The sequence below is a fragment of the Phoenix dactylifera genome, chromosome 7 (genome assembly GCF_051530095.1).
Source record: "Phoenix dactylifera cultivar Ajwa chromosome 7, Ajwa_hap1_PhDact_Kaust_v1.1, whole genome shotgun sequence".
Lineage (NCBI taxonomy): Eukaryota > Viridiplantae > Streptophyta > Magnoliopsida > Arecales > Arecaceae > Phoenix > Phoenix dactylifera.
Genome location: NC_143196.1, coordinates 6,084,024 through 6,203,207, shown reverse-complemented (window position 1 = coordinate 6,203,207; position 119,184 = coordinate 6,084,024). Strand labels below are relative to the sequence as shown.

At 38.1% G+C, this 119,184-nt stretch overlaps 7 protein-coding genes and 2 long non-coding RNA genes across 16 annotated transcripts; 6 read left to right on the top strand and 3 right to left on the bottom strand.

Annotated features, from left to right (window-relative positions):
• The first annotated feature begins 10,277 nt into the window (after positions 1-10,277).
• On the top strand, positions 10,278-11,448 carry LOC120107255 (uncharacterized). The gene has a single exon (XM_039120465.3). It carries the CDS (start codon positions 10,312-10,314, stop codon positions 11,308-11,310), a length of 999 nt encoding a protein of 332 aa, XP_038976393.3. The 5' UTR covers positions 10,278-10,311; the 3' UTR covers positions 11,311-11,448.
• Positions 11,449-14,117: 2,669 nt separating this feature from the next.
• On the bottom strand, positions 14,118-19,040 carry LOC148702874 (uncharacterized). The gene is made up of 2 exons (XR_015967247.2): positions 18,337-19,040; positions 14,118-14,575 (listed from the first exon to the last, which is right to left on the bottom strand). It is a non-coding gene; the product is annotated as an uncharacterized LOC148702874 (long non-coding RNA).
• Positions 19,041-20,090: 1,050 nt separating this feature from the next.
• MEE13 (myosin heavy chain-like protein) lies at positions 20,091-56,726 on the top strand. Of its 8 annotated transcripts, none has more exons than XM_039120460.3 (19): positions 20,139-20,336; positions 20,457-20,504; positions 22,246-22,308; positions 23,401-23,494; positions 23,595-23,703; positions 23,790-23,828; positions 25,052-25,135; positions 25,244-25,305; positions 31,392-31,494; positions 33,325-33,474; positions 43,645-43,713; positions 43,804-43,860; positions 43,946-44,209; positions 47,482-47,562; positions 47,750-47,860; positions 49,226-49,296; positions 53,470-53,694; positions 54,474-54,567; positions 56,244-56,726. In XM_039120460.3, the coding sequence occupies exons 2-19, from the start codon at positions 20,489-20,491 to the stop codon at positions 56,550-56,552; spliced, it is 2,001 nt and encodes a 666-aa protein (XP_038976388.3). In that variant the 5' UTR covers positions 20,139-20,336; positions 20,457-20,488; the 3' UTR covers positions 56,553-56,726. The 8 variants fall into 8 exon arrangements, with proteins under 8 accessions (XP_008795652.4, XP_008795651.4, XP_088557228.2 ...); XM_039120459.3 differs by having other exon boundaries at positions 20,157-20,336; positions 23,586-23,703; XM_008797430.6 differs by lacking the exon at positions 20,457-20,504 and having other exon boundaries at positions 20,091-20,336.
• Positions 56,727-57,687: 961 nt separating this feature from the next.
• Positions 57,688-59,562, top strand: LOC103711325 (F-box protein At3g12350-like). The gene is made up of 2 exons (XM_008797432.6): positions 57,688-58,821; positions 58,957-59,562. The coding sequence occupies exons 1-2, from the start codon at positions 57,949-57,951 to the stop codon at positions 59,422-59,424; spliced, it is 1,341 nt and encodes a 446-aa protein (XP_008795654.4). The 5' UTR covers positions 57,688-57,948; the 3' UTR covers positions 59,425-59,562.
• A 3,990-nt stretch (positions 59,563-63,552) lies between these two features.
• LOC103711347 (LIM domain-containing protein WLIM1-like) lies at positions 63,553-66,237 on the bottom strand. Its single transcript, XM_039117120.3, has 5 exons — positions 65,979-66,237; positions 64,992-65,088; positions 64,865-64,908; positions 64,482-64,571; positions 63,553-64,087 (listed from the first exon to the last, which is right to left on the bottom strand). The coding sequence occupies exons 1-5, from the start codon at positions 66,111-66,113 to the stop codon at positions 63,866-63,868; spliced, it is 588 nt and encodes a 195-aa protein (XP_038973048.3). The 5' UTR covers positions 66,114-66,237; the 3' UTR covers positions 63,553-63,865.
• A 12,098-nt stretch (positions 66,238-78,335) lies between these two features.
• LOC103711348 (uncharacterized) lies at positions 78,336-79,400 on the top strand. The gene has a single exon (XM_017843844.5). It carries the CDS (start codon positions 78,477-78,479, stop codon positions 79,251-79,253), a length of 777 nt encoding a protein of 258 aa, XP_017699333.2. The 5' UTR covers positions 78,336-78,476; the 3' UTR covers positions 79,254-79,400.
• A 2,477-nt stretch (positions 79,401-81,877) lies between these two features.
• ZCW7 lies at positions 81,878-96,151 on the bottom strand. The gene is made up of 5 exons (XM_008797433.6): positions 95,538-96,151; positions 95,316-95,460; positions 83,465-83,624; positions 82,586-82,792; positions 81,878-82,207 (listed from the first exon to the last, which is right to left on the bottom strand). The coding sequence occupies exons 1-5, from the start codon at positions 96,073-96,075 to the stop codon at positions 82,202-82,204; spliced, it is 1,056 nt and encodes a 351-aa protein (XP_008795655.4). The 5' UTR covers positions 96,076-96,151; the 3' UTR covers positions 81,878-82,201.
• A 1,772-nt stretch (positions 96,152-97,923) lies between these two features.
• Positions 97,924-102,501, top strand: LOC120105056 (uncharacterized). The gene is made up of 4 exons (XM_088701096.2): positions 97,924-98,154; positions 98,390-98,492; positions 98,615-98,662; positions 102,228-102,501. The coding sequence occupies exons 1-3, from the start codon at positions 98,048-98,050 to the stop codon at positions 98,627-98,629; spliced, it is 225 nt and encodes a 74-aa protein (XP_088557222.1). The 5' UTR covers positions 97,924-98,047; the 3' UTR covers positions 98,630-98,662; positions 102,228-102,501.
• A 1,248-nt stretch (positions 102,502-103,749) lies between these two features.
• On the top strand, positions 103,750-106,994 carry LOC148702873 (uncharacterized). The gene is made up of 3 exons (XR_015967245.2): positions 103,750-104,097; positions 105,720-105,770; positions 106,810-106,994. It is a non-coding gene; the product is annotated as an uncharacterized LOC148702873 (long non-coding RNA).
• The last annotated feature ends 12,190 nt before the right edge of the window (positions 106,995-119,184 follow it).

Here is a 119,184-nt window from a genome sequence, read left to right as displayed (position 1 = left end):
GAATCTATGATGCTAAAATCATAATGAAGCAGCCTTACTGTTGTACCAAAATTTTTACTCTAATGTATGGGAGATGGGAGAAAAACGAGTTCGGATCCTTTGTGGTATAATTTTTATATCGTATAATCTTGTACTACTGTAGATGACCACCAAATCATCTCTCTCGGAGACATGCGGCTTTCATTTATTTCATAGCATATCCAAACACTTTTTAGCATGATACACAGCATGTCGCAGATATGAATGAGAGCCACCCATCTCTTAGATGGATGGCGTGCTGGCTATTCATGATGGTACCATGCGCTGGGTTGCAAAAATTGCACCGCATAATTATGCTTAATTTTTGTATGACCATGAAATAAACATAATATAGCCATCAAAATCAAAATAAAATTATTATTATTATTATTATTTGTCGGAAAGGGGACACACCTCATTAATTAATTTATGCAAAAAGTACATCCAAATCTGTCAGCTTCGGCAAGATACGTAAGCTCAATGGGCATTCCATTTGTATCATAGTTCAAAAATAAAATAGTAGTCAATCCAAGATGTGGATCTCAATTACCCTTAGAGTTAAATCTTAAGTATTTGATTATGAGCAAGGAAAGTAGCCCACAAGTTTGAGAGAGTTAAGAAAATAGACATTTGCTCTCAAGGGGCCAAGGAGAAAGCTTGTCTCTCGAATGTAAAGAATAGGCTTTTTATCAAGGTTATGACGAGGACAATAACAACATAAATTATCATCGGTTTAGTAAGATCAAAGATAGTCCATGTAAACTAGCCCAAGCCAACTTGAATCGAACCTAAATTGGATCATATTAAACCTGGACAATGCTGAAAAGACTACTAAATCAAAATTTGGTCAAGTTTGAACTATGAAGGATTTAGAAATGTTTTATTAAACTTCCTTCATGGGGGGAATCTCTAGCATCGGCCGGGAAAGAAAAATCCTTTACCACAATGCTAATCATCATTTATTTAAAAAATCATGCAACATGAAGTTGAACCTTTTTTTTGTGCGTGGAAAAGCACGTACGGACGTAAGTTAGATTTATATGTAGTTTACTTTTTGGAAGATGATGGAACTAAATGTTTGAGATGCTCTCATATTTTAAAGGTTTACTGGTTACAATGCACTTGTAGATACATATGACTGCTAGATAATTTCATTAGAATTTTAATTTTAAAAACTTAAAAATAATTGTTACAATGATTTGTAACATTTATTTATAATTTTGGATTTTTTTTCTTCTCTTTTATTTTTGGTGATCCTACCTACTCAACAAGTTCAGATGTGGTTAAAATATGTGCTTGGACCACCAAATAATGGAGGCAGATATGCAGGCAAGGATATTCTTTCTAGAGATAACATATATATACATATTCTTTCTTCACTTTGTACTATTGTCTCAATAATTCAAAGCATATAGAATGATGCCCATTGTGGTTGAGATTATTCTACATCTAGCTGCAGCAATGTTCTCATGGCAGCAGTTCTTGGGTTGGGGACCAGGAGAACCTCTTATCCAGATTGACTGACTTATGGCTCCTGTGCTCTTGGAATCACCATGTTGTACTTGTATGGTTATTCTTTCTTTATAGACATCGTTATTCTTTCTTTACAGCAGGAGTCTTGGCGAAGCAGGATAAACTTCAGAAACATTCACAATTCCGTCTCCATCTACTAAAACTATCGGAAATGTTTCAAAAAAAGTAGACCAAACAAGAGAGTCCAGGCGCCAAGACATGGGGTGCAGTTTAGGCAAACTGTGAAGTGAAAACCTTGCTTCAAGTGTATTGAACTGAATTTTTAGATCTGTGCTGAGCATCATGATTAATTTTAGCTTTTGCTGTAAGACATTAATTTGTAAGCAATAACCTGCAGAACAGGGACGGATTTCCTCTGAGAATTTCTACCCCTCAAAATCTTCGTTAAGCCAGGATTTTAACCTAGATACACCACCAGAGGCACGATAAAAAAACTTGAGCCTCAAAGTTCACACCTTGTGCTGTTGTCAAAGTTTGGATCCTCTGTGATGCATATTTTCATCGCAGAAGATGGTGCATACTTAGATAGGTAATGCATCATCAATCTCGAAGATAGATAGTTGTCGCCGATTTCTCAACTTTTGCTTTAATTAGCAACTCCGATGTTCTGCTACATGGATATTTAGATAAAAGACACACCATCCATCTCGAAGATGGATAGCTATATCACCCATCTTTTAACCCTCGCCTTATTTAGCAACGATGCAACTTCCCTCCTAGATACATGTAGCCCTTCGGTCTACGCCGATGCTAGATATCTACACTCCACCACCCCCAAAAATCCCACCCAAAAAAAAAAAAAAAAAAATTGTGAGGGTAATCCATCAGTTAATTACTTTCCTCACAAAATTGAGATTTTAATGAACATGCAATCCTGATGACACATTGCTCCTGTCTGTGTGGGCTCCATTTTGATGTGTGATTCTTATATACAGAATACATGATGTGCAGGCATCACCATCATAAGCGTCTCACTTGTAATGTAGACCTAGCATTATCTTCTAAAATGCTTGCACAACTTTCTTGATGCCGCGTAAACATGACAGTGACAAATAGGGCGACATATTGAAGGAAGAGGACCACACTATAAGGGAGGTTCATCAAAATGGTCTAAAAATACTTAAGATCTACACCTTCACCACCCATATATGATATTGAAATGCATTGTATAATTTCATAATACATTAGCCTTTAGAAGCTCCAATGGTCAGGTGAACCTTTTAAATAAAAATTTTGCTTGCATCTTTGAGAAAGTTACTGGCATTATATTCTGCCTGTCCTATTGTTTCAATAGCTAGGGTGAATCTTTTAACTTTGGATGGAAATAAAATTTTGCTTACATCATTGAAAGTGACTTCCATTGTGCTCTGCCTATTCCTATTCTTAATTTCTTTAGCTCCATTGGCACCTCTCACACTTGTCCAAACAGGGATGGGAAAATAATATTATTGTTGACTCCAAGTGATGAAGAAATCCTTGGTGTTCCTCTATTCCTCTTAATGCTTGGCCTCCATATATTGAGATGGAGGTTGATCTGATGGACATGCCAGTGGCTAATCTCATCCAGCCTGATAGAACATGGCACACAAATATTTTATCTAACGTATTTTCAAATGAAATGATGAACTATGTTTGCAGATTTCCATTGTCGGCAGGTTCTTGGGATGATTAGTTGTGCTGGGCTTCTACCAGATTCAATCAAATCTCTCTAAAGGATATCAGTAAATCATTGAATACCGTATCATATTCAGGTATACCTTCCTCTTTCAATTGGATATGGATATGCAGGTTAAGATGTTCTATTGGAAACTTAAGAAGTCATTTGGTTCGCGAAAAGAATTTTTTCTCGTCGGAATATTTTTTCTGAAAATCTGATTCTCAGACATAAGATACTTGAGAAAATGATTTTCGCATGTTTAGTTGACCATAAGAAAGAGATCATTTCAGAGTAGCTTATGTTTGATTGAGTATTTACATTTTTGAAAAAGTTATGTAAAATATCTATTATACTTTTAATAAAGAGATTTTGATGACTTAAGAGTAGTTTTGAAAAAAAAAAAACATCACAATTACTAATTGATGAAAAAGTTGTTTTTTAATATTTCTTATGAATTTTTTTTATGAAATATAAAAATTTTATTCTCATGAAAATACCACTTTTCTATCTCTTTTTTAAAAACTCTAATAAAATAAGAGGTCTTTGTTTATTTTTTCATTGACCATATTTTTTTTCATTCTTTTCCCACGAACCGAATGCATCCTAAGTGGTTGAAACTGCCTTATAAGCATATATTGCAAAGCAAGGGAATTATCACAGTATTATGTCCGGGCCAAGTGAAGGATTATAAACATATGATTGTGGAATGCTCGTTTTCAAAACAGTGCCGGCGGCAGCCGTCAACGAGGTTAGGTCGACAAGATCCTCCCTGTTCTTTGTTGGATATGCTCAAGATTTTAGCAGATACTAGGGTTGAGAAAGGGCAGAGACCTAAATTGCTGGCTTCCATGGCTTGGCAGCGGTGGACAGCTAGAAACGAAAGAATATTTCATAATCTTCATTACAACCCAAATCAGCTAGTAAGAAGCTCTTGCTACTATATGGAAGATATTATTATTTCTTATGCATCTAATCTCATTCAAACAAATAAAAAGGAAGTGGTGTGGTCATTCTACCATGCTTCTGGATTAAATTCACAATATTTATGGGTGCCAGCAACCCACTTCCCTTGGTGTCTTCAAAGTAAATTTTGATGGGGGCATACTGCTACTCTCATGTACTGTTCCAATAGAAGTACTGACAGCTTGAGTAATTCAAGTAAAATTTGAAAAAATAAATGATAGTTTTTGCAAAAAAATAATAATAATACTATACTGTAAATTAAGATATAATAAGAACAAAAAATAGTCCAAATACACTATAACCAGCTTAGAAGTTCCCTAATCAAAAGCGCAACCAAATCACCAAACTAATAAAACATATTAAATTAAAATAAAAAGATAAAATCAATAATAATATAATAACACAAATTTTATATTTCGTCTCTCCATGAAAGATTTGACTTGGAGCTAACTTCTAGAATTAGACCAGTAGATTAAGCATGGGCCTTGATTGAAATTAAGTCTCAAACTAGGTCAAATATAGATCTTGACCTATCGGACTGAATCCAATTAGATCTAGACAAACTAGATTTGTTGTGAGCTATGCGCCTTTCACATCCGATGACTCAAGTTCATAGATCTAGTAATGTAAAGGAAGGAGACGGATGGTTGGCTTCCCTCCTAGTATCCTTACTCGGGCTTTGGTTATCTGTGTCTTAGGCCGAGGCGGAAAGGTCAAAGTTTTCACCTGATGGGGCATTAATAGCACTACACATTCCTAGTGTCTCGATAGTTTATAGGCAGCAGCTAATATAACTTGGACCAAGCTAAGCTGACTTGATCAACTTTATTTTTAAATTTAAAATTTTGAACCGTGATTGGGTTTCAGTTTACTTAATTATGCTCTATTGTAAAATTTGGTTCGTATCTAATTTGCCTCAATTCAATTGGATTTAAATAAATAATTTTAGATTTAATACCTTGAGCAGTATTATATCCCAATTTATTTACTTAAAGTAATTAACAGGTTGTTTGAGTTAATATTGGATATCCAACATCGGACATTGAATATTTATTTATTTAAAATTTTCCCCTTTTTTCTTTTCTATGAATTTTTAGAGGAAGTGGCTTCTCTCCACTCTTCACACTTAAATTGATTCATGAGTACTAATTCGAGTTGATGCAATGCATGTGAATAGAAACAAGTGGAGTTAACGGGCAGAAAAGAAGGAAAAATGAACACCTAGTGGAATCGAATGCCCTCAGTGATGAGGCCTCCTTGGGCCCATTCATTGCTTTCACGAAGTCCCGGACTTGGCTTGGACTCTGGATAAGATTAAAAGAGCTAGCTTGAGCTCACCTGAACTACAAAACGAGCCTAGTTTTTGAGCTTGGTCCGGCTCGATCAAGCCTTGGCACTAGTGTCTAGATGTGTACACACCTAATATTAACTTGAAAATTTCTAAATTACTCTTTAAAGGCTAGCAATTTAATTTTTTGAAATATTACAAAACAAGTTGGGCTAAAGTTAGAAAATTATGTCAAAATAAATTGTGACTCACTGAAACGATACCTTAAGATTTGTTTTTACAATCTAGGTGGAGAGTATTCACCTGATCTCAGGGGTAGCACAATTATTCAAAACCTAATTTTTTTGATAGAAATGTTTGACCTAATTTGGGACAGTCAAATAAGCCCAAATACCATTTAACCAGCTCAGGGCACTATAGTTAAGGACAAGCTATGGAACTACGTACCAAGACAAAAGACAAGCTATGGACTTAGCTTTAGGCTAAGAAAGAAATGACTCAAAGAGATAGCACCATACAACGATTAGGAGATTGAACTCCAGCCATTCTCATGGATATATGAGGGCTTCAGGCTTGTTCAAGAAACTCTTATGAACACATGCACAATTGCAAACTGATAAATTTCTTATTGTCTTCTTTAGAAAAGATTTCTTCTTTAGAACAGAAAAAGGGAAACAGTGGGGGGAATGTTCTCATTGTGCATCACCAACGGAGGTCTTCATGCAAGCTAATAGATTGGCTTCAAGCTAATAGAAAGTTTAGTGAGCCCAAGCTTCAAAGTTGAGTTAGTCTCTTTTTTCTTGGACCAATATATTTTAGGTACCAACTCTGAAAATACTAAGCTAATTTATCAAGTCTGGGAACACCTCGTCATTATTTTATTGCCTTCACATTGAGTCCTTAGGTAGTTAGTTAATCCTCGCACACAATTAAACAAGAGTTGTCCGCAAAGTTACGCATGTTATGCGCACAATTATGCCTGTTTTCATGTATAGTTCTATTTATTTTGTACATAATTATGCTTAAAATTTTTTAGGACCATGAAATAAACATAATATAACCATCCAAATCAAAAGTAGAATTATTATTATTATTATTATTATTTGTTGGAAAGGCGACACACCTCATTCATTAATTTCTGCAAAAAATACATCCAAATCTATTAGCTTTTGCAAGATACATAAGCTCAATGGGCATTCCATTTGTATCACAGATAAAATATAAAATAGTAGTCAATCCAAGAGGTGGATCTCAATTACCCTTAGAGTTAAACCTTAAGTCTTTGATTATGTGCAAGGAAAGTAGCTCTCAAGTTTGAGAGACTTGAGAAAATAGACATTTGCTCTCAGGGGTTAAGGAGAAAGCTTGTCTCTCGAATGTAAAGAATAGGCTTTTATCAAGGTTATGATAAGGACCATAACAACATAAATTATTATCAACTTTAGTAAGATCAAGAATAGTCCACGTAAACCAGCCCAAGGCAACTAGAATTGTACCTATACCGGATCATATTAAATCTGGACAATGTTGAAAGAGTCCTAAATCTAAATTTGGTCAAGTTTGAACTATAAAGGATTTAGAAATGTTTTATTAAACTTCCTTTACCACAATGCCTAATCATCATTTATTTAAAAAATTGTGCAACATAAAGTTGAACCATTTTTTTTTTTGGAAAAGCATGTATACTCATGCATGTAAGTTAGGTTTATATGTAGTTTGATGCCAAGGTTACTTGTTGGAGGATGATGGAACTAAATTTTTGAGATGCTCTCATATTTTAAAGGTTTACTAGTTACAATGCACTTGCAGATACATATGACTGCTAGATAATTTCATTAAAATTGTAATTCTAAAAGCTTAAAAATAATTGTTACAATGATTTATAACATTTTTTTTATTAAATTGGAGTTTGTTGTGATGCCCATCAATGTTAGAGAAACCTTTTTTTGTAGAAGTCTAAAATGTTTCAAGTCTTTTAGTGTTATTTTCTGGAATTGAAAATTAAAAAATTAAGGTGCCTTTTGATATAGCTTAAGGGTTAAGGATGATTGGTTATTCTCTCTCTTCTTGTCTTATAAGTACAGAGACATAAATATAAAATGAGTTCATTAAAGGAACTCCAAATCTAGTAAGCTATTAACACATAGCTCTAGGTTGAATAGCCACTCTTCTTCCTAGATATCTTATGTTAATATTAGAAATTTTAGCTAGACCTTCTGCACATGCAATGCACATGACATCTTCTTTGTATTTTATGGAAGTCATTGAAAAATCATATACAGTTTTTTTTTAAAAAAATAAAACCTTGTATCTACTCGGGTTAAAAACTCAATTCTTTGGCTTACTTCCTGTTACTCTCCGGTGGTGCCAATTTTTCATGGCCACATCCTCTTAACAAATAATAATAATAATAATAATAATAGCTGATTCTTAGTGTGCTTTCCACTTATCAATGGAATAAGCCTAGAGTTTCAAACGAGGTGTAGCATTTAGAAAAGTTCTATGTCGTGTTTATTGTGGTGGAAAACTTGCTTGAGACTTTCATCCTTTTATCTCTTGTGCTAGCATTTATTTATAATTTTGGATTTTTCTTCTCTTTTCTTTTAGGCTAAGGAATCCATCTGAATGAAATATATCACTTGTTATTGAGCCCTGATTAAAAAAATAAAGGAAACATCATCTTTAATTTTTGTTGTGCTTGACATTTATAACTATTGGATGTTATTACAACAGAAGGATAAGGTCGAAATAGTAGTAGTAGATGCACCCTCCGAGCTAAATGACAGCCCAAAAATTGAGATAATAAATAATATAGACATGTTGCTTTCACCTAAAATTACAACACAAAATATAATGAATGCCAAGCATATCTATACTTTCCTAACAACAATTAAGCATGTGGTGGTTTCATTGCATAAATAATCATTTGCTTCTTGGGATAGATGCCTACACCAATCATGTATAAGTTTTGCTGAATTTTGCTCTATTCACGTATTGATTCTAGGTCAACCAATATGCACCTACGATTTGTCTTAGTGAGATCATTCCTTTGAACTATAAGCAAATGGGTACATTTTCTACAACAAAGATGAATTTGATTGAGGAACCCTTCCCAATTATATCTTAAACTTGAAAAAAAAATCATTTATGCATCTCATTAGAGATGCACATCACTAATTTTTTTTCGGATTCTGCCAAGGTACTTGTCATTCTTAGTTGAATGTTAAGTATTGCATACTCATTGGTTGCTTGATTATTTATTTAAACAAAATATTTGGAAATGAGTGGTTGATGACGAAGGTAAGATCATCATTTGTCTATTTTAAGCTAAAAAGCAATCTTATTTCTCATATCACGCCAAGGAAATACAATAAAGCATGCCAAACAGAAGCACAAATTTTTAGTCAAACAAAATAGACAAAAATCATAAAATAACTATGCTTACTGCTGTAATTTTAACTATTTTAATTTGTCTTATGCTACAATCAAAGGCAGTCAAACATAATGCTTATGAGTTTCATCCTTTCAAAGAAATTTTCTGCAATTGGCTCTCACTGTCATTATCAAACTCTAGAAATTCGCCACATGGTTGTTCTTATATGAAATCATTTTTTCTTGTTAGTTATTATCATCCAAATCTAACTTTTATCAATTAGTTTTGCTCACATGACATTTTTTCTACGAACAAGACCTGCCAAATTTTGAAAATTCCATGTGTTGTCTTGTTTGATGATCTCCAAACAAATTTGTGGTTTAAACACATGCTTAATTTAGAGATATCAAACAATAATTGCTTACAACGGAGAAAGCTCGGATCTCTCACAGATCTATTCCATTATCTAAAAATTACTCTTCTAAGACCTCAGTTGGATACCTTTTCTCCGCATCTTCTGTTTTTCGTGCTCGTTGCGAGTACCATTTCCATTATAAAAATTAATGTTTAGAAGAGGAAGGGGAACGGGGATTAATATTTTCCCATGAGCTTTTTCCTTGGTACAAGGTTAAGCTATATGTACATGATTCCGGGGGAACAGCGTACCAAGAGGTACAAAACCGAGGACGTACGTAGCCAGCCACTTGTCCCTCACCATCCTGCCACGTGACGCCCAAATTCCCCTCAAAACACAGAACGCACCCACTTACACACCCTCCCACCAAACCATGCGGACCCCAACCACGCTCAAGTGAGAGAGCGTTACTTCCCACAATTCCAACGGCTGGGTGCCCCGCTCCCTTCGCTCGCTTCACGACAGCCATCCCCTCTTGCTTCTTCTCCCACCCCCCTCGATCGGTCGACACCCGCCACTAACGGAGACCCCCACGCTCTCTCTCTCTCTATCTTTTTAAACCCTCGGGCAGAGCGAGACAAAACCCCAGTCCAACCCGAAACCGCCAACCCCCTTGCATCCCCTTCGCATGTGTAGCCGCGCATGGACTCCGCCATGACACTTGTCCTCCAACCATTCGTTTCCACCGCCCACAGCCCCAGGGCCATTGGCCGGAAGCCATCAGCCTCCCCTGACCAGCCTTGCCGGACGGCAAATGTCTAGAGAGAAAGCGAGAGAAACCAACAAACAAACAAGAAAGAAAAGGAGAGAGAGAAACCCCTTCTCCTCTTGCCACCCTATCACAGTACGGATCCCTTAAATCTCCTCGCTCCAAGCCAACGTGTCCTCCTTCCACAGCCCACCTCTCCACGTACCCAACCTTCGCACACGTGCCACCTCCCCTGCCCTCCTCCGCCACCGTCCTGTTGCCCTCCCCCCATTGGCCCACCCCCTCTCTAAAACCCCTCCCACCACCACCCCCTCTCTTCCCCCATCACCCACTGTAGAGAGAGAGAGAGAGAGCCATGGCGATGCTCCAGTCCGCCGTTGACGTGGCCAAGACCCACGAGATCATGGCCCGCTTCCGGCCCATCGCCCCCAAGCCCGCTCTCCCCCCGCTCCCCGACGGCCCATCTGACCACTCCTCCCCATCCCCATCCCCCTCCTTCGCCTCCGCCTCCGCCGCCGCCCTCCACCTTCGCGGCCGCCCCTGCCGCGCCCGCAAGCGCGGCCGCTCCACCCTCGCCTCTCTCCCCTCCAAGCGCCCGCGCACCCCCTTCTTTCCACCACTCCTCCCCTCCACCACCCCGGCCCAACTGGGCCTCGCCCGTGGGCTCCCTCTCCTCCCCTCCTTCTCCGCCCCCGAAAAACCGCCCATCAAAACCTCCGGCGACCCCCTCACCCTCTCCCTCCTCCCACCCAACCCCTCTCCGGATTCCGACCGAGACCTCGTCTCCGTCGCCCCCCCGCGAGGAATCCCCGTGGAGCGGGACCTCCTCCAGAAGCTCCAGCAGCCCAAGGTCATCGTGCCACTGCCCATCCGGCCCGTGGGCTCGAGCATCACCATCGGGCCCATCACCCTCGACACCGGCCCCGCCCCGCCGGCGCCTGCGAAGAAGCCCCAGGAGGTGGAGGAGGAGGTGGAGTCCGACCTGCTCCCGGCGGTCGTCTCCGACTCCCGGAACCGGGTCCGGATCGCCAATTCAGCTTACAAGGAGATGGTCGGGCAGCCGGAGTGCCCCTGGCTCGACTTGATGGCCTCCGTCGGCAGCCGCAGTCTCGGGATGCGGCTGGCGTCGAGGAGGATCAGCGGAGCGGTGATGCTCGACCTGTCGGAGTCGTCGGTGCCGCTGACGTCCAAGGGGTTCTCATGCAGGGCGAGGATACAGTGGGCAAGCAACGGCACCAAGACCTTCATCCATGTGCCTTGTGATGTGAGAAGGCTCTACTGCGACTCCAAGGATTATCTCTTCACCTGGAGGTTTCGCACCGCCGAGGCTTCTGTCAGCTACTGCAAAGCTTGAATGGCTCCTCATCATTGTCTTCCATCTTTACTGCTATCTTATGTAAATGATATAAGAACAGAGTGCTAGTAGAAGCGATACTAGACTGGAGCTGTATAGAAATGAAATCATTTAAATTGAATATTTATTTATTATTAAATGTGCCAGATCTCATTAGTGTTGATTTGACTTGCATGCCTTCAGTTTGGATGCAAAAGAGACATCAGAAGCCCAACTACATTGAAAAAGGAAAAAAGCAAAAAAGGAAAAAAAAGGAAAAAAAGAATAAGAACCGCTATGTTTGGGTTTTCTCCTCACAATCAAAGAGAAGAAAAGAATGGTCTCTATTCTTCTTCAGCCATTGGGGGACCCTTCCACTTGAAATTGTCTGTGTAAGCCACTAAGCCTCAACACACAGAATGAGAAATTTCAGAACACATTAGAGACACAAGCTTAAATGTGACCCAAAAGAGGAATAAATGGTACCTCAAAACAGTACGTACTATCACTTGCTATGAAATGGACGCTCACAGATGCTACTATGATGAACTAGATGAATAACGAAAGTCTAGAAAGTTTTATCCAATCTAGCTTCACCGAATCACGAGGCTAGCTATATCGGCGGAATTTTTTTTCAAAAGCGTCAGTTGTTACCGTCGCATGAAAAAAAATTATCGACATTTTTATCTAGTAATATAGAATCGGTTATAAAAAAAGAAATTGTCGCAGTGCTACCATGTAAGAACGACAAACGGACATGCTTCTTGGGCTGAGATTCAAGCTTAGCGACCCAAAAGCGAACTTAGGATACCTATCAGCTTGATAATGATAAATACCGAAAGCCTAAACGACAAACTTCTATCCAATCTAGCTTCACCGGACCAGGAGACTACCATGCAAGAACGACAAACGAAGATACTACTTAAAATATGCAGGAATCCAAGCTTAAATGATCCAAAAGAGAACTTATGATGCCTCAAAGAAGTATGTACCGGACCACCGAGATGGTAGTATTGTTGGAATGAAGCTTTGTTTCCAACGGAGTGATCCAAATTTGAAATGTGCGGGCGTCGATTAAATGCGAGGACCGAATGCCCTCCACCTGGTTTGCCTGTTGGGAGCGCTACTACTTCTCTGATACTGAGGTGGTGCTGGGATGATGTACTCACACGCGGGTTCTCCGTGCTGGTAGGGAGGGTATGAGAAACTTTCTACTTGCATCGAATATTTTTTGGTGGAATGAGGGCCTAGTAAGAGCTGCATGCGGTTGGAGTTAATTTCCCTCCCTCGGTCTTTTTTTTTAATACCAAAAAAAAAAAAAAGTACGTACCGGCACTTGCATAAAAGAAACACTTCACCTGTGAAAGGAACATTTCGCCGATAATAATTTGATAACGACAAGTAACGAAAGCCTAGACGACAAACTTCTATGCAATCTAGCTTGATCCAATCGCGAGGTTACCATGCAAGAACGACAAACGAAAACATGCTTCTCAACCATAAAGCTTAAAAACTTTTAGGCAATTGCACGCGATCTAGGCCCAACAGTTATGCTCCAGAGATTATTTAAATTTCAGAACAGCAGCAAGCTGAAAGAACCATTTCAAGATATTTTGAGAATCCATGTCTTAATCGGGCATATAACTGATGTTGGATAAGCCACGAGCTACGTGTTGCTACAACTATGACTTGTCCATTGGAGTGTGCCATGGATCACCTAGAGGATAAGCAATAAGCCCTGTGAGTTTGGAATTAAACAAGGGTGACCATGGCATTATGAACATCTGTTGTCATTTTAGTTGTTAACACCATAACATGTCTAAAAGTATGAACGGAGTATCTCTTTAATCATAAAACGTGCAGGTAGGTGATCTCAAACAAACAAAAAAAAAAATCAGACTAATAAGCGGGGTTGGCTTCCTTTCAGGCTGCATACGTGCATCGGAAGGCGAACATAATCGCAGATTGGGTTGCCTCTTACGTTGCTCGGCACACCGGAGAGTTTCTTTGGACTAGTGCCTCTGAGATTCCCTCTTCTTTGTATCACTTTATTATTTCTGACTTGTCAGGTTGTACCCATATAAGAGCTATATAAATGTTGTTTTCACCAAAAAAAAAAACAAACAAACAAAAAGAAATTGGACCTGCTAACCAGTGCAGAAAAGCCTTTAGGACTCTAAATAAGCCATGCAGTAATGATTCCTCTAGCATTACAGTCTTTACCACAATGATACTATCCATATATCAAATTATTTCATGTATTAGATTTCAATTGACTGTCTACGGCTCCATTGCATGTGCTCAAGGTCTACCCGAAGAAAATTTCTGACATCCAATTTCCAATGAACAACAACAGCAACAACACCATGATCAAAAGTTAACATTGCCTTTCCATTTCTAGCTTAAAGCAATTAAGCATGTTGCTCAATTGTTCTCTTAGAGTAGTGTCGTATAAATGTATGTGGCTTAAAGCATGAATACAGCCTCCTATGCCTGCTTCAGCAGTCATCTTCCAAAAATTGTGGAATAGCTTTGCAGACACAAAAAGTGGCTCTATTTTCCCTTCAATTTATGTTCTCAAAATTCTTCATCCCAAATGTCCGTTTCTTGAGAAAAAATCACTTCAAAGGCCCATAATGGTAAGAATCCCCAGAAGCAATTCTAACAACAACATAGGCCAGATATGTTTCTAGAAATTGTAATTGATCAAAATTTTGATTATCTCCCCTTATGTGGAGGTTCGAGACAAGCAGGCTCTGAAGACATCAACAGCTTATAATTATGGCTCTACTCTAAAAGTATATAACCAAATAAAAGATTTCCACATAGGAAAACAAAATACTTGTAGCTCATTATCCAATAACGCCACAAACTTAACATTGAAGCACCATGACAGATCCAAATATGAGGTCAGATTTATGGATCAGAATGTGCAACATTCAAGTGTGGACATAATCTGACTGCCTGCCTACCCAATACCAACATCATAAGAACAAGTCTCAGCACACCTTGAGACTACATTTCAGTAAAGCATCATGTCACCATTGTTGAAATATCAACTTTTAGCATTTATACATGAAAGTTTTCAAGCCCAGCACAAAATCTTGAAGGGAATCAGGAGTTGTTCCAATGGTCACACCTCTCTGCTAAGCAACCAGATGTTTCAGGTTTGAATCTTCAGTGGTGCATCGTCAGGTATTTGGACTTGGATATTTAAAGTGCTGATGGGTCTGCCCCACATTCGTGCCAAAAAAAAAAACTATATCTAGAAAATTTTTTATCAAGCCTGTCAAGTTATAAAGCAATCAGTCCAACAAATTATTCATTGGATATATAAATATGTACATATTTTCTCTCAAAAAAATTAATTTTGCACATATTCATAACACATCTTTGTAATATGGACGTGTCGCCATATCTGAACACTTGACACTAGTGTCATGTTTCCAGGTAACATTGCCATGAGACCAAGAAGGTAAAACACTAAACAGCAAGGTGGATCAATCCAATTTGACATTTACATTCATTGCAACTCAGGAGCAACCTCCAGGAGTCTCCTGGACTTGGAACGAGTGTAGATAAGAGGGCAAGGTCTGATAATGTGAATGCATAAATTGGAAGACAGTTAATTAAACTACAGGCTCTGTAATTCCAACAGACAAATATTGTGAGTAGGATGTGGGATTAAACACATGCCCGCACCATCCTCACATACTTTCCTTGTTCAAGTTTTGATGTCCTCATCAGATTAAGGGTTTAAATCCATTCAAATCTAATCACAAACACCACGGTCGGTTCGTGGTCAGCCCCAATGGATCCGTGCTGCAGTGTCCCCAAGTCCACATAGATTATGGGCTGAGTCCGCTCTGATACTATTTGTCACAACCTAGGATCTTACCCAAAATGGCTAGTCGGAAGGTATTATTTAGGTTCACTCAAGATCTACCCAACAAATAACTGATGTGGGATTAAACACACGCCCACACGAGTCCGCACACTATGAATACACAACATTTGATTAATCCTTTAAAATATAGAAAAGGTGGGCCAGGCTACTAGCATTGCCATGACACTTCCACTGCAATCACAGAAAAAGAAACCTGGCCTACCACAAATGGTCTGATGAAAGTAGAAGGTCTTTAGGAATAATTCAGATGCATGTGGGAACCTTTTATTTGTTTATGCACATCGTACATCTTATGGGATGTATATGCTAGCAAAATGGTTGGTTTATGAGTCCCAATCAAATTGTAGGGATTTGAATCCAAAACTAGCAAATGTTTGACATCAAGAACTACTGAAACAGAGGTACAAATTTTCCCTCTGCCCATCTCCCATTCAAAGTAAATACTAGAAGGGCTCGTTTGGTTCGCGGGAAAAAAAGGGAAAGTGTGGTCAACGGGAAAGTAATGAAATGCCTCTTGTTTGGTTGGAGTTTTCAAAGAAGAGAGATGGAAAAGTTACATTCCCATGAAAATATGATTCCCACATTTCATGGAAAAAGTCTTTTCCATGAGAAACATGGGAAAGTTACTTTCCTATGAGCCAGGAATCACTCCATATTTATTTTTTTTCAAAAAGGCCCTTCAGCATTAAAGAGGCATTTAAGACCTAATTTTTATTAAGAGTATAATAGGAATTACACATAACTTTTCCAGAAAAGTGGATGATCAACCAAACATGCCAAAAGTATTTTTCTAGGCATTCTCTTTTTAGAAATCTACTTCCCATGAATCATATTCCTAAAAGCGAAAATGCTTCCCGCGAACCAAACGAGCCCGAAAAGGCATCTATTTACTGGATCCACACTGGTTTTTTGTTTAAGCTTTGGATCATCATTCCTAATGTCAACTGTTCATGTTTTTGCATCATATCAAGATTGTTTGGCCTTCACCAATCTATTTACACTTCCTCAGGAAATCCTAATCGACCCCATCATTAGTTGCCCTACAATCTGCCCAGAATAATGATTCTATCCTAATTTTCTTTAAAGTGAGGAGGAAATAGTTTAGCCCAGAATAATGATTCTATCCTAATTATCTCTTATGCCATAGTTTTTCTATGATCTATGGCACCATTTTCTTGATTGACTATTTAGCCCCAATATAAGGCTCCTTTTAGTCAGAACTTTCTTGGTGATGTCTCGTTTTCCTACTTGTTGAAATATACAGGTGTGCATCTTGGCAAAGCATGAGGCCGGTCAGTCCTCAAGTGAGATAGTGTGTCTGCTCTCTCTAATCTTATATATAAGGGCATTTGTTCATGTATTGAATACGCCATTTTGCATGTATAGAGTTGTAAACTTGCAATTTATATGTACAACTAAGCAATGACATTGGTTTAACTATAATTCAGTGGGGTTAAAAGACAACTCAGCCTACAAAATTATGACTAGCTCATCTTTGACATTAGTAGCTATGATATTTCAAAGGAAATTTAAGCAAATGTGCAAGGCTAATTTAGACTTCTAGCTGCTAAACAGACATCCTTCTATTCCTAAACAGCTTATCAGCCACAAAGTGTGTACACCAAAAAGCTATTTGCATAAGTATACTTGAAAATAAAAATTATGAGGTTAAATAGCTTAAAAAACCATTCCTCAGTTTCAACACATCAGAGATGGTGGATTAATATGGCAAGCTCCAGAGATAAGCTTTCCTGGATATTTTATATGCCACCACCTATTCTGCAAGCAGTGTGGAAGAACTACAGTGCTTCCATAATCCATACGGCATTTCAGTTGTCTTCACAACTCAAAGAAGCTCTCTTCTCAGACATAACCGGCCTATGTAGCCTGGACCATAGAGAGTCCAATATGCATATATCTCATCCAAACATCTCAGCTGGCTTAAGCATTTTTGGAAAATGTTTTGTACAATTATTTTAGTACGCAGATTCATAACCAATATCTAGAAAAGAAGAAACCCTCAGTTCAAATATTATTATGGTGTATCAAACTAATAGTTGGAGTCGACTCTCAAAACACTTCGGAAAATGAAAATTGATAAATTTTGATAACTGTTCAAGTGTTCGACATGTATCTAACTCGAATATGTATCCGACATAGATTCTAGGAGCTAGATGCGAGTGTCCAAAGTAACACGGCGTGCAATTTAGCTACTTACCACATTTTACAGATGGAAGAAGGCCAGAATCCATAGAAATCATCAACTCCATCACCTAGACATCTTTTTGAGAGGCAATACTCTCATAGTATTGCCTCTCAAAACTCATCGTTCACTTCTCCCAAACTCCTCTCTCTCTCTCTCTTTCTTTGAAACCCTAGCATTCGGTCTTCCCATTTTTCCAAGAAATTCTCAACCCATTGAAAGAGAAATCCTTTTTCTTGATCTGATCTGGGGCTCAAAGAATCCCAAGATGACACTGGGTCTCCAGAGATGGGGGATTCGGATGTCCAAAATCTGGAGGGCAGTGCGATGGTGAGGAAGATGAGGAGTATCGTGATGGAGGAAGGGATAAGCAGTATCCCTGAGCCAGGCTCAGGACGGGTGAAGCATCCAGGCTCAGGAAGGGAGGCTCAGAGAAAACAGTTCAAGTCAAAAACATTTTCCATCCGCATAACAAGTTTGCCTCATACAAAAGGATCCATGTTTACCGAGACCCCTTTTTGATCTCATTTCCAAAATGGACAACAGGTCCAGAATCATAGATATCAATTGAGTAAAGCTATAATTTTAGCCAAAAAAAAACCTCTTTTTAATCCAGTAATGTCTGTAAAGAAACTGTAATAATTATTCTAAAATTCTTATGTCCTCCATCTAATTTGTTTTCCTAAACAGTTTCCAAAGCCCTTATCACCAACCAAAAAAGAAAACATAGCTATTAATGATTCCAATGAATGAATAAAATTTAATAAAAATAAATCAAATCTCTGTGCTTTGGCCTTTGGAGTCTGATGAAGGATAGATTAGTTTGCGAATCTATCTACAAACAGCGAGGTGAATTCGATTGGGAACAAAAGGAGGGCACACAAATTAATGAGATTAAGCATGAACAGACGAAGACCCCGCGAATTAGAGAGGATACCATGCGGCGGAGTTGTTCTTGAGGGATCCCGGAGACGATCCCAATCTCCCTGGTCTTGAGCTCGACAAGGGGCATCAGAAGCGAGCAATCTCGACTGCGAGAGTTGAGAGGTGCGGGCGAGGAGGAAGCGAGCTATGGAGAGGTTTTTTCGTTGCAGCGCCGGAAAGAAGGCGGATGGGAGTCTTCGCCGTCTTCCCGGAGCTGAGCGATCTGTGATTGTGAGAAGAATCTATATTTTTAGTACTCCTACAAATAAATAATCTAGATTTTGATCGCCCGCGTAGAATTATCAAAATTATTCCTTCTCGACACGAGAGAAACTTCTCCCACTCCCATAAATTCATAAAAATTTCAGAAAAAATCAGGAAAAAGAGCCATTAGGACTTTCCAAGCAGAAATACGGGAGAAAGAAAAAAGTGTTAATTTAAAAAGTTTTATTATTTTTTGGCTAATCAAAGTTCTCCACTAAAATCAATTAAAATGCCTTTTCTCCGTTTCTCTTGAGCGATCTCAAGCTAGCAAGATTAAGAGATAGGCTTAAATGCTACCGCCAGCGATGCTTCGCTACCAGCCCCCTTGAGGGACATGCAGAGGTTAAGGATTCTTAATTGAATCGATACAAATAGGATTAAAGGAAATTGAAATCCATTTTATTTCTTTTTATCTGTAAAAAATTATCTATTGATTTATTTATTTATTTTTTATTTTTTGCCCATCTGATGAATCAGTCCGCATAATTGAAGTAGTGCAAGCTCGATATATGATGAGAATAATAGCTTTCTTAAAGTAAGATTCATGGTTTATTCTTTTTTTTATAATTCTTTCTTAAATTTTTAATTATTTTAAATCTTACATCAAGCTCATGCGAAAAAGAATATCTAACAATCTAATGGGCAAGACTATGTAGAGATCAAGCTTATGGAAAAAAGATCAAGCTCATGCCAAAAAAGAAGACTTCGTAGAGAAGAAGCATATCGAACTTATGATCAAATGCTAACTCAATCTATACTTGAAGAGCCTGCGTCTAGTCCACGTAACGATGTTTTTTGGCCCAAGTTTTAACCCACATGGTCTATTTTTCTTCCCTCCCCTCCCATTCTTATAGTTTCGGAGTTGCTCTCATTTGTGCACTTGACCCGCTCTATTAAGTATAGTAAGTTATGACTTGATTTGTCAATTCGACCTACAAACATCCTGCTTTAAGTAGGTTCATGTTTGACATAAATAGGTGAACTTGTCTAAATTTGTTTACGAAACATATCATGTTCAAGTCTTGACCCATTTAACCTATTTTGATCCGTTAAATAATTAGGTCGGATTATGATTTGACTCATTTAACCTATTTAAGATATGTTTAATTCATTTATTTTTTTTTCAATTTGTTTGTCATTTTTGAACTTATTCTTTTAATCTATTTAACCTATTTAATTTGTTTAAGTCTATTTCATTCTTAAAAACCTGTTAAATCTGTTGAATTCGTTCAACCTAACTTGACCTATAATGTTGGTTGGGTCAGATTATTTATTTGATAAATATATCAAATTTAAATCTAAATTTTTAATTTATTTAATAAATATGTTAAGTTTGAGTTGATAAATTTTTGATAAGGCCCATTTCTAACATATTGGACCGACCCAATCCATCCCTACTTTCAGCCTATCGGGCCTAATTCCAGCTAGTTCCAGCCGGGTACTCCACCGTGTTGGAGACTTGGAGTGCAACCAATCACATTAGTTCGGGCGGAACAGCCGAACAGTCCCCGGCGGTTATTTTAAGCCCGAGGGCACGGCGTTCGTGATCCCCTTGCAGGTCGGTGGAGTGAGCGAGACAGCGCGCGAGCGAGTCCTTCTCTGGCGCGATGTCTCCCTCCTCGCCTATAAATTCCTCGATTTTCTTCCTCTCGAGTCTCCTTCGAAAACGTCCCACACTCGGAAATGGAATCCCCCCTCTCCACTGCTAACCGCCTCGATCGGAAAGAAGACTTGCTATCTTCGTCACAGGTGATCGCTGAATTCCTCCTCCCCTTCTAAACCTACTTTAATCCTAAATATAACCTTTTGAGATGGGGATTTTCATTTCTTTTTGTTCACTTGCATTTGAATCGATCTTTTTATGAGCAGATCAGCTCTCTTGCTGGAAGTTTTCTTCGTTTATGGATTTTTTGGAAGGTTTGCGCTGCGAAGTTATTAATGATTTTCTTTCGATATATTTCTTATCTATTGGCTTTGTTCTATTAACTTGTCGCTTGTTTGAACTGTAAATGGCTTGTTCTGGAAGTCTTTTGAATTGTTGGATGTATGTATTATAGCGTTTGTATCAATTTAGCCAATAAATTATTGTAGCATGTATTGGGTATGTTCGATCTCCTACGTGGAATCAAGGGATCAGGATAATTATATCGGGCTTGTAGATAGGCTGAAAATTGGGGAAAAAAAATCCAAATGACATCATTGAAGAGAATAAGAAGGAATTGTGGTTTCCTTTATAGTGAACAATCTCCTAAATAAACTTCAAATTGAAAATTAGATATTCTCTTAGCATCAAAAAAAAAGAAAAAGAAAATTAGATCTGCTCTTTTCTATCCTGCAATCCCATTTCTATCCTGAGGGAACAAACTGCTTGCGATCCTGCGCTTTTCTGTCCTACAATGTCTTGATCATTTGCCAGATTGCTACACCTCTTTCAGCATTATACAACTAAACAACTGCAAATGCATTTGCAATTGTCAATTACAAGCACCCACAAAAACAATTTTGGCAATTGCAAATATATATGTGGCATTTCTACTTGCACTGTAAGTTATGTTGGGAGCAAGTGGAATAGCAGGCAACCAAATAACCCCCAAGTACTTTAGGTGCACTACTGACCGTATAACAAGCACATCTTCAAAATTAACAATGATGTATTTTGAAAATTGGATATAATGTGGAGACATTAGTTTGCAATTGCTACATGATACTTTTTCTTTACTATGGAGTTGAAAGCTCAATGGACCAGATGTCTTCACACTTTTTCCTAGTACAGATGTTGACTCATCTCGAAGATGATATGTCAGGTTAGCAAATGAGTTGTTTTCTGCACAATACAATTAGTTTGACCATTTTAAGGAGGTTGTCATCGATCATAGAGACCTAAAGCTGATCAGTTTCCTTCAAGCAATGGTCATTAACAAGTTTTTGATCATTTGATCAGATTAGATGTCAGGTTGTTGATATATGATGTTTAGACTCTAGAGTATTTTACTGTATTGATATAGGATAAGATGATTGTACATCTTGATACACTGCATGAGAATTGATGTGAAACAGGTGATTTGGATGGATATCAAGCTTTTGTTGTTAGTTTGTATTTGGGACAGGAAGGAAACGTACTGTTGCTGTTGTTGAGCTAAAGTTTTTAGGCAAATAGTACTGTCAGCTGGGAGTTGCTCTGCTTTATTAATTTTTTTTCATCTATAGTTGATATTTTGCTTCAGGACAGGAAAGGAAACTACTTTTGTTTTTTTAGAGCTAAAGACTGTTTGAACAATATTGATTGCCATCTAGGTGTTGCTTTCTTCTGCATCTCTTTTCTTCTGTTTGTCTGATTAGATATTTCTGTAATGTGTATGTTTACTATGATCATTTGGGTTTGTTTAGAAACCCGTATCTTAGTTCATTCATGCCCAATTTTCTCCTCCTTCTATCTTTTTGCTACAAATACACACATGGCATATATGTTATATAATGATTCTATGGGTTTATCAATCAAAAGCTTGTTTGATCCATTTGTCCTGCTATGGTATTATTTAACTACAATTGCTAAATCATCAGGTTGGTTTGCTATTGGCATCGTATGACTGGTTTAAGTAATTTGCATCGTATTCTTGACATGAGAAAAGTGATTCTTTTTACATTTTTTTTTTGTCAGTAATGGATGAAAGAGGAAACAATGAGGAATCCTTGAGTTATCGTATTGAGCAACTTGAACGGGGTATTATTTCTTATACCCTTTTTATAACTATTATGAATTCTGTTTGTTGCGTGATTTACTTCTAATCTGGTTCTGCTATGGTGTGTCATTTTCAATGTTGTTATTGCTGACCACTATATATTTTTCTTTTGTTTCCGACAAAGTTGTATACAAGGCTTTAAGTCCCACCAAATACCATGCCGACAAGAAACTGAGACTCAAGACACATCCATGACACTAATTCTCCCTTGAACTAGGATGTCCTGATCATCGCAGTCTGTCTCTTAGGATGTGTTGGTCCCGTTGGGACAGACTGGGATGGACCGGGATGCTCTTTTTTTTTTATAAAAAAAAATTCTTTTTCCCCGTCTTGTTTGTTATCAGTAAGTTAACTATATCCGGCTCGTACCATCCTGTCATGGTACCGTACCATCTCAAAGCAAGCTAGGACTGGGCCCAGTACTGAGGTTTAAACCCTTGGTTGTATGTGTATCATTGCAATATGCGATATATCTATTTGTATAATTTTGCTGCAAACAAAGCCTTTCAGTGTTTGGGAACTTGCATCTTCTAGGAAATTTTAGAAACCCATATGCAAAACCGAAATATTTCACTTTTGGACTAACAAGAAGTTTGAACATAACTGTTGGGAACACATGAAACCCAGAAACAATGATGTTGAATAAATGTAAAATGTGTAAAAGATCATCCACTGAACTTTTGATTAACTAAAATTCAATATAAAGCAAATTTTCTATTGAAGTTATCGATGAGTACTGACTAGGGCTTTGTGCAAACCCATAGGCACAAAAAAAAAGGAAAAAAAGAAAGACGATGAAGAGTAAACCGTGTCTTCCATACTGTTATCATCTCATATAGGAGCCACTTAAGGTTCTGACCATAACTCTACACATTATAGAAATTGGTTGAAGTCTATCATCCATTCATACACATACATGTACACATGAGGCCAAAATGTAAGTATGACTATGACCGTGTTGCAGCCTGTCTCTTCATCCAAATGCTAGTTGCTCTGTTGCAGAGTACTAGTTGGTTTCTTTTGCATAGAATTGTTGATCATAAGTATCTATATTACCTATGTGTATTTTGCAGAACGTGATGAACTCAGGAAAGATATAGAGCAATTATGCATCCAACAAGCTGGTCCTAGCTATCTTCCTGTAGCAACTCGAATGCATTTTCAGAGGTGTGTTGATATTTATCAGGCCTACTAATCCACTTTTATTTTTCTGATTGACTTATTTCAAGAATAAACATTCGCTATAGTTAAATTAAAGCCCTATCAGGATTGCTGGTTTGGAACAAGAGATTGAGAGTCTAAAGAAGAAGTTAGCTGGATGCATAAGAGAGAAGCAGAATCTTCAAGAGGAGCTTTCTGAAGCTTATAGAATTAAAGTTTGGCTCAAACATCTTTGTTTATATGTCAGAATCCTTCTCTTTTTAAATTCTGTTATTTCATTCTTCTGTGCTGTAATTTTCAGAGCCAGCTTGCTGATCTGCATGGTGAGGAAGTTTCGAAGGTATCATATTTATGTTTATTTCTTTTAGCTACATATTTAAAACATTTGAAGTGAAATTTGACTCTGATTTTAGGTGTCTACTGAAAGTGTTGAATGCAATTGGGTTGCAGCACTGCATGCTTTCTGTTAGTGTTTCACCATATCATACTCATGCATTGTGGTGTATAAAAAGTATAGTTCTGAATTACCATGATGACAGAGGCAACAATGTCACAAAAAATTGAACTAGCAAACTGATTTAACTATTCAAGCTCTCCTATGTAGTTCTTCGAGATCTTGCTTTTGTACCACATTTCTTGTACCACATTCCTATAATTCCATCCACTACATCTTCAACTCTTTCACTATGTCATCTTGTTATGATTTTATATAACCATTGCAGCTTCCCTTTCGCATATTTCTTCATCCTAAGCATGTTTTTCTATATTTTGTAGTCATCCTGTGTTCTGCAGTATAAAAATTTAGCAAGTGGTATTGGAAAGAACAAATTTTTATTTGCAATATGACATAACCAGTCATCTCGCAAATGCATATGTGCTGCTTACTGGTGGCATATATCTAGCATTTTAAGTATCAACCTCCAATTAATACTCGTTTTATTTAGAAAGAACATAAAAAAAAGTTTTGTGAAAACTTAATCATAAGCATGAATACATTTACATTTATGAAAAAATTCGAGCAATTGTTAAGGTCAAACTCCAATAAGTTGAATCAGTGTTCATTTGGCTTCTCTTGGGCATATTCAATTTATTCTTGTGTTCATATACTTTAAATTGTGGATCTTTTGGCTTCAATTGGGCTAGATCAATGTGATAGCAAGAATGCAAAACAAGTTCAAACAAACCCATTCCTTTAGTGGTTCATTTTAGTCAGACTTTCCTGATGTTTTTGTATGAAATTTGCGCATTTTGGATGCAGACATGGATGTCTAATCACATCTGAAACAAGATAAAGCACTCCTAAACAATTCAATACTTGTTTTGGCATCCTAATTTCTTCCATGTATTTAATAATCCAAAATATATTGCGCACAGTGCTTCAGATCGGATGACAGTTGAAAATTAATGAGTCTGTAGGTATTGATTAGAGCAAAAAAGATTTATTTGAAATGATGTATTTCAGTTTGGTTACATTCCTTACTTATTTTTATTTACCTTCCTGAAATCATTGGTAAAAGGCTCTTCTCTCCAGTTTTTGAGTTAAATTTTGTTTTCCTGATGCAGAATAAAGAAGCAGAGAAGCAGGTGAAGTTCTTTCAGAGTTGTGTTGCTGCTGCATTTGCTGAGCGAGATCAAGCTTTGATGGAGGTTATAACTTCAAAATCGAGTCTAGCAATTTTACGGGTGTACGATAGTCTATGCTATCCTACTAATTCATCTTCTAGATGGTGTAATTTGTTATGTTTCTTTTAATAGTTTGAAAAGGCTAAGGAACAAGAGGAAGCTGTGTCCCAGAAATTAATTGATTTTCAGAAAAGGTATTTTTTCCCCTAGTGTATCTGAATTGAACCCAGATTAAGTTTCCACATCTTAAGGCATGCAATGTGATTACATTTTTCTAATTATTTATTATTATTTGTGAGCTAACTTTAATTAATGCTGGAGGTGCTTGAGAGGACAGGGGCTGCCTAGCTGAAGTATTGCGCATCAATTATATCTTAAGCCGTGGTGCCGTTTGGCATCACCTTTATTTTTTCTATTTTTAGAAATAATAATAAAATTTTGTTTTTGTTTCTTTTCTAATTTTAAACGTATTTGGTATAGATAATTATTTTTAAAAATAAACATATTGATGGTGATGGACATGGAGGTAGTTGTAGTGGAGATAGTGGAGGCAATAATGGTGTTGATGGCAAGTATGATGGTGGTATAGCGGAGATGATGATGATGGCAACAGTAGTGCGGCGGCGATGGGGAGGGTACCAATGATATGGTGGAGGCGATGGCTATGGTGGCTATGTGGTGGAAGTGGTGATGGTAGTGATAGTGATGATGATGATAGTAGTGGTGGAGGCACTAGCGATGTGGCAGAGTTGACAATAGCAGTAATTAGGGTCGGCGGAACCGCCCCGAATCAGACGGTTCCGGCTATTCCGAGCTGTACCGGTGACTCACTAGTACGGTTCCAGCTATTTCGAGCTGTACCTGTGGCTCACCGGTATAGTTCCGGCAACAGAAACAAAATCCATTGCCGGAGCTGGAGAAGGAGAAGAAAAGAGAGCGAGTGGGGAGGAAGGAAGAGGGAGAGGGCAGGACGCCAGCCTCCCTCCCTCTCTCTCCCTTTTTCTCTCTCTTTTTTCCTCTCTTCCACGGTTTGTGTACCGTCTTCTTTGTCGGTATAGGCCCGGTAAGGCCCGGTATGGCCCGTACTGACTCGTAACATCGGAAAACCAGTACGGGCATCAGGAAACCAGTACGGTGCCCGGTACCGGTTCCGCCGACCTTGACAGTGATGGTTTGGCGGTGGTACCTGTGGTGACAAGGGTGGCAGTGGTGGCAATAATGATGACAACAGTAGCGGTGGTGGTAGTTGTGGTGGAGGCAATGTTGGTGGTGGTTGTAAAAGCATGAGTTTCTTGTTTTTGAAGTATTGAAAGTAAGGATTTCTTATTTTTCATGTTTTCTACAAATAATGAAGCGATTTTTATAAAACAGAAAATAAAAATAGTACTAGCAAACATATTTTTTGTCTTAGTTTTTGTAACTTTATTTTTAAAAATAAAAAACAAGAAATAAAAGTGATGCTAAACAGCTGCTCAACTAAGTAGTTTTTTAGTTTTAAATCCTGTCTTAGATGTTAATAACACTACTTGAGGAAATGAAGAAAATGCTCTATTTATGCGGAGAGAAGCTATCTCGTTCATGTGTAGGCCATGGATATTTTCTTAATTAAAATCAAGAATTCCTGCATATGTGAAGCACTAGGAGAACGAACGTGTGTGGAGTCCTCTAGGAACATGGAGTGAGATTGATTTGCTAAAGACCATTCTGTCAGCATTAGTTGATGCATTGAGAGATATTGGTGTTTTTGGTGCCTTAGGGCAAGAAGACCAGGGCAACTGAAAGACAAAATTGTCAAGAAGGTCCAGTAAAGAGTTTAGGAAAGAAAGAAGTTGTGAACCGAATGACCATGATCACAAGAAGAATAACAGGAACTTAGCTCTCAAATAAATTACAGCTCATATATTCTCTAGAAAATTCCAAATAATATTTGTATGGAACTTGTGCACATACCCTGCATCGACGGAATGTAAGTGGTTGAATTCCTATATACTAGTTGAAACCCTCAAGTCAAGTTAAACCTTTTATTGGAGTAGATTAGACCTTGATTTTAATTAAACATAAATAATTTTATAAACCTTTAGCCTAGATCTCTAACACAATTACATAGTACACGAGCTTCCTGAGTATATCTCCCATTATTATAGCCTGTTATGATCGATAGTGTTCAATCTTGCCAGAAACCCCATAGATAGTAGGCACTACATGGTAAGGTGGCTCCAAAGCAAGGCTTATGCTCTATTTGGTTGCTGAGAAAATGAAAGGAAAATAAAATTTTTCTCTAGCGGAAAATAAAAGAAAGTCGACACTTTCCATTGTATTGTTGCAATAAGAAAATCAAGGAGAAAGTTGTCAAAAGGACTTTTTCTTAGTCGATTGGGATAACTTTTATCTTAATTAAATTGCCCACAATATTTTTTTTTCACTTTTTCTTTTTCAAAATTGCTACCACTTGGTGAGAGAAAATTTGAGTTGTTAGAGAAAATCTTGGCCCCAGATTCTCTCTCAACTTTTTTTTTTGAGTTTCCTTTCTACAAGCTAACGTTGAAAAAGAAGATTTTAGCATAACTTCTTTTCTTTCATTTTCTTGGCAACCAAATGGAGCCTTAAATAACATATGAGGTAAAATTGGGGATATGTGTCCAAAATTTGTGCCTGGATCAAGTCAGTTCAAATACAAAATGACAGATATTAACTCTCAATTTGGTTTGATATGCTAATCATGACCTAGGCTTGACCTATTACTTCTAAATTACAAGTGTGGTCCATATTCAGTTCTGGTGTGTAACATGGCACAATGTGGCAGTGGCGGTAGTAATAATATTGATTTATTACTATTCCATATTGTGAATTTTTTTTTTTTTAAGATTCATGTCAGTGTCTTTAAAAAGAACCCAGTGATTCATATATTTTTCCTTTAACCCTTCAAAGGAGGTGATGCACTTTTCTTGAACATACACACAGAAAATAGAGAGTGAACGAATAACATAAATTGTGGCACATTTATCAATTTATGAAAATTTCAAGCTAATAGTGATGGATCATCAAGGGGTATGATCTGAGCCAGTTGTAGTGTCTCTTAATCTAGTATGAAGAAAATAATTTATAATATCTGTAGTGACCTTTACAAAACCAGTTACTTGATATGTGCATTTCATGTGCTGCTGTGGCAGTGTTAAATTATTGATCATTACACAAAATAAGAAAGAAATGATGGCAAAAGTTCCAATTCGTGCAAATTTCTCCATTTAATAGGATCATAATCAATCAATAGACTTTCCATCCTATTGAATCAGTCAAGTATGTTGTGTGTGTCAAACTCATCGGGTTAGAAGCATCTATTAAGTACTCTTTTAGATATATTTAATTTGCATTTTATGTGCCATCTCGTGCAAATCAATGCTAAAGGAATGAATAACCCTAACTAACAACTTGGAGGAACATTGTTTAGTGCCTTAGTGATCACAATTAGGGGAAGATGGGGTGCCCAGGTGGCAGGTTCAACAATAGCGACAAAATTTCATGTGGGCTAAATCCTTTTTTGGATATTTGTGTGGGTTGTTCTTTAGTAGCACTGATGTGATGAAGAATTATATGAATGTCAGCCTCTGCACTTCTCCACCTGTTTTGCTGCTATAAACTCCCATAAGAGTAAATATACTTCTTTGTTCAGTTATTCCTCTCTTTAAAAGGAAAAACATGAAAAGTGGATTAGTCAAAACTGGAGCAGTGAGAGCACAGGAATTCGCATGGCCAGATCTGGTGGAACTTCTGAAGCAGGCCCTCAGAGTGAGACAAAGGCAATAGTAGAAGAAAATATAAGGCAAGAGGCCTGGAGAGTTGGGTCACTTGGAAAGTTCATCATCAAGATTTCAAATACTGGTATAGTTTTTTTTACTGAAATGGTATGGTACCGGGTACAGATACGCTTTGTACTGGTGCTGGAGATCTGCCAGAATGGCATGGTATTGTTCATACCATCCCATTCCGATTGTACTTGAAACCTTATTTGTCACAATTGGCTAGGGAAAAGGCCCGTCACTGGCAAAAGCCACTGGTCAGCTAAAAAACAAGAAAACCTGCTGATAATTGGCCTTTATATTAGGTATTGGAATGTGACACACTGTTTAGAGATTTGTTGAAGGAGAAATGCTGCTGACTGGTAGACTAGAACTGCTGTGCAGCAGTGCTTATTAATCCAGCTGATATATTAGGGATATGGTTAAGAATTAAGATATTTTGTGGCATTTGTGCCTAATTTGACTCTTAGTCGATAAACATCTAATTCTTTTTGTTATCCATATAGATGTTTACATTGATGCAAATGCAGAACATGAGTTTCTAGAAGAATAATAATGCTTCCTACAACCGATAAGGTGTTTATTATTAAACCTGATATGCATTATTGACCATTCTGCTATTAGCTTTAGCTTTTGGGTTTAGTTTGTTAGTTAACATTGTATCTGAGCCTAGGTTTGCTGGAGGTCACAAGTTCAAATCCTTTCTATGGTAATTATTATACCGGTTATTATCTTGACTCATTTTAGTCGTTATGTTTGTTATCTCGACTCATTTCAATCATTGTGCTCCTTCCACGTGTGTGGTCCAGGTTGTGCGTGAAGGGGTGGTGGGGTGTTAAGCCTTTACCTTGCTGACACTTCGCCTAATCCCTATCAAACTTCAACTTTTGGGATCAGTTTGTTAGTAAACAGTTATAGAAGGGCTCCAACATTCCATTTGATTGATTAAATGAAGATGAAATATATCGCAGCCAGCAAGCCACATAATTTGCTTTTAAAGGTTATAAATATGGCATGAATTTTGTCTCAACCTTCAATTATAGTGTCACTTTCAATGGCCAATATTTAGTGAAGAGAACGATGATATAAATTTTTGACTAAAATTAATTTATATGTATTTATTTATTCTCTCTTTTGTATCTGTGAGGATGGTGGGGTTGGGTGGGGGATTTTTCTTGCTTTGTTATTCCATTGAATAGTGGCACCATTTGACATATTATTTTAGGGAAATAATTGCTATATTTATTCATGTAATATAAAAAAATGGTATTGGCCAGTTGTTCAAAAAATGATCTTCTATCCTCACTTATCGTGGAAGCTGGAATAGCCATGATATAAAGTTAATCAGTTATCTGGCATCAATAATGACTTCCTTCATAGAGTTGTATTATTGGAGATGCTCATTATTGACTCTGATCAATGATTATAAAATTTTAGGAGGTACACCTAGATAATCTAGGTCATAAGTCTTGATTCCCAACCTCTTAATACTTTAGGCTCGATCCTTCCTCTAAACAAATTTACTGAGATTGTCAAAAAAATTTTGAATGAAATAAAGATGACCTGAAAATGAGCTGCCGCCACAAGTTCATGTATCAATCTTGCCACAACTTGAACACCCCTCAGTTTGCAATGCCAATTTATTATTCTTTTCGTTATTAGACAAGCTTCCCAAATCCTCATAAGCTATTATTCAGGGAGTTTCTTGTCATTAAATTGAAGTATATCTCTTTGCTAACTTGCTTCTACTAAATAGGTCGCTTGTTTTGCAGCCACCTGGGTAGAGTAAGACAAAACACTGAGAAAAGGGCCTTCTACTCCTTTTGCAACCAGAAGCCTGAGATGCAAAAGATCAATATTTCCTTTTCTAGGAAGCAGAGACAATAATTAAATCCATGTTTTATAGCTTTGTTTCTCAGAGAGCATATAACTCTTGCATACTGTTGATTCAGGATTTTAACTGCACTATATTGATACATCAAAGAAGATGCACTATCCATTCAATGCTTGTATATGTCTAAACGTTCAATGCATTCAATGCTTATGTATGATACTATGTGTGCTATATGTTTAAACTTTAGAATGATACTATGCTTTATACGTTTGAGATTCAGTTTCTTTTCAATAGGATTGCATATTGCAATATTATACATCCTTTTGTCCCTGTTTGTGTGAACTGTTGCATTTTTTATATGAATCTTAAGGTGCAAGTGTGTCTACAGAAACAGTGTTCTGCAGTTTCTTCTTCCCATTATATCTTTTTATTTAGAGAATCTCGATTCCAGCACTTCATAACAAATATTTGAATGTGCAAAAGATGTCATATAGAATTTGTTATTTATTATAGTTTAAACTTTAAAATAAGGCCTTCTAAAAATTTATCATCTAGCTGTTCCTGCTTCTCTAAAGTGTCATGTTTACTGCTGTCTAGTGCCAAAAATGTTCATACATCTTTTAATCATGTGGAATTTATTATCTGGCAGAGTAGAGGAACTTGAATTGGCGTACCTTGATGAAAAGAAACTTAGTGCTTCCTTAGAGCTGGAATTAAGTGAATTGCAAAAGAAAAATGAATCCTTTGAGAAGGTAGATATGTGATCTCACTCCTTTTTATTATATTGATAGTCATCTTAGTTCATCATCCATTATATTCTTCTTTCCTTCCATAAATTGTCTGCACATGGTAATATGAACGCCAGACATGCCGATGCATAATATTCTTATTTTTTGTTTTTGCATGTTAGTGTTCCTTGGTTTTGAAAAGCTTGAAATAACATTAGAGGCTTCGCTAAATAATTGACAGCCTTCAAGTTCTTGTAATTTTGGTTCAAGTATTTGAAATCCATGTCGATTAAGAGGCTTTCTGAATTTGACATGCTCTAAGAGCGTTGCTTATCCAGCAGATGGTGGAATTATGTTACAGTTCATTGGTTGATGATTTTAAATCAAAAGGTATTTTAGAATGCTCAACAAAGCTTTCATGATATGCTAGGGGTACTAAAGATGCTCTCATTCTTGAAAAACATAGGCTACTTTCATTCGTTGGTTTATGGATGATTTTGAAATATGATGACATGTACTATCGAATTTGCCCCTCCAACCAAAGGGCATCTATCTTTAATCCATTTATTTCTTGTTAAGGAAAGCACCCACATAGCTCTAGATTCATTCTGAGATGTTACTTAGGTAAAGAAATTGAACTAATTATTTCATTGATGGGGACTTTGCCCTGCTTTAAATGTTCTGGGAGATATCAGTATTCCGTCCTTTAGTAGTACTAGTGACCTTATCTGGTGAGAGCTTAAAATGACTTAAGCATGAAACTGTCAAGTGTTTGTAGGCATTCTGAATCACTTAGCTTTAGGCTTCCATAACAAAAATTAACCAAAAGGGCATTGCCGTGATACATCCCTAGGGCTGTCATCCACAATATCCATCTATATGCAGATGGTCAGGCACAATTATTGGTATTGAAAGATTATAAATGTTAAGCAGCAAGGGAGAACTGAAATTAGAGGGTATGCCAAGAGGACCTTGTATACATAAAACAACATACATAAGCATACTCAAATTCATACACATGGTGCAGGTTCACTATACAAATGTTGGCAGGTTGCAGAGGTTTATGCCGTCCAACTTACCTGAATACCTTTTTGTTCCTTTTTCCTGCTTCCTAAAAGGCATAGATATTCTTCTAATTTAACTTGGTTTTTAATCGCATGTGCTAGCGCTCATGATGACATGTTCAATGCCGAATTGAATTACAATAGTATATTAGTATCCTTATCCCTTTTAAGTATAAACGAATATAGGAAGGTTTTTAAACTTTCAACTTTTAAGGTAATCCAGGTGGTGTTTGCAGATATCTCCAATATGCTTTTTTTTTACTGTGCAAACCTGCTGTTCCACATTATGGACAGACACAACACAGATTAAGAGAGAACATGTGTTATAAGCTGGTAACTATGGACAGACACAACACAGATTAAGAGAGAACATGTGTTATAAGTAGGTAACTATGTATGCATATGCCAGTCAATCATGGAATAATCTGTTGACCAACATAGCTGAATAATATATTATTCAAAATATTGTGATTATAACATTTTATACGAGTCTTTTGATGCATGACTTGGTCTTTTAGTTTAAAAATGCATGGTTAAATAGAAAGAGATCTATTACCTGTCAACTTTTCGAAGAACAAACCAAACGAACAACAGAACTCTGGACCAATAAGCGAATCCTAAATTTAGAGTCTTGATTTTATAACCTCCATAATTTTTTTTAACTTTATCTCCTCTTTAATACATATGATAAACCACTTATGAGGCTTTAATCATCTGTTCATGCTTATACTCTAGTAAGTTCTTATCCTCAGATAACCAAATTTTAAGTCAATTTGTTTTCCTTTTTCAGGTTATTAATAAGTTTTATGAGGTTCGTGAAAGAGACACTGGTTCTTCCACAGATAGTACATTGCAAGACAGGTGCTCATGCCTGCTTAATGATCCCTCAGACAACTGGATTTTCAGCAGTGATAGTAAAACCTCCACTTCGAAGTACATTGTAAACTTAACATCCCGTTCATTATGTGATTTTTGTTCATTTTAGAATTTATACATTTTGTTGTGTACCTCTCAATCATTTTTTATTGTTATATAATTAGGAATTAATTGAAGTTTGTGCAACAGGATGCTCTCTACACTTTTCATAGTTTCTGTTTCTTGCCATTCTGCTTGGTTAGAGTTCAAATTTTATATATTGGGGATCCCTATAACAAAATTGTACAGAGTCCTACTAATTTTTCATTCTATATCATTCTCAATCTTTTATCTTGAGCATGTAAAATTGGATCTTGGATGTTATTTAGGGTTTTAATTCTGATAGTTTAGCTAGGGACGTGGACGGTGGTGTGGAGTTTCATGCATTTATTTTGGAAACCAGTCAAGAATATGAAAAACAAAACAATCAGGAAAAACAAAGGAAACATATAATAAGTTCACATTTATAGAAACAATGTCAACTTGTCAAGGATATTTGGCTTATGCATGCGTTATGGTTTAGCATTGCATAAAAAAAGGGTTTTGGTATAAGACATATAGTACATGAAATAAATCCCCTACATGTAGTGGAATTCTTAAAAGTTAGAGATATTGCACCTTTAAATTATTTTGTTTTTCTAAAAACTAATCTGATCATTTCAATGTATTTGACCTTAAAAATTCTCCTAAAAATTCTCCAAAGAATCAAAATAAATTGTGTTTGATGCAAGGATTTAAGTATGGACTGGTGCTAGCATTAGTCGGGACTAGGTCAATATGGTAACAGGTTGCTCCAGTACCGGCATAGTATGTTGTGGCATTCCAATATCATCCTAAGACCTTTTTATTTTTCCTTTTTATATTTGTTTTTCCAGTGCTTATTGGTTGTTTAGGGTTGTAAAGCCTTGTTTAGATCCTATATTCGGGCTAAGGGGGTTTTATGGTTCATGATTGCATTGATGATCTAAGGTTTTTCCTCTTCTTCCCCTCTTTCTCCTTCTCTCTTTCCTCTATTGGAATTCCAACAACAAAAGATGGTAAGCGTTGCCTTCTGACTATGCCCTAGTTGGTAGTTGTGGGATGTTTTGTGCTGGCTGTCTTTCTTGGTAATAGTTGATACCTTCGGTGCCAACTAGATCGGCTCCCTTCTAAGAGGATTGGGTTCTCGAATGTGGAGCAGGACCTAGTCAGTCACCAGTCCAATCTAGTGGTATATATTGGACTAGTCTTGAACCAGTGGTCCGGTACAAAGGGTCTCTGTATGTCCCAGTGGCTATGAACTTAGCTCAAACAACATGTATTATGCTGGGTTGGATTGTGTGCAAACTGGGCCGAGTTGCTTGCTTCCACTTGGTTTGAGTGGCGTAGCTATAATCCACGCCCCTCGACCAATATTTTCATCATGTGGAGGTGGGAAGGGGAGTAAGAAGTAGTGCAGAACTCGTATAAGTGCCAGATTTATGCTGTTTGATTTAATATAAGGCACACAAATATGTCATTGTAAACAGATGAAGGTAGCACCAATTTAGGACAAATCAAGAGAAGGATAACTTAGATGTACAACATAGGCTGAGGGATATACCGGTACAAAGGAGTAATTTGATACATATAGAAGAAATGGAGAGGGGTAGAGGTGGACTAAAGTTCACATGAGATGAAGTAGTAACGAAGGACTTGGTATCTCAACATCTTTCAAAAAGTATGACCGTAAATAGTGGAATGGAGGAAAGTTTCAGGTAGCCGACCCCAACAAGTTTGGGATCAAGTGTTAGTTGAGTTGAGTTGTATGTATGAAATTATGTGTTACACCATAATGTACATGTTCAATAATGAAAAGCTTTTGCACAAATAGGATAGAATGTTTGGAGCATTTAAATCACCGCACTTACCTTATTTTCATGTACTAGTTATAATTCACATGCACCTTTGTTACAAATAATGCCAGTATGCCACAACTGCTCAATAAAGCAATTTACAAATAAACCTATTGAACAATCAAACCCTTCGAGTTCCAACAATTCTACAAAAACCGTAATATCAAAACGTTACAGGTAAAGCTACAATAGCAAGGTCGGGTCCAACTAAATTTAGCATCTTACTCTTTGCATACATCCCTGTCTCAACCCATCATCTCCTGAACTCCTTGCTCTAAAAATAGAAAGAAGAACTGGGAGCTGAAAAGCCTAGTAAACAACCAACCCTGACCAGTGATCAAGCAAGTATAACAAAATAAACTTTGAACAATTTATGGATTCATGATACAGAATAACTTATTTAATAATATAGGGTTTCTATAATCAAAATTATACATTTAATTCCAAAGAACTGTATATAAATCATTTTTCAATCAGTATTCCAATTAAGGTATGCTGAATCGACCCGTACCGAACCGATTTAGCCTTACAAATAGGGACCGGAACCAAGCGGTACCGGGCTAGAACCAGCCGGAACCAGCTGGAACTGGCCGGTACTAGATGCGTACTGGACGGAACCGGAAGGTTCCGTTCGGTACGGATAGGAACCGGTGCCAACCGGTCGGTTCGCATCGATTCGCCACAGTGCGTCGTGCGCACTTCGCACCGGTTTGCCACAATGCGTCGTGCGCACTAGGGGCAACGCGCGTGGGCTATTTTATGCAGACCGGTTCAGCGTCTGGTAGGCGACCGGTACGCCTACCGGTACCGGTTTAGCATACTTTGATTCCAATTATAATTCCAAGGAGTATTTTTATAAGCCATTGCCAAAACCAAAATATCTTATGCAAGATTTTCAATAAGCAATTTATCTCACTTTCTGGAATAGTTTATCAATTAAGACAAAATAAAAGTGTTAACAAGGTTAGGATTTTCATATTTGATATTTCATCAAGTATTTCCAAATGGAGGCAGCGGGGATTCGACTTCCCCTGGGGGTAGGGAGGAAGTTGATCGTAGATTATCAATAAAGATATGAGTATACGAACTATTTTCCAAACCAATATTTCACATACAATTCCAAAGGGCAATTTATAAATCAGATTCCAAAACCAATATATCATTTATACAAATATTTCTAACAATATATCACTTTTTCCAAAGAAACTATTTTCTAAATCAATATTTCATATGTAATTTCAATAAACAATTTATAAAGTTTTTTCAAAGCCAGTAATTAACAACTTACTAATCTATGAGACTATGGCCACATTATTCCTATGGCAAGGCCCAAACTACCACATATAAATTTATAAATAGGTCCAAAGTACTGCATTTAAATACTTGCAGAGTAAGTCTAAAGTATTGCACTTAATCCCTATGGAGTAGGTCCAAAATACCAACTTAACCCTTGCAGAGTAGGTTCGAAGTATCGCATTTAACCTCTAAGGAGTAGGTCCATGGTAATCAAGTTCCGGAACGATCAAAGGGCCAATGTATAACCTTCATTGGTACGTCCACTATGTAGCCAGACTGAGAATCCAAAGCAAACACACAAAATCCATTTTTTACGAATATAATTTTATCTTATTTTTCAATTTATGAAGAGGGCTCGACAATTTACTAAATTCTAAGTTATACATTAGTATCGAAGAATTTTCAATATTTGACATACATGCATCATTTTCATAGAAGTATTTCAAACACTTCAAAAATGCATGGTCCAAAGTTCATATAGAGATTTCGAATTATCCAATATTTTCAGAAAACATGACATAAGTCATAACTATGAATGCACATGGATTTCAAAGATATTTTAGTGTTTCAATGACATAAGAATCACTTGCTTGATTCAATGTACAGGTACACAAAGCAAACTATAAAATTTTCTAAGCATTTTTCAATAATTATCATAAAGATTTATTTTAAAGTTATATAGTTAAAAACTTAAAATACCATGGTTAGGTTGAGGTTACTTACCTTCTCGTGCAAACTAAAAATCTTGCAAATTTCTCAAACACCTCAAAATCTACCTAAAATAAGATAGTAGGGAATTAAATGCTAGTTTTCATTTATCCACTCTTTTATGCATGATTAATTTTAGATTTTTCGACTTCCAGTTTAAATCACTACTAACTGATCCAATTAAAAATTTTGTTTCTACCTACGGGAAAATCTTGAAATCACCAAATCTTGTAATTAAGAAGTACACTCATCCCACAACTACCATAGAATATTTTAGGGGATAATTCTACATTTAAGTAGTGCAATAATTAACCTGAAGTTAGGGCTTCATAAATCGCCCTTTTCTGTAGACAACTATAATAATATAGCAATTTTCTATACTTTACTTATGAATTAATACTTGAAATTTTTCATATCCAAGGAAATACATTTTTAGTACAATTTCACCAAAATCATACCAAGACACCATGTATGAGTAAGGTTCTCATCAAATACAAAGCTAGTATTTTGTTTGCCCTCTCTGCACATCAAAGGCTAGCTCGATGATTTAATTGACCAAGCTAATATCCTAAAAAATTCTCAAATTTTACAGGTTTATTGATCCATGAATTAACAACTTTCAATTAAAATTTTAAATTAAATTACCGAACCAAGTTTAGGATATAATTTTTTGATTGGAATACAACAGAACTTGTTCGCCTAAAACACAAAAAAATTCTTACTTTCCTCTGATCCATTGCTACCCAATATCTCTAAAATTTTAGAAATTAAACATTACGTTAAACCAAGGTTCGCCATCTTGGTACCAGACCCCGTAATGGTGCCACATTAGCATAGTATCAGTACGGTATGGTACGGAGTTTTTTAGGCATACCGAGTCTCAGTACGCTATCCGTATCGGATACTGATACTGAATCGGTATGGTACTCTTTGTAACGCCTGGTTTGGGCTGATACAGTGAACCATACTTTAAAGCCTTCAATATTTAGTCATATAGCATTAAAAATTTGATTTAAGAAAATGATTGGGGTCTTACCTTGATGATGGCTTCAATTGCTTGGCTTTTTTGTGATCTTTTTCTCCTCCAAAGCACTAGCCTCAGATCATCAATGAGGCCGCAAATTAGTAAGGGAAATAGAGGCTGAGAGGGGGAAATAAATGAGGGGGAAGAGAGAGAGAGAGAGAGAAGGGAGAAGGGAAGGAAAGAGTGCAAGAGAGAGGGGGGAGATAGATGAGAAGATGAGGCAGTGGAAGAGAGGGCTTGGAGCCTTCCCACCAAGGTTCACCAAATCGGTACCAGAGGGGGTACCAGCCGGCAATCGTTCGGTACCATTTGGGTCTGTATCGTGCCTTTCTAGTGCGTACTAACATAATGAGAGCCAGAGAGGGAGAGAGGGAGAAAAAGAGATAGGAGGGAGGGAGGAAGGGGGAGGGTGAGGGAAACCTTAACCCTAAACTGATCCAGAGTGAGGGAGGGAGGGAGGGAGGCGGAGGGTGAGGGATATCCTAACCTCGACCTGAGAGAGAGGGAGAGAGGGAGGGAAGCAAGGGGCCGAACCATCGTGAGTTGGCCAGGAGGGGCGAGAGGGGTGCAGTGCTTGTAACAGAGGGTTGAGAGGTGCTCTCTAAGAGTTTTCCGAGCCCGAAGGGGGGGCAATCTCTCGATTTATTCGAGCCGGGGGGGAGGGGAGAGTCAGATCATGAGGGAATTTGGCCATCCTTGAATTAAATGCTCGAATCATGCTAGTTCCTGACCAGTCTGCTTCAATATGCTCCGAACCGGCTAGTTCGGCACATTTGGCAAACCCTGCCTCCCACATCCTCCACATAGAGAGAAAGAGAGAGATGAAGAGAGAGATGGACGATGAAAGTGAGGCTGAGGTGGGGGAGAGAGACGGGCATCGATGGGGAGTTGATACATGTGAGAGGGAAGGAGCATGAGATGGTAAGAAAACAAAGGGTGCAGACCTTGTTTAAAGAAGAATGGCAGTGCTATAGACGGGCCTGATAAGGCCCGGGCTTTGGGTCATGGATCATGGGCCGTGGTATCACACAAGTGAGAGTAAATCTTGGTGACTACAAGAGAGATTGGTACGTATATAATCAAGCAATAAACAAATGACCAATATTTTCTTTATCTCTTTTTCTGAAAGAAGCATAGGATTCTGCTATATGAAATTTTTGGAACAGCCCATTGACTTCACTGAACATTACATAGAATTCTGTGTTGAGAAAACAACATCAATTAGAAATGAAGATGGATAAAGGAGGATGAATTAGACCAACTTAAGAGCAAAGCTAATTAATATTATATGGGGTTTCTAACTCTGCCCATTCTCATCTTAAAATATGCCTGCCATGGATTTCTTGAAAATTATTTAAACCTTGGTCTTTGTTTCTTTCAAGTTCGGCTGTCAAAGATTCTCTCTTCCAAAAAAGAGCTGTTTACTTCCTTTTTCATGTTAAATTTAGGATTTTGTTATGACATTTTTACTTGTGATCCGTTACATAATTTTTTTTAGTGATGGGCTTTGGATGAATATTGAAATAAAAAAGTTCTTATGCTGTCAGCTTCATCTTTGGGGAAAAGTTAGGATTTTGATTTTTGGATTTTGATGCATGATTCGTTCCATGATCTTTCTGATGGATTGTTGATGAATGTTGAAAAAATCCAAATGCATCTTGTTTTATTTTGCCCGTTCCCTAGAGTGATATGCTTTTATGCAATTGTTATTGCTAAGCCATCTTACTCTATGTGATATTTTTGCTGTCTTTAAACATTTACATGTGATATTTGTTTCTTAATTTATTTGAATGGGACTATACTTAAATAGGACAAACTTATGCTATGTTGATCCTTGATCTAGAATCTTGGTGGCTTAATTGGTAAGATGACGTTCATATGCTCACTAATATCTGGGAGGTTATTCTTCCCAATAAATTAGGTTAACCAAGGCTAGAGGGAATCCATCCCATCGAGACACTTCTAACCATTGGGCATGTTGGGGTAGGGTTTTAGATTCCATATAATCGAGACTTTTAATTGGACGGGAGTTGGAGTGCAGGAGATTCCATGAGTTGGGGGAGGATCTTTTTTTGGGGCATGCTAAAAGTTAAATAAACCCACATTTAGTGGTAGATAGGGCCAAGCCTGTGACCAAAGTTTGTTGAACTGGTACCGAGGCATGTGCCAACCGACGACTGATTCAATACGGTATTAGTACGTATCGTACCGAGCCAAGGCATAATGAACTAGGGAGAGAGAGGGAGAGAGGGGAGAGGGAGGAAGAGATAGGAGGGTGGGAGGACGAGCGAGAGAGAGGGGGCTTACGGCATAGTGGGAGAGGGAGGAAGAGTGAGGGAGGAAGGGAGAGGGAGGTGGGAGGAGAGAGGCAAGAGCATACCTCATTGGTGGTGGCAGAAGGAACCTTAACCCTAATCTCGATTGCGGCTGGCGATGTTAGCAAGGGCCCCATGGCATCGATTGAGGGCGATAATATCATCTTTGTGTCTATCGAGGGTGACAATATCATCTTTGGTATTGTTCGAGGATGATGATGTTGGCTGGCATTGGTCGGTGTTGAAGAGGAGAGAGCGTCAAAGAGGGGAGAGAGTGTTGAGACTTGAGAGTTTTTTTATGAGTGAACCGACATGAATGGCTGAATCATCCCAATTTTGTGTTGATTTGGTTCACTATAGGCCGAGCCGCCTTGATCGGGTTGGTTCAGCAAATGTTGCTTATGATTATCACCAGCTTCCAAGACAATAGCCACCATAGTCGAAACAGAGATAGGAAGTCCAATTCATATAGTAAAGCAACTATGGATTTGTGTCAGATGCTAGACCTAGTTTACAAAGTTAACCCAATAATCCAATACTTCATCATTGAAAGACGAGGATTGGAAAAATCCAAAAACAAACATCTAAATCCAATACTCACACAAACCCATTTTGATTCAAATTTCTTTGCCCTACCCATAGAAAATGCCTCTTTTTTTTTTATAAATCGTGCTTGAGTGCAAAATAAGTGAAGAAGAAGAGTTTATGTTATATGACATTATTATGATATGTCCAACCCTTCAGGTCTGATTTTACTGAGTGTTTTATGGATTATCTTTCTCTGAAATTGTAGGAATCAATTTTTTCCTTTAGGAATTTGCATTCAGTTGGCCCTCTAGAGTTCCATATCAATAAATTATTTGATTTTAAAAATAATTATTGTCTTCTATACCAAAAAGAACAATTATTTTCCCAACATGTTCTTATATTGAAAAAAAATACAAATATAATATGTCTGGATAATTTACGTCGACATCGCTTGCTTTAAGTTGTATTCTATGCTCTAATCATAAATATAAATTCAAAGCTCTATTATTATTATCATTACTATTATAAACTATAATGGTCAATTCAAATACAACATCATTTGAAATTGAATTAGAAGGCTTGACATTTAACAAGTCCAGTTTGAAATTCTTTACTCATCTAAGCCTTTAACCCAAATGATATCTATATTGAACCACATGCAAATATTGATGACCTTCTAGGTGTTTGTAGTAATATATTGCTGCGTTGGTATAGGAGGCTCTAGGTTGGAGTCAAAGGAAGGAAAGTTTTTGTTATAGTTGGAATCCGAAACAAAGTGGACTTTGTAATTTGCTTAAGAGTGCTGGTGGGAGATGGTACGGATGAGAAAAAACAAGAGATGGGCTCGAACTGTTACACATGAACTAGGGAAGGCTAGGCTTGGTATGGGTTGTTAAACATGTGAACTTTGTTTGGAAGAGTTGTTTTTGTCAGAAAGCAACATGGGTCCAAGGAAAATAAGTCGAGGTCTGGCTAAGATAAAGGGATCAATCTCTAGAGTTTTAACTAATAACATAATTCAAAATATTAGATGGACAACTTGGGAGAATAAATATATTTGAATTATTATAGAAATATTTTGGAAGAGGGATACGTTGAGAATAGAAAACTTCCAAGAGTTTTTCAGGAGAGTTGGGAAATATGGGAGACCTGTAACAAAGAGGTTTAATAGGGGCATTATGAGAATAGCTGAAAATTTGAAAGATTATAAGGGTCTTATGGGATGGGGGCATTCTAAGACTAGAGAAAGTTTTTGCAATGTTTATTCTGCGAGAAATGTTGAACCGGCCCGTTTCGGCCCGTTTAGCTCGTACCGAACCGGCTTGTACTGACCAGTTCAGCACGTACTGAACCTCTGACCCGTCTGGTTCGGCGTTAAAAATTGGTACGGACCCATACTGGCCAGGCCAAATTTTTTTGGGCTTTTGGATGCATGAACCGGTCAAATCAGTGGTACCGGTTCGAACTAGTCCAAACTGGTACCGAACCAGTCCGGTGGCTGACCGGTATGCCTACCTGTACCGATTCGGTGATCCTTAATTCCCACACTTCATAATTTTTAGACACATGAGCATTTAATGCATAAAATAGCAAAAAGAGGAAAGAAAAAAAATTTGGAGCCAAAAAGCAATGGTGTACTGACAGCCCAAGCCATGCTTGTTAGTAAGGTCCTGTGCCTCAGTTTTTGAAACATTGATTTTAGTAGTATTGCCTAACATGCCATCAGCTGAAACAATAAATAAATGAGTAAATAAATAAATAAATAAATAAATAAAGATCCATGCCAAGTCGGTATGGGTCCATATGGGTTGGCATGGATTGATAACTTATAATAAACCTGCTGTCAGACGCATGGCCAGTACCAGCACTAACTCAGCATGGTACATCATTGCAGACGTGAAGCAGCACTTAAAAAAACTTAACTTTGGTTTGACATGTTTCTCATGCTTAGTTGAATTTTGCATGTATATTTGAATGAAAGATGCATGGATATTGTTTCAGTATATGTAGAAACTGGATAAGTGACTTAACAAAACTACACACCATTAAATTTAGCAAATCGACTATTAAATTAGGACGATCCTATATTAATTTAACATAAGGCACCAATTATTATCTCATGTCTTTCTGTCCCAATTAGCTGACCTGAGTCAAGCTACGCAATTGGTGGCGATCCTGTTATATTCTTTTAAAATAGCCATTTACCTGTGTAATGTTTACTGGACCGGGAACAGCAAATATTAACGCCTTCCATATATTTACTTTCCTGTGTCTAATCATTCTTATCACCTTTTCTTTGCCCAATTCTATATACTTCTTTTGATAACTTTTCCTTTAATCTGAAGAATGCAATTTCTGTTGTTGCAAATTGCATGCTCTGATTTTCTTTTTCTTAATCTTCTTGTCTATAGATTTTCTTCTTACAATTAATAGAATATATATACATACAGGCCTCTTTAGAAGAAGAAAAGGAGATACTGAGAAACTCTATAGACAAGCTTCAAAACAACTTGCACATGGTATGCATGTCATTAAGGGAGCAAAGAAGAAAACATGATATATCTAAGTTGCTTTTTATTTGAATCTGATATTTAAATTTGAACTCATAGGGGCTTGATATTGAACGACATTTAAAAAAGAATGTGCAGTCTCTGGAGAAAAAACATGTATGGAATAGTTTCTGCAGAATGTCGCACACTCTTTCCCCCTTTTTTCTATTTTATCTATCTAATACCTTGACTTTAAATGCAGATTATATTAGATGACTTCATTAGGAATGGGTTATCGGTATTGCGCAATTTTCTTATTCAGCAGAGATCTGAAGTCATGAAATTATTGGAAGAAGAAGCTTTGAAGATGAATACAATGCTTGTTGAGGTTCAGAAAATGATAAATCAAATTCACATGAACCATCAGTCAAACTCCGCGGTTTCTCAGAGAGGGCAGCAATGTGATGACAGTGAATGCAGGAATGTGCATATTACCAGTGATGTTGATCCTACCATTGAGCTTGAGGTTTTTTTCTTTATATCTGGATCCTTTTTAGCCATATATATAAACCCTAGAGTTTAATGTTATTGAGATTCTTTTTCATCAAACTGTTCTTCGTGTCCTCTTTTTTGCCATTTGATTGAATATTCTGTAACAATCTCAACTATATTTACATTGGGAGATTCGATACTTGAATTTGCAAGTACATAATAAAAGGGACATAAGCTTTGTTGCTTGTGAGTGAATCATATTTGTTTCAGATTATGTTGCTTCCCATGAGAGGGGAAAACATAATGTAAGGTGATAAAAAGAGAGAGACTCTGCCCACACTCTGACCACACAACAAACAATAGTAATTAAATTATCTGCACTAGAAATCTAGAAGTAAGAAGTAAATTGGACCTGATGAACCTTAAAGATGACAAAATGTAGATGGGGAAAATACAGCATATTTAACAGACAATTTAATGGAAAGAAAATGGAAATTAAGACTTGAACCAAATGAAATAAGGGGTAAGATGACAACTTATTTTGAGAATTGACAGAGGAGTTCTTGGAGATTCTATAGGTACATTGATGAAATTTTGTAGTTGAGTAGCAGGGCAGAACAGGTTATTGAAGAAAAGAGGGCCTGCTTTAAAGAATGTAAAAGAACAAATGACATCATGGACTGTTATGATATATTTAAGCGAAGCTGATCCAGACAAGCTTAATCTAGTTATGCAGCTTATGATAATTTATATAATAGTTTGAGCGTAAAAATAAGGGAAAACATTGTAGATTCTATTAGATTAGAATGAACTGGAAATATGTAAATATGTATTTTTAAGGACATATGTATTTCGTTAAAAATAAGGAAATATGTAAACTCACTTAGCATTGAGAGTTAGGATATTATGATTTTGATGAAAGATGGGGAGGAAAAATAGATAGAAATGGTATTTAAAAAAATGCTGAGTGGGGATTCTTCCTTGGGTGTTTGTTTAGAAGAATTTGTTTTGAGAAGGATGCAAAAGGTTAAGGCATCAAAGCTAGTTGAAATACTGGTCCAGGTTTGGAAATTCATCAAAGTGATCAGGTTAATTTAGTTAATCGAGGCGATCATAATATATATAAAAATGTCAAATGATTGTGGGAAATTATTGTAGTACCCTTCTACAACAATATAAGTGAAAATGTCATGTTTTATCAATATAATGGTGTTAAACTGGCAAGCTGCAGAAAAATGTTATGTCAAACAGTAATGGGCCAGATTTTTGGAAAAATGAAAGCAATTTCAGAGAACTAATCATGACTACTATATACCTTCCAACTTAATGATAAATCTGTATTAGGTTGCGGCGCTGCATAAGTTAAAAAAGAAGGGAACAAAGAGAGCCTCAGGAGATAAAAAAAACATGGCATTTATGGAAATATTAAGAATGTTCAGTAAAAGTTCGTGATGGGGAAAAGCAACTAATGGCCAGGTTTTTGGAAAAATGAAGGCAGTTTCAGAGAACCAATCATGACTGCTGTATACCTTCCAACTTAAAGATAAACCTGTATTAGGTTGCAGTGTTGCATAAATTAGAAAAGTAGGGAACAAAAAGGGCCTAAGGAGATAACAAAAACATGACATTTATGGAAATATTAAGAATATTCAGTAAAACTTGGTGATGGGGAAGAAAAGCATACTATAGGGTGTGTGGGAGATGCAATGACAGAGTACTATCTGGTGGGGAATTTAATGAGATACTATGGACATGTATAATAAATATCGAAACTGGCAATGTGTACCAGCGTATGCCGAACCGGCCCGTACCGGCCGGTACGGGCTGGTACAAACCGGTCCGGCCAGCTACCGGTACGACGGAGCCGTGGAAACCGGTACAGGCCGGTTCCTTGCCGGAGACGAAGAAGACGAGGAGAAAAAGGAGCGCGGGGAAGAGAGGGAGGGAGCCCACCTTCGGCCGCCATCGGAGAGCCGCGGAGGGGCGTCGGAGGCCGGTGGGGGGCGGCGGTGCCGGCGGGGGACGGGGGAGCCCGCGGGGGCGCTGCGGAGGCCGCGTCACTTAAAATCCCCAAATTAAAAAACGCGGCCGCGTCTCCTGTTTCTTTCGAAACAGTGGACGCGGCCGCGGCCGCGGCCTCCGCAGCGCCCCCGCGGGCTCCCCCGTCCCCCGCCGGCCTCCGCCGCCCCCCACCGGCCTCCGACGCCCCTCCGCGGCTCTCCGATGGCGGCCGAAGGTGGGCTCCCTCCCTCTCTTCCCCGCGCTCTCTCTGGTTCTCTTCTTCTTCCCCGGTTCCGGCGGAGAAGAGCTTCCCGGTTCGTACCGCCCGGAGCACGGTACGAACCGGCCCGTACCGGTCCGGTAGGCAACCGGTACGCCTACCGGACCCGGTACGGTGGACCTTGATGTGTACCATCAACCCAAAGCAAAAGAATTTGGCCTTCTGTACCATGCTGTTTTCTTGGTATGGTACCATGCTATTTGAAAGGTAATTGTTGGAGTAGCTCAATGATCTTACCTGTAGCCATAGATATTTGCAGAAAAGATTAATACTCAATGCGCATGTCATAACATAGGTGCATGTATGCAAACCCCATTGATGTAATCCACAGACAACCTTGTGAAAGATAACATCTGAATACCTTATTCAATACTCAATGAGCTTGTGAAAACATGGGTGCATGTATGCAAACCCCATTGATGTAATCTATAGGCAACCTTGTGAAAGATAACATCTGAATACATTATTTGATCAACACAAAAAACATATATATGATGTAACTTGTATTCACAATAAGAATTGCCATACCACCTTTCTGGCAGAGGTCCAAGAGAACCAGCAGCATTCTTTTTTAACCTTGAACTTAGATTTAAAAGGATTGGAGATGGATGCCGATTTTCTAATGGGATAACAGTAGGGTGGTTGAAGTTGAAATTGGCTTCCAGAATGCAAGGAAGCTTTGGCAAAGAGGAATTTGAGATTTACGATGACACTGGTGAAAATTGTGAGCAAGGATTTGAATGGTTTCAGTGAGTATAAAATATAATCCATGATAGGATCAAATTGACATGAAAAAATAGTTTAATAAATTGAACCTCAAATATGAAATAAGGCTTTGTGTCATTATAATGCTTTCTTAACTGAAAAAGCTTGAGCATACGATAGCTCTACAAATTAATTCCTTATGGTGAGTTTATGTAGTGCTTTTTAGTAGACTGTCTTTGGAACTTCTATATTTGAATTTCTGCACTTTTATCATTTCCAGTTTTCTTCTACCTCTGTTTCTTAATTTATATGTGATGCAGAGTGGGCATCCAACAACAAGCAGTGTTAAAAACAGAATGACGGATACGTCAGATGTGCTTGCTCAAGCATTGCAAGAAAAGGTCTTGTTTACCTTTACCTTTAATGTGATATTTTGTTTTCTTTTTGTATTGTTTTACATTGTGTTATTTTCCTGTAGTCTGCTGATCTTTTTTTATCGGTCTAATTTCTACTTTGATGTTAAAAGCTTTATGAGCCAAGTATTTCTGATTTTTTTCATTTATCTAGCTGATTCTTGCTTTGCTGCAGATTGCTGCACTATTGCTTTTGTCCCAGCAAGAAGAGAGGCATCTACTAGAAAGGGATGTGAATAAAGCTCTTCAGAAAAAGCTGGAGGAACTCCAAATCAACTTATCTCAAGTATTGTCTTTCTGGATAATTTGTAGTATGATATTCTCTTTCATTTGGCCTGTATAATGATGATTATAGTCACTGAATATTTTGTTCTGGGCATTATAATCTTGAAAATTATATTTGTCGAAAGGCATCCTAGTGCACAAGGCTCTTGCCACTGCGGGGTCTAGGTTGGGAATCAGATGAACACAATCTTACCATGCTTGCAGAGAGGCTGTTTATGTATTTTGTACCCATGACACCCAGGTCACAATAGAGCATTCTTACCATGGTCCAAAGCCTACCCTCTTGAAAATTATACTTGTGTGACCCCAAAACAAGATACGCCATCTCGATATCAGACCCTGTATCGATGCCACACTATCATTGGGTCGGTACGGTATGGTACGGAGTTGGTTCGGCATACCGAGTGTCAGTACGCCTCCCCATACTATGTACCAGTACTAAACCAGTACGGTATGGTACGTTCTGTACCGTCCGGTTTGGTATGGTATGATAAACCTTGCCCCAAAAAGATACTTCTCTTGAAGTTGTTATTCTCTTCTAGAGTTGGAAAGGCATATCATGTGCTTTCTTCCTCTTCTCCTTGGTTGATATAATTGATGACATATGTAATGTGCTTTAATCATTGTGGCTATCTTGAAATATGATATCATAGTTATAAAAAAATAATAATCATAATCTTGGTTCTTTTCTCTATCATTTTTCTTTGATGTTTTCTTTTTCTAATTTTTGAGTTTAGAGATTCTAGTACAGAGTATGGATAAGAGGGATGGAACTCAATTCTCTATACTTAACATTTTACTTTTTAGGTTCACAGCTAACTCATGTCATGTAACAAGCCATGATTTGTTAGCCTGAAAAAAGTGTGAACTACTACTTAAATATATCATAATAAAGTGATACATGCCATATACACAAAAACAATAATTACTATATATTCTAACAGAAAACCTTCACTGATGAAATTCAAGGGACATAATCGAGGACAAAAGCTATAGACATAGATATTATATTTATTGAAAAGACTCAACTATTTATCATTCGTAGTTGTGCTCAAGTGACAGATGCTGGTTGTCTAGCATGCAACCATTTCAGAGCTCTGCATTCTTTGGCTGTTACTAGCACTTAATATATATGACTTAAATAATATTTGGTCTCTCTTGCTTACAACAATATTCTTTCACTATATAATGTTCATTTTCTTTCATAGCTGTTATTTAACTTTGAGATGCATTAAGTAATTGTAATCAACTATTGACCTCTTGCCTTGAATAGTTGTATTGACAGTATTCCTGATTATCCTGCCTGAATAATTTACTTTTTGTATGTATGTAATGTTACATTTAATACTCATATTTTATTTTATAGGTTACGAATGAAAAGGTGAAAGCTCTTATGGAATTAGCACTACTAAAGAGAGAATATCAGCTATTGCAGGAGTATGGTTCTTATTAGGCCATTTAATATAATGATTTGGACACTGTTTTCTATTGCATCTTCTTTATTTTACATGAACATATTGCTGACACGTCGATTCTTTTCTGTTCTTTTTCCCCTTAAATACTTGCATGCAACAAATGATATAAGCATTACATGGCCAATTTATCTGGTAGCACTATTAGTGTTGATTTGCATTAGGACTTACGTGGAATACAAAAAATAAATTGACCAACATATCCATGACTATCAGACCATGAATCTCCAATCATGAAATTAGATTCATGTCAATTGGCATGAATTTGTGTTGCAGTTTGTGTATAAAACCAATTTGTTTTAGCAAGGATTTGTTGCTGGCATAGGGCATGTCTGCTTGTGGCTAGCACGGTATGTGGTATGTTGTGCCAAAGCACATGCCATTCCATGTCAAAAGAAAAAGGACATAAGTCCCTTTGTTTAGTTAATTATTATTTTTTCTTAAAAGATGTGGTAGGTGCTGTTCTGATGTTTGTTTTGGCCCCAATGCAAATAAGCATTTAAAACCATGTATTATAGTCAAACTTTGAGATGCAGAATGGAATAGTTATTTTGTTTTGCATTTTGTTCATCTATTTTTTGTTAAAAATATCTTTGGCTTCAAAGAGGGGGTTTATTAAGCTTTGATTGCTATCTTGTCTATGGTGGATATTCTAAATGTTCATGTCTAATATGGATCGGGTTTTAGTCATATATGTTAACCCACAAAATTAATTTGCTTAAGCTATGGTGAGTACGATTTTTTGATTTATCTCATTGTTATTTTTGCCCACTGTAAAGTATTGTGCACATCTAAAAGCTTGATTGATTAATAATAATCATCTGTGTATGCATGCCATCAAGGTTTGTCGTACTAGTCGGTACCATATTATACTAGGCATACCGTTCTGTACCGGTACCAAACTTGTATGCAGTCTCGTACTGTACGGATACTCGGTAAGCCTTGCCGTCTTGTACCGTACCGCATACCAACACTGTAATAGGATGGTATCGCAGGGTCCAGTACCAATTAAGTGATGGTAAATGTAGGATAAAAAATGCTTTATAAAAAGTAATGTCATCTTATCTTTATGTATAAAGACATAAAATAAGGAGAAAGAATAGTGAAGGTCAAATAGACAAGCAGATGCAATAGTTTGTTAACGGGTGGACTTTCAAATTTTCCTCTTTTTATCTCATTTTAAATCATAGTCCCAAACCACTGGACAGGTTGAGACGATACCATTGGGTTAGCATCTTGGTAACAAGGAGACATCAAATTTTCCTATTTTTCTTTTTTTCTTGTTTGTTGCTTTTAATGATTCTTTAGAGGGTTTTTAGGACTTATTTGTTAAACTATAGTATTTTGAGATGATAGTTGGTTTAATGGTGTTGATACTAGTATCAGTACCGACTCTTACTCTCCTTTTCTTGTGCACCTCTCTTCGCTTTTTTCGTCTCTCCACATGTGAAAACAAACATTTAAGACAAATCGGACTCTTTTTCTTTAAATGGGTCCCAGGCTTGTACCAGTTAGTACTCGCTAACCTGGTCATTAATCCAATTAGTCTCAGCCAGGACCCAGTATTATAGATTGACTCCCGATTTACATAGAACCCCTTTAATCAAGTCCTAGGCTTGTCTTGGTTGGTATGGGCTAATCTAGTTACTAAACTAGACAGTCTTGGTTGGGAAACCCTAACACCCAGTTTACATGGACCTAGGGTTCCATAGCCACCCGAAGATTGTCTATCACTAATTTGGTCAAGGATGGTTGGGACGAATAGGGTCCGGAACCGATGGTTTGTTATCTATTTTTTGGCTAAATTTTCCTTGCCTTTGACCAAATCAGAATCCTTTTTTCTTTCTCCTTTCTTAATCCTTTTGACACATGTTTGATTGCTTGTTTCAATTTTTGTTGATCTTTTGTCTATTTTTCACCAAGAATGCAGGGGAATGGGGATTAAGATAATTCAGTCATTGGGAACATCAAAAACCATTCTACTCATTATAATCAAGGTTTTAAATACTGCTATTGAATCATATACCATTTTTCCATCAAAGCAGTGCTGTATCCGTAGGGTGCTAGTACTAACAATACACACCAAAATAGGAAAACATCAAAAAGAATAGAAAACCATCGGTGCCAACTGCCAACTAATATGATCGATACGTTACCATCTGTGCACACTGGTTTGGATTGGTATGAAATGGTATGGCTTGTACATATTAGTACATACTTTTTTGGCATCGTTGCAACCGTACTAATGCCAATTTTGCATCGGAATGGTATGTTACCAATAGTACTGTCCTATTTGGTAGGTTTTGGATCCATGATTATGGTTATATGGATTGGACTTTTTTTTTATTTTTTATCATGGTTCGTTGCAGACGTACTCCTGCGGGGGCTCGAGCATTTTACATGATCCTGCGATAGAATAGTTTGCTCAGTTGTCTGCCTCTCTGAGTCAGCCTGCACCTATTGCGGATTTTGCTCCGCCGGTTCGTAGTTCCTCAAAACTAAGGTCTATCTTTTTGATCAGAGGTTGAATCAATCATCAGAAAAAGAATTAGGCCAAAATTAGGATGCATTTTGGAAAATGAAACATCCATGAAAGAGAAGCAAAAGAAACGCTCTCGTAGAACCGAGAATTTTTATTTTTACCAATCAGAGGCACTTAAGTGCTTTCAACTTTGTTAAATTAAGGTTGAGAATTTCTTCTTTTGTCTTCGGATTCCAGTTTTGTGCTCAAATTCAGGGGATGACAAACTGTTGGTTGAGTATCCCATCGGGCGTTTGGGGTTCAAGGATGAGGGGGCTTCTAGGATATCGGAAAAAAATTTGAGGAAAAGAGTTGGTTTTAGATTTATAAACAAAACTAAAATTATCTGATTTTTTTATTGAAACTAAAAATTTTGCGGAAAGATAAAAGACTAATGTACCTAGGATTTTAAATATCAATGGGACAGTGGGGTGTCCCAACCATCTTAAGTGTTGGGATGGGACGAGTCGAGTAATGGACCGAGATGAGATGAGTTGAGAAACAAACTAGGATGGGACAAAACATCCACCATCCTAAGCAAGGTCTGTCATGTTGGTAGTGGAGCCCGTACCGGTCCATTGGTGACACGGTTTGCTACGCCCTTGTATTGTTCTGTGCCGAGCCCGTACCAACACAATAGAGAGGGCGAGGGAGCGGAAGAGGGAGAATGAGAGAGAGGACGAGAGAGGGGGGGAGAGGGAGGGTCGCCAGAGGGGCCCTAAAGGGGCGGAGCCGGCTCCGCCCTTTGGACCCCTGTTTCAAACGAAACAGGGGTCTGTTAGGGCTCCTTTTTTATTTTGAAAATTTTAAGTGTAGTTTGCAACAGATTTGCCGACTTCACTTAAAATTTCTTTTGCCGAGTTCACTTAAAATTTTTAAAAAAGGGGCTCCGATGGACCCCTGTTTTGTTCGAAACAAGGGTCCTGAAGGCGGAGCCCCTGCTCCGGCCCTCTGGAGCCCCTCCGACGGCCCTCTCTCCCTCACCCTCTCCCTTTCTCCCCCTCTCTCTATCTTCCTCTCTTTTCTTCTCCCTCCCCCCACCTGCTGGTTACCGTTTTGAATGTCGGAACCGTCACGGTCCGCCGCCGGCACAATCCTAGTCCGCCGCCGGCATGCCTCGGTACGCCCCGAACCGGGCAATTCGAGGTGGTTCCACATTCCTTGATCCTAGGTTTTAGTACATGGGGTGTCTACTCCATGGAAAAATTGGGATGGTCCCATCTCATGATATTAAAAACCTTGAATATACCCATACTACTTGGATGTATTCTAAATCAGCACAATTGACAAAAGTTGTAACAAAAAAGGTTTTGAATGAATTAGGTTGGATTAGTTGCAAGGGTGAGTTGTTAAGAGTGTGAATCCAATGTCCCTTGAGCAATGTGAAACTTTTTGAATATCTGATAATCACCCATGCATCTTGTAATCCCATTTTCTGGTTTTATTTGTGCCTTACATTTTGGAGAAATAGTTCTGATGTGTATTACCAACTCTTTGGATGAATATGTTGTTTTATCGCACAATGATTAATAGCGGGCATCTTTAATCTATTCATTTCTTTTTGTGGACAACTTTCCTAAGGTATCTATATCTACTTATTATCATATGCTGGTACAGGAATTGCAGCCATAGTTTGAAACATGACAATTATTTGGCAGATGATTCTGACAAAAACATAGCCCTTCATGAGCGAGAAGGAAGATTGAAGAATATTTTAAAGAAAACATACTTGAAGCGTTGGATGGGGAATGATCATAGTCAACATGATACTGATATTTATGGAAGCTCTGGCAAAAGCAATTCGACTAATAAGAAAGACTTCAAATGCGTGGATTTTGCGAGGTTCATAGTGATGCTTGTTGTTTTATATTAGGAATGACATGATTTATAGATTATTTTGAGTGTTTAGTATCATGCTTTAGTTTCCAATCCATCATTCAATTATATTTTGTCTACATAAGATACCTGTAAAGGACTCTTTTTTTATTTCCTGAAGGGTTTAAATTATATGCATGCAGGATTGTTCTATTCCTCGTATAAATGAAATTTTCATGCAAATACAAGGGTTTTGGATGCCCGATTATTTTTTTGTGAAAATGCTCCACTCCTCAAGCTGACTAATTTCCTTTTAACATATTTGGGCTGGCTCCCCTATCTTGTTAATTTGAATCATCTTGGACTATTCACATTAAGAAAGAAAGATAAATATGATAAAATTGCAGATCTTCTGAAATCTGTAATATAATAGAAAGGAAATAAGAAATAAAACTAAGCCCCAATTGACCAGATATTCAACTACATCTCTAAAAGCAATATCTGTAACTTGCACAAAATAGGTCATTATTTGACTGTTTGCTGTATATAAGGTGGCAGCCAAAATCTTCATGAGATTGGGCTTAGTTTTTAAGTTTACATTGCCCTTGTTTAACATTTTAATTCAATAGGATTTCCTCCAATGAATTTTTCTCATCCCTTCTTTGCCTCTTCGTCGTGTATCTGTTTGTAGGTTATACTTATGTAGTCAAATTAAAGTATAGAATGGAGCAAATACATAGCCAATTTCAGTTTAATATCACATTTAATTTTCTGATAGTTAATTGTTTATCATTAATCAATTTCAGGTTGAAAATTGAAAATGCAGCCCTTCAGGAAAGCATGGCAAATATGGAACGTGTTACTTCTTCAGTTCGCAGGCTTCATGTTTTACTTTTAAGGGTTAGTCCTCTTTCCTTTAATACATAAAGAATAAAAATACTATTATAATACAAATTTTAATAGAATATGCTAATCAAGGTTTTAAGTGCTGGACCATGCTGATTTTATGCTAAGGCAGTACCAACACTAGCACTACGTTGTAATGACACCCATTTATATTCTTCTTGTAAACGTTTTTTATTTCTCAATCTTCTTTGATTATTCTTTTGTTATTGCATTAGACATGTTAGAAGGGAAGGTGATGATTTTACAGGCAGGTCTTAGTTGATGTCAAATCTATTACACTTTAACTGGAAACCCTTTCCTGTTAAAGAGAGAAGATTGGGGGAAGGAATGAGAAAATTGCAATAAACCAATGATAGCTCTTAACAAATAAGGATACATAAATCCAATCCAAATTGTTGGCAGACGGGTTGATGGTCATGATCATTATATTGGTATGAGAAGAAGTTCATTCATAATAGCAGTGGTAATTTCTAAGTAGGTTGCCTTTGAAGTTTTTCAACTCAGGATCATACTTTATTTAAGTTCAATCTTCTTCCCCAGAAACGTCTGTTACCAGTAGGATTTCCGGAAAGAAAGACTCAAGGGTGAAAAAAGGAATTTGCTTACCACTCATATTATAGAATTTTGTTAATATAAAACTGTGAGATTAGAATGGAAAGCTGAGTACATGTGGACACTACCTAATTCTTTTTTAAGGGTGCTTGTAGTCCATGCGTGGCTAAACAGAGTATTTGGCAGGACCACAACACCCCCACCCCAACCCATCCCTCAAAAAAAAAAAAAAATTCCTTAAAATGAGTCAACATAACTATGGAAACATTATTGCTATTATAAGTCCCCAGAAATCTTCTACATCTCCACATTTTTGGGATAGATGCAGCATTCCATGGTGACTGTGAATCCTCCATGCCCGGTGCTGTGTGGCACTCAAGATTGGTTCATGTGCCAGGGCAGGCTCACTGCATCAGCACCTCTGTTAGCCCCTGGTGATGCAGCGCAGGTCCCCGGCGCAAGGACTATTCCTGCATGGGGCACATGGCTGGGCATACGGTGCAAGGCACAAAGGATCTGAACTCCTCCATGAATGACCCAACATACCATGAGCATGCAGCAATATAATGGGATTTTTTAACAGGACTAATTTGATCAGTCTGATGGATCTTTTGGTATTTACAAAAGGCCTTCTCGTGTGTAATTTTTCAGTGGACCTATTAACTTGCATTTACTTGTCTCCACATGCTTCTTGTGTCTGCTAACTGCCAGAGCAGGCAAATAGGAAAAATTAAGTATTTAGAAAAGAAAAGAAAGGAAAAAAAATTAGGAAGAGGAACAATACCTTTCGTTAAAAATAGGAAAGTAAATTTTGGATACACAAACCTCTTGTCAAGAATAATCCTGTCGTACTGAGATACACTGCCATGTTGGCCCTCAACTTTCCACTGCTTGTCAGACAATTGAACCCTGCACAAACAGAAAAAAAAGTAACCTATTCCCGTAACATCAACCAGTGGTATAGATGATTTGCTTCTGCTACATGATAACAGGATTCCCCAACATTTCGTTGTGTCCCGACCTTCTTCTACAGAATTAGAATCTGACAAGTTAGTGGCATTACCTTCATGATTTGTTTCTGATGTTTGATGATAGGACATTATTAATGTCTATTGCAGGCGCAAGATGATGCAGCATCAGCTGGTCCTACCGAAAGTATAATTCAAGCATTGAGCAACATAATCTCAGAGGCAAACCATATGAAGACAGCCCTTGGGAGCTCACTTCCTATCAGCTGGTCTGGCAGTGGAGAGGATGCTGTTACTTATGAAAATCTTTATGAACCGACCGACCCTTCGGAGGTGCCCAAAATTGAGAAAGTTGACCCTGTTTCTACTGCAGGATTGGAGATGGTGGATCTCCTGATACTAGCAGTTGAGCTCCAAAAGGAGAATTTGATAGGGAAGTGTGGTGGTTCACAGATTTGACTGGAACTGATCTGTTAGTTACTCGGTGTCGATGCTGGATCCAAGGGGCATTGTATTCACCTTCTGTTTTATTTGCCCGTTATCCCATGAAATTCTCCAAGTCTATGATGTATCCTTGTCTACATGTATATTATGAATGAGTGCATTGGTGTATATTTCAAGTGTTCTTTTTTAGTTTCAAGTGCCTATTTATTTGTTTAGATTATAATAGCAGTGCCACCATTTTGTCTCCTACATATGAGTAGGCTTCTACTAAGTCTAATGTTGCTAATCATTTCCCTTAATCCTTCTGTATTATACACGTTTTTGTAAAGGACCATTTAACACTAGATTGATGCAAGGGGGAAGAACAAACGCTGCTTGTCTGAGTGCTTCGATCTGTCATATGTTCCAAGAAGAGTAACTGGTATTTCTTTGACAGAAAAAACCACGGCATGGAAATTGCTACCTCCTGTTGCAGCTAGATGGTTCGCAGCCTGGAACAACTGTTGGATTTGGTTAGTAGTTAGGAATAAAAGATGAATCTTGTTGCAGGATATCACTGCTTTCAGAAACAGATGAGGGAGGAAGCAATATGATTACAAAATCACTGGCAAAGACTACATGTTTTGTGCGGTTCAGTAGAATGTATATTTGTATCAAAATAACCTCGCCGTGGAAATTTTAATCAGTAACTTCAACCAAAACCAAAAAAGTTGCCATCCTTGAAGGTGGCGAGAATGTCCTACCATCATTTATCCTTCTCTGAAGCCAAAGGATGTAAAGGAGTAATTCAATGCCACTTGTTTTTTTATCTTTTTTTCCCCACTTTTGACTCTCTCTGAATCTAATCTCTTCTGTATATAATTATCAAATTTACAGCTCACCTCAGTAGATTTGGAAGATGTCTGGTTATGAATCTCAGCCTGGACTTCTAAGGGTGGTGATATGCTATAGTCCTAAGATGTGGTCCTAGTGCCGTTTTTTTTTTTCTGGTTATGAATCTCAGCCCGGACTTCTAATGGTGGTGATATGCTATGGTCCTAAGATGTGGTCCTAGTTCCATTTTTTTTCTTAAAAAAAAAAATTGGGAGCATCAAAGAATGACCAATGTTGGCGAAAAAAACAATCACCAAGCTAATGATTGAAGTTCTTCACAAAACAAGAAACAAAAAATGAAAAGAAGATCGACGAACGTTTTTTTTTTTAAGAAGGGTTAATATTACCATTCAAACTAATGCACCACATTAGACTCATGAGTTCAACGGACCGATATTCCATCAAAGTTCTCCCCCCTTCTAGGCGGTCGCAGCGCTGAAAGCCAAAACGCCTCAACTTTGCCATTTTTCGGGCGAAGCTCTGCGTCCGTCGTCTCCTCCATCTCGCATCGCCGGAAAGCCTAAGCCTAACCCTAGCTATGGCGTCGCCACCCTCGTTCTCCGACTTCCCGGAGGACGTGCAGCTGAACGTGCTTTCCTTTCTCTCACCCGCCGAGGTCTCCGCCTTCGCCTGCACCTCCCGCCGGTTCGCCGCCCTCTGCAGCGCCTCCGCCTCCGATAGCCCTGTCTGGCTCGCGATGTGCGACCGCCGCTGGGGCTCCAAAACCCTCATCCGCTCTTGGGCCTCCGACGGCGGCGGCGCCGGCGTCCCCTACGCCCGCCTCTACCGCGCCCTCATCCGCTGGGAGGCCCTCATCGGCTTCTGGCGGCGTATCGGCCACGGCACCCCCGGCACCCCTCCCCTCCTCTTCTTCGAATGGGGCCCCTCCTACATCACCGGATCCCGCGTTTCCCCCTCCGCCGAGCTGGGCTCCCACGGAGTCCTCAAGGTTCCCTTCATCTGGCTCGGCCTGTCTGCCCATGGCGATCCCGTCAGCTTCCTCCATCCGGGATGCCGATTCGAGGCGCCGGGCGAAATGTTGTCCTCGGCTTCCGGGTCGTCGTCGTCGTCGGATTCCGATTTGGTACCCGTGGCCGTTAGCTTTATGGGCTGCAACCATTTCGTGGTGGAGGAGAACTGGAGCTTCTATGCTGAGGCTTGCGGCGACGATTCGGGGGTTTTGGATCAGGTGGCGGAGATAGAGAGTACGTCGCCGCCAGACCGGTTGATGTCGGAGATCTATCAGTACTTTGCTAATCGGACGATCCCGGGCGGCGACAAGGCTTCCAGAAGACAGAGGAAGAAGAAATGGGAGAAGCTTGGGAGGAGGAGACTATGGGAAGCTGAGCATTTCGTCAAGATTGCCAACTATGAACCCACTCCATCACGGCCTTTGCAAGGTTTATGGAAGGTGCTTGTTTTTCTCTTCCTGTTGGAAAATTCCGTTCTTTAGTAATGTTTCGATTTGTAGCATGCATTATGTCTAGATCTTGTGTTTGTCGCTCTTGCAAATGAACAATTTCTTAAACAACACTTCTTCCTGTAGGGGATTTGTGAGGAAAATCTCCTGAATTTTTACCTTGTTGCATATGATGATGTCGGTGGAATAACCTGTAGACGAGTTGGCGACGCAGGGGAGCTATTCTCTGGTTATTCCCCTACTTTCTGGACTTCTAACACTACATTTCTTGAAGCCCCATTTTCTAAAGAGGAACTGGATCTGTATGGTTGCCGCAAGCACATACGGTCGGTGGCTTCGAATTGGAGCAACTTGGACAGGGAAGTGGTCTCACGCATTCTCTGTATCAACTCTACTTATGAACTGGTGATTCCAGACCTATATGGTTCTTCTGGTGATCCAGGAAATGTGGAGGGTAGGATATGGGAGTATGAGGACGGGACTTTTGGGTTTGGGTTTGTTCGGAATAACTTTATCATTGACCTGAAGCACATCACTTCAAATGGGCATCTTCTTGATACTGTAGAGTATTGCTGCAACGGTTCTATTCTATAATGCTTTATCCATGTACAATGGTATTAGTTGTTTATCAAATAAGTCATAACTCTATGACTTGGCAGTGTAAGTGTTGTTATGTTTAACTAAATGATTTTCTTACAAATTGTGAATAAATACTTAGTTTTTTCAGATTCATATCTTATTGTACACATGATGTGAATGGCAAGCATTAGATTCCAGAAGCTGATAATATTGATCTTGATAAACCCCGATCTATTGTTTCCTCTCCACCAATAATGCCCACTCTTTCCACTAATTCCAAAAAACAAGGGGTTCTGTAAAAGTTGTTGGTGGCTACAATGCCAATTTGTTAATCTGATTTCTCCTTTTTATTACATGAGTAGTACATTAACTGTGCATGGAAGTGATTCCAATGATGAACAGGTAATAAGGTCATTACTAGTATAACTTTTCCTTTTTCTTTTCTCCATAAAATATAGGGCCTTTTGTTTAGTGGTAGCATAGTTAAGTGCATTTCTTTGTCTTGGTTAATAGTTTAGCTTTTATTAGGTTTTTTGACATTCATCTTTTTTAGAAATATATGAAAGCATGTCCATATTCCAAGATTGTCTTCCCTAGCCAAAATCAACTCAGACTAATACGTAATCTTTGCTTGTAGCAAATGGAAAACCTTTATCTGCTATCTATGAATTAAATTCAAATGCCGTACAATTTGTGCTGCTGTTGCTTAGATTTCCAGGAATAAGGTCCACAATTACATGATTGAGTGTCTTTAGTATTATATTGGTCTTATCATGGAGGAAGTGTTGGTCAACAATGAAGGCCAGCAACTTCTAATTATGCGGATCAAACCATTACGTTCACAGGGATAAAGTTTGAACAAGCATTAAAATCATGAATGAATGTGGTCAAAATTTAATATTCATTTAAATTTTAAAAAGCTTCATGGCACAGTTTAAATGAGCTTTGAGCTCCTGTTCTTAATTCATTTCTGTCATACCTTAATTTGCTTATATCAGCATGACTCTAGAACTAAGCCAACCTCATTGACTGATCTCTTAAGACTCAAACATAACCATTATGACAAAATTCTCCTTTGCATACACCACTAATGAATTGAACAAAAAGGAATATTGAAATCCAAAATTCAAATTGACATTATCTCTTTTATTTTGTTGGGCAAAGTCTGATAGACTGCCTTCCTTACAATCAATGGGACATATTAAGGCTAATGCCTCACTTGCCAAAAATTTTAAAAAGATATTTTAAGCTTTTCCTTGTATGCTATGATAGGAGTGGCTGGTGTAAACCTAACTCTATTTGATCTTAGTGTCTTTGATAGCCATTAGGTGAATCTGCATGACCTTTTGGTCCAATCTGAATTATTGAATTAGTTTACAGTGTTAATTTCTAATTTTCGGGATATCATCATTCTCTTGGGAGGATTAACTGTGCATCTTGCATCTTTCTTAAGGGTTATTTTTGACACCTTACAATATGGCCATTCTAAATTTGTGGTCCACTGGCTCTTTTTTTCATTTTTTTCGGTTTGTTGAATGTGCTTGTAGCAAATGGTCTAAAATCTAAATAATTTTAAGATACAGCAAGAATTATTTTTCTAGTTGTCAACATGTACTTTGCATTTTACTCCTTCAACCTCCTCTAGGTCATGATCTGCTCCATTATGTTTTCTACAATTAAATAGTTGTAATACTGAAAACTTTGATAAACTACATCAAGCATATGATTAGGCCATGTTAAATAGATACTAACAGGGATAAAGCTATGTTAGGGAGTACAAGTATGATCCAACCTTCTTCAAAATTTAAGACATACTTACAGGTATTAGGATCTGTCATGAAAAATGTATTTCCTATCATAGATACATGGAATAAAAATGATTTAAATATTGAATAGATGTGCAATGGTATATTGTTCTGTGTGTGTATATTGTAAATTTTACTTTTTTGTCTTCTTAAAGCTAACTGAAGTGTGTGACAAGTACATAGGAAATATAGGTGCTTGAAATTCTAAGATTCGAATAAACACAAATAATTCTAGCTCATACAAAAACCCAAGTACTATAGTGCTTGAGCAGTCATATATACATGATTGCAAAGGGAGATTTATTTCAAATGCATGCTTTATTTTAGTACAAAACTAAGCTTGTAAAGTACTAGATTACATTATTCTAGTTGGTGGCTTGTCAATTGGTTTGGTTATTTCTTATTTTGGTGGCCTTCTTTGGAAGTTAGATTATGCAAAGTAGGTGATGTTTCAAGAAATCTTGGTTCTCCTTAGCAAATTAGAAATGCAATGCTCCTTTAAGATCTTATTGACAGATGGTATTGCATTTTATCGTCTTCCTCATGATATGTTTTTTTCATCTATTTTGTCTTCCTAATAATTCTGTCACAGTTTTTTTCTAATCTCAGAAATTAGCAGTTATCTTTCCTCATCATTATGCCCTTTATATCTTAAATTTCTCTATCAGTAACCACCATATTTCACCACCCATGAAAAAGGGGAAGGTTCTCTAAATGATCCAAACAAATATTAGGTATCAAGCGTTCCCTGGATCTCTTCACCTTGACGTGGGATGAAACTAAATTTGCCACTTGTAGCATCAAGGGTGATAAATTCTGTATGTAATTATCTATAGTTGTGTTGATGATGTTTATTTGCATTTTCAAAAAAAACCATCTTGTACACATCTGAACGATTTTTAAAAACACTATAAGAGGCCATGCTGACAGAAGACCTTAATTTTTGTGTTATGCCACATACTTGTAAATTGAGCACCAAGTGTCACCAGTGAGAAACCCTCCACTTTGGGTACCAGTGCTCTCAGTTTTGCATTATGAACCAACCTGAGACCTCAACTTTGTAATGAAAATTTTGTTCTGGACATTGTGCAAGCAATGGAAAGGAAATTTCTCTGTTGGTCCAGAGACAGCTAGAGTGTGATCTGTCCTGGTTGTACGTGGATGCAGGTAGAAGGTGCATAGACCATCTAATGTCCATCTTTGAAAGGTCATCATGACTGCCTAAACAAATGAAAGTATACATTACTGTTGCAGTACCTTTTTATTATTATTCGTCAATGCATCAGTAGTCGACATGCAAAGTAGGAAGACACTTTTGATGTCCTTTGATGAGCGGCCACATGGCTAACTCGATCTGTATTCTGATAAAAGTTTCTTATTCAGTTCTACTTCTCATTTATTTTATCGATACTCGCAGGCAGGAGTTTGTCATTCTTTAGTTTGTGAAGAATTGTTCTGCTATTATTTGGCAGATATAATGATGGTTTAGATTCTTGGCTTGGGTTTGTTACCTTGTTCAGGTTGAATTGAAAAATCAAGCAGTTTTGTCATTTGTTCAGACTGTTGAAGATCCTTCACCTACCCCGCAATGTACTAACCAGGGAGTGTAGGTTTTATACCAGATGAGTTGACAATGACTGATTATTGTGTTCCAGGCTATGAGTGTGGGGCTTGTAGCAACAGATCTTTCCTAGCAATGCAACTGGTACGCAATAACAGAAGTTGAAGTATCAGTATTAATATGAGAAGCTGGTTTGCTGTTTATTCCTGTCCATGACCCAGTCCTTCAAAATAGAAGTTTGATCAGATTATCTATTGCTATCTTCTTGTTGGTCAATGTTTTCCCCCTCATCAGTTCTCCTAGTTTCTTCAATCTTAAGCTGCTGCACATGTCCAACTCATCTTTGATCATTAATCTTTATGGATGTCGTGAGTTCTTATTTCATTCTGGTTTTACTCATTTTTAGTTCTGACAGTCCAATCCATTCCAACAGCCTCTTCACTGCTTAATTAGATAATAGGAGTGATCTCCTAGTTTGTATCTGATGGCTGGGAAGTTTTTCAAAAGCATGTCTTCCATTTTAGTTCCAATTGAAGTTTCATGCTTCTCTGGCCTTTTGAGGCAATAATGCAACAAGAGGCCCCTTGAATGAAATAGCTGGAGCCTCTAAACAAATTTAAGCAAAATTGCAAAACGGGCACCAGATTCAAGCTCTGATGAAGGCATATTTGACATAGGAATTCTCTGATTTTCCTCTGAATAAGTAAATATTTGTCTTTTTCCACCTTCAATGCCTCTCTTTTCAGCTTTCACTGCCTACCAATATGATTAATTAAATAAAAATCTTAAGCTCTGAATAGCTCCAGTTTTTAGACATTATACAGGATTATATCTGAAATCACACTCAAGCATGGAACTGAAAAGAACCTCATCCGGACTACGAATGAACCCAATAAGAAATTTTACAAGCAGACACCAGTTCTATCCAGAGTTCTTCCGAAGCCAGCAGATATCATGGAAAAATCCCAATGAAAACACAACTGAACAATTTTAATGGTCCATACATTAAAATTTCAGCGAATCACTGTTCTGAAAGGGATAAAGAAGCATACAGGAAGCGAAATAGGATAGCTGCATCTGTGTTCATGAATTATGACTCTTGTTCTCCTGCACTGGCTGGTGCCTCATTCCCCATCTTCTCTTGCTCAGTTTCAAGTTGGCTGTAGTTCCCCTTCTCCTTAAACAGTCGAATGTGGTGGTGCTTGCAGTACAGCCTTCCCTCATGAGCAATGTAATTTGAAGGGCTAATCACACATCCTCCATGAGTGCATTTGAAGCAGCTCTTGTGATATGCAGTCCCATTAACTGTAACCTGTAAAACAATGTTGAAAAGGAATGTGGAAGTTTTTTGAGAATTGTTTAGTTTACATGTGTGAGACATATGACCATCCTCAAAGATGCATCTTGTCGTTACAGAGATCAATTTTTTTGATAGTATGGCAAATGTTTCGATGTATTTCATGCTTGCAAGTAACCCAACCAATCGATCGTTCTTATGTATTTTGGAATTTAAATCATGATGTATAACATAGATTTCAAATTCAATAGCCCATTATATATTCTAACACCATGAAATTGGCATGAGAAAATCAAATCCATGGTTGGCAATCTAAGTTGATGTATGCAGAATATGTGCCAGTGTGTGCACAGATTTGCTAGCACAATGACTTGGAAACTGAAAGAACTATTAGAACGAAAGCTCTTACCCTCTCAATGGGATACACTGTCTTCTTGCATCCAATACACTTCTCTCTGGTCCCTGCAAATGCACTTGAGATTTTGCTGGCTGCTGGGTTCTGTGCAGTGTAGTCCAAGACAGATTAGCAGCATCCACAACATAATATAGGGACAAATATATTCTCAAAGGGGAAAAAAAAAAGGAAACAAGAACTTTTAAAGATATCTACATGCAAGCACTCAGTCTAGATTTAGGGATAAGGTTAAGAAATTTGTCAACTCAAAGGTGACTGCTTCCCACAAATCATCAAAGTTTTAAGGGAAGCACGAAAGGGTCTTGAAGGACTAGTTTATAGGTTTTATAGTGTTCTCATGGCTCTGTCTAGAAATGCCTTTAGATGGATTATTATACCTCAGTAATAGCAGGTTTTTCTGGTTTGACAATCTTCGGAGTCCCTGAAAAGAGGGTGATTGAAGACAATTTTGAGTATCAGAATCGAAAGGAGTATGTTGGAGGGAATGAGTGGAAGAGTGATTACCTTCAAAGCTCTTGTCCAGGCTGCCAGTCATCTTGAAGAGTTGATCAAAGTGAGGCCTGCAATACAAGACTCCCTCAAACGAGTTATAATTTCCCAGCTGCAAGAAGAAACTGTCAGTGGAGGTGACAGCCAGCAGCACAAACAGGTGTTTGCTTCATAGTTTGTTTAAATCTTGAATTTTAATAATGGATGAGATTATTTGTGCATTTTTGGTTATGCCTCTTTTGTAGGTGCATGTGATAGCATTTCTCTGTTAATGAAGTCCCCAAGCAAGCATTTCTCTGTTGAAATTTATAAAAAACAAAACAGATCTAAATCTTCTTCCTATGAAAAAGTGGGAAAAGGGGAGAGTGAAAATGCTGTAGAATATTTGGTTTTGACATATGATTTTTGTATCAATTTGAAGCTGATCTCATAATCTGTTGAAAAATTGAAGGTTCAAACCTTTAATAGGTGATTTATGCTATTAGCTTGATCTCTACCATCTCCAATGGAATAAGAGTACATGAAAATTTTGTAACAAGAAATGAGATTTCACAATAGACAAAAACTGAGACATTGTTTTCCCAGCATCATACAGATGAATTGAATGGAGTAAATATTAAAACAATCCGAAGCAAAAGGAACATAAATAAAGACATAGATTACAAACCACATATCCATCATCATTTAATAAGAGGGATCCAGAATTACAAATATTATTGTCAGCATATTTTTCTTCAGCAGAAACAGAGGGGGAAAGAAGAAATTTTCAGTTGCAACAGAGAAGAGCTTTTCTAAACATTCCATGCTTGAACAGAGACTGCATTGAGAAATGTAGGTAGCCAAAGACATTATTAATCAAATGAGACTAATAGCATTCAAAACTTAAAAGAGATCAAATAACAGTCCACCAGAGGAAGAAACAATTCCATAACAATTATAATAGATATTAAGAGATGGATAAATAGAGAGGCAGAGAGAGAGAGAGAGAGAGAGAGAGGGTACCTTCAGAGTCCCCTTGCAGTGGTGGCATTTAAAACATGCCTTGTGGTAGACTCGGCTGTCAGCGGTGAGCTTGTCCACCAGGTAGACCGTCTTGCTGCAGGCCGTGCATTTCGTCTGTGTCCCTTGGAATGCCATTGCTCTTCTTTGCTTTGTCCTTTCGGAGCCTTCTCAATGGATCATCTATAATAGAAGAAGACACCGGAAGGGATGCCCCTCTCTTCTCCTATCCTTCTACCACCACATATTCTATCACCTTGATACTTTATTTATATTGCTGGCCTTTCTTTACCCTCCCACGAAGCCCAAGGACAAGCCAGCTAAAATGGGATACGGGGAATGGGATGACAAGAAGGCAGGGGAAAAAGGATGCTGATACAATGATGTGTGTGTATATGTATGTATGTATGTATGTATGTATGTATATGTATGTATATGTGTATATATATATATGTATGTATATATATATATATATATGTATGTATGTATGTATATATGTCTATATGTGTGTGTGTGTGTGTAAATATATATGTGTGTGTATGTATGAGTATGTATATTGAGAGAGACAGAGAGAGGTGTCTCTGAGTTTATCTCGCTGGTGAAGTTGGTTGGTTATTCAGAGCCCCATCTAGGCGGTCTAAAGATAGTAGTTTCTCATTTGGAGTCTCTTCTCCCTGCAATTCGATGTCAAGTCACTCAACTATATTCCATCATTTATGTTGCTTCATTATGCGGCATAAGTCATGATGCAAATACAAAGAGACTGATGGGAATACAACGCACCAATTGAGTGATTTTTTTGGCTAACATTTTCAGTTTGCTAGAGCATTTTTGTTATTCTTTGTGTAGCAACCAAAACTTTATCCAAGAAGATTAGTCAAAAAATATTTTTTAAATTTTTTAGTTTTATATAAGTACCTAACATATTTTTTTAGTAAATGATCGACGTGAGACTAAATACATATTCGCATGGATCCTTACATATGTTTCTCATTTAATTTCAGATGTTCTCATCAGGCTAAGAGTTCAAATCCATTTAAATCTAATCATAAACATCAATATTAATGACTCGTGTTGTAGTGTCTCTAAACCCACATAAGTTATAATATCATTTGCAACAACTTAGGACCTCATCCAAAAAGACTAATCGAAAAATATTTTTTTAGATTTTTTAAACCTATATAAATAATCAAATTTTTATGTCTAGACTCTCTCTCATCTCTCTCTCTCTCTATGTATATGTTAAAAGGACAACTATTTGGAGAAGGGAACACTTTAAACAGGATTATGACAGTCTATTCAATATTAAAAGGACAACCACTTTGGGAGCAACACTGCCAAGGCCACTTGATCATCCAACAGGAGTGTCAAAGGCATGGGTCATCATTGAAATGCCTGAGATGCAAGGCAGATGAAATGTCATCAGCACATGCTGTTTACTGAAGAAATTTAAGGCAGGGTATGCAACTAACAGTGATTTAGGCAATCAAGTAGTCTTACAAGCATTTTGACTTACTAGCATTTGGGATCATATATGTTTGTTTTATGGCAAGACATCAAGCAAGGTGCATTAAATATCTAGGTATAAGAAGGTGAATGATATATTAACTACATTGAAAATGGGAATCTTTCGGTTGATGCAATCAAGAGTAAGAAGGCATATGATTTTCTCCAATCAAGAGTAAGGAGAGAAGCAAAGAAAGGGGGGAAAAAGCTATAGAAAAACCAGCATATTAGGGATAGCACACTCAGATTTGACTGTAGAAAGAAAAATGGCAAGGCTTCATATAATTGACTAGGATATTAGGGATAACACATTCTAATTATGGTCATAGGTATGATCGTCTCGATAATCTGGTGTGGTGCTTTGCTCCTTAAAATGGGATGTCCTAATTAGCTAGGTATGTACCCATTCAAGGATGTTGACAAGCTCCATCAGATGGTGAAGAAATGGATTTAGCAATGCTACCCTCTAAAGTTACCTTCACCCTTCTGGTTGCAGTCAAGTTGCTCTCATGGAGTCATGAAATTCAAGCTTCTCTATTCTATTTTCCAGATGTAATCAACATTCTTTGTATTATCATTCCTAGGATACACTGTCCACAAATATAGTCAGTAGTAAGTAAGGGTGGCAATTTATGATCCGATCCATCAATCCGGCACGCGAACGACCCTCTTAAATAAGTTTGGGTTTGATATAAATGAATTTTGGTCATCAACAGGTCAACCCATCTAAATCTATTTATTAACTTGATTGGATTAGATTTAGACTTTTGATCCGTTTAATACGTTTTGACTTGTTTAATAATTAGGTCGATCATTATCTAACCCATTTAACCTATTTAAAATATGTTTGAGACTTGCTTAATCTATTTCTGACTCATTTAACACGATCCACTTGACCTGTTTAAATCAATTTAACTCGTTTAACCTGACTTGATCTATTTAATAAATGGATAATGTGAGTCGGATCGGATTATATGTTCAATAAACAAATCGAATTCATATATGAAATTTTAACTCATTTAATAAATAGATCGGGTTCGAGTTGATAAATGTTTGACGGATTTATATTTGATCCGACCTGACCCGATTGTGATCCTTAGTAGTAAGATAGAATGAAATACTATTAGTTGAAAAATATCAATAGTGATGCTGACAATTCATATTTAATCATAATTCACAATGTTCAATATCATACTAGGCATCAAATGAACGAATTTTGATGATGAGTTACTAAGATGTGTGTCTTGTAGTTGTAAATATTTATGACCATTAATTATAGCCCACAAAATTTTCTTCTAATAATATATCAGATCATGATAGATCATGTAGGTTCTCAATTTGTGTAGTGCACATTGGACTTTCTAGCATCCTAATTCTACTGTTGAAATCGATTTTGTTTCGAAATGTCAATGCAAATTGACTAGCAAAACATTTGCTTCTTTTTTTGAGAAATATGAAATCTTTGCTCAAGCTCTTAAAGTCTTTGAGAAATTTTGATGATGAGTAAACTGACTATATCTTTAGGGTTTTTTTTTCTCATGTTGTTAACTAGAATTCAATGCAGATGTTCCACCATATATGTAAAATCAATAGATTTAGACTAAAAGTTTTTTCTAACACAAATTCTTTACCCACATAAAAATAATTATTCAGATCAATTAATTTAACCAATATGGTTATAGTCAAATGATTGGTGCTGCCTCATATTGAGGCGAATCCACTTTTGATTGGTCCATCGCTAAAACTAAACTCTCTAAAACACATATATTTTTATAGATTCACAAGAGGAGCCGTTTAGCTAGTACACTTATTGTATTGACCTAATGGTCTCAATGTGGTCTATAGGCTGATGAAAATTGGAATAACTTACAAGTATACATTAACATTAGTAAAAGAAAATGCTTATTCTCTAGAAATAACATCTTTTATAAGATAATAAGTATATTTCTCTACTTAGCTGACTAATGCCTCATGAGCCCCTAGCCAGCAGAAAAGGACCAGACAAACAGAACTACTCGATATGATGGATGTCACTTTAACGCCCATGGAGGGTTGCTGCTGCCAAAATGCTGATCACATATTAAATTGTTAAAGATGAGATTTTATTCTTAAAAAAAATGGAAAAAGAAGAACAAATAGTTAAAAAATGTATATATATATATATATATATATATATATATATATATATATATAGAGAGAGAGAGAGAGAGAGAGAGAGAGAGAGAGAGAGAACAACACAGGAAAAGAAAAGAAAAGAAAATAGAATTTTTTTCTCATATTTCGTTAAAGTAAAAATAAATTACAAAAAAAAGTCAATGTAATATATGGTAGCATTTGGTTATCCAAATAAAAGGTGATCCTAAAAAAATCTCTATCGTCATTTGATCTTGATGATATAAGATCACCATGTTTGGCATGTTATGTTCCAGTAATTAAAGATCCCTGCGTATCCATAAGTAAGTTGTTTGGTATTCCATAAGAAAACAACATTACTGGTCATATTATTCCAAAACTACTCATTATATATTTCATCAAATATATTTAAATCATATATTAAAATTAATTATTATTATAAAATTAATATTTTAATACTAATATTTATTTTGATTCAGAAAGTAACGCAAATAGAAGCAATATATTAAATAATTTCATAATATAATTATAAATTATGATGGTATATTTTTATTATAATTTAAAATTATAATTTAATAATAATATGAATATATTATAATATAATATATATCATAAATACAATATATGTAAAATTAATATAATATAATATAATATATATGGATATAATATATTAAATATATCAGTATATTCTTTTTTTTACTGGACTGAAAGGCAACTTTTATCTTGAAATTTTAGTTCAAGATTACTGTATTGGGATGATATCAGATACCCGACCTCAAGGATGGGTTTCCATCATCGGGTTAAGCGGTGATTTGTGGAGTGGAGATGATCTGAGTGCGACCAAATACGGTAATCTTATTATCTCTACTCACATCATCTTTGATCTTAAAATGATGACTCCTTGCTCTTTCTACGTGTTTTAGTTCTCTCGAATCACATATGTATCTACTTGCCAACTCTCTCAACTGTGTGACAGATGCGTGCCTTGGGTAATTGGCTCTTATTTCAAACCTTTCCCCTTGAAGTCTTTAACATTTGCCCCACTGGATTTCTTGCTTCGTTGCTCTTCAGAAGATGCTTCAAACCTTCTACCTCTGGAAGAATCTTTACTCCAAATAGATGATTGAAGGTCATCTCCAGATTGGAATTCCTTACCCAGCTTGGTTCCTCTACAAAACTCCTAGTGCTGAATGCTCATATGATATATTTGGGGATTCTATGTAAATTTCTTCTCATTAGGAACTGTTTGGGATCCCACTATCCTCCTTACTTCTTCCATTCATTTTAAATTTTTTTTCTTTTGATTAATAAATCGGGGGAAGTATCTTACTTCCTCTATATTCACTCAAAAATATTTGCCCCCCGGCCATGACCTCGAGGTCCACGACAGCACGCAAGATGGCCATCCTTCCCATGGATTTCTACGGTGCAAGAAAGGAACCACCACTCCGAATGATGTCTCATATCTTCTCACCTGAATTGTGAGGACAACCCACGGGTTTAGCTTCAGTCCTACTCGAGTGACCACCATGATGAGATGAGAAGGGAAGTGGGCTCGGTTGGTACTTGGTGCATCTCATGGCCAGAATGTCTCTGCCCCACTGATCACCAAACGCCAGATACAGTGTCTAGATTTTTAGGCATTGTGTCCCAATATTCTTCTTTTTTTTTTCTTTCTTATATTAATCTTGTCTTGGCTTTTGGTGAAATGCTTTCAAGCTATAATAACTAACAAGGTTTTTGAATGGACATCCTTTCTTTTACTCTCCATCAAAAAGATAAACAAATTAAACGACAGTGATGACAATGATACAAGAATAACCAAGCAAGGCTTAGGCAAGCAGTCTTTTACTATCCTTTTGTCGACCCTTTCTTTTAATTGATTTAGGTCATTAAGCATGCAAGGAGATCCAATGCCTCTCATAGATCATATTGTCATCTGCCGACGGCAACTATTTGGAGCTCACAAGTAGTTGAAATCTGAACTAATGCCTTTTTCTAGTGATTTTCTTAAAATATTTATAAGTATCAGTTCTTTAGTTGTTGCAGAGTGTGAACATTGGTTGCATTAGATCTCTACAAATGTATCACAAATCTGTGCTAGTGAAAAAGTTTTCTAAGAGAAGGCCCTTCAAGTGAATGGCACTTACAAGACTTTATGTGTTCCCTTCAAGTTTTCTAGACCAAACCTGACGTTGCTGAAGGACCATAAGATACATCAACAAACCTGAGATAACGATTACAAGGGGACTAATATATAGTACGTTGTCTCTAGAATTCTATCTTCAAAAGGTGGCTTTGACCGCATGGGGAGGACTTCAAGACGGGCGTTTCACACCACTCTAGTGTAAATACATCAGAAAAAAAATAAAAAAGAAGAAGTTCCGGAAAACCCTTGGCATTAGAGCAATCTACTGGAGTGATCGGCTATAAAAAAAGCTATTCAATCCACTGTCCCATTCACCTCTCAGTAATCTACTCCTTTGCACAAATTATGATAAATTTTGCTTCCAAGATGCACCAATCTTGAGTATGCTCTCCAATATACACTATGCAATTGTATGGTACTTCGAGACAAACCCAAGGTTTTTCACTCTAATAAAGCTTAAGATTCCAGCGAGGGCCGCAGAGGATAATGCTCCAAAATTAACATTTATTTTAGCCCGTCTACCCTGTGGTCGTGACATTGCCATCTTTTGCTACGTACTTGCAAATGAAATCATGCTCAATATAAGTATTTGTGTGTGTATTATATATGTATATATGAGAGAAAGAAAGAAATATATAAGTATGTATGCATATAAAGAAAGAAAGAAAAAAAGACTTGGCGAGGGGAGCATGACTCCCCAGGTCAAAAGAGAGAAGAGGAAAGGGGGCTTGGCTGCCGCCCAAGGTCCACGCTCCCAGTCTCCTCCCACCCTTGCTACCTACGCAAAGAAGAGAAAGCTTTGATTGGTTTTGTAGCTGGTTGTGCCCAAAAGTCCTCTTTGGACCAACAATAATGGGCCAAATAAGATGTATCCAGCTCCTTTCCACTCCCCAATCATGTCCATGCCCCCTAAGGTTGAAAGTGGACCACATAAGGATATATTTTTGTGATCGAATATATCTAGATATGGATGCAAATTTAAATATATAATTAATATCTATTTGTTTTATATTCGTCAAAAAAAAAAAGATGCGGATATGCATGGATAATTATCAGATTCATGTTAGAGTATCTGGTTTTATTTATAATTCTATTTAATCTCATATAGCTCATATAAACTTTTAAGAGAAATAAGTAACTATACCAACATATTATTTACTTTATTTACCTTCCATAATGACATATTTTGATTTTTTTGGTCATATAATTTAACTATCAGAGTTTTATCCATATTCACACTTTCAACGTCCAATTTGTATGCTTATCAGTTTAAAACAAATATAGATATAAATTATTATATCTAATTAATATTTGTAACTATATTTGATTCACTAAATGAAAATCGATATGGATATGGACATACCAATGCCCAATCCATATCCAATACATTTGCAGCTCCAATGCCTTGGTAACTTAATTGCCGGTGTCTGAATCACATTAAATGAGGAACTGAATCTTAAACACAACACAACTTTGAGCTGTATGAATAGAACCAATATATCAATCTTTACTTTATTTTTGTTTAAACATTAGATGAAACTTTTTGGTTTTTTTGAAATATCATATTTCAAAAATAATACACCAACAACTCCTTAATTCTGTTGCAAAGCAAAAGAAGTTTGGGTCCATAGAAGTCAGAATGGTGCAAGTCATGGTCTGATTAGTGCATCATACATTGATAGTTGGGTTGTGGGCAAAATTTGAATTCTTGTCCTAAGTTTCGGCTCTCATGGGAAAATTCCTCCACGAGAGGAGGAAAAGTAAATGGACAAGAAGGTCACGGCACCAAGAACAATGGTCTGCTGCCCAGATTTCTTTGGCTTTGGACACTGAACAGAAAATTCTTGGGAAAAGCCTCTGGATGAATAAATTGCTCCCTAAATTAAGCCAGTTTCCTCTGGGAAGTTGAGGTCTGCTGGTAACAAGCCAGCGCGGAAAGTAACACCTGACCGGGGACCATGTAATCACAATTTACAAACGGGTCATAAGCCTCGTTTAAACATCCTTATAGGTACCCAATATGCCTCCTTTAACTCCTGCCAACTTGAAAGTCCTCCTTTCCTCTCCTCCCACTTCACCATAGTCGTTGCCCCACCTTTCTCTTGACCTTCCATCATTTTTTATTTTTTTTTTGGTGCAACGGCAGTTCACACCCTGCGGGTGTGGATGTGGCCAACAAAATCAGAAAATAACAAAGCAGATAAAGAGTTTGGCACTCTGTCACGTTGTATCCATGCAAAGCCTCCAGAATGATGGGCCGCATAGGAAGCAACCCAGTCAGCTACACCATTCGCTTCCCTGAAATGTGTGTGGCCTGATAGGCGACACACTCTTGCAGAAGTCTGTGAATGTCGACGAGCAATGGCCTACCCTCACCTGCACGACCCTGACCCCGGACCCAATCGATCATTGTCGCCAAATCTCCCTCAACAATAAGCCGGTCTGCATCTAATGTCCACCAGGCAAAGGATATATCCTTCCAGGCGGCTCTGAGCTTCCATCTCTCAATGGCCACTTTAGGGCTCTCATGGCTCTATGTCGCCTATGACTGCTTCATCCTTTTGCTACATGTCTTTCACTAATCTGGGCTGCTATTCCTCTTTCTCTGTGTTAGGAGTGGCAATCTGGTCAGGTCGGATCAAATACATGATTAATCAAAAAAATTTCAACCCAAACATGACCTATTCATTAAACAAGTCAAAAATTTAGATTTGAACCGGATCTATTTATTAATAGGTAACTCAAGCATAATCTTGAACGGGTAGGTTAAACAAGTTAAGAGGACTTTTAATGGATTTAATGGATTTAAATGGGTTAAATGAGATAAAAATATGTTAACTAGGTTTTACACGGGTTGAGCTAGTTGGGTTAAACGGGACAAAAATAAGTTAAGTAGGTTTTAAACGGATTAAACATATCTCAAATAGATGAAATAGGTCAAATCATGATTCGACCCAATTATTAAACAGGTCAAAATAGGTTAAACAGGTCAAAGATCTAAACCTAAACTTGATCCGATAAATAAATAACTCGAAACAGGTGGTCTCCTTTATGGTCCAAACAAATTTATATCAAACCTGAATTTGCTCAAAGAAGATTAGTTATGAGTTGAGTTGATAGATTGAGTCATAAAATTTTTATCCAAACTCCATGCAGCAGTGATGCCTAACTCCATCATCAGCAACCATTGTCATCTTCGATGTGTGCCCATGCTTTAAGAAAATATAAGATAAATAGAAAAATTGCGAAGCCTGCTAGTTTCTTGCACTAAAGTCGTTGATTCTCTCCACCCATCAATGATATTTTACTACTCCAATAAACTTGTTGCTCTCAAAGCCGGTAGCAACCTAGGACCTCATCCAAAATGGCTAGTCGGAAGGTATTATTTGGTTTTCTTGATCTTATATAAGTACCTAAGATCTACCCAGCGAATAACTGATGTGAGACTAAACACATGCCCGCATAGGTCCTCGCATACTCTCCTCGTTTAAGCCATGGCGTCTTCGTCAGACTAAGGGTTCAAATCCATTCAAATCTAATCACAAGTACCACGATTGGCCCATAGTCAGTCCCAACGGATTCGTGCTGTAGTATTCCCTAGTCCAAATAGGTTATGGGCTAGGTCCGCTCTGATATCATTTGTAATAACTCAAGACCTCACCTAAAATAGCTAGCCGAAAAGTATTGTTTGGGTTTCTTGATCCTGTATAAGTATCCAAAATCTATCCGACGAATAAACGATGTGGGACTAAACACACACCCGCATGGGTTCTCACATATCCTTGAGGACCCATCTGGCAAACATTTTATTCATGATTGATATAATAGATACTGTGCAACCTCTTAATTGTAGGTCATAGATTCAACACAATAACTTCTAAGCATGGATGCATGCATGTATGCAATATGAGGGTCGCCAAGGGTAAACACAAATTTGTCTTAATGGCTTAAATTGGCTGGTCTATTCAGATCATGTTTAATTTTTCCAATCCAGGGTATTAATCTGGCCAAGATACCAAATTTCTATCAGTTTCAAACATCCATTATACAATAAATGTATAAATCTTGATTTTTATTATCTTGACAAGATCAAAAGGATCACCAATCCTGCTATAGATTACTTTGATATTTTTGGTATGCAACATTGAAAGACAAATCACGCATCCAAGATTTCGTAAGCCATAACTTTTCATACGACGTATGATTCTTTTTTAAAAATTGAATAACTTTTTGAGATTCATGATGTTACTTCCATGTTAAAAGGTAAGATGCATATAGTGATTAGGGGCATATGATAATGTTTGAGCCTTCAAATGGGCTGATCGAAGCAAAAGTTTTTTTTCTAAAAAATATTTGGAAATATCTCTCAATTCGAATAGAATTAAGCAAAGCGACTGAAGACAAAATTAATGTAAAAATCAAGATCTAGTTCTAAAAAGATTTTAATTTTTCATAATTATTTCCACTGGCTATGACTATTGCAAAAAATTGTAACTTCTAACTAGAAATGAAATACAACTGGGATTTTTTTTTTTGATACATGTACAAAGAATCCATCTCAGATTGATAACGACAGACATCACTAATATATATTGAAGCATTATGATCAATTGTATCATAGAATTAATGAAGAAAAATAGGACTTTCCCCCTACTTTCAAGATTTTCTTATTTCCTCTAATTTTTTAGAGGTCCAATTTTAGAAGGTTGAAGGAAATCTTTTTCTTCTCCCCAGTTAATCATCAGCCAATATAAACAATATACTTTAAAATATCAACTAATACTATGCCAGTATATTACTTGAGACTTTCCGAACTTTACTTTTATTATGTTAAAAAGTTAATTAAACACATTAAATTAATGTCTAAAAATATTAATTAGTTTTAGTTCTATTTTATTAGTCCAAGATTTCGATATCTCAATTTAGCCAAACATCAAAATATCTTGATTGTTTCGAAACTTTTTCGACATTTCCACAAAAGATAACTAAGATGTCCTTTCATTTTGGTGTTATTCACCCACCAAGATAGCCAATATTGCATTGTACTATTTTTTCAAGATCTTGTTCTAGTCACAACTCTTATTCTATTGGTTGGAAACTATAGATGCCATGGATAGGAGATATCTTGACTCCCAAGCTCCTCATAGTTTGGTTCAAATCCGGATAGGTTCGGTCCACCCGGTTCGCTTGCCGGCGTAATCAGACAGCGGGGAGGCCGCGCTCACGTGGCATACACGTATTAAATACTATTTAAAATCTCCATCACCTGATGACATACGGCTTCCAGAAGGTTGAAATGGGAACGCAAAAGGCCAAACCAAATCCATCACATGACGCATCACAACTTGACCCATCCACCGGAGGAAGCTAAGCTCTGCGTTTATCACGCGAACCTAGACTATTTTATGGATGACTTTTTGGCCACAAGTTTATAAACGGAATATCAATCTATCCATCTCATTAATGCATCATTATCTAACAATCAATGCAATGCTAATTATCTTTTTCCATGCAACATATGGTATGCCTTGAACCGGTCGATTTAGTACTATTTATAATTTTTTTTTGTTTTTTTAGTACATCGGCAACTCACACATAATGGATGTGAGTGTTGTTCAACGAGTCAGAAAGTAAAATAGACTGTAGGGGAGACAGAATAGAAGCTTGGTCCATCCAGATGAACTCGCCTGAATGATGAGCCGCATAAGAGGCCATCCAATCTGCTGCATTGTTAGCCTCTCTGTAACCATGAGTAGTCCGATGAAAAATGCATTCATCTGACAAACGGCGAATATTATGGAGCAGTCGTATTCTCCTATTAGCACTCCCGAACCTTTGGATCCTCTCGATCGCCGTGGCGGAGTCTCCCTCAAGGATGATGCGGTCTGCCTCCAGCACTCGTCACACAAAGGACACTCCCTCCCATGCTGTTCTAATCTTGGTGTTGTCAATAGACTGATCGAAAAATGCCGACCTCCGACTGCCACTAATCTAGCTTGCTGATCTCTGATAGCTATAGATGGCTATTATGGTACATCAAATCGATGGATATAGATATAAAATTAATCTAAAGCTCATTTGCATTCTTTATCATTCAGCTGATCAATCCAAATACAAATGAATTACTCTATATATTTTTTTGGTTTTTTGAGAAAACTCTAGATTACACACACACACACATATACATATGATGATGAACTAATTTAAATTCTAATTTTATACGAAAAAACTTTAAAATTCTAAATGATAACATTTGGAACTTGATGGAATAAACTTTTAATTTTGTATTTGAAAAAAAAAAAGTGTAACTACTAATAATACTCATGAAAAATCACGTGTTATTTACCTTGTGAGGATTAAAAGAAATTACAAGAAACTTAAATGAATAATCCCCATCTCATGACAAGGGAAACTAGTATGGTCTGAATTGATAGGATTTGCTTGGAGACCATTTCAAAGCCCAGATAAGGCTGGGGCCTCCTCCTAACACAGCGCCTGCAACCCCACCAGGTCAAACCTCAGGAAATATAGAAAAAGAAGCTTCTTTGAACTTGATATTTTTATCTCCATTGACTATTCACCTCCCTTCTTTGATCGAGTCTTCCGCAGACCAGAGATGGAAGGAATGAAGGAGAGCTCCTTAGGTTTATAAATCCCTCACAAACCATTTAGAACTTGGGATTTTCCCAAGGTTCATATGCCATAGCCAAACTATGTTCTGCGGGACTGGAAGCTTCAAACGGATCGACGGGGAGCCAGGGGCTCCAGGTTCAGCTCCGGGGTCGCCGAGGGGATCTAAGAGGAAGGGCAACAAGAATCCATACTCGACGAGGGGGCTCGACAAGTTCTCGACCGTGCTCGCCGAACTCGAGGCCAGGAGGAAGAAGATCATGGCAAAAGTTGGAACGGAGGGCGTCTCGATGGTGCGGTTCGTGTACTCGAACTCAGAAGACTGGATCCCAATCATTGTGAAGCTAAGAGAGGATGCGAAAGAAGAGAAAACAAAGCTGGATGATGCCAGGAAGCCGAAGGCGCTGCCGACGCCGCCGCCGTCGCCGCCGAGCCAGCCTACTTCAGAGGTCGTCAAGGAGTCGTCGCCTCCTCCGGTTGGATCGATCGACGGTAAGGAAGTTGCGAAGGAGGCGGAGCCAGTAACGGGGAGGAAGGTGAAGTGGTGCTTCACCTGGGGGAGGTGGAGGCCTAGTTATTATTGGCCTTTGGTGATCGTGCTGATATTGGCTTGTTTGGTGATGTTTGGGAGGGTGTTTGCCATTTGTTGCACCTCCATATGGTGGTATTTGGTACCCACCATGAACCGAGGGAGTGGGAATGTAAGGAGATCTGTGAAGAAGAAGGACTATGGGAGGAGGCCAAGTGATAAGAGATTGGGTAGTAGTTTGGGGGTGGCAACTTCTTCTCAGGCCAAGAATGTGGGTGGTGTGCAAGAGATGTCATCACCTAGAGCCCATAGAAATGGGAAGAGAGGGTGATGAACATAAAGGTTCTTCTTCTTGATCTTCTTCGGTTTTCGTTTTTTTTTTCCTCTTTTTTGCCCTTTTCCCCCTCTAATTAGCATGTTTATTTATGTAAATTATCTTGATCCATGTTGGGTTTGATAGGGGGCAATGTCTAGTTTTATGTTATCTTTAGGGGCTCAAAGCTCGATGCTGTTGGTTTTCTCTTCTTCTTCCCGACCAGGAACACTGTTGGATGCTTGTTCCCTTTTCATGCTTTGAATAATCAAGGAGTTTTTTTTTTTTTTTTTTTCATTCAACTTTTGTGATTCAATGAAGAAAGGTCGATCATCCTTTCGGGGTTAATGTTTTGGTGGTCTGCCAAAAGCTCACATGATGGCAATGGTGAGATGGAATCTGACATCATGGTGGGAGAGAAGGACAAACGAGGAGATACCCTGACTTCCACTTAACGAATCTGATATTGGTGCTTATTGGCCGTTATTGAAAAAGAGGTGCACTGCAGTTTTAGGCATTGGAACGGTAATTTAGCACTTGGTGATTAAGGACTCGTATGGTTAAAAAAAGTCAACTAAAAAATAAAAATATATATTTAGTTAGAGTTTTCAAAAAAAAAGTGATATTTTTATAAAAATAAATTTTTCATATTTTATAAAAAAATCTATAAAAAATATAGGAAAGCTACCTTTCTAGAAATTATCTTTCTAGAAAAAGCATTCCGGTAGAAAAAAAAAAAATTCACAAACCAAACAAGTCCTAAGAAGCTAACTGATATAGTGCATACAACATTTACGATGCACATCCATCAAAGCGAGATATACGGTGCCATGTTTGCGAGCCATGGAGAGTTTGGCCAGTTTAGCTCAATCGATTAGCAAGTAAGCTGTTAGAGTTGGACTTAGCTAGCCCGAGCATAGCTTGTTTTAGTTCAAATATAAATACTCAAATAATATATATATATATATATATATATATATATATATATATATATATATATATATATATATATATATATATATATATAGGTTTTTTTTTTAGTACTCAAAGCTCTTTATTTTAGGAGCGCATATGATAACTGAACCTTGAACGGGGTGGGGGGGATGTAAGAAAAATAACTAAATTAACACTTAGACCAAGTGTATTTGAATTGAAATTATAAATTTCTTTGCAACAAAGAATCCATTTCTGAACTAAGGATAGATTAGTAACCCATTGTAGAAGGTATTCTTTCTGATAAGGTAGATATTTCTAATCCTATTTGGGCGCAATAAAAAATATTATCATTATTATGACCTGTATTTAAATATTTTTATATCTATTTCTTATAAATTAATGTAGACTATGTAGAGTAAAATATATTTTCATCTATCAAATTATAATATAATCAAGATGAATGGACCAAACCATAAAAATGACATTTCGAATATCTTTAAACCTTCACTGGATCTCTTAGATAAATAAGTTGTTTTTGAATAGCTGAGGTTTGGCTCAAAATTAAATATGTTCGCCCAAGTTTGGCTTAATACATATTAAATAAGCCGAGCTTGAGCTTGAGCTAGGAAATCTTGATACGCTTCCTGTATTTGATAGACATCAATACCTATAGTTGAATTCCTTGTACTAGAAAACCTTGGTATGCTTCCAAACTTCTACGTCAAGGACTTCTAGATGGTTTTGTAGAACATCCGATACATCATACTCATGTTTCAGCACGAAGAAAAGCATTAAAAGAAGTCATCCTCTTTAATTATCCAACCTCCTCTCTTTTTTTTTTTTTTTTTTTTTTTTTTTTTTTTTTTTTTTTTTTTTTTTTTTTTGGCTAATGAAAAGGGGTAGGGGGGAGGAAGGGACAAGCCCACCCCCGCGTAGCAGCCCCACTGGGCCCCCGCCCCGCCAGGAGAATGTTCGATGCGGGCAGAAATGGCCGTGTGTTGGGCACCCCGACCGGTTTTACTCATACCCTCCCCACCCGTAGGCCCGGCTCAGCTACTCCTCTGAGCTCTGGCTCAAGTCCCACGTGTGAGTACGTCATACCCGGCACCATCCCGGCTACTAGCGGTTCAAGAGCGGTCCTACACCACAAGTCCAAGCAGTGGCCAAAGTAGTGAGCTTCGGTCCACAATTTAATCGTCGCTGCAGCGATTCGAACTTGGGACCTTGTGGTTAGAATTGCTGCCCAGTACCACTAGGCTATCACCTTGGTGGCTCCAACCTCCTCTTTAATGGCCTAAATTTGTCTCGCTACCAACATTGAAAGAAGTCATCCACTGCACAGTAGGGGCAGGTGGGGCGGCACCTCTTAAAAGTATAGCGTTTCCAGAATACAGGGACAAGAATTGTGCTAATAATTAAAGCATCAGAGTATCATCCAATCTTAGAGTCTACAGAAGGCCATGACCCAGTTTGCGGCTCCAGTCTTGTTCAAATTTCTGAACTACTGGTTACATCATCATCCACATTTCGCCGTTGATCTTGCTGGTCAAATTAGAAAATGACCCGAGATCGACAATATCATTATGCCTTACAAGCTCCAGCTATCCAATAGATTGTATCAATGAAGAGCTTCACATACCATGTCAGGCTAATCCATTGTCATCACCTCTTTAATTCAAATCTTCCAAACATAGAGGTAAGATTCATGAGCAGAAATCCATCAATATCGATAGAACAAAAAGTGATGTATTCACTAGACACCAACATTATGTTCTGCCTTCGTCAGGCTTTATCCATGTCACTATCATTTTCTCAATCAAATGAGTTAAAACAGCTAAATAACTTTCAAGCATGGTGATACAAAATGTTATTCTTAAAATCGACATGTGAATATATGAGACTGTGGACTACAAGAAGATAAAAAAAGTCGTTCAGCTCTGTTACTTGGCAACTTGCACTTTGAAGTCTCAGGTTCAGCATTTGGTATTGCCAGGTGCCACCATGCCTCCCAGATTTTGAGCAGTTAAACCTCATTCCTGCATCTCATTACAGAACTTATCAAAGTGAGATTAGTTTGATAAAACTGAAGGAATAAAACAGGAAAGGAAAGTGATAGATCAAATAAAAATTTAATTGACATGAGATACTAGACTAGTGTATGGTATCAGCCCAACAGCACAATTGGAGACACTTGGCTCATAAGTGCAGGCCCTGTCCTAGACAGGTGACTGATAGAAGGCAGCAGGCATGCAGATTGCACACCAATGATAAAATTAGTAACACCAATGATATGCATGTCAGCTAGACAAGTTTTCAACATATTGGACTTTTTGGCCGGATCCCTTTAGTACATCATTGCAAATAGTCTGGAAGAGCACATATCTGTGATACTGAAAATGGGAGAGCAAACCTACCCTGAACCTTTTAGAGCGTGCACCATCAGAGTCAAAACGCGTATTTTGTGACTGATGCCTAATGGTTTCATTTCTGATATGTCCTGCCATCATCATAGAGGCACCCCTTTCTTGCCCGTAACTATGGGTAGGTTTTGGATGAACACTTCGGAAGAAACCATCTCTGTCCCAAGTTACCTCATAGTCTACTTTCAGGCGTGACCCTTCCTGCAAACACAATATTATGGTTGGCTTATACTTCTTCAATTTCATAAAAAGGAGACAATCAGCATTTCAAAAATAATAAATTCAAGAAACACTTTTCACCAGTAAAATTAAAAAAAAAACAAAGGCTCCAGCAGAAACAGGCATTTTGAAAAATAAGCAGTCCGAGTCAAAATCAATTTATTGGCCATATGCATGACAGGGCCACATAAAACTTGACTAGAAAGTTTTCAAAAATATAAAAAGTGCACGTAAAAGACTCAGGACTTGGTATGGAGGGGATCTGTCCAGGCAGATGACATGTTATCACATGGCCAAAGCCCCAAGGCCCAAAGTAACAAAGGAAGCAGGTGATTACTGCACTGTGAGACAAATTATAGAGTACACATGAACATGGGTATGGCTTGATCACATTGTTACTAACATGGATCTAAGTCCTAAATTTGCGTAATTGAAGAGCATCATCCTGAATTCTGCTGACAGGCTGGAGAGAGAGAGAGAGAAAGAGAGAGAGAGAGAGAGAGAGAGAGAGAGATTCCTAACTTGTGTACTAGGGCAATGCAACACTTGCAAATCCAAAGGACAGAGAGCAACAAAATTATAGATAATCATCATAGCAAATTGAGTGAAAGATTATACAAATTAAAAAAAGAATGTTCAACAGCAACTTTTTACCTTCTGCATTGATCGTCCACACAGCACTTTCATTGCATTGTAGAAGTCACTGTAATGCTCAAATTGGACACAGACTTTACAATTAAGGCCAGATACAATCTCCCCATCAGCATCTTCTGCTTTCTTACCTAGATCATCGTCGCCAGCAACATTAAGATTCCTATTTAATGCAAGTTAAGATTGTCAAAGGATGGTGTTCATAGAGGGTATATAGATGGTGCACAGATTGACTTTAAAGTAATTTTTTTTTTAAAAAAAAAGATAAAATATCCATGACCCCAGAATCTCATAAAGAATATTAAATGGGATGCAACATTCTTAAGAATTATAATAGATAAAAGACATGCATGTCAAATTGAGTAGCCAAAAATTCTATATTGGTTTGGTGGTGATGTCTTCTCCAGACCGTCATGCGTTTGTTGTTAATGTATGTATCAAGTATGTTTTGAAATATATAAACACAAATCTAATAGTCTATCTTATAAAATAACAGTCCGCGTTCGCTGAAGCAAATACTTTCTCAAGCAGTGGTAAATGAATATACAATAATGTAGAGTAGATAGGTTATCCAGACAGCTTTCGCAATAAACAGCTACAAAGATCCAGGGTTGTGCTCTAGGACAATTATACAGTCAAAAAAAACCTACTCTTATATGCAGTGAGAGCATCTGCAGAGAGTATCTTTCATCCAAGACATACAAAAGATGACAACACTTGAATAAATAAATAAATAAATAAATAATCCTCAAAACATGCTGCATGAACAGTTGAACACAATAGCACTACAAGGGGATCTCTAGCAAACAAATGTGAGAAGGCCTACAGTCTATTTGCATGATCTTGTAGATAATTCTAGATCAGAAACCAATTTGCTAATCCAAGGTTCGAATATTAAGGCATTGGGGCATAGTGAGACGGGCTTAGTATGGTATGTGCGATACCAAGGATCATACAAATAAAAGGAGCTGAATGGTGTGCATTGATATAGTTGGTATATACTGCTACAGCCTTTCTTGGCCTCCGAAATCTGGTTTTGTATTTTCTTTTATCATGTTTTCTTGTCTTAATACAAAATTCTATAAGAAATAAGGTGGGGGTATCGAGTTAACTGCTGCAGTCATTCAGTCATGGTTTTTGGCGTGTGTAAATCAGTAACATGCATATTTATCATGTAAATCATATAACTTGGAATCTAAATACATGTAAACATATCGGTATTAACATTTGCAAAATGATGGGTGGATTTTGATTGGATTTCATATGCACATGCCTCAAATGGTTCAATGCCAAGACTATTCTATCGATAGCACATGGCATGATGATTAATCAAGTAGAAGTAAACTTTATTTGATATGGTTGATATTATGCTTATCAGACTAGGCTGCATTTGGAAGCGGAAATAGTCAGATTAAACGGAGTAAATTGAAGGAGAAAGCAATGTTCTAAAAACTAGATTGGACAGCCAGTTGAACCGGTTGGACCATCAAACGATCTAGCATCCGATCCGAATGACTCTAAAACCATGTTGAGATAAAAACTAGCCTAGTCTTGTAAAACTGCTTAAACCCACAGTTGAACCGCCGACTCTGTCGAACTGCTCCATGTTCGAGCAAATTGGTCGGTTCTTGAAATCCTTTTATTGTTTCAGGTGAGATAGATTAGGACTAGAGATTTGATTCAATCGAGCCCTCTCCTCCCAACATCCCATGATTCTTGGCCTCCCTCTCATCCTTGACCCTCCTCTCCAACACCGAACAGCCAATGGTCAGCCACCACCACCATTTTGGTCCTCCAGCATTCAAGTAAGACCGATCTTTTCCTGCCTCTCTCTCTCCCTCTCTCTCTCTCTCTCTCTCTCTCACTCACTCATCGTCCTCCCTCACCGAATCTTAATGGATGGCCATCAGAAGGTGACAAGATAATATCCCTCTCTCTCACCAGACAATTGGAGCTTGACAGCAGACCAGACCGCCGAAGGGAAGTAGCATCAAAGGGCAAATCGATGGCCTCCAATGCTCTCTCTCTCTCATGACCTTGCTGACTCGACTGCCAGAGCCTTTCCTTCTCTCTTTCTTTTTCCCTCTCGCGACCATGCTGATCTAATGGTCGAAGATTGGTGGCAGGTCAATACTAATTTTGCCTACATTCCCTGATCATGGGCTGATGCATATTGCATTTATTGCTCTTGCAAGATCGGTCATGTTTCTAGATTTGCAAGGTCAGTCGTTCTTTCATTTTTTCTGACCAAACTGCCCCTAGCCAGTCTACATGAACATGCGCATCCAATAACAAAAATTTGCACTCTAGAATATGTGCATCATTTAGTAAAAAGTGTGCATCCTCAAGTTGCATATACTAATCCAGATTTCTGATGAATGCATATATTGATTAGTTTAAATGTCCGCATCACAATTATAGTACATCAACTTGTTCCAATATATGTACCTTGGATTGTCTACCTATCGAGGTATGTACATCAGATAGTTTAAAAATGAGTAATACTAATTATTTAGATTGAAAGAAATTATGAAACATACTTAGTCTAAATATGTGTTAATATTTGTTGTTTCGGTACCAGACCTTGTATCCGTACCATCCTATTACAGTGTCGGTACATCTGGTACAGGAGCCAGTTTGGTGTATCGAGTGTTGGTACGCCTTTTATACCATGTACCAATTTGGTGCCAATATGGTACGGTATAGTCAGTTAACACCAGTACCAACCAATATAGTACAATCGGTTAGCATCGAAACCAACCAATACGGTACAATCGGTAAGCACTAGCACCAGCCGATATGGCAAACCTTGTGCACCAATTAGTGTAAATATGTGCACTATTAGACATGTTTATAGGGATGGCAATCAGATCAGGTTGGGTCGGAGATATGTCGGATTAGATGTGAGTCAGATCAAAAATTTATCAACTTGAACCCGACCTGTTTATTAAACAGGTCAAAAATTCAGATTTTGAATCTGACTTATTTATTAAACAGGTAAACCGATTCAACCAGCATAACCCATTTATTAAATAGGTCAAGTCAGCTTAAACGGGTTAAATAGGTTAAGTGAGTTTTTAACATGTTAAATGGATTTAAATAGGTTAAATAGGTTAAGCGGATCGGCTTAAATAGGACAAACATGCTAAGCAGGTTTTAAACAAGTTAAACATATCATAAATAGGTTAAACGGATTACTTGACCCAACCTAACCCGAATATTAAACAGGTTAAACAGGTAAGATGTTTCAAACCCAAACCCAATCCGAATGTTAAACAGGTTAAACGGATTGACTTGTTTATGACCCGAACTCATTTAGCCCAAACCTAACCCTAATTATGGCAAGTCGAACATAGGTCAAGTTGACGGATCGGGTCACATTTTACCAGCTCTACATGTTTACAAATCTCCTCAAGCCTATCCATCATATGATAGGTGCCAGGGGTAACTCGATCAGAAAAATTAAAAAATGGCTGATCTTGCAGACTTGCACAAAAGGGCCATTCCTGCTGATCTAAAATGTATGTGGCCATTTTTGCAAAATACCTAGAATAATTTATACCTAGAATCTATGAACAAGTATGACAAAACACCACAATGGAAGTTCTACATTAGTTTTATGTTAGGATCATCAGGGTCATGTGAAATATCAATGACAAGTGTCAAAGGGAACTACGGTGAGACAAGTTAGTTTACCATCATGATCCACTAGACTCAAAACAAAAGAGACAGCACAGTTCTAAGCAACCATGAACGAATAAAGCTAGGAACCCACCCAACCCATATCCAGTTCACCAGCTCTAGCCAACTATAAGCATTGACCTTATTGTGTAAGTCATACATGAACAAATGTTGATATTCATGAGCGCCAATGTATTTATGTTGGCAAAAGCGGTAGTATCAATTACCAAACCAGGAGACGGTTGGATAAGGAATTGGAATTATGAAAAAGAAACAAACTTCAGAGGATGTGGGTATTTAATTATGCCAAAAGCAGTTGTAGTGGGAAATCAAAGGTCCTCATCATAGTGCTAGTCGAAAATAGCCAAATCCTCCAATTCTCATCTATTTCAAAGAAAATCAAAATGAGCAAAAGGATAGCTAACAAAAGTGAGGTGAATAGCTTCATGACGCAACAAGATCATTCCACTTATGATGCTTCATTACTCAGAAGTTAGTTTCCATAACCATACTCCCTTCATGAACATGAATAAATCAAGCTTGCAAACTAAAATATACCTATAAATTGGATTTAATAAAGTGATTCTAAGACTATTATAAATTGAATATCATAGATTGACTTAAAGAATGAATTGATCTAGGGCTATGCTCACTCTAAGCGCTTATTGTCCAGCTCTTGTAAACAAAGATCTAACAAGTGTGCCCACAATTATTGGGAAATAAGGTCAATGGTCGGCCTAAAATAAGATTTTTGGTTTTTAACCTACTGTTCCAATTTGAGAAAACAATATGAAGATTCAACACTTTACAAGAAAAGAGGGGAAAGAAACAAAGGCTATGTTCACACTAAGTGCTTGGCATCCAGATTTTAAAATAGCTTGGGCAGAAGAATGAGAACTAAGAAGTCTGCCCTGTCTTTTACAGGGTATATAAGGTTCGTCCGGCCTAAAATGGAATTTTGGGTTTTAAAAGGGGGCTATTATGAGCAGCATGTGAAAACCATGTAAAGATCTAAGATTTTACAGGAAACAAGGGGAAGAAACAAAAGTCAGGCTTTAGAAGTTATTGAGAGATCCAATGACATAGATAAAATAAACTCTTTTGAATAGATCATTCTCAAAAGAATGCATTACTATTGAGATAAAATAGCAATAAGGAAACAAAGAAAAGAGATGAATAGTAAACAAACAAGAAAAGACAGCAAAAGTTTAGAGGTAGAGCTAGACAAGAGCTTAGTTTAATTTTATCCATGTAAATGATTCGATGAATAGATTAATCGCTTTTTCAGTATGGGCATATTTGACAGACCCAAATGCTTGAACACGCTCTTTCTAATATAGTATAGATCTACACACATTTCAAAATGCTTTAAGCTTATGTCAATATGCACACATTTCATATCCTTTTGAAAGTAGAAAATCTACTATCTTAATTCTTAAATATGCTTTTAAGCGGGCAGGAAATAGAGTGCAGAAGACAAAATGCTGGAATTAATTGAATGAGGTGAAAAGGAGAAAAGGCACATTACAAATGCTATGAGAGAATTGATAAAACCTTAAGCAGTCCAATTTGTATAAACTACACTAAGAGGCGGACATATTTCAAATCCTTAAGTAACCTTTTTTCCCCTTAAGTAACCCCTTTTTCTCTGTAAAGGCTACATCAATGAACTGAGATAGAAATAAAGAATTCCTGAATCCAAGTTGTGCCTGGAAACCAGTTTCCAAACCTTTAGGCAACCTAAATACTGTATAGGCAACAGTAAGGCATAGAGAGGAACAGATGATCTATAAGTCCAAATTATATATAGACTCAGGTTTCAAACCCTCGAGTAATCTGAGTCTTGTGCATGCTACACTAGGAGATAGAAGTAGAGGCAGATGCAGTTGGTCCCCAGATTCCCGTTCCTTGAATAACCCAAAATATTCATGAAAACAAGTTTCAAAACCTAAAGCAGCATACTCTTCATGTAAGGCACACGTTGTGCAGGAACATGCAATCTTGAGCTCAAAACATAAGATTTTAAGACCATATGCATTACAAGTTTGATATCAATCACACACAAAGGCAAGTGGAGGTAGACATAGTTCATTTGAATCTAAGTCACATCCATTTTAAGGACATATAGTCCAATTCAGTTTAAGCACGTGATATTTTGAATCAGCTTGAAAATGCAGAGCATCATTAGAGATAAACCAACCCTCAAGAAGAAGGTAAGACATTCTATGCTGTGTTACCTGGACACACTCACATTTGGCTCCTAGAATTCGTACCGAATATGTGTCCGAGTCGGATATGCATCAAACATTCGGATACTTATCAAAATTTAATAATTTAGGTTTTAGTAATTGGTAAAGAGTAAGTTTGAGCCACTATAATAATGTTTAAAGTGCGATTTTGTTCCTTTCTAGAGATTGATTAAGAACGTACTTTTAAAATAATTTTATAAATAATCATGTCCCTAAAATCCTTAAGCTAACTAAAAAGTTTTGATGAGAACCATGCATATTGGAAGACCTTACAGATAATTTTTTTGATATTTTCTTTTATATTGTAATTAAATATATTTTAGTTAAATTATTTTTTCTATGTATCCCTGAATCTCCTTTTTCTTCCCTTGCCGAGTCAAACACTTGGAGACATGTCTGAATCTGACTCTTGTGTCTATGTCTTCTTTAGAATTAGGCTAACCCTGAATTTAGTTAGAATGCAACCAATCTGATAGTAAAAAGGCCCATCATTTCCAGGTACCAAGACTCAGTTAAACTAGGTTAATCCTGTAGAAAGAAGGTCAAACATTTGACATGCTAAAACTTAGAACTAGACCAAGCCAAGAAGAAAAAGACCCATCATTCAAAGAGGAGAAACTTGATTAAAATTAGGCCAACCCAACAAGAGATTTTTATGTGTGATCATTTTCTAGCGAGGTTATAGGCTAACATGAGCACTTAGATGACCAAAAAGCAATGGCGATACAATGTCTTCTCATTAATGTTTTTCAGTTTTCTATGCTTGACAGGCTATGCTGATACAACATCTTCTTTCTTACCTTTCCGGTTTTCAAATATGTTTTCCTTTTAGATTGTTGGGTTCTTTAATAGTGGCTAAGTTAGAAATTGGACTTATGGGGATGCGGAAGAGGTTATAGGCTAACATGAGCACTTAGATGACCAAAAAGCCATGGCGATACAATGTCTTCTCACTAATGTTTTTCAGTTTTCTATGCTTGACAGGCTATGCTGATACAACATCTTTTTCTTACCTTTCCAGTTTTCAAATATGTTTTCCTTTTAGATTGTTGGGTTCTTTAATAGTGGCTAAGTTAGAAATTGGACTTATGGGGATGCGGAACCGACTGATAGCTCAGAGCAGTCAAAGAATAATTCATTCATCAAAGTCAGTAATGTTAGATCTTTTGGTTGAAACAAGAAGACCTTGTATCTCCTTTTCTCTATATTTATAAAGAGTACCTATTCCCAATGCCCACAATATTCAAGCTTTTTTTCCTTTAACATGGATTAACATATTATTGCAATTTATTTTTTGCTTCAACAAAATGCCCCCCTGGCCTTTGTTTATGAGTCCAAAGAATGTGAGAGGCTCAACACCCTTTTTAACTTGTCAAGTTTTCAGGACCATGTCATGATATTGATGCTATATTTTTATCACTTTTGTAGAGATTGTTTGCCTTCTGTGTTTCAAAATTCATGCACAATGGGGTCGGGAAAATCAGATCCAAGGGTTTAAGGTGTAATACATATATGATTGCAGCTTTGAATTATTTTTTAATAGTTTCTTATGGATTTAAAATTTGGATGTGAACTTGAAACAATTTTTTCTTTTAATTTTAGTACATGCGCTTATAAAGCTTATAGCTTTCACTTTGCAGGGTTAGTTTTATTACATTCCTTTTCAGGGATTTTTGGGTACAACCCCACATGTGGGGAGACCGCAAGAGTTTTATTAGAATTCCTTAAGCCTCAAACTCAAATCTCCCAAATAGTGGAGACCAATGTTCGCTGTACCGGTCGGTACCGGTCGGTACCGAGCGTACCGTACCCGTACCGATGGGTACCGGTATCGGTACACCAATGTCGGTACGGTCGGTACCGAGCGTACGGTACCGTACCGACACTCGGTACGCCTATACTAATGCGGCACCGGTACGGGGTTCGGTACCGGTACGGCGAACCTTGGTGGAGACTATTCTAGAAATTTATCCAGATTCCCTTGGGAATCCATGTCCTAATTGGATCCCCCAAACATTATGTAGAAATTCTATCAGAATTTTAGCCATCCTTATAAAAGATAAATCTATGGAACCTCTGGCTGCTCCACATGATCCTAATGGTATTATATAATGGTAATTGAATGAATTGCATTTCGGGTGTTATTTTGAACCAGCAAATTACTCTGTTATATCTCAAAGTCACCAGTACGCATATTTTATGGATTATGCTATTGCTCATTAATCTACGATCCAAATATCACACAAATGGAAGGATTAAGAACCATGAGGCTTTCTGAAAGAAATATATCTATTAAAATCCTAAGGTTATAAGTTATAACATGCTGCTTGGTCATCCATGTAGGAAAGGAAAATTCAGAATAAAAGGAAATATAACTGATTTAGATGACCTTCAAGACTAGACTAACAATATATAGGGGTCGTACCTTGAACCTGAATCTGGATTGCCTAACCTATTGGTCCACAGCTCAAGCAAACCAGACTTCCATACAAATTGGGTTATGTTCAGGTTGGGATGCATCAGAATCTTATATCTAATTACATAAACATAGTTTACATTATCCATATTGTTACATTTTGTAGGATAAGTAAACCAATCTACATAATCGATTTGTGATCCAACCAAATCCTCATTCCTTTCTCCACTCGCCTTGCCTCCCCTCTTTTTCCCCCTATCCCTCCACCCCTCATCCCACACTCCTTCCCCTCCCCTCTTCAACTTCTCTCTTCTCCCCTCTTCTTTGTCCTCATTTCCTCTTCTCCACTCCTCTCCTACTCCTTCCTCTCTCTCTCTCTCCCCATTTTCCCCACTCATCGTCTCAGATTGCCCATTGCCAAATCTACTCATGCTAACACAAATTTGGCTGCAACACCACCAAATAGAGCCACCACATCACCAGACTCAGCCACATGCAAATTCTGCCAATCCATGCCTGAACCCCCTTTTCCAATAGAAATTCAATCATCGCATCAAATGATTATCTATGCACAAAATTAGGTGCCCGCACCCCTACAAAGATATGATTGCCTATCACCACATCAAACCACCTAAACATGACTTCCGTTTGCCCACTATTTGATCTAGCCACCTCACGTCATCCATCATCTATCACACCTAATCTGGTTAGCCTACCAACATTTGATCACCATTCTTGTTAGATGGCTAAACTCAAGTTCAGGTCAGTTGCGTTGACCCCAGGTTGGCTTCAAGTGAGATATAGTTGATCACTAGTAGGACGAGCCGGTTCAAGTCAAGCCCATATGAACTTGATAAATATAAGACATTCACCCAACCCAAATCCAACTAAACCCATTGCAAACCCTGAAAATATATTGCATGAGTATACAGTTTGTTAGTAAGTGCTGGAAGTTTGGGTGGAAGAATGATTTCTAGAAGAGAACATAATAAAAACCTAAAATTATTTAGAGCTTTGCGAAGTTATAATGCTTGAAGGCTAACATGCCACTTTCCTTAAGGAGAGACTGGGATATTTTCATAGGAAAATTGAAAAACTAGTGAGCGTTCCCATTACATGGTATGTGTATGACAAGTTTATCCCCCAAACAATCACCTGTTTTATCTCAGAGGGCATTTTTATCTTAGTAGTTTAAGGGAGCTATTGCATGTTTATCAATGATTTATCTGGCAAAGACCTTCAAGAAGTAGGAAGTAAGTTGTGTGTGACCAAATATATTATAACAAGGGCCCAAGGAGCTCAAACAAGAAGAGGAAAAGAAAGGCTAGTTCCAAGGCTAACTTCTTTATAATTCAATCCTTCAAAGGAAACCTATTTAGCATCCTTTCTTGCTATATGGCTACACTCATAATGTCTTTAGAGCATTTTAATGAATTAGAGTTTTTTATGTGACGAAGATGATGGCTCAAGAGCCGACTATACTGGCTCCTAATATACTTTCTTTAATTCATGTTGCAATGGGAGTGATGGCTGGAGCTCACTTTGAAAGGATTTATGCTTGCCTTTATCAAGAAAATATAGCATTTTACAGAAGCTCCAAATATGCTCTCACTTATGGGTGCTTCAATTGTTCCATTTGAATTAAAAGGAACTCAAATACATTTGAAAGATGAAATAAATTTATTTGGCATTTCTTTTCTTCACCTTGAGCCAACGAGGGTTAGGAACCTGATGAAGGATCCTCTCACTAGATTATCATGGCTATCATTTATAACTTCAGAATATATGATCTCTCCTTGATAACGTACTCCCCCCTCCATTAGATAATATGCTAGAGCCTATAACCCACAATACATGATGTATCTTTTTATCATGAAGTGAATATCATAGTCTGTGCATGCATACTATTAAACCACCACTAGGCAAAACAATATAGAAGTTTTCCCACTCCTAGTATATATTTTTTGAAGTTTTAATTGGTGAATATAGCAATTCTCCTAGTAACCAGCCAGGACATTGGCTGAAGGAGCTAATCTCATCACATCAATGTCCTCCACAAAAGATTAATTGTACCCAGAATGTCTCACAAAATGATGCAGGTTGTTGGGTTAAGCATGGTGATAGCTACCTAATTAAAGGGAAAGAATATCCAAACAAAAAAGAGATCATATATTCTAAAAATATAAATGATGGCTATGATCATCCAATTGAAAATCTTGTGCATGTATCATACCCTTATTATCACACGGTGAAGAAAAGGGGCCCAAACAAAATGTCTCATTTCTCAAATACACTTGAAATATTTTAGGTTCAAATAGAACAGCTGAAACTTTTATAAGTGAGACCATCTCCAAACATTCTATAAACCTTACTTCTTCCTGGTATTAGCACTTATGGGCCTTTAAGCAAAAGTCCCTTCAAAGCGAGAACCATTACATAGAAAGTGAGCATGAACTTAGTTAAACAATCAAGACTCTTGGAATGATCTGTCATCCTTCTAAATCCAATGAATTATAGAAAGAATAGGAGCCCCTCACCGCCCCCCCTCGCCCCCAACACACACACAAAGGGAAAGAAAAGCCCAATTGCAGTTGCCATCTCAATGAACTTTGATTAAACAGAAACACCCTAAAGCCATTATCAACCAATCTAGCCACAAAGCACAAAAATTGCTAAATAAGCACCCTATAAATATAAAGGGAGAGGATCCCCACAATTGAGAAAATTAAGAAGTTTAGCCTTGAAATTGTTTGCCCTTGATTTCTCCTTGTTTGAACTCCTTAAGCCTTTATTGGAAATATATATATATATATATATATATATATATATATATATATATATATATATATATATATATATATATATATATATATATATATATATATAATGATCAGAAAAAGCTAGTTTCCCACTTTTTAAAAGGGCTCATACCCCTATTCAGGCATGTTTGATATTGCTTTCCCTTTTTTCAAGAGGGTCTTCCATGTTGAAAAGCAACACTTATTAACTCGTTCAGTGCTTGTTAAGAAATATTATCAAGGAATTGTTTTAAAAAATCCTATTTGGGTTCAATATGATTGGCTCCAACTTCAGTAGAGTCAAACCCAATTTTGTTGAATTCTGAATGCAGACTAATGCCAGCAGATTGCCAGCAAAATAAAATATTTGAGTTGGATGAGTCAATTAAATTTAAGTTCAGTTAGTCCATTTGCACCTTTTGTATATCTGCAATTAAGTGGGACAAGCTCTTTATTCGTGTATGAATAAGCAAGTGCTTTCTAAGCACAAGCCATGTGCTAGTTTCTGGAGCATAATCGATGAAAGTTGCCACAAATTAACTCCTTTTTTTACTTTTGGCCACTACCATTATAGTATGGAAACAAGTTGTATTGACTGTTCTCTCTAGAAAAGCGTTGCTATCGTGAAGCAAATTCATAGCGACAATGGCAAGAAAAGATAGAAAGATAAACATTTCAGCAACTACAACTGAAAAGAAGACAAAATGTACCTTATTTTCCCAAACACCGAAAAAATGGTATGTGTGACCAGCATCGAGGCCTTTGAAGACACTCGTGGCTCAGCAAACCATCTCGAAGGAACCCCTTGCACAATAATGGTGTCTGCCCGCCTGGCCGCACCGCTTGCATAATTCCCTGTAAACAGGAGCAAAATGAAAATTTCCGAACCAAGCAGTGCGAAAGGAACTAAAAGTCGAAAGCTCCCTGCGAACCAGAATAGAATTTCTTCCAAGATTCTTCCATCTTCTCAAAATCTTCGGAGGGAGGGATCTCCACGCTCATTTCGAACTTGACTCCTTCCAGATTCAACTTGATCCCGGCCAGCCGGTCCACGACGGAGCTCCGCCAGTCCAAGAACTTCCTGCAGAGGAGCTCCTCGTCGTCTTCTTCGTCACGGTCTTTGTCTCTTGTGGTCTTGCTCTTGAGGAACCCTAGCTCGCGGACGTAGAGGGTACCGAAGGCGACGGGGTCGTTGCGCTTGCGCTTGTGGAGGTCGGAGCGCTTGCGGATGAGGAGGTCGTCATCGGGGACGGAGAGCGAGAGGGAGGAGCGGAGGAAGTCGAGGAGGGAGAGGCGGAGCTTCCACTCGTCGACGGGCTTGACGGCGGGGTCGGCGCGGAAGAAGGTGAGGAGGAGCTTGAGACGGGGGGAGAGGGACAGGCCGCTACCGATTTCTAGGGTTTCGGTCGGCGGGAGGGAGTGCAAGGGTCGCCGCCGGCGGGCGGCGGCGGCGGCGGAGGAGGAGCTCATGGTCGGAGTTTTTTTATTTCGGTAAGGCCGTAGACGCGAAGTGTAAAGCGACTTGCTTTCATTAAAGCAAGTGCAACGCACGTGAGTGCTTCACGGGCACGAAGCAATTGATGGTACCAACGGTCTTGAAATGCTAACGGGTCGGGTCAACTCATGACCCGATCCGGTCCCATCGCACACCATTGGAAGTGCTAAGATGATATATTGATATTGGATCCAACTCAACCTAATTGATCAATAAGTTGGCTCTAGATTTATTGTAACTTGAAAATAAATTAGGTTGGCTTGGGCTCAGGTTTACTCAAAATGATTTGCTTCCCTTTCCATCTACTTAAAAAATCAATAAATAAATAAAAAGTGTATTCATAACATTAAACTTTCTAGCTCTATTCTCCTACTTACTTAAAAGTTGCATACCAACGGTCCATGCAAAAAAATAATATAATAAACTTTGACGGTAACATTTCAGCGAATGGCAGTAGATGTGACATGGGCTTTTATTATCAGAGATCATGAACTCAGAATGATTGTGGTAGGAGGACGGCGCATATTTGACGAGTCAATCCCAGTGGCGAAGCTGTGCGCAGCGTGGGAGGGCCTCGTTTATGCTAAAGTACACCTAGGGGCTCAGCGGATACTTTTGGAGAATGATTCGGTTGTAGTGATTGACTGAATCAGAAGTGGATACACCGAGCCAGACCTACATCCTCTTCCCCATGATGTATGCCACCTTTTGGAGAGGTTCGACTCTTTTGGAGTCACATATGTATTTCGAGAGGCGAACAGTGCGGCTGACTAGGTTGCCTTTTTTGCAGTACATCATACTGGAGTTTTTGTATGGGAGGGCACTACCCTCGTTCCGCATGGCCTAGCCCGCATTTTGTACTGTGATTGGTCGAGGCATACTTAGTAGCGAGACGCCGGTTTACCAAATATATCCATATATATATATATATATATATATATATATATATATATATATATATGTATATATGTATATATATGTATATATATATATATGTATATATATGTATATGTATGTATATATATGTATATATGTATATATATATGCATATATCTATATATGTATATATATACATATATGTACATATATATATATATATGTATATATATATATATGTATATATAATAATAATAATAATAATAATAATAATAATAATAAAATATCGACTTAACATTTGTCGCCATAAGATATGAAAAGTATCAAATACCCTCAGGCAATGGCTTGGAAAAAGGTGTGTTCTAACTCATAAGTTTATATTATAACAAATCTAGTAGTTGGCATAATAATGCAAATGTGATAGAAAGGGGTACATCCTAGTAGAATGATTGTGATACTAATAATCAATTTGTTTAGAGTAAATTTGACATATTTGTCCCATTTATCAGAATTATTCTTTCTTTTTAGTATTTTATAAAGAGATGTATTAACTACAATGGATGTAAATATATGATAGGAGGGAAGCATACAAGTGAAAACCATTTAATAGATTGGTTAGAGTTGAGAGAAAGCAGACAAGTTTTTACTAATATGTGATAGGATTTATTTGTCTTGATTAATCCTTCTAAGTTAAGACACCACCTCATCCATCCCATGGTGAATAAAAACTAATCTGTCCATCTTTCATCCAATCATGTCTAGCTTAAACCAATTCAATAGCAAAACAGTCAGAAGTTTTGCAGTCTAACGTCATCGGTGTGGTCTCCAACGGCGAACCAAGAACGCGGCCCAACAAAATAAAAAAAGGCAACGCCGAGGTCAGACTTTAGCCCATGCACGGGGCAACAATAGAAAAAAAGGCAACGCGGAGGTCCCACCGTTGCCGGCCAAGATCACGGCATATCCCGTATTCCCGCGTGTCCTGGTGTACCCCGGCAAAAGATTAATTACCCACAGGTCACGAAGAGGTCACGAAGAGGGAAAAAAAGGAAACGAGAAAGGGGACGGGCGATGGCGTTCTGCTCGTGCTTCGGACCTTCGAAGGCAGAGAGGCTCGAGGCGGAGCGCATCCAGTCCGAAGAAGCCCGTCTCCGAGCCGCCGAGGCGGCTCAGAGGAGGCAAGCAATTCCAATCCCCAATCTAAATCTTATCCAATCCTCGTTTGTAGATGGAATTTTTAGTTTACAACATCGGAATCGAGATTCCATTAGCCTGTGCTTTTCTCTCGTTTTTTCTTTGATTTAAAAACGAAGAAAGATCGAGTTTTTTTGGTGTATTGACGAGAATGTCGATTAGGGTTTCTGTTATTCGACTTTTAGATTGGTTCCGTTGACACATTATGGTGAATTGTAGGCAAGAGCAGTTTGAGAAGTCGGCAGCTGGGAGAGCGGCAATCAAGCAGATGGCAGCAATGAAGCAATCCAGTGTCTCTGACAAAGGAGAACCGGTTCTCAAGGTGTTTTAGACCTCAAAGATCGTTGATTTTTCGGTTAAAATTAATGCAGAGAGAAGTAAAAATCGTTTGTTTGTTTTTATTCACCTCGTTTTTTAAATTTTGGGTTTGTCTCATGGGTGCAGTGGCAGATGGGATGAATACTAGCTGATTTGGGGATCGACCATGATCGTGTAAGCTGATGAGATTATTTTGATAAATGAAGTTCAAAAGTGCAAACAATTTATTTTTTTTTAAAGCTAATGAATATTCTGGAATTCTTATATATGAGAATAAGAAAAGATACTTGTTTTGTTTTGCCATATTCTGGTTCACTTATTTAAATTGCTAGTATTGCCTAAATTGAGCTGTTGTTAATGTTAATCAACAATTATATATTTGGAGTTATTGTTGATTTAGTTAAGTTTTTCAGCATATGAGTTTGAGTGAAACTTATCTCGGGACCTTTCCCAATAAGCTGCAATGCCCATATATCAAGAGGCTAATCAGGATTTAGTGGTCAAGCCTAGGAAATAAAACTTGATATTGGAAAAATGTTACATGATGGGTTTAAGCAATACAGCTTCACTGTCAAGTGCTTCCAAATGACATGTCCATATGAGTGGTCAATTTTCTGTTGGAGCATTATGAAACAATAAAAAGGAACTTGAGGACAAATTTGATTAAGCAAGACTAATAGAAGTATTTTCCTTGAGATTCCTTGCTGATAGCTGCAAGTCTTTATACAATCTTCTTTGACAAAGTGCACAACTCTTTTAAGATATTAAGCTATAATACCTGCTTATCTTGGTAGTGTAGACACCCAGTCTAATAAGGACAGGAATGAGGATTTGCTAAAATTGATTATAAGATCTGGTGCTGTAATCTCTTAATTAATAGAGACTAAGGAGTCTTAAGTGAAGGAACACTTTTCTTTCATTTCCTATCTTCCATCATGATTGTTGTGATGATCACTGAGCTGACAATTGACCACAGACAGTGATGAATGTAACAAGATGTAACCATTTGACTTGAAGTAATGTCTCCTCAGATTGATTCAATGCATCTCCACCGACAAATTTGAAATTGAAGATAATCAATGGATGATTCCTTTGCATCATTTTTATCCTTTTTAGTTTTTATCTTTTTATTCTTTTAATGTTTATCTTTTTCCTTCCTATTGGCATATAAAAATAATAAAACTATTTTATGGATGAAGCCTCCGTTATGATTCTTTCCTATTGGCATATAAAATTAATAAAACTAGTTTACTGTCCTTGTTGTGGGTATGTGGTCACTAAGTTATTAGGTGTCGCTTTGTGATCATCATTTCTTGGTTTTAACCATCCTTGAATGGTCTTTGATACTTTTATATACCCCCAAATAGTAAAATAATTACCCAAATAAAGTTCCAGCTTAGTGGGTTGTGATTTCTGCATGGTCGTTTATTGTCCTTGTTGTTTTTTTTTTTGGTTGCTGAGTTCTTGAGTGTTGCTTTGTGATAATCATTTTAGGGTTTTGAGCACCCTTGAATGGTCTTTGATGTTTGTATATACCCCTTAATATAATCAAATACTTACCAGAACAAAGGAAAAAATCCAGCTTAGCATGTTTCAGACAGAAAAAACATGTGCTTGTCCAAATACTGAAAGGTTGTCATAAGTAGGGCAATAGAAGTGCTTGTTTGTTTTGACATATAGTTACAGTTTAATAGGTAAAGAATTTGAAATGGGCTATACAAACTTTTAAGGACCCAAGAGTGAGAGTGCTTCCTGTTTTTGTACAGACTGAACTCTAACATCCTTGTCTTGCTACTTGGATTGCTAAGTTGTATGAAATCTTAACTCTAATAGCCAAATTTGTAAGAGAGGGACCAGCAGTTGACTAGTTGATGATCAGCTATTTCTCAAAGAAGAGGGTCTGATTTCAGATATTCAAACCCAACATCTTTTCCCTTGTGATATGTATTAGGCTTGAGAGTTCCCAACAGGTGTGATCCTTGTCCTGCCTTAGCACCTGTTTCATGATTATGCTTGTAAGTAAATATATATTCCTCCTTGAATATTTTATGTCGTAGGCTCAACCTCATTCTAGTGTGCTTCGTGATGGTTCTCATATATGACTTGGCGAAAGGAATCTTGTGGCATAAATCATTTAATCTTGTTCAAAAGTTATATTAGTAGAAGATGTAGTGATCACTTGAAAGTTAAACTTTAAATATCAGTCTTAATCATCTAACATTATTTTGATCAGCACCTTAGTTTAACATTTTCCATGGTCTTATAGTTTTAATTTGGTTATTTGCCACTTCTAAAGTGAATTCCTTAGGAATCTATGTTAGATATAACATTTTGCTTTGTGAATAAGCGAACTTGTCATTGAGCATTGCTTGACATTTCCAAGCAATGGCCTCTTCTATTTTTTACATATGACAAACAAAACTTATCTGCATCTGTGATACATGTGATATAGAACTTTCAGAAGAGGTTTTGGTGGATCATCTGTTAATGAAAACTGCTCCTTTAAGTCAAGCTTGTAGATAGACCAGTAGTAGAGGTTGCGCGTTTCCATTTTGCCGACATTTGACCAAATCTTTAGGAATGAAATAGTGCACTGAGTCCATGACTTGATTGCTGTACTAACATTTTATATCTGGATGTTGAAGGCAAAAATTGATGCTAAGATGGCTGGAAGGCACTCATCTTTTAATAATTATAGACTTTCATAGCATAAAAACAAAGTGTTCCAAGGATAATAAGAACAATATGTGCAAAAGTGAAGGACAAATGTAGAAATGAATACATTCAAGAAGCATGGCAGCAGATAGAGTAGCCACCAAGGGGTGATAGAGGCTTGATCAAGATATTGTCATGTATCGAGGCCAAAGTTAACTCATGTGAACAAGAGATATAGTTTTGGCTAGATGAGTCTAAGGAGATAAGAAGCACTAAAATGGCATGGGAAGTGGTGCTTTCTAAACTATACTTATACGGAAACTAGACCAACAGATGGCAGCTCAATATTCATTTACTCAACTCCAAATATCTTGGTAAGGCTTGTCGGGTATGAGCTTTCTCATTATTAGAAATTTATGGTTTACGACAATGGAGTAATATGTATTTATTTAATTTAGAGACTATCCTAGAAAGTTGCTCTTTGATGGCATCTTTTATTTGGTGCTAGCTTTTTAAAAATGAATACCCTTTTCCTAACTGGTGTCAGCCATTATAACGTTATAGAGGACTATTATTTGTCTAAAAGTTTTCAGAGAACTGCTTTTCATATAATTTCATTATCGTGATGTAACATCTGTTTTTAACCATTATAACAGAAAATGGTGGATTATAACAGAGAAATAACAATGTCATTTAATGAAATCACTTGTTCCAAAACAATGTTAATTTAACCTTGATATTTCTATTTATATAAAGAATGATAAAATATTTTTCTTTATGCTATTTTATTTATTCATCAGCGTAATAACATTTTTTATACAACCCCAGTGTAATTGTCATAACATATTCATAATGCTCATAATATTATTTGGTCACCATAATGTTTGTATTGCCATCATACAAAATCATGATATGGCATGAAATAGTCGATGGTGGGTTCCTTCATCTAGTATATTGTGTTTCTCTTTCCCTGAAAATTATAAAATGATAGAACTTGCTATTAGAAATTAACACATTGAACTTGAAGTCTATTTTGTTTGAATTTTGCGGTTTGTTGTCTTGACCTCATCTTTTTCCTGCTCAGGTAAATAATATTTGTGATTTGCTTTTGGGTTGCATTCTGCTCAGCGAAAGTACAGATACTCCGAGCAAATTCACTTGAGAAATTTAATGCGGAGACGTTTTCTTATTTGGGGATAATGTAATGTCTGTCTGTCTCTTTGTATTTTTTTTTTCTCGAAGCAGCAAAAAGTCATTATGTATCCATAGATCAAGTCAAGTGTAAAAACAGGATGGGATTGTCCTGTAAATACCCATTATATGACAATAAATATATCTGGAACTGCACTGGGCTTTTATCTTTCTTCTCAGTAGAAACCTAGTGTCACAAGTGAATTATCATTCTTACTTTCTGGATATATTGGCATCTCTGCTCGGTATGTAGTTAAGTGTGGTTCTACAGTGAGAAAGAAAAAAAAAAAAAATCTGTTTTCAAGGTATGTACAATGGACTCTCATTTTTGTTTCACGAAGGAATTTTATGCATGATGTTGAAGCCACTCTGATTCCCTCCTTTAAAACTGCTTCATTCCAATTTCCAGGGCCATGGAGGCATTTCATCTTAAAAAGCAGGCTTTTATATTCCAAGCCATTATCTTGAAACTGATGGAGACCTACTCTTGCCAACAGTACATGCTGGTAAACCATAGATGTTATATATCAATAATTTGAATTCCAATGGCCTGCGAAAAGATCACTATGTTCAAATTGGCAGGTGATGCCTGTAATGCCAGGAAGTCCCTTTGCCAGAAAGCAAGCTTGAGATAATGGTGGACTGGTAACAACTGAAGATTTTACATAAGCTGGACATCGAATGGCTTTCGGAGGGCAAGTGTGACCTTTGGAGTGGAGGAAACATTGTGTTGCCCGGGTCTTGGAGTAGGCCCCTTTGTCCGTCAGGCAGTAAGTGGTAGGCACGCCTCGCCCCAGGCAGCAATCCGCGGACCCATAGGAGGTAGATAGGAGTGACCTTCTTTTGTAGATAGAATCTTCAATGAGTGGAAAGGACTCCCAGACTTGCTCCGCAGTACGAGCCTGTTTGGTGTAACGAAACAGGCTCGCATTTGTTCCTCCATTGCATTTTCAGTGAAAGTATTTGATTTGTGTGAATACATGTTTAGGAATTAGGGGAGATACCCTATCTCTACTATCCCTGTGGATAACCTGAATGTCTACGAGGGTCTCAAGAACTTTCAGATATGGCTGGGACCAATTAGTTATCGTTGTTTGTTCGAACCTTCGGTGGCAAACAAACTCCAGGCTATTCCAGAAGAAGCAGGGCAATATCATTAGTGTAATGTCCGGGCCCACAACCTACTAGGCCCAATAAGAAATAGGCCCAGTTAGAGGTTTGGGCCCAAATTTTTACTGTGGGCAGTACTATCAAAGTGGCAACCGGGAAGAGATTGCCACCTCATGCTGAGAAGAGAAAGGATAAGGCCACAACTGGCCGACAGGGGAGGGCCACCTCACGCCCCACGTGGCAAGGCCAGACGCAACGGCAGAGCGGGGGGGGGGGGGGGGGGGGGCAGCTGGAAGCTCCCGAAGCTAAGAGAGCAGGGGGGATGGGACCTCACTGAGGGACCCCCAGCCATGCAGAACCTGGAGCCGCCACCTCAACCCCCCTACTGGCAGCCGATTCCGGCGCGCCTGAGACCGGGGGGGGCAGCTGTCAGTCCCGGAGCAAGGAGGAAAGGAGAGGATGGGACCTCTCAGAGGAAGCCTCATCCCTTAAACAAATTATATAAGCCTCAGCCGGTAACCTAAAATCACAGACCCCTTAGAACACAGAGAGCCGAAGCCCTGGAGCCGAAGGTGAAGGAGCCCTGAAGCTCCAAGAGGAAGGAGGGACTACCAGGGGGAAGAACTGCCCAACGGTAACCGGCAAAAATCCAGGTAAGTGGCCCCTTTTAATAAAATTTTAGGGAGTGGAGAAACCCTCTGTGGGGTATTCTCCCCTCTGTTTCAACTATGGGACAGAGGGGAGGAGACCGGCAGAAGGAAGAAGGGTCACGGGCCGGACCCATAGACCCCGGACCGGCCTGAGAACGGCCGCGGCCCAAGGCCAGGCCCGATGACCACTCGGGCCGAGCCGCCTGCAGGGCACCGCAGCCTCGGCTGCGGCTGCTCTAGGGCTCGGGGGGCAGCCCCGGGCCGCCGGTCAGGTTGAGCCGGCAACCGGCGTGGCCACAAGGCCGCCAGCCCCGGCCGGACCACTGCCTCCTCTCCGGCAAGAGGCAGTGGTGCCGGAGGGAAGGACCAAAGAAAAGAAAAAGAAGAAGGGAAGAAGAAAGAAAGAAAAAAAAAAAGAAAAATGAACTCACCGGACCTTGAGGCTTCATCCCCTCCGGCCATGCCTTGCCGTGGACGGAGCGGGTGGAGGCTCTCGGGTATAGCCGGATCCCGACCCATCTCCGAGCCCTTCCCCTCTCCGGCATCACTTCGGAGGGAGGAAGGGCTGGCCTTCCCTTCAGCCGGTGCACCGGGGGGGGGGGGGAACCCCGCCTCGGTTGGTGGATCGGGGGGAGCCTCGTCTCCCCGGTTGCCTGCGGGAGAAAAAGGGGAGGAGACAGTGGGTTTCGGAGGGGGACAAAGGGGTCGGAGACTAGGGTTTTCGGCGGAAACAAAGAAGAAAGAAAGATAGAGGGAGAAAGAGAGGGAAAAGGGGAAGAAGGACCGGAGGAGGAGAAAGCCGAGGGTCCCGGCCGGAGGCGAGGGTTACAATAGAGATGAAGGAGAGAAGAGAGAGGGCTTGGGAGCGAGAGAGGATATGGGAGGTTGAGAAGGGAGATTGAAGAAGAAGAAGAGGAGAGGAGAAGAGGAATGGGAGATCGGGATGAAAGAGAGGAGGAGAGGAAGCTTCGGGAAGGAGAAGAAAAGAAAAAAGAGAAGAGAAGAAAAGGAAAGAAAAAGGGAAAGAAAAAGAAAAAGAAAAAAGAAGGAAAAGAGAAAAAAAAAAAAGAAAAAAAAAGAAAAAAAATGAAATGGGTTTAGCCAAATTTGACTAACCCAAGCCCAATTAAACTGGGCTAAGTCTAAATCTGAGCTCAATCAGATTGGGCTAAGTCTGAACGAGCCCAAACTATAAATTGGGTAAAATCCGAGCTAATTTAAGTTCACTAGAAATGGGTCCGAACCCAATTAAGCTGAGTTGGTCTCAGCAGACCTAATTGATTGTGAATCAGGCCCAATTCAAGCCCAATTCAACTGACAGAAGATCGAATTGATCTTGGGCTAACCCTGACTCAGGCCCAAATGAGCCACATTGACCAAATCAGAGGACCCAATTGGCTAGAAAAGGTTGGACTGAATTATAAACGAGGCCCCATCCTTTAATTAAAAACCCAATCAAACCATGTGGACCCAATCTGGTTTTAAATCGAACCCCAAAGGCTTCAAATTGGATTTGGGCTAAATCCTTGGATGGGATCCAAGCAAGTAAGTTCATAGTATGATGAACTAAGAAATTTTATAATAAATAAATGGGGAATAATGTAAACCCTATGATGTTGTTTTAGGTGATTAAGGATTTGTCACCTGGACTTGAGCAATTTGGAAAGCGAATTGATGTAAGTAATCTGTCTTAATCTTATCATAGATCTTGTATTACGTTTTATAAGATGAACCAGTATTTTTCATACAATTTGAATTGTATACATGATTTGTGAAGAAAGTAAGTAACCTGTTCTAATCCTTTAATGGATCATGTCATGTTATTAATGTTTCCTAAGCATTTATTTTAAGTATATATGTTTCATGCACGATATGTTACAATGCATAAGTAACTTGCATGATCTTAGAAGCTATGGCTATGTATGCAACATGATGATGCTGATATTTTAATCATGCATGTAAGTTTATAAAGTCTTAGCTAGCCAAGAGGCACTATAATGGGCTCAAAGATGCTACTGAGCTGGCCTTGCTAGTGGCCGAGAATAACTTCGCTGGCCTTGCTAGTGGCCGAGAATGACTAGCTGGCTCCGCCAGTGGCCGAATGGACTTCGCAGTAGCATCCGAGAGAATGGACCACGGCTTGCCGGGGGCACAGTTTCATATGCATACTTTATGAAAATGATATTTGAAGCATGATCATGAGGCTCATTTCAGAGCCTGGGTATATGAGGCGGGTGTTTCCAAATCCTGCAGATGCGTTTTGGGGAGAAGCAAAATCGGTGAGGGGTGAAGGACGCTTGCGTGAAGCTCCGAAACCGGCCAACATCTGGCAGGGGAGCCCCGTGTTTCCCCCTCATGTAGGCCCGATAGTCACGTGCCCTGCGAAGGCGGGCCGTGACATTTATGAACGTGCCTGGCCAAAGCATATATTGTTTTACAACGGGTTTTTGAATATATCCTTATGAAATGTTGTATTTTGCTAAAACCGCTATCTCCTTTAATGATGCTAATCGCATGAATTCTTATGTTTTATGAAAATACTGCTTTGTTTTCCAAGCATACATATTTTGCCATGATAAATTGTGAGATAATACGCATGTCAGCTTCTCAAACCCTGCATAAACATGGTTACCATTATGTTCGATCCGGTAAGATTATGTATGATTACCTACTGAGCCGTGTAGCTCATATCCGTTTATTTACTTTTTCTTTCAGATCCTCATCACTGATAGCTGCCAGAGACACGTTAATTTGGTATCAGGGCTTCTTTCTTTTGGGGTAAAGCAAGTATACTTTTGTGTACATAAACTACATAGAAGCTCTATATTTGGGTACTGACCAGCATGTTGTATTAAGAATGCTTTCATATGAAAAGATTTAGTTGGTTTGACTACCCTGTTACCCAGGTATGAGGCTGCGTGCTATTGTGGGCGGTAGTCGGCAATAGCACGGCCGTGTCACGGATCCAGGTCCGGGGCGTGACAATTAGTGTCCTCCTTAAGGCTCTCTAGGATGCTGGGGGTGGAACTGTTGATGTGCAGCCAGGCAGACCCAGGCTAAATGGATTGTCTTTCTCCAAGCTATCCTTTCTTGCTCCGGATCATAGCTTCCTTCTTTCCCTTCTCTCTTCTATTTTTCTTTTCTTTTTTTCTGCTCTTTGTTCTCTGTTTTTCTTTTATTTTCTTTGTACAGTTTGTGTTGGTATGATTTTAATAAAGGTCTCAGGTAGGAGGGTCTGTTAGACTCTTTATTATTATTCAAAAAAAAAAGGAATGTTTGCTGTAGATAGTAGTGCATGTATTCCTTTGAAGACCATAGAAGAAACGGAGAGGTTAATTGATCCCTTGGAATTATGTTAGGCTTGGTTATTTAGAGATTAAGAAAACATTTTTTCTCTTTGTTGATGTCTTTCTCATTCTGTCCTTCAAGTCAATTTGTGTTGGTGCCAACCAAAGTTCGCCGTACCGGTACCGGACCCCGTACTAGTGCCACACTAGCATAGGCGTACCGAGTGTCGGTACGGTACGATATGCGGTATGTCAGGGTACCGACACTGACGTACCGGTACCGGTACCCACTGGTACCGACCGGTACTGCATACCACTGCCAACCATTTACATAAAATCTATTTTCTTTTCTGAGCAAATACACCTCGCTTAAGTTTTTCTATGCAACCACAACTATAACAAGATGACTTTGTGTTCATGATTCATCAGGTATTGGCATTTATTTGCACCTCAATTATAATCACCAATGTAGATTTTAGTTCCCTATGTGATTCATTATCTCATATCATAATGCCAAAATGAGCATCCCTAATAGATACATAGATAAACATGTTGGTGTATGAATTTTGTATGTTAAATTTAGTGGATTTCACGAAATGAGATTGCATCTAATCAGCTCCCAATAATAAAGGCAAAAAGATATATTCTTTTATCCTCATTTGGTGCATATTTTATTTAGTAATAATGTAGCCTAATTTGTAAAATAAATCTTTGAAGGGCTTAAGCGCCTGCAGCACTGTCTACATTACATGAAAGATCACACCTGCCACCTTCTACAAATGTAAAGCCAACAGAGCAAACTCAACAAACTGCTACCTCAATGTATCACTTTTTGAAGGCTTTCTGAGAGCATTCTGCATGCATCTCTCTAATTTTTTTATGGGCGAAAATCATATCAGTTGTCAGTTTTTCCATAACAAGGAGGAGGGGGGACAAGAAGCCATTTGATAGCTTGAAGCCGTTTGATAAGGACCTTCATATTATCATAAAAGATAAGAAGCTATGTTGATCAGAACACAGATAAAAAAACATTAAAAATATCTGTATGAAGAATCAGTTAATCCCTGCATGTTAACCAATAATCTGTGGTTGACGTTGAAAGAAAAATTGCTGCCATTCACATCCTCCCACATCACCAAATACTAAGCTCTTGGATTCAATATGGAAATGGAAATATACCATCCTTCAGCCTGTCTTGCTTCCAAGTTTCTAGTGTCTCTAATGCTGATGGCAACTCCGAGAAGATCTGCCATTGTGGGCTGCTAGCAAGTCCAGTGCCGCTGATTAACTGTTCCTTGCAAGCTAACACCTATGCCACTGCTTCCCTTGGTTCTAGACGCATCTCTCAGAAACAAGGGGATCTTCCGGACTGCACAATAGACTGCAATCATCATCCATGAGCATTTTACCAGGACCATGTGTGATGACCCATGCAGGCATATTTAGTCTCATATTGGTTATTCGCTGGATAGATCTTGAGTACTTATCTAGGATCAAGAAATCCAAATAATATCTTCCGACTAGCTATTTTGGATGAAGTCCTGAATTGTGGCAAATGGTATTAGAGCGGACTCGGTATGTGACCTACATGGACTAGGAGATATTGCAACACGTGTATATTTGAGCTGATCACGAGCTGATCGTAGTGTTTAAGATTGAATTTGCATGGATTTGGATCTCATCTTGGCAAGGACGCTAAGGCTTAAACGGAGAAAGTGTTAGGGTTTCCCAGTGCCCTAGGGCGCAGCGGAAGATACGGGATTATAAAATTTTCTTATAAAACCCATTATATGAAACCCTAATAAGCCAAGATCACCTTAATAGTATAACCAAATAATGTAGAAAATATAATCTTGGTATAGAAGAATACCTATCACGCTATATCCAATATGTCTGAAGATGTCCTAAGGTGCCCAAATGTTCACCCTCCGATGTTGATCCACACAGGAATGGGTTCAAGACTCTAGCTCCACCAAAACTTGATTCTAATTGTTCAATCCTTCCAAAGGATTTAATTGGCTGATTTTCCTTCACTTCTTCCTTTCTACCTCTAAAACATTCACTAGCCTTTTTGTCCTAAAGAAGACCCTCTTGTCTTGGGTTAGGACAAAAGAGAGAGGCTTGTAAGAAAGAAGGGATAAGGGAGAGAGAAGGAGAGGCTTTTTCTTGGATGATCTTTAGAACCCCAAGGCACCTCCTATTTATAAGAGATGGAGGGATGCATCATAAAGGGATGCATCCCATCCACACACCTCATCATGATGAGGCATGTACCAAGAGATGCATCCCATCATGATGGGGTGCTAAGGAGAAGGGTGTATCAACTTCTTTCTCACATCTCCCTCTTAAATCCTGATGATCCAAGGGCCCAAATGCAGTGAACCAAAGCCAATGGTCCAGATCTAGGCGCCATCTAATGGTCCAGATCAGGGCATCATCATCCAGGGTGCCATCCAGTGGTCCAGATTCAGGCGCTGAGCAACGGTCCAGATCTTTCATCCAGAGAGCCATCCAGTGGTCCAGATTCAGGCGCTGAGCAACGGTCCAGATCTTTCATCCAGAGAGCCATCCAGTGGTCCAGTTTCAGGCGCTAACCAGTGGACCAGATCCTTCATCCAGGAAGCGATCCAATGGTCCAGAAGTGAAGGCCCTATCAAACCCAATCCAATTGGGTTTAACCAACTTAAAGAAAACATTAAACCTAATCAAATCAGGTCTAATTAAAGCCAAATGGGTTTCAACTCTTGGCTAACCCATATTAGGTCATGATCTAATCATATTAGATCAACCTAATCTAAGAATCATATTCGAATTTAATTCGAATCAGGAGCTAGGGTTTGCAACACGTGCTAGCATGTTCATCTTGCAAACATGATCTAATCCAATTAGACCCTTGATCAATTCCCTTGTGTGTGACCCATTGGGTTCCTTATCTTAGCCAGCAGTAGGTGCAGGTGCAAGTTGACCTAACCTGATTAGAATACCTCTAATCCAATTTAGGTTCAATTTAGTGCTAAACCTGACTTAGCAATCAGAACCTTTCTGATGCTTTGATCTAATCAAACTCTTTGATCCGATCAACCCACAAGACATGATTGACGTCTAGCAACGTATCATGTCTACCCGGAAGATGAGGAATGTATTGGACAAATCCAAACATACCCTTCAGTGGAAAGTTACTGTGCAATTCAATCCCTCAGTCATACTACATCCTGAATAAGTGCTCGAGTATGGATCAATATCAAACTCAATCACTTATTCATGTCTCTCTCAATCTTTTATATGATAATTCAAACAATGAAACATTAGAAACTCTTTCTAATATTCATTTTGCTTTGATCAAAGGCTTCTTGAATCATCATAAGATTAGAGTAAGTAGGATGTTACCTTCTCTTACTAGAAGTGACTGATTCCTTGTTGACCTACTCACAACCTTCGTACAAAATCCACCATATCCAGAATACCCCGTACACAACGCAATGTCGTGAATGAGGGTAAACCAAAACATAGCTTCAAGTGCATAAGGTACCATGGTGATCTCAGGTCTAAGGATCACTTGCACAACTCCCACTATGAGAACCATCTTTTGATAATTAAGTAAGAATCCATAAGATGTTCTCATGGCTGGTCATTTCAGTGAACTCATTCCTCTAATGAGCACCCACATCTTTGTATTAGTGTCTCACACAAGTGATTGTGAGATCAATCACCCTCTACATTGAGCATACATAAGATGTGCCAGTCTTTCCGGTAATATTGATCCCCGACTCAATATACCAATTTGACTGGGAATATTCTAAATTAGGATTTTAGGATTTTAGGTCTCACTGGTATGATCTCATCATAACCCTAAAACCAATGTCCTAATTTATGGGGTTCATCATCCAATAATAAAATAGATAAGCAGCAAATGATGAAACACAATGCCTTTATTGATATATATCGAGTGTCAAAGTACATGATTTGGAGGATTACAAAGAGAAACCCATCAAATGATTGGCTTATAGGGCATCTACTCTTTCAATCTCCCACTTGCACTAAAGCCAATCGCCCTTATATTTTAACCCCATACAATCGAGGTGACGATTGAATTGCTGCTGTGGTAGAGCTTTAGTAAATGGGTCTGCTATATTGTTCTTTGTGTCTACTCGTTCAATCTTGACGTCTTGTCTTTCGATTATCTCTCGAACAAGGTGGAAGCGTCTCAAAATGTGCTTGGATCTATGATGAGACCTTGGTTCTTTAGCCTGTGCAACAGCTCCAGTGTTATCGCAATAAACTGGGACTGGTCCGGCAATCTCAGGAACTACACCCAGCTCTGTGATGAACTTCTTCATCCAGACTGCTTCCTTAGCAGCTTCACTAACAGCTATGTATTCTGCCTCAGTGGTTGAGTCAGCTACAGTTTGCTGTTTGGAACTTTTCCAACTCACAGCTCCACCACTCAAAGTGAAGATATATCCAGAGATTGACTTGCTATCATCTGGATCAGATTGAAAGCTAGAATCTGAATAGCCTTCTAGTTTCAATTCTGATCCTCCATAAATCAGAAAAATATCTCTAGTCCTTCTCAAGTATTTGAGAATGCTTTTCACAATTTTCCAATGATCCTCCCCGGGATCTGCCTGAAATCTACTTACCATACCCAAGGCATAAGCTACATCAGGCCTGGTACATAACATAGCATACATGATCGACCCTACTGCTGAAGCATAGGGAATAGAACTCATTCTATTCCTCTCTTCAGATGTCTTAGGAGACATCTTCCTAGAGAGTTGTATGCCATGTCCTATGGGTAAGAAACCTTTCTTACTTCCATCCATGCTGAACCTCTTCAGCACATTATCAATGTACCTAGACTGGGACAAACCTAGCATCCTTTTAGATCTATCTCTATAGATCCTTATACCAAGTATATAGGATGCTTCACCCAAGTCTTTCATGGAAAATTTCTTTGATAACCAAGTCTTGACCGATTGCATCATTGGAACATCATTTCCAATGACCAATATATCGTCCACATATAATATCAAGAAGACAATAGCACTCCCATTAGTCTTCTTGTACACACAAGGTTCATCTATATTTTTAATGAAGCCAAACTCTTTGACTATCATATCAAAATGGATGTTCCAACTCCTAGATGCCTGCTTTAATCCATAAATGGATTTCTTAAGCCTACATACTTGATTTGCTCTCCCTTTTGAGACAAATCCCTCTGGCTGTGTCATATAAACCTCTTCCTCAAGGTGACCATTAAGAAAGGCGGTTTTGACATCCATCTGCCATATCTCATAATCATAGTATGCAGCTATAGCAAGGATAATCCGAATAGATTTGAGCATAGCTACTGGCGAAAAAGTTTCATCATAATCAATGCCTTGTTTTTGCCTGAAACCTTTTGCCACTAGCCTGGCCTTGTAGGTTTCTACTTGGCCATCAGCTCCTATCTTCTTCTTGTATACCCATTTGCACCCTATTGGAATCACTCCCTCAGGTGCATCAACCAAAGTCCACACTTGGTTTGTATACATAGAATCTATCTCGGATTTCATGGCGTCTAGCCATCTGTCAGAGTCCCTACTCTTGACAGCTTCCGAATAGGTCAGAGGGTCATCGTTATCAATGATGTGGGCTTCATCATTCTCAATGATAAATCCATACCTCTTAGGTGCATTTCGCACTCTTTCTAACCTTCGGAGAGGAGTAGTGTGTAGTGGTTGTACCTCTTCCATGGGTACATCTGGTTGAGGATTATTATGTGTCTCACCTTGTAAGTCTTGAACTTCATCAAGTTCAATTCTTCTATCCTTGCCTTTTTCTAAGAAAAACTCTTTTTCCAAGAAAGTGGCATGCCTAGCAACAAATACCTTTTGTTCGGTAGGATCATAGAAGATATATCCTAAACTGTCTTTAGGATAACCTACAAATATACATTTGTCCGATCTAGCACTTAGCTTATGTCCAAAATTTCTTTTGACATAAGCATGACAACCCCATATCTTAAGATACTTAAGATTAGGTTTCTTTCCTTTCCATATCTCATATGGAGTGCTAGATACAGACTTAGATGGTACTCTATTTAATACTAATGCAGCAGTTTCTAGGGCATGTCCCCAAAAGGAAATTGGAAGATTTGTGAAGCACATCATGGACCGTACCATATCTAATAAGGTACGATTCCTTCTTTCAGCTACACCATTTAATTGTGGCGTATATGGAGGTGTCCATTCAGAGAGTATACCCTTTAATTTAAGATAGTCTAAAAATTCACTAGAAAGGTATTCTCCTCCTCGATCAGATCGAAGGATTTTAATACACTTTCCAGTTTGTTTTTCGACCATACTTTGATACTCTTTAAATTTATCAAAGGCTTCGGATTTATGTTTCATTAGATACACAAAACCGAACCTTGATAAGTCATCAGTAAATGTGATGAAGTAAGAGTATCCATCTCTAGCTTGAGTTGACATAGGACCGCACACATCAGTGTGTACGAGTTCTAACAACTCACTTGCCCTTTCTCCATGTCCCGAGAATGGAGACTTGGTCATTTTACCCATAAGACAAGATTCACAAGTTCCTAATGATTCAAAATCATAAGGGTCAAAGAATTTATCTTTATACAACTTATGTAACCTTGTCTCACTAATATGACCTAATCGGTAATGCCAGAGGAGGGTATTATTAATATTCTCTCTTTTTCTTTTATTATCTTTGCCAATATGAAACATAACATTATTAAGACATAATACTAAAAGACCATTTTTCATAGTGCCATGACAATAATACTCATTAGATAAAGAAATAGAGCAACCATTGCTCTTTCCATTTATTTCGAATCCTTTCTTAAGCAACAAAGGAATTGAAATTATATTTCTAATGATTTTTGGCATAAAATAACAGTCTTCTAGCTTCAAGAACTTTCCGGAGGGTAGCTCCAGTATGTAGGTGCCAACAGCTTCAGCCTGGATGGATTCTCCTCCAGCGCCATATAGCTCGAAGTCACCTTTCTTCAGACTTCTAATTTTCTGCAGTCCATACAAAGATTTGCATATGTGAAAACCACAACCGGTATCCAATACCCATGAATTAGAATCAGAAGAACTTAATGTCATATTGGCATGTAATAAAAACATACCTTTTGATGCAACACTTGCATCAGGCTTCACACTTGCAAGAAAGCTCTTGCAGTTCCTTTTCCAATGCCCCGTCTTGCCACAGTGGAAACAGGTACCGGGTCCAGAGATTTTCTTTCCCTTCTTCTTTTTGATGCGACTCTTAGGGTTTAGTTTTTTCTTTGAACCCTTGTTGCCCGACTTCTTCTTTGAGCTCTCACCAACAAGAAGGATCGGACCCTTGTCCTTCTTGATGTGAGACTCTGCTGTTTTCAGCATATTTAGAAGCTCAGGCAGGGAGGAATTCAGTTTGTTCATGTGATAATTCACGACAAACTGCGAGAATGAGTCGGGTAGTGATTGCAGGATCAAATCCTGACTGAGCTCACTGTCCATAGCAAAACCAAGTTGACTTAATCGAGTGATTAAGTCTATAACCTTTAAACAGTGGTCTTGCACAGATGATCCCTCGATCATTCTAGCACGGAACAACTGTTTAGATATCTCATATCTAGCAGTTCTGCTCTGCTCACCATATAACTCCTTTAAGTTAAGGAGTATGGAGTGAGTATCCATGCTATCATGCTGCCTCTGCAATTCATTATTCATAGAAGCAAGCATGATACATTTGACAGTCAAACTATCATTTTTCCACATACGATATGTGGCCAATTCCTCCTCAGTTGCATCTTCCCCTGCTGACCCTAGGTCAGGGGTTTCAAGAATGTAGGAAAGTTTTTCTTGTGTGAGAACAATCTTTAAATTTCTCAACCAATCCACATAGTTGGGACCAGTCAATTTGTTTGTATCTAAGATACCTCTAAGTGAGAGTGAAGATGCCATTTTTGCAGAATTAATCTATAATTACAAAGAACACTAATATAAGCAGACCAATCATGATGACATGTATTCAATCAGACAAGGACTTTTATCTAATTGTTACTCCCACTATTTTTATCGAATATCATAACCCTCAAGTATGATGAACGAGAAAATACTAATTTTCTTAGTGGGGTTGAGATCCAAATTCCTTATAAAAGACCTTGTGGGAATCACAACAAGCCCTTATAAGTTCAAAGGTAGGAAACTCTTTCCAATTGTATCCCATGCAATTCCCAACTTTATTCTGTCCTCTAGCACACATATAGTCTTGTGGGAATCACAACAAACTATTGTGTCTAGTTAAGTCAAACCCTTCATTTTTATACAGTCATATTTGAATAATGCTGCCCTTGTGGGAATCACAACAAGGCAACATATTAAAATATGCCATATGCATCATATGCACCAAGATATTACAATATCAATCCCTAATACTAGCCTTGTGGGAATCACAACAAGCTAGCGTAGATATTGACATAATAATATCTAAGCATGAAGGAAGGACCTTTATAGTGTTATATCAGCAATTAGCTTTTCCATGGAGGTCAATCAAATAGTTGGCCAGGTAAGCAGATGGGAGGCTCTCCTTACTTAGTAAGGTCCTAATTAAATAACCACCTGTAGCCTCTTTCCTAGACACCAACTTAGTCAATTGATTCAGAATGGCTCAGCTTAAAGCAATTAACACTACGACTTAATTATGAATTTAGTGAGGGCTTTCAAATAATAGTATCTTACTAACATTAAGCTCAACCATAAAGGACAATCAAATAATTGGCCAGGAAAGCAGGTGGGAGGCACCCCTCACTCAGAGAGTGAGGTCCTAATTAAGTAACCACCTGTGGCTTCCTTCCTAGACACCAACTGAGTCGATTGTTCCAGAATGGGTCAGCCCAAAGTTTTCATACTACTATATTGGTCTCATTGCATATTCTATAATTTAGTACTAGCAATTATACTGTGCTACAACATGAATATAACACTATCTCATAGCATAAACTAATCATGCATACAAACAACCTAGCTATCTCATAGCATCAAGATAATAGCATGTATTATCATTTGGTTAAACTGATTAAGGGTGGCTCTGATACCACTGTTAGGGTTTCCCAGTGCCCTAGGGCGCAGCGGAAGATACGGGATTATAAAATTTTCTTATAAAACCCATTATATGAAACCCTAATAAGCCAAGATCACCTTAATAGTATAACCAAATAATGTAGAAAATATAATCTTGGTATAGAAGAATACCTATCACGCTATATCCAATATGTCTGAAGATGTCCTAAGGTGCCCAAATGTTCACCCTCCGATGTTGATCCACACAGGAATGGGTTCAAGACTCTAGCTCCACCAAAACTTGATTCTAATTGTTCAATCCTTCCAAAGGATTTAATTGGCTGATTTTCCTTCACTTCTTCCTTTCTACCTCTAAAACATTCACTAGCCTTTTTGTCCTAAAGAAGATCCTCTTGTCTTGGGTTAGGACAAAAGAGAGAGGCTTGTAAGAAAGAAGGGATAAGGGAGAGAGAAGGAGAGGCTTTTTCTTGGATGATCTTTAGAACCCCAAGGCACCTCCTATTTATAAGAGATGGAGGGATGCATCATAAAGGGATGCATCCCATCCACACACCTCATCATGATGAGGCATGTGCCAAGAGATGCATCCCATCATGATGGGGTGCTAAGGAGAAGGGTGTATCAACTTCTTTCTCACATCTCCCTCTTAAATCCTGATGATCCAAGGGCCCAAATGCAGTGAACCAAAGCCAATGGTCCAGATCTAGGCGCCATCTAATGGTCCAGATCAGGGCATCATCATCCAGGGTGCCATCCAGTGGTCCAGATTCAGGCGCTGAGCAACGGTCCAGATCTTTCATCCAGAGAGCCATCCAGTGGTCCAGATTCAGGCGCTGAGCAACGGTCCAGATCTTTCATCCAGAGAGCCATCCAGTGGTCCAGTTTCAGGCGCTAACCAGTGGACCAGATCCTTCATCCAGGAAGCGATCCAATGGTCCAGAAGTGAAGGCCCTATCAAACCCAATCCAATTGGGTTTAACCAACTTAAAGAAAACATTAAACCTAATCAAATCAGGTCTAATTAAAGCCAAATGGGTTTCAACTCTTGGCTAACCCATATTAGGTCATGATCTAATCATATTAGATCAACCTAATCTAAGAATCATATTCGAATTTAATTCGAATCAGGAGCTAGGGTTTGCAACACGTGCTAGCATGTTCATCTTGCAAACATGATCTAATCCAATTAGACCCTTGATCAATTCCCTTGTGTGTGACCCATTGGGTTCCTTATCTTAGCCAGCAGTAGGTGCAGGTGCAAGTTGACCTAACCTGATTAGAATACCTCTAATCCAATTTAGGTTCAATTTAGTGCTAAACCTGACTTAGCAATCAGAACCTTTCTGATGCTTTGATCTAATCAAACTCTTTGATCCGATCAACCCACAAGACATGATTGACGTCTAGCAACGTATCATGTCTACCCGGAAGATGAGGAATGTATTGGACAAATCCAAACATACCCTTCAGTGGAAAGTTACTGTGCAATTCAATCCCTCAGTCATACTACATCCTGAATAAGTGCTCGAGTATGGATCAATATCAAACTCAATCACTTATTCATGTCTCTCTCAATCTTTTATATGATAATTCAAACAATGAAACATTAGAAACTCTTTCTAATATTCATTTTGCTTTGATCAAAGGCTTCTTGAATCATCATAAGATTAGAGTAAGTAGGATGTTACCTTCTCTTACTAGAAGTGACTGATTCCTTGTTGACCTACTCACAACCTTCGTACAAAATCCACCATATCCAGAATACCCCGTACACAACGCAATGTCGTGAATGAGGGTAAACCAAAACATAGCTTCAAGTGCATAAGGTACCATGGTGATCTCAGGTCTAAGGATCACTTGCACAACTCCCACTATGAGAACCATCTTTTGATAATTAAGTAAGAATCCATAAGATGTTCTCATGGCTGGTCATTTCAGTGAACTCATTCCTCTAATGAGCACCCACATCTTTGTATTAGTGTCTCACACAAGTGATTGTGAGATCAATCACCCTCTACATTGAGCATACATAAGATGTGCCAGTCTTTCCGGTAATATTGATCCCCGACTCAATATACCAATTTGACTGGGAATATTCTAAATTAGGATTTTAGGATTTTAGGTCTCACTGGTATGATCTCATCATAACCCTAAAACCAATGTCCTAATTTATGGGGTTCATCATCCAATAATAAAATAGATAAGCAGCAAATGATGAAACACAATGCCTTTATTGATATATATCGAGTGTCAAAGTACATGATTTGGAGGATTACAAAGAGAAACCCATCAAATGATTGGCTTATAGGGCATCTACTCTTTCAGAAAGTATGTGATGATCTTGGATACTCATATAGAATCAATAAACCCCAATAACACCTTCCAGCTACCATTTTGGGTGAGGTCTTGAATTGACATAATGAGCCCGAATCTCCGTGCGACCATACTCACCCTTGTCATTACTAGTGGTCTAGTGGATAGTAGGAGTTTCTACTAAAACATCATTGGGATCAGTATGTAGAGTGGTATCGTTTAACAATCCATGCCACAAAGACATACCATTAATATTTATTGTATACTCTCGTAAAATACTTATTTTACTATTCTATCCTTTTCCATCCTTATTTTTGCATACATACCCATGCAATCTAACGCTGTTAAAAAAATTAACAGTTTCAATTAAAATGACTAAAATACTCTTAATGGATAGATGTGCAAAAAAA

Bases quoted from the DNA above. Each gene is read 5' to 3' on its own strand.
- LOC103711347 (XM_039117120.3), bottom strand. From the start codon at position 66,113: ATGGCATTCCAAGGGACACAGACGAAATGCACGGCCTGCAGCAAGACG. The intron at 65,089-65,978 runs GTACCCTCTCTC...TTCTTCTTGCAG, and splicing joins ACTGCAAGGGGACTCTGAAG to CTGGGAAATTATAACTCGTT. The intron at 64,572-64,864 runs GTATAATAATCC...TACACTGCACAG, and splicing joins AAAAACCTGCTATTACTGAG to AACCCAGCAGCCAGCAAAAT.
- LOC120105056 (XM_088701096.2), top strand. From the start codon at position 98,048: ATGGCGTTCTGCTCGTGCTTCGGACCTTCGAAGGCAGAGAGGCTCGAG. The intron at 98,155-98,389 runs GCAAGCAATTCC...GGTGAATTGTAG, and splicing joins GCCGAGGCGGCTCAGAGGAG to GCAAGAGCAGTTTGAGAAGT.
- MEE13 (XM_039120459.3), top strand. The intron at 23,495-23,585 runs GTGTGTTGATAT...GTTAAATTAAAG, and splicing joins ACTCGAATGCATTTTCAGAG to CCCTATCAGGATTGCTGGTT. The intron at 49,297-53,469 runs GTATGGTTCTTA...ATGCTGGTACAG, and splicing joins GAATATCAGCTATTGCAGGA to GAATTGCAGCCATAGTTTGA.
- ZCW7 (XM_008797433.6), bottom strand. From the start codon at position 96,075: ATGAGCTCCTCCTCCGCCGCCGCCGCCGCCCGCCGGCGGCGACCCTTG. The intron at 95,461-95,537 runs GTTCGCAGGGAG...TCCTGTTTACAG, and splicing joins TTGGAAGAAATTCTATTCTG to GGAATTATGCAAGCGGTGCG. The intron at 82,793-83,464 runs GTAAAAAGTTGC...TTGTGTTTGCAG, and splicing joins GTGGACGATCAATGCAGAAG to GAAGGGTCACGCCTGAAAGT.
- LOC120107255 (XM_039120465.3), top strand. From the start codon at position 10,312: ATGGCGATGCTCCAGTCCGCCGTTGACGTGGCCAAGACCCACGAGATC.
- LOC103711348 (XM_017843844.5), top strand. From the start codon at position 78,477: ATGTTCTGCGGGACTGGAAGCTTCAAACGGATCGACGGGGAGCCAGGG.
- LOC103711325 (XM_008797432.6), top strand. From the start codon at position 57,949: ATGGCGTCGCCACCCTCGTTCTCCGACTTCCCGGAGGACGTGCAGCTG. The intron at 58,822-58,956 runs GTGCTTGTTTTT...TTCTTCCTGTAG, and splicing joins CTTTGCAAGGTTTATGGAAG to GGGATTTGTGAGGAAAATCT.